Source organism: Camarhynchus parvulus, chromosome 2, assembly GCF_901933205.1.
Source record: "Camarhynchus parvulus chromosome 2, STF_HiC, whole genome shotgun sequence".
Classification (NCBI taxonomy): Eukaryota; Metazoa; Chordata; class Aves; order Passeriformes; family Thraupidae; genus Camarhynchus; species Camarhynchus parvulus.
In genome coordinates, this window is record NC_044572.1 from 104,985,114 (window position 1) to 105,112,583 (window position 127,470).

General features: G+C 40.1%; 4 protein-coding genes across 7 annotated transcripts; 2 read left to right on the top strand and 2 right to left on the bottom strand.

The window, feature by feature from the left end:
- Positions 1–1,212: 1,212 nt before the first annotated feature.
- TMEM241 (transmembrane protein 241) lies at positions 1,213–56,338 on the bottom strand. 4 transcript variants are annotated; one of them, XM_030943953.1, is made up of 15 exons: positions 56,200–56,338; positions 52,720–52,766; positions 50,967–51,044; positions 46,469–46,550; positions 43,209–43,286; positions 41,827–41,849; positions 40,077–40,128; positions 39,292–39,340; positions 37,236–37,281; positions 36,250–36,285; positions 29,858–29,892; positions 28,546–28,615; positions 25,789–25,882; positions 5,305–5,369; positions 1,215–1,907 (listed from the first exon to the last, which is right to left on the bottom strand). In XM_030943953.1, the coding sequence occupies exons 1-15, from the start codon at positions 56,269–56,271 to the stop codon at positions 1,847–1,849; spliced, it is 888 nt and encodes a 295-aa protein (XP_030799813.1). In that variant the 5' UTR covers positions 56,272–56,338; the 3' UTR covers positions 1,215–1,846. The 4 variants fall into 4 exon arrangements, with proteins under 4 accessions (XP_030799815.1, XP_030799813.1, XP_030799812.1 ...); XM_030943952.1 differs by having other exon boundaries at positions 41,827–41,852; XM_030943954.1 differs by lacking the exon at positions 50,967–51,044 and having other exon boundaries at positions 41,827–41,852.
- A 4,510-nt stretch (positions 56,339–60,848) lies between these two features.
- RIOK3 (RIO kinase 3) lies at positions 60,849–71,869 on the top strand. Its single transcript, XM_030943866.1, has 13 exons — positions 60,849–61,186; positions 61,914–62,035; positions 62,854–62,999; positions 63,127–63,231; positions 63,788–63,897; positions 64,613–64,756; positions 65,651–65,778; positions 66,673–66,858; positions 67,340–67,499; positions 68,513–68,593; positions 68,682–68,771; positions 69,078–69,185; positions 70,276–71,869. Exons 1-13 carry the CDS (start codon positions 61,121–61,123, stop codon positions 70,375–70,377), a joined length of 1,548 nt encoding a protein of 515 aa, XP_030799726.1. The 5' UTR covers positions 60,849–61,120; the 3' UTR covers positions 70,378–71,869.
- Positions 71,870–74,141: 2,272 nt separating this feature from the next.
- RMC1 (regulator of MON1-CCZ1) lies at positions 74,142–91,099 on the top strand. The gene is made up of 20 exons (XM_030970134.1): positions 74,142–74,479; positions 77,086–77,162; positions 78,470–78,554; positions 78,914–78,970; positions 80,043–80,129; positions 81,309–81,449; positions 83,061–83,164; positions 83,642–83,731; positions 84,371–84,476; positions 85,796–85,907; positions 86,894–86,938; positions 87,347–87,400; positions 87,703–87,831; positions 88,176–88,282; positions 88,999–89,118; positions 89,317–89,394; positions 89,557–89,661; positions 89,747–89,815; positions 89,963–90,188; positions 90,907–91,099. The coding sequence occupies exons 1-20, from the start codon at positions 74,246–74,248 to the stop codon at positions 90,984–90,986; spliced, it is 2,106 nt and encodes a 701-aa protein (XP_030825994.1). The 5' UTR covers positions 74,142–74,245; the 3' UTR covers positions 90,987–91,099.
- On the bottom strand, positions 91,000–117,325 carry NPC1 (NPC intracellular cholesterol transporter 1). Its single transcript, XM_030970126.1, has 25 exons — positions 116,967–117,325; positions 110,149–110,271; positions 109,142–109,248; positions 108,334–108,509; positions 107,287–107,454; positions 106,581–106,830; positions 105,321–105,397; positions 104,363–104,733; positions 103,783–104,009; positions 103,315–103,415; positions 102,305–102,407; positions 101,176–101,365; positions 100,601–100,783; positions 99,818–99,932; positions 98,888–99,015; positions 98,658–98,798; positions 97,990–98,079; positions 97,686–97,876; positions 96,920–97,035; positions 96,243–96,372; positions 95,364–95,564; positions 94,345–94,576; positions 93,199–93,312; positions 92,266–92,428; positions 91,000–91,624 (listed from the first exon to the last, which is right to left on the bottom strand). The coding sequence occupies exons 1-25, from the start codon at positions 117,042–117,044 to the stop codon at positions 91,542–91,544; spliced, it is 3,858 nt and encodes a 1,285-aa protein (XP_030825986.1). The 5' UTR covers positions 117,045–117,325; the 3' UTR covers positions 91,000–91,541.
- Positions 117,326–127,470: the final 10,145 nt, after the last annotated feature.

Below are 127,470 nucleotides of genomic sequence, written 5' to 3' on the forward strand. Positions count from 1 at the left end.
GGTCTCCTAGGGTCACTGTTCACTTCAAAGTCAGCAGAAAGGTGGCACAGCAAGGATCCTACTGCATTGGCACAACTGGCTGGAAGAGAGAATTGTCTGGGGAAAGCCACAATGGTGCAGCCATCACTCCCAGCACTGTATAAATTTACAGACTGGAATGCCAAGAGGACCCATGGCTGGCTCTGTCATGGCTCACTGGGTGTATGGGCCCAACTTCCCATGAGGCTCATGCTGGTTTCTGGACTAGTGCTCAAGTTCAAGCACTTATTTTTTCATGCTTGTCCCTCTCTTCCCCCTTTCTTCCCAAACCTGAGTTTTACCACCTGGCTAAAAAATGGCTCACACTGAACTCAAGCCAGAGTGGGACCCACCATACACAGACAACATGCCCATGTGAAGAGACCTTTTGTGATAGACTGAGATCAGCTTAGGTACAATATTGACCAGAGTACTTACCTTTTAGGCTTCTCTTTGCAGCAATTTTTTTTCCTGAAAATCAACTAATCTCTTTTTAAAATTCTCCAGTCATAGAAACTGACTGCAAACATTTGTAAAATTTACCTTCTTTGTTAACCTATGGTGTTTTATTTGAAATTAAAATGTAGCCATATTTTCAAGCCCATCTGGTGGAATATGTTAGATTGAAGCCTCCAGTAACTGTAGCCTTGTAGAAACCATGTGTCTTGTCTAGACTAGTTACCCAGTTTCTATCTATAGAGAAATATGCACTTCCTAACACAGCAATCCATTCAAGAAGGATCATCTCTGTGAGGGCAACCCTCTTTCCATTTACCATGAAGGAAACTTGGTCAGCTTAGATTGAGGGACTATACTTTACATCTCTAACAACAAGTGAGACAAGTCTCTTTCCTCATTGAAGATTTGTTATCAAGTTCCTTTTACCATGTAGACCTTTCCCACAATATAAACTCATCATTTAATATTACTTTCACATAGATTGCAGGCTCTAATATATCAAGACTAATTTCTAACAGCCATTAAACAACTAGAAGTGAAATTACTTTAAGAACTCTTGAGATTAATTTCCTTATACTCTTTATGACATTCATTCAAGGTTCATGTTCTTTGTTTCCTCTTGCAATAATTTAAGAGACAAACCACTGCTGGGAACAGTACGTGTCCCTCCACCCCCTCCAGCTGACAAAAATTGGCAGAGTTCAAGAGAAATCTCAGCGAATGGGAGAGAAAAAAATTCACAAAGAGCAATCACTACAGATATTGAGATTTATTGCTGATTTTCCCTTTCTGAAAGGCTGTCAAACTGCCACAGTTCCAGAAGGGGATTATCTCCACAAGCCCTTTGGCCTCAGTCCCTGTGCCAGTTCAGACAACATGACTAGAGACCTGTGTGTGGCAGCTTGCTGCTTACAGAACAGTTGGAGGCAAAATCCATCCTTCCAGATCCTGAATTTATACATCATTTGGTATGACCTGCTGTCTGCTTCAAACAAAAAAAAAGCCACTGGGGGCATCCAGTGGGGAATGCTGCTTTTCCTGAGTTTAGCTCCCTGTGCTAGAAGCTGCTACTGAGTGGTGCTCACACAGAGCCATCAGCATGATACAGTGCAGTTCTTTCTTTACCACATCAATCTGATATAGTTGGTCTTGTGCTTTGAGGCAAAAGCTCCTTACCATCTCTGCCAAATATGCTGCTCCCTTACCAGCACTATTAATAGCATAGGTTCTTTTCTTAATTAAAAAAAAAACAATAGATCCCTTTCCTCATGTTTCGTTGCACTTCTTCATTCCTGCTGCTGCTTTTTTCATTATAGTGTCTCTAGGCTGCGAGTCAGCTCTGTTCCAACTGGTGAGATATGGTTCCTCTTTATGTGCCTGTCCTTTCAGTGTAAACAAGCAATGCTTCTCCAACTCCACCGACCACAAGGCTGAAAACAAAGTATATCACAAATTTAGCATCATGCAAGTCCTTCTACTTAATACAAAAAGGTATTATTTTATCTAAACACATTACAACCTAGAGACGGTAACCCAGGTGATTTTTTTCATTTGTCTTGCTAAGAAAATATCTTATTTAAATGATCTCATCAGAAATTACCTTTCCTGTGTTTTCAGGCTGGTGCTATTCAGTAAAATACACAGACAGGAATCTAAATGGAGAATGTTGCCCCTAGTTACAAGAATAGCTGCACACCCCTACACTAGCAAGAATAGGAAAGGAAGGCAAGAGAGGTTGAGAGGTTTGAACCTTATTAGCCTATTGATTCCCTCTTGCAATTTCTGTTTGTGTTCTGTCCTGAAAACTTGCCACTTGCCAACATCAGGAAGAGATGTGAAGCCTAGGTTTTGTGGAGAAGGTGAAATCTGGGAAAACCTTTTTGTGCTGGGGTGATCCCCTTGGCACAGTGAGGCCAGTAGAAATTCCTGTGTTTGCCACTTTTGGTGAGCTGAAAGGAGCTGCCCCAGCCAAAAAGGCACCTGTGCCTAAGCACCTCTTTCCTGTGCTGCTCACAGCACAGCCATGGCACTAAGGCTGCTCCCCAAGAGTCAGCCTAGGAGCAGGGCTCCAAGTCAGGATGAATGGTTTTACAAAAACCTTCCCTTAAATATGCTATCAACCCACTCAATGCAAGCAATAGTTAATAATCCCCAAGTCTCCTCTGTTATCTCTCACAGCTGACAGGAATACAGTAAGATGCCGACTCTTCTCTCCTTTTAGAACAGTGAAAAGCTAAGTGTACTGACCTTTCATCTTAGCCCCATGGCTTAATTAGCTTATGAAACAGAAAAGCTCCTTACTGAACTTTATAAACAAAACAAACTTCTGTTAAGTTCATTTCTAAGGGTACTTTTTTTTTTCCTTGGGAAAAAAAAAGCATGTAAAGCTGAAGGCTCCTTGGTCTAATAGCATTACATTCACTTTAAATCTTAGCTTTGGTGAGCTGTTTTAAAAACCACATAATTGCCCTTGTTCCTGAGAGGAAAAGAATATTGTATAACAACAGCACAATATCTTACAATTACACAGTAAACAGTCCTGGAAAGTAGGTGCTACAGACAGTCTGTGAAGGTCCACTGGGAAGACAAAATAGCTTTGGTGTGGAATTACCGACAAGGAGCAAAAGGCTGCAAAAGCTGCAAGCTTTTCAAAAAGGGTCTAAACCACAGAGTCTGGCCACCTGCAGTTGGTAACAACATCTGAGTGCTTTTTCTGGAGAGGGTTAACCCCCATGTCTTATTTCAGCTCTGGTTATAAACACACCCTATGCATTAACTCCTTTGGAATCTATGGTTGGATAATATACCCTTTATCCTAAAGGAAAAAAATTCCAAAACACTACATACAGAAGACCTTAGAAATAGTTTTCCCGTTTCTATAGTAGTGCTATTTTCTAAATTTTTAACAGAGATTAAAAAATAAATCTGTCTCTGACATACCATTTCAAAAATGAGACTGGCAATTATGTACAAAAGATAATAAACTGCCCAGCCTTGTTCTGTAAAAAGACACCTGTACCAGAGCTGTTCTTTAATATCATATGTCTTACATCAGAGAAGAAGAATCCCTTTCTGAATTATGTGAAGTCTTGGGATCCACATGCCCATGCAGTCCAAATTACTAGGCAAATGGAAACCATTGTATATCATCAAGATGAAGCAGAGCAAAAAACACAGCTAAATGCTAGCCCTTGATTTTACCTTCATTTTCCCATATGGCAAACCCTCCAGCTTCTGTATATAGTGGGGTCACAGATAACTGCACTTGCTCATAGCTCAAAAATTAACATATGATATTGTCCATGACCACACTGGAGCAGCACTAAAATCCTCAGTGATTAATGCTCTCATGAGTACTTTGCAGCTGCTATCATCCAACAAACTATTTCCAGAGCTTTGCTGCTAAGTCAAGGCACTGCCAATGCACAAGCACTAACAGAATTAAAATAAAAAAAATAAATAAAAGAAATTGTTTTCTTTTTTAATTATGACAATCAAAGTGTTACAGTGTACCAAGGGCTAAAGCAAATTTTCTTTTAAACATACAGATGTGTTCATCACTTATAGACGTTTCAGTCCATATAGGGCAGGTGGCATGTGTGCAAGTACATGGGTCTGTGTGCTCACATTAACAAAGGTGCACATTAATAAAGGTACACATGAATTTTTAGTGCACTTGTCAGTGAATACAGATATATAATCAAAGCCTGCCTCTAGCACATGTGCGACGACCTGCACAAGCACATGCAAAACATGGTGAAAAGCAGCAAGTTAATGGCCTGGACTAGAAGTGTTTCGTAGGTGCTTTGACATTGGTTAAGTCTCTGACATGCACAGGCAGCATGTATTTCCTAGAGCTAAATAAAAGCACAACTTACTTTAGCATTTGAGACTAGATGTGCCTAAAATACAGATAGGAATTCATATCAACACATAAGTAAATGGGGCCAGTCTGAACTGGAGATTCTCCTTTCTATAAGGCTCTTATCACACCAGAAGAAAGGATATGCTAATTCCATTCAGTGCAGAGCTGAATCTTTAGGATGGCAATCAAACTGAATGAATCATGAATCAAGTAGAAAGAAAGAAGCTTAGAGCTTTTCAAAAGTAAGTAGATTTTTATTTCCATTAACAAATCTGTCCTCAGAGACACATGCCTAACCCCATATTGAGAAGTTATTTGCACGACAGAAGCATTTAGGAGCATCAGCCATGCTTTGTGATTCCCTTTCACTGTGTGGTAGACAACCACAGATCAAAACCACTGCCTTTGACCAAAGGAGTTTGTACCACAATCCTTTATATTGCTACCCAAAAAATTCTGGTTAAGTGATTTGTACTGTGTGGCCACACATTGCAAAATCCAGATACAGCTCTGGAAAAAGTTTATTATCATTATTTTTCTCCAGCTTAATATTATGCATTCACAGTGCACAGTGTGTTAGGGAAACTTGAATGCACCCTCTTGGTTAAAAATACACTGTCAGCAAACCTTGACTCCTGTGTTTTACTTCCAGTTCCACCACTAAATTGCAGCATGACTTTGAATGGGTCATTTATTTGCCTATTGGATCCATTTGCCTCACTGTAAAATGTGCTGAGTGAATTGTGGTGAGGCTTAATGTCTAAAATGTCCATGTTCTCCCACAGAGGCAGAAGAAACACTTTTCTATTACTTTACTGCATCCATCATTGCACACCTGGTTCTCCTTACATGCAAAATAACACTGACGGCAATAGAACTTGACATTTAAAAATATTTCCACATGAAGCACTGTGTGAAAATTCATCTTTACTGTTAAACAAAAAGCTCATGTAGGCACTTACCAAGAAATTGTTAGTACATTGGCAGTCATGACAAAGAAGAATGGTGATAAGCTAGCAGTGATAACCTGTTAAATTGAAAAGAAGGAAAAAACACTTTGTGAACTTGTGATATCACAAATGAAAACTAAAATACTTTTGCTGAAATTCAATTTCCATGTGTGCAGTCATATCTTCTTCTTTCAGTTGAAGATAGTATGATAGTCACACATCAAAATGCGATTTTGACTCTGACAGAATCCAGGACACAGCAGAGGCAGGGCAGGGAACCAGAGCAGGGGATGGATCCCTTGTCACATATCCCAGGTGGCCTGGCCTAGGAGCCTGCTGGCTTTTACTTGTTGACAGCAGACTGGGGAGAGTCGGTTCCCAGGTTTGGAAAGCCTTACATTTCTGAGAATGAGAGTTTGAAATGTGTTTATAGGTGTATAAAAACAAAACAAAAATTAACAGGGTACAGAGTCAAGAAAAACAACACAACTTCAGTAGGTTTATGTTACAAGTCTCTCGTTACCCCCAGGTGTTCTGGGCAGAGAAACTAGAGGCAGATGACTCTGCTTTCCAAGCCCTGATCCCAGAAACAGCTAAATCCTGATGTACAATGGTTTGTAACAGATCCCTGCCTCAGCAGCTACGGAGCCACCACATCTGCAGCCTGCATGCAGTTTTGGATGTTTTGTTGCCAGATGGATAATGTAAAATGGAAAGAGTTCAAAGAACAGTGACAGAGTCATTAGATGGGGGGATTGATTTTCAGTCAACAGTTAGGATAAGCAATGCCTGTGGGAAAGGAAGACTTCGTAGTGGTTTACAAAAACTTGAGAAACACAAGTGTTGAGGAATGAAAGGAACTATTTAGGTTAATAAAAAATGGCCCAAGGAAAAAAATGAAATTAAGAAACAAAACATTTAAACAATTATCAGCTAAGATTTCCTAATCATTGTTTGCCTAGTTGACTCCCAGGGGAGACAGCAGAAACTTCATTTTGTAATCTATTACTTGTTAAAGCATTACTACATGTGCAGTAGGGAAGCAAATGCCATTTTAGAGTAGATTCCGTGCACCAGAGCTTGGACTAACAGTCTGCTAGTCAATACCTGCTACTATTGTTATGGCCACATTTTAAAAGGCAGGCTCTGAATCTGCCTGGAGTGTAATCAAGGCCGGATGCCATGCAGGAGTGGCCGGTGAAAAGAGAAGTTTGTGTGTCCTGTCTCTGGAGTCCCACTCTATGAGTTAGGTGGAGAGGGGACAACAATCTAAATGCAGCAGTGAGACCATGCAGTGCCACAGGAGCAAAGGTGTTCAGTAGGGACTACACAAGGCATGCCTCCTCTGGCCTCTTTGGGGATGCTTTCTACTTTAGGGAGATTCAGGTGTGCAGGTGGCATTTTGCTTCCTAGATATTACCATAACTCACACCCTGACTGTTCTCCATGTGCCTGTAGCCCCAGCCCCTGTCAGAGGAAATTAGGCAGGAGATGGACTTAATCCAGGCAGGATAAAACATGAACACAGGCCCACTCCATCCCTGCTCAGCAACCAAATTGCTGGTACCAATACAACCACAGCCACACCTCCTGATACAAACTTCACCTGACTTCAGTATTTTCACACTTCCAGCGACGGAAATGTACAGCACAGGCAATTCTGTATAGCTCCAAGCCAACAGAAAAAGTGAGCTCCTACTGCTAGGGAAAATCAAAGATATGTATCCACTCCTAAAGCTTTGTATCTATACATGTAAGCAAATATAAAACTTAACATGCATACTCAAAAGAGACTGACAGAGGACAAGTCACAAACAAGAGAGTTATGCTTCAAAACTCAAGATCATATTGCAACTGTGCACATCCAGTGGCCTGTCTCACAGTTATTTGCAGCCAGAGAGAGCTGACACCTACTCCAAACATTAGAAGTTAACTATTTAGGAGCTGAATCTTTTATACACTTTACCTAAAAACCACCTGTGAGGCTGAACAGCCATTAGTTCAAAACCAGTACTCTAAAATAAGTTTGCATCTTGTCCTAGTGGGCTGGGTTCTCCGCTTACAAAGAGTGCAGCAGATGCAGTGACATACAAGGAACCATTTCTCATTTACTCTGGTGTGAATGCTTGTGGAATTAACTGTACTGAGCTTATTTTAGGTTAATGCTAACTTATTACATAAAAATATACAATACCAGTTACCGAGCATGTAAACAGAAACTAACAAAGGATGGCAGTTGTGGTACGCACAGAGCGCTCTTTTCCTAAAGCTCATCTCCTCAAAGAAACTGAAGTGCTGTGTTTGAGAAGTGGCACAAGCTAAAGTTATGTCACTCACTCCCTTGTTGAGCCCTGTTTATTAGAAACTTGAGAAGAGGCCAAGGGCAGAGAAACAGGCATTCAAGAAACCTCCGAGAACAGGCCCTGTCAGAAACAATACACCATTCTACTGTGATCATCCCAAACCTCTGCAAAAATGCAGGCTGTAGCCTTTTGGACTACTATAGATGAACACTGTTGTATTTTTGAGAAATTATGTAAGAGTGTGTCAGTGCCAAAGACAAACAAAATGTGGGTTGGAAGAGCGCATGAAGTAAGTGTGTGTAAGGAAAGAAAAAACAAATCACAAACAAATCAAAAGGAAAAGACGTTACTAAAATGTCTACCTTTGATGATTTATCTAAAAGAAGAATATGTTTAAAAATGAAAAACAAGTTTTCAGAGAAGCTAACAATGTTCCAGGGGAAGAATCCAAATCCTAGGGACATGGTAGAGAAGGTAATCTTCCTTTAAGTACATTTCAGTATTATCTGAAGTGTTTTAAGTGCACATTTAGTTTGAAAAAAAACCCCACCTACGCTGATGTTCTGAATGGCCTTAAAAAAAAAAAAAAGAAAAACCAACAAAATAAATTCACAACAAGCTAAGTGCAGTAATCTTTCTTTCTTCACTTTAAAGGTCACAGTTGTCCTCCTAGGCATTTAGATGCTTTAGTAAAAGGAATGAGCTTTCAAGACAAAAGAAAGCAAGTTACAGGGAAAACTAAAGTTAATGATTTCCAAATATATTTTGATGCCGAATCTGTGAAACTAAGAGGTGGAAAGGAAAATTTTAATTAGCTATAATATGCCTATTTTGAACAAAGCTCCCCAAGATTTTGACATACAGTCACTAATTCTATCAAATTGTACAGGCTGGATGGTGGAACGCCAACTATTTTGGAAACAGGAATAGCTCCATGGATCCTGCCTACTTTTAAAGGAACTGCAACCAGTTAGTATTACGAAAGCTACTTTAAAAACATTCATACCCGGAAATTTTCTTACAAAATTCTGACACAGCTTTCAATGATTAGGAAAAAAATTCAAGTGTAGCATAACTTAACAAAACATTTCCATGTGAGCTGAAATTTTTCCTAAGAAATCATTTCAAACCCTTCCTTGCATGAAAAATCAAATCAAAACAAAACAACATCCCCTCAAGATTGTTACTTAAAATAAATCAGTCTAAGTTTATTCTGCCATTCCATTGTACTGCAGAAATAAGAACCATTTTAAAGGAACACTTTATTAACACCTATTTGTCTTGATTCCAGCTATTTCTGTAGTTCCAATCACTGAATTATTCACAAGTCATTTTAAAAATAACCAAAAGCCTTGGCATTTCAAATTGTGATTTGTACCTCAACCAAAACCAGTTCTAGTTCTTTACAATATGTATCAGCATTGCAGGAAATAAGTGTATCATTGATACTTCTCTGGGATTAGGTCTGAGGAGAGTGGGTTGATCCTCTCCACACAAGAGCTTGGGCCTGAATAATCAGGGAACAAAATACATAAATACTCCAATATTCTTCACATAAGCACTCTAGTACAAGGGATCAGTTCCTGTTTCTCCTGGAGCAGGAACCAGGAGAAAAAACAGAGCAACTCAACCAGTTAGAGGTTTCAACATGATTGGTTTCAGAAGATTCCCAAATTCAGGTCCCCATATAAAAGGTGAAAACTTCGGGCATCCCCATTATTCTGGAAAACAGAGAAGGGCACAGGTGCCATAAAACATTCCACACTTTGCTTACATTGCCATTTACATTAAACAAGCTCCCATCAAGGACAGCACTGCACTCAACCTCAGGATCCAAAGAAATTAATTCAATTCCAGAGCTCTAGAGTTTGTCCCTTCCCAGGCCGAATTAATGGCAACCAGAAAAACTGTGGCATCATTGAAATGCTGGGTAACAGACTAAGATCCATGAAGCAGAAATATTCCAATGTGTGGAAGAACTTGTTGCACAGCAGGGATAAATTCAGCACATAAAATCACTTCTGCACGGGAAAATAGTAGGCATAGGAATAAATGTGCTCCAATGCGCCCACGTTTTCTAAATCTGCTTTAGTGATTCCTGAGTGGAGTGAGGCACAATTGCCACTAGCTTTAAAGGGTTCCCAACGAACTTTGACAGACAGACCACTGCACAACTCATTATGTGAGTGATTTCCTCCTTTCACCCTATCACTTTATGGTCAGATAAGAAAAAATTTCCAAAGAGAAAGTAAAATTTGTCTCATAAGTGTTGTTTTAAGAAAATAGGGAGGGAAATGGCATTTATTTTAGAGTAAGAGATTAATTTAGCTTACAGATAACAAAATAAAAAATAAAAACTGGAGAATTTCTTGCTATAGAGCTCAAGAACAGGTAAGATAATTATTCAGCCAGCTTCCCTCTTAGATGTTTTTCTTGAACATATAACATCAGAAAACTCTGATAAGTCTGACATGTGGCTTGAAGACAGGAGAAGGCATCCTAAGGGTTCCTGGTCCTTGGCAATGCACAAATTTGGATCCTGGGAGATAAAGGAATAAGGAACTCTGCATTCTTTGCTGCCTTGAGTTCTCCACTGATCATCTGTGGTTATACCACAGACCATGGAGTGTCCAATTTCGATTGGCTCAAGCTGGTCAGATAAAAGCGTGATTCTTGACCAAGCTATCACGGACACCCTTCAGCCCTGACTTTACAATCACTTCAGAGAAAGATTTTCAGGCTGCAGAAGCTGGCTGTAGATTTTGAATATCTAGCATTTCTGAGTTGTTCAGGAAGATGTTGTTTATATAGCCAAGAACACAGATGAGGACATTTTCAAAATATAGATTCTGATTTAATCTTTCTATCTGGAATGGAAAGATATGGTGGGGATTTAGTCCTGACATGACCATGATTTGTTAATATTACCACTCTACTTGTACATTCCATATAAAACTATGTTTTCTCTGAAACTTTTAAACTGCTAAGAAGTTAAATGTCATAGTTCTCACTGTGGAGTGAACACAGAATACTTTAGAAAAGTTTTCTTTAGTTTGTGTACACAGAGCCAATCCTTGTAACTTCACTTCCCCAAACTGCCAAAACCTCTGTCCTTACAAAGACGCGTATTTTTTCCAAAGAGAGTGTTTTGAAACAGCTCATCAAGTTCACTCACTGTTCAAAATAAATCATTCTATTTACCATTGGGTCATCTTCTCAAAACATCAGGAAAAAGATTCTGATGTACGTAACCTTTGTTTTCATTCTACTGTTGGAATTAAAGTAATATCAAGCTTTTTATAGACATAATATTTGTTCTGTCCCTCTTCCGCGTGGTTTAACCAGCTGCTAAGATAATCATCAAAAATCGCCAGGGAAATGGATCATTGTTAGGGCCATTGAAAACAGCTACAACAAGATAATCCAGTACTACCAAAAAGATAAAAATTACAGCAGGAAAACATCAATAACAACATATAACTTTTTTCTTGAGTGAGAGCCACTGAAATAATTTCCCAGATTTCAGAGTTGTACCTCCTTTGTACATATGTTTACTGCAGAGTAAGCATATGTTACATGAGCATACAAAATGTTTCCATGCCAGGAATGGAAATATGTCAAAAACCCCCCAAAATCTTCAGAATAGAAAAAAAGAACAACTAATATTTTAATGCCATCCTCTGTATTCATTAATTCACATGAATTTTCTAAGCTTTTAATACCATTTCTCTTGGTTTGCATACATTTTCCATCTCAGGTGGTCTACAAGCCATTTCCATCTAGCTCTCCTCTACTTTCCTTCATCCAATTTTAAGACAACAAAACATTGCCAGATGGGTAAATTCTCTGCACCTTAGCAAGAATACTTTCATTCACACACATCCAGCAGCTACAGAACCAGTTGAACAGATGAAGGCATTTACTGGGACAGCCAAATACACGGAAGAACACTGAGGGACTGGGATCTCTGCTGTCCAAACCCCAACTGATGTGGTCCAGCATGTACTGCCAAGTCTTTTTAAAATAACCCAGACTTGAGAGATTTTTATAGAGCAGGTGCTGACTGTGAGGTTTCAAGCTGCAGAAAGTCAGCAATGTTTAAGGAGAGGCACCAATGACCACCTGTAAGCTCACTGATTGTGCAAGGCTGGTACTGTCACTGGAAATCTGACATGAGTTAGCAGCAAAAATCCCTGCTAAATATGACAAACATGGTGCATGCTCTCCCTCACAAGAAAGAGAGGATGGGACTAGAACTAATGTCAAGTCTGACTGGATTGCTGACATTTGGGCAGCAAATGTACAGACAAAGTGTGTAGAACAAAAACCATTTTTTTCCCTATGGTGATCAAACAAAATAAGGCACCATTAGCAGCAGCAGATCCTGTGCACAGAGGATATCCTCCATTTGAGCAGAATTAAGCATCTGAATGAATCCTGCATGCAGAAACAGACCAAAATCAAAGTAGCATTTGCTATTTAATTTTAGGTCAGCTTTGGAGATAATCTACCACAGGAAAAAAACTTCCCTGGAAGCTTTCAATTATATTGCCTATTGCAATGACAAAACTTTCCATGAAATCATTAGAAGCTCGAAAGCTCTTCACAAATCAGTTTTACAATAGCAAGGTCAATCTCCGGTTAAAAAAGATACAGCAAATTTAGGCAAAATTCCTCTGACCAACTGTCCTTTAAAGTCTTCTCTCCCTAGATACTCATTTAGTCGTATTAATCAATACAGTGAAACAAAGTCTGAGACCTTTCAACTTTGTTCTGAGGGTCTGTTGTTACCAATCAAAAAGCAAGACAAAATTTGCTGCTTAACATCAGGGTTTCAGGTGATAATGCAGCCCCTGAAGGAGCGCTGCTAGTAAATCCACTGACAAAGAAGGGTTTCTATCAGCCACACAACTTTTTCCAAGGAAAGGTAATGAAGCTTTAACCTTGAACCACTAAAATAATGGCTGTTCCCAAAAGAAACAGCATTGCCATAATCCTGCCTGAAAAGCTGAGGAGCCCAAACAAGAAAAAGAAACAATTCAAAGTGAAATAGATTGGAGGAAAGGGGAAAGCAAAACAGGCTTCACTCTCAGTTCTGCCCATTAGTTTAACACTAACTCGAGCACATCTGCTGTGTTACCCTCAGCCTGACCGAAGTGTAGATGTGCCCCGAGGGATTTCATCCCCTGACAGACTTCACTGGAGACTGTCAGCCTATGAAATCAGCAGATAATGCAAGGAGTTCGTGCATTACAGCATACTTAGGTGCACACTGCTCATAGGAGGAGCAATGCTCTGCTCCACTCTTCTGAAGGAAGAAAACCCTTTAACCCTTCTGAAATACAAGCTGCTCCTTAAAGGATAACCTGGTGATGCTGGCACCATGGCAACAGTGGCACCATGGCAACGGTGACAGTCAGTACCTTCATGATCCACACAGCTTTGATCCAGCCATACAGAAGTTTTTTCAGCTGCTGTAAATTTCTTTGAGAACATTTATTTCATATTTGCCCAAATGCCTGCACTCATCTCCTTCTCTAAAGCATCCATTTTCTAAAAGGAGGTTTTGGTCACTCTCTTCTGCCTTTTCTTTATATTTTATCTTTCTTCTTTCTGTTTTTGTTGGTTTTTTTTTTTTTTAGCATTATAAAAGCAATGATGGTAATATCCAGGGGTTAGGAACACAACAAATTCTATGTATTGTGACTCAAAAGCAGGCAGAGTTTCAACATGCCTTAGCAGTCAAATGCCTAATGATAATGATAAAACTTAGTTCTAGTGTAAATGAGTCTGTTTTTCCTAGGAATAGATTCTGACAAAGCTTAAAATCACCTACATGTTACATTTAAAATATAGAACATACTAAAAGCAGAGGGAGAGGGTAGATCAAATAACACACAACCAGCAACTTGCCCTCAAAAATATTTTCACAGCAAAAGAAGGACAAATGCATGCCTCCAGAAAAATCATCAGATATTTTAGGATGGTTTCTCTTTATTACATTACAAATACCTAAACCAATAATCTCTGTACTGCAGATGTATACTTCTATATATTAGCTTTTTGACTGCTATGAGAAAATAGATCTCCTAATTAGCCCTAGTATGTGCTTAGAGAGAAGATAATCCTCTGCATTTCTGTGGCTGAGAACCTCTATGCAGCTCCAGTATTTAAAGAATTAGGTATGCATCCTCTACTTTCTATCACATTTATGAAGATTTTTTTCAGTGCTGTTTTCTGTAAGTTCTTTTTTTTTCCCAGGATTTGATGACCAATACAACCATGATGCTGATCCTGCAAGTGCAAGGTGGGACCAACAGGTGATTGAACCATAAAACTTCCTTAAAGTCATTGAGCATCCTGTTTTACCAGATTAATACATGATCAATGTACAATCCTTTCAGATTAATCTGCTACAGTAACTAGGTTTTAGCCCTGAGCATCATGTGAATATCAAAAGAACTGCTGAACTGCTGTCTAACTTCATCATTTTTTAATTTTATAAGACAAAAGTGGCCAAGCTATTGTGCTTGTACCGTATGCATCTCATCAGCAGTTTGGCTGCAGGAGAAAATGAACCATTAAGGTTTAATTTCTTGCCTTTGAATCACTTCTAGAGAATCCTCTGCTTTCACCTGTTTGAGGTGTGTGCCACCTGTCTTGCTGCTCTCAGCCATGCCAAGACTTTAAATATAGCTCATAGATGGCCATTTTGAATCCTGGCCTTAATTTTCTCATCTCTCCAGTGTCACTTTCTTTTTTAAACTTTACAACAGCCACCACAAAGATATGATGATTATTTCATGTTGCAGAAACATCTTACAATGTTAAAGTACAGTAAGGAAAGAAGGATATGTGGATTACGGAGTATAATTAATAGAATCTATGTAAGAAAATTCTCCTCTTATGAGAAACAGGATATCATGGTCATGTTTACAATGATCAAAGAGGAATTTCCTTTTCAGCAAGACTTACATCTATCAATGTATAAACATGTATCTATATATGCATTTACATATAAATGTGTACTATATATGTACACACTGCAGAAATACATAAATATACATGACTGATGAGACAGGATAGAATTATTACTAGCACATTATAACTTATTCTGCTTTCCTCAAAAAAGAGTGAAACATTTAAAGAAAATCAAAACTCTTTTATCCTTGGAAAATACTACATTGGGTTGAAAATTATGGTGATTGTAGTGATTTCCTTCTGAACATTGAATAGCCACTCCACACTACCTTCACTCAGACATAAAGATCAGAATTTCTGATCAAAGACAAAGCCACAAGAAGAATCATTTGCCCTCTACTGTTGGAGATAATGGCCAAAACATCCATTTTCTCTTCTAAGACTAAGAGCTCAAGCAGTGACACCAGTCTTCAGCCTATAAAGTGGCTATAGTACAGAACCCAATTTTAACAGTACCTCTGCTCATATTTTAAATATTTCTCTTAAATGTGCCCATCTGTAATCCAGACACTGTTATTACTTTCAGAGTTCCAGTTCTAAGGACACAGCCTGCACAATTCTTGTAATTGCTGTTCCTAGCATGCTTTGCTGATCTGGAAACACGATCAATCATGATCCAAACAGGCGTGTGCACATGCTCCAGACTAACAGCATCTGTACAGGTCAGTTCTGCAAACAAGAGGCACAATCCATACTAAAGCTTTGCCAAGTAAGGACAACAAAAGTCATTCAATGGGGGACACAAGAAGGCTTCTTTATACCAAATAAATTTGATTTTCTTTGAATTTGCTGAGAGGCATTTTGCCCATTCTTGCTATTTCACCAAATTTAAGACAAAACACCCCCTGTTTCCTGTAGATGCTTCATGCATTATAATGCTTAAATGTACTTTTCCGGTATCTTTTCAGCTTGTCAAGGAGCCTCTTTTGCTTATGTGCTGCCTCATTACTGCAAAGGCCTTAAATGGCTCCTGACATTTAGCCTCTCCCCTGAAACTTCAAAGTTCAGAAGCTGACAGGGCAATGTGATTCATCATCTTGTTAATATTTTATGAATTATTAAATATTTGTGCAGTGGAATAAGCATTTCAACAGCAACAACAACCAAAACTGCAAAGTTCTACCTCCTATGACCACAGACAAAAACTGGATTGGATTAAGATAAGATTTAATCAAGTATTGGATGATGGCAGAGGATTTGGGAGAATTTATGATTCTCCCCAAATGCAGCAAGTCTGGCATCAGAGAAAAGGAGGTATTTGTATCTTGACCTTAGCTGATACAAAACTTACATCTCATGGCATGAAGGTTATTAATCTTTCCCTTTATTACCAAGAAAAGCTTCCACATAATGTCTACTATTGCTGAAATTGCTCAGTCCCTTGGAACCTTTTAAGCAGATCCAACCCTGTAAAATATATACACCTCTCTTTACTTTTACTCAGTCTCAGTATTATCTTCTCCTTCAGACACTGAATTTTACTGATCAATAATATGGTACACTGTGTGAAACAATTACTTTATCTATCTGTTTTGAGAAGTATTGATTTTCAGTTTTGAGCAGCAGTCAGCTGTACTAACCCTCTGCTGCTGCAAAATACCACAATGAAATACACTTCATTTTATGTTAAGCTCAGCAGGAGCTAGCCTTCTGGCATTCCAGGTTATTCTTCATCTCATGAGATCATGAATCTTCATGATCTCATGAGATGAAGAATTATCTAATCCAGATGAGACAACCATGATTTTCATTGTCACACTTATGTGGTGAATTTAACAGCCAAACTGACAGTTTGCTATGTGTATCTGTCAAGAAAGGAGCTGGCTCCTTGGGAAGGAATGAGCTCAGCATCTGCCCATGCCTATCTTCTTCCCAAGTGCTGGATACCCATGAGTGGGCATCAGTCAGGAATGGTTGCTATAACTCCCTTGCAGGAAAGGATGCGCTTCCAAACAGGTGAACCATGACCTCCACAGCAGCAGCTCAGTGGTGGCTCAGCTGGCATCCAGGAGAAATGAAAAAGCTGGTTCCAGCAGACAGTGTGTACATTAGATAAAACCTTCACAAAACAGAGAAGCCTGAGAGCAGTAAATGCCCCCTGAGCAACCTGGGAATCCCAACAGCAACTTTTCCACATAGGCCTCAGACAGGTGAATACCCACCCAGCTTTGCACTCTGAAGTCACTGCCATAACTGGCCCAAAGATCCAGATGGGGACTAGCCCAAGACTGATCACATGTGGAGCCCTTTACCATAGAGGGGGGTGTTGAGTGGGATGCTGCACACATTCTCAGAAATTGCTCTTTCCATGCCAGATTGCCCAAAGGTCTCATGCTGAACATTGCAGACTGAGGCTGTTGTCAGTTCAAGATCTGTGCATTTCTTGAGTGCATCTTCGAACCCCTCCTTGCCCCCAGTGTCACTGCTACAAGAGAACAAACATTGTGCATGCTGCTTTTCTCATGTGTGGAAAGCCCAAATGCTGCTGAAAAGGTTCAAGGGGGCTGTAAGAACCAACGAGGATGCCCAGCTTAAGGAGAATATTTTGGTGAAAAGAAATGCAATGCAATTTTCCATTGTTAAAATCTATAAACACACCTGAACTGCCTATGTTCCTTGTCAACATTATCAGATGTAAAACATTTTTCTGTCATGACTAATTCAGAACTCTGTGGAGGATATCAGAAGTATCAAAATAGCATAGGAAACTTTGGAATGAGTAATCAAGGATTTTTAAAAAAAAATCTGTTAGCAAAAATAGCAAGTTTCCGTCAGCCTCTCTCCCAGATGACACTTAGAGTTTTGGTATTTCTATGCATGTGTAAAGTCCATTTCCTATTGTATTTCCCATCTCACAGCTCCTTTGGGAAAATCTAATTCATAAACAAACAATTCCCAGAGAAGATAACTAAATCTCTCTACTGATCCCTTTCCATACTGCCCAACAAGAATAACAGGGGCACAGTCTCTGCATTGCCATTCTTTGGTGTGTTTATACTGTTTTAGTAATGATGTAATGGAAAGAAAGTGACATGCTATTATTACTGTTGTTATGCTAAGGACTGCAAGGAAGAATTGATTTTCTTTAAGGTTTTATTTTTCCATTTAAAAATGACAGCCTTTCCAGGGCTTTCTAACCATTAAATGTTACAAAAGGTCAAAATATTCCATCAGAAGCTTTAAAAAATGTGATACTTGAGAAAATATTTTTAAAAAGCATTTATTTAGCTGATCAATTTTGAGTAATGTTTTTTATGAGCAATGTCACAAGGTTACACACTCAGCAGTCTCTGTGCATCCCATGCATGGGAAGACAGTGACAAAACTGATTATAGCTGACTATACTCCAAACATTTCCTCCAAAAAGAGTTGGGGAAGCCTCTGCAAGGCAGGTCCATTACCCTCTGGTCTCTTAGAACAACTATGCACAGCAATATGCAGAGAGAGGAAGCTGGACTCTGCCCTCCCCCTCTCCATGCTGGCCGTGCATAGGTCAAGAACAGCCCACTGCCGCCTCCTGAGATTGTTTGGAGCCTATATGACTTCCTGAGTACCACATATTTCAGGAACAGAACATAATCCATTGAGTCTGCCTTCCCTAGAGCTCTGTGGCTGGTTGCTGACTTTTGTTGAAAGTGAAAATCTTATCCTTAAACAGGTGTATGGAGTTGGACTGAGAAATGAAGGCACTTGAGGTTTGGCAAGGAGTTGGTATGAGTTGGGGAGGAAGAGGAAGACACAGAAACCTGTTTCAGAGAGCAGCATCTGAAGTTTCTGAAGGAAATCACCTGAAATGTGATACCCAGTGCCTACCATAGAGGTCAAGGCTCAAGATCTGTGAGAAAGCCTGGGGACATTTCACCCACAAAGGTATTTAAAAATCAACAGGGAACATTCTGAAAAGAATAGAGAACCAGCAAAGCAGAAGAATGTCGCTATATCTTTCTTGGTTTTGGAAGTCCAGCCTTATCTAGCTTTGGAGCCTTCTACATTGTTACAGAGTGCACAGTTCTCCCATGTAATTTTGGCATTTACATCAGTGCATTAGCAACGGAAATGACTTCCAAAACAGTTCTCATTCTTCTGATTTCTCTTTGTCACAATAATGATTCATCTCCCAGCCTCGGCTCTCCATATGCTAGTAACTCCAGGAGACTAAATAAAAACATGGGAGACTAGCAATCTATTATGCAGAGGAACAAATAAACCGGCATCCTCTGCAATTCAAAATTCTGTTGGATTAGAAAAAATTTCCTTTTGAACTGTTGTTTTGTACTGTCAAGCATATAGAGGTGGTTTGTCAAGGCTAGGAATGAAAAAGTATCTTCCAAAGACATACTCCAAGCTCACGGTTCTGCCTTAGCTTTACATTAAAGAACATGCCAGTACCAAACATACACTTCAAATTGATATCATAATAGATAAAAGGAAACAAATAATTTCAGAGCATCTCTTAGGGCTCAAAGTTAAAGTCTGCTGAGACTGGATTCATTATATTAAGCAAAGCTGAAAAATTGCTCTCTGATACCACCCCTGAGTCACAACACATAAGTTTGTGAGACCGTGTCATGCCCAAAAAGCTGCGTAGCTGGCTTTTTCAGTGGATACACAATTGCAGCCATTTACACCACCCTCCCAATATTAAAATTTTCCATTACCTGGCAATTCAAAATCTCCAACAAGTCTCAGCTGTTCTTACAAGACAGCTTCCTTAAATTGCAACAGTGCCCCAGGGAGCCTGTGTCACTGAGCTTAGTGGCCATGGAGCACACAATGAAGTTGTTATGGAGACTGACGTCTCCCCAGCAATTATATGCTGTAATTAGTGTTGGCTGCTACAATGTAACTATGAAGCTATCTCCATGGAAACTACCCTAAAACCGGTATTTTTAAGGTTTCAGCAACTAGTCTTTTTTACAGACCCTAACAATGCAGTGAAGTTCACACTGATTGCCTTCTCTGCTTGAAGCTCAGCTGAGAAACACATTTTCTTTTCCAAGGTATTTGCATAGTCCTCATGGTGACTCACAGGAATCTGTAGCAAGAATAAATGTACATATTTCATACAGTGAGGACCAATCAGAAAGCAATAAGGATTTTTACCATTTTTAATTGTCTTTATCCATGTATGTGTGCACATCCACATGCATGACAGTGCACGGGGTGTGTAGGTGGAACAAGTTCAGTTCTACTTTTATGAACCCCTTCTTGGAATCCTTGAAACTTCAGGGTCACAGAACCTTCCTCTCTCAGATTAGAGATGCACTTCTAACCACACTGTTGCCACAAAGAGCTCCTACCAGTAGAGTCTAGATGGGTCTAGGACACAATTCTCTCTCTCTCACAGGATTTTGGCTTGCAGCTGCACAGTTTTCATAGGTTGGGTGAGCAGAGATCTTGAGACAAAGTCTTGCACAAAGTGCAGGATCTTTGCTGTATGAAAACGCACTCTGTTTATGGAACTTCAACGGGAGTTTATGACATTTTAGCCTAAAGCTTTATGAGGTCCAAGCCAAGAAAGAAATGGGATTTTCAGCCAAGAATCTCACTGTCACTTTTTTCTGAGCCAGCAGCATGCAAAGAAGACACTACTTCAGTCTACAATATAACCAAGTGGGCAAGTGCCAGAAAACCAAACACATTCTTGTTCTAGTTATGATATTCATATAAAATTTTTAAACACGTTTTTAAATTCCAGAATCCTGTTCCATTGAGGCAGAGAAGAGCAAGGGAGAGACATTTACTTCAGAAGGTACCCATGACAGGACTCTTTTCTAAATTTCCTACAAGTAAATAGCCCCCAGCAGAATATTTTCTAGCACTTGCATGCTAAGCAGCAGTGAGAAAGGAATCAAGATGTATACAAATTGAAGCAAACGTTTTGGCAGCAGCTTTAAGATTGCAACAATGTGGAAAAGCATGAATTAGTTTTATTTGTCTTGGTTGGTTTGCCCCTAGAATTACAGTAGATAAAATTCTCACGTGAAATGCTATATGTGAAGAGAGGTGCAGTGAGCATAACAAGGCTAGGAGCCCCAGAAGGCCTGCAGTTGTGGCTCTCCATTTTATGAGAAGCAGAAAAAAGAGAGTTTGTGCTTTAATAAAAACATCAGTACTTTTCCAACCATTAAGATGGGTATCATCAATTATTTTTGCACTGACATGAAGAGGGATCTAGTCTATCCATTCCCTTCAAGACACCATGGGGAGCAAAGAAGCAGAAACACAGACACAAAATATAAAATCCAGGACTACAGGAGTCATTCTGAATAGCAGGAGGGATTCTGAACAGCCATTATACATCTGGGGGGAAGACTAAACCTGCTGGAGTATAAGTACAGTTAGTGCACAGAACCCACAGATAAGAGATGCTTTCAGACACTCCTGCAAAGCTGCTTTCGCAATGTCTGGCAGCCAGCATTAAACACAGGATGACCTGGGGCATACACATCTAAAGTTAACAAACAAGGAACCAAAGCAGCTGTCAGAGGATGCTTTTATGTACTACGGAGCCTCCAACACTGCTCAGATAAATTATAGATTACATAATAGTGCCTGGGATGTTTATATAGAAAATAGTTGCATATTCCTGATCCGATTATTCTACATTTCCTTCCAACCTATGCATAGGAAAATCAGTAAACCTCAATGCAACTTAATTTCAGTTATTGAATTTCCTTTCTTCAGGTGAGGAAGGGAGAAAAAGAGAATTTAAAATCCACTGACCTTCCCATTTGTTCTTCCTGTTTATAACAAGTTGCTTCAATAGGTTCTTACTGGAAACAAGCTGAATTCCCTACTACAAGTTTTTTAGGATAACACTAAACATGATATGGGAATACAAACTCATAAGTAACCAGTATCTTGCTGAATTTTTCCATTCTGTTAATGATTTAAATTATTTCTGCTGCTTAACTTTTAGAGACCCTAACAGGCTTCATCACCAGATATAGATTGGCAACCTTAATCAAAACAAACTCACTGACAGCACTGTTAGAGCTCATTAGCATCCTCACCAGATGCTTCTGTCTGTATATATGAGCATCTCCAATTTTTCCTTTTCAGTGCATGACCCAGGATACTAGCACAGCTTTCAAATTAAAACAAGAAATCTCAGTACAGCTTCAAATCCTTGCTCTTCCGGGGATTAAATCTGTGCAAGCCTATGACAAAGCATTTTGTATTTCTTGGACTTCTTAAAAACTTTTTTTTATACAGATCACTACACTGATTTTTTTTTTTTTGCATTTCTCAGGAATTTATACAGATATGACTAACACATACACTGTTTGCTTTCACAGAAAAAGTGCAGAGAGCATTTGTCACTATAATTATCACACAGGACTTTATACACAGATGAAACCTGTGCTGCATCTGTCTCTGTGCAAAGCAATGCCCTAAAATGAGAGCTGTCAGAAATCATTACAGGAAAGAATTTAAAAACCTCGTGCATTGATTAAGTTGCCACAGCCAAAGTAAAGATCATAACAACAAGTTACGACCCAGCTCCAGTTTTTAAGTGAATGAAAAATTAGAGGGTAGGGAGGCCAAATATGTGGGCTTCACAAAGAATGTGTCCTTGGATGTGCAAAGCAGAGCCGATCAGATCCCACGGTTAATTTATTGGAAATGAAGCTGTGACAACGATCTCAGCCCCAGCTCATCAGTCACATAGGTACAAAGCATCCAAATGGAAAACAGATTTTCCGATTCCCTGCACCTCCCTGGAGGCCTGTGCTGCTGTCTGAGGACTGCAGCATTCTCCTTTCTTGGCTCATTTGCAAGATAAACATATTCTGGCCTCAAACGCTGCTCCTTTTCAACTGCTGGTGAAAACTCCAGTCAGTCTGAGAGATTAGGAGGATGATCTAGGGCACTACTCAATCCAAGAAAAATGCTCATGCGGGAACACAAAGCTGTTGTTATGACCAGAGGTGTTTTTTTTTTTCCAATGGATCCCATTCTGCAAGTCCAGATACAAATACTTTCTATCTTTATTCTTTATCCATATTAACTTCCTTCCTTTTCTGTTTTTTTTCAAGGGGGCCAGACACTTAGACTTAAACAGATTTTTACAGTGCTAGTTAAATGCTGCTTTTCTGCACTTGCAATGATTTAAGATGTGACTGACACAGCCCTCATACCTGGGCAATGCTGAGCTGGATCAGGACATAGTTTTACCATTTTCAAACACCTTCAGGAAGTAGTATTGATGATCAGACAGATGGAACTCAAATCTTAACTACACAGTACATAAATTTATAGTTCCTTGTAGATACAAGGTTCCTTGGGAGAGTTTTTTGGGAGCCGGTAGATCAGCCCCTACCCTTAAGGCAAGCTCCAGTTCAGCTGTTGCTTTCTGCCTGTCTCTGCTTTGATCCCTGTTCTAAAACTGATGTATGGTGCTTCCAAACTTTTCAAGCATTCACTGACTTTTAACCGCAAATCAACTGCATTTCATCACTTGGAGCAGCAGTTCCTCCATGCTCCCCATGAGTCCTTAGATGGGTATGGTAGAACCCTAAAATAAGTCACACAGCAAGCTTTAAAAGACTAGTGGAAGACTTAGGGAAACTACTAGTGTTGATAAAATTATTAGTGCTACAGATAGATCTCATGTATTCATTAGTATTTTCCCCTTCAAACTCAAGATAAGACATATAATTTGAGCACTGGGTTAGAAGCTACAACAGGAAAAGGACTAATTGCTCTGTTACAAAAACCTTCCAAGCAAGATAATTAAACATTAAAAAGCATGTGCATTAAAAAGCAGGCACTTTAAAGGCTAAAGAACAAATTAAATTCTTCCAGTGACACAGGGACAAGCTTTAAGTTGCTATGAAGGCACATAATTTCATTGACAACAGTGGCTAGAAAAACTTCATATCACTTATGTCTAGAGATGGCCAAACCCCCACAAATCTAGAAACCCTTGAACTCTGGGAAAACTTTGATCCAATCCAGACTTTATGGCTCTGATCCACTTCATCTGGGATGGACCCAAATCTGCTTAAAATATATTTCACAACACATATTTGTGCATTTTTTTCCAGTAGGTCATAAATACCACATGCAAAACCATTTACCCTCATTCACAACACCTACTAGCGGAGCCAGCTATTCCAATCTCCAACCCAGAACGTTAAACAAAAAACAAAACAAAAAAACCCAAACTAAAACAAAACAAAAAACCACAACAACAACAACAGATTCAAGAGCAAGTTTTAGATCAGTTGACTTTGCTACAAAGCAGTAAGAAGAAAGCTAAGGTTCTAAAATCTGCACACTCAGAATGTTTGGAAGAAATTCAAACTAGTGAGAAACTGTGTGACTTGTACAGTGGGGAAGAGCTTACAAAGCACAAACCAAGTCATATCGGTCCACTCTTGTTATCCCCAGAAAAAACAGACTCATTTGATTACAGTTTCTAAAAAAGCATATTATGCAAATCCAGGGTTTGGGGTGGGGAGGGGAGGTGATAATGTAACAGCTTCATTCACTGTAGTAGGAAAGGTGAGATCACAAACCACATTGGAAGGTTGTGGTTTTCAGACGACCTAGATGAAAATGACAAGACTAAGTAAAATCTAAGCAGGGAAAAAGAGTCTGAGAAGTTCTTTTGACTGCATTCACCACCAATAATTTAAAAACTGAGTTGTTAATAGCTTAAATCAAGTACAGCCAGACCCCAGATCACAGGATAATTCCAGAAGGAATGGACCTCAGGAGGTCAGACTGGGTTACTTAGGGCTTTATCCATTTGGGTCTTGTAAACCTGCAAAGTCGGAAACAGCACAGCCTTCCTGAGCAACCTCTGCCCTTGCCTGACTTGTCTTTGGGGTGAAAAAAATTTCCCTCACACCTAATCTGAACCTCTCTGTTTACTTAACACAACCCTATACAGCATACCCTGTGAATAGCCTGGATCTGTCTTCTGCTGTTTCTTAGGTGCTCCCAAAGATGTCCCACTTCCAGGCTGAACAAGCCTGATCCAGCAGCTACTCCCCAAAATGCAAGTGATCCAGTCCCCTGACTTTCCTGTCAACCCTCTGCCAAACTCATTCCAGTTTATCAATATCTTCGCTGTACTGAGGTGCCTGAAACAAGGCTCCCTATTCCAGACGTTGACTAACAAATGCTGAGGAGAAGGTCATGACCACTTCCATGAATTTTATGTCTATCCTATTTTAAGTACAGCCCAGGATATTTTGGGGTTTTTTCGCTGCCAGGGCACACTGCTGCATCATGTCCTACTTGCTGTCTACCAAAATCTCAGGTCCTTTTCCACAGAGTTGCTTCCCAACTGTGCAGCCTTCAGGCTCTATTATTGCCATCAACTCTTCCTTCCCACACGCGGGGTTCTGTTCTTGATGAATTTTCTGTTCTTGATGAATTTTCTAGGATTTCTGTTGGCCCATTCCTCCAGCCTGTCTAGATCCCTCTGTAAAGCAACCCTATCCTCCAGTGTTATTGACAGGTCCTCCCAATTTGGTGTCCCTTGGAAATGTGAGTGCACACTCTTGCTTCTCATTCTTCAATAAAGATGCTAAATAGGAAAGGACCCGGGACAGATCCCTGTGCCATTCCACTTGTCACAAGACTCCAGTTAGAGTAGGAATCATTAATCTCTACCTTCTGAACCTGATCTTCCAAGCATTTTTTTACCTATCTAGTTGTCTGCCCATCCAGACTGTAGTACCCTAATTTTTATATAATAATATTGTGGGACATGACATCAAAAGCCCTGGTAATGTCAAGGCAAATGACATCCTCAGCTCTCTCCTGCAACAGAAACAGTGAGAGTTCTGGTATTGAATTTCAGGGAGTTAGCTGTAACTCTTGGCTCAGGAAAGACACACTACAAACTGTATGCAAAATGGCTGGTGCACACACTCATAGAAGAAGTATTCTCCAAAACACTTTGGAAAGTATAGATTTGTATTACTGGGATGCCATAGTCCAAATCCTTAGCTGCAGTAATCATCCCAGTTCCATTAAGCTCAGTCTACACACAGTATTTCACCTCAGATAATGATCCTGGGATATTACACACCTGATATCTGTTGCCACAGCCGTATGTGCAGGTTGCACAAACAGGACCAAGGAAGCATGAAGGAGGAATAGCAAGAGAAACTAGAGACATGCAGAAATTTCTCAGTTCTCCTTGGAGATGCACAGATGCACTGTGCTCCTGGGAGGGTCTTTCTCTTACCTTTGCAAGGAAACTCCAGGCTGCATATTGCCCTGAGGTTGTGCTGCTTTTTAGCTTCACTGTATGCAACATCAGAAAGAATCCCAACAGTCCACTGCAAAGAATAGGGAAAGCTTGTTAATAAAATCTCTTAATTTCAACTAAACAACCTCTTACAGACATCTTGGTTTTCCTCATGAAGAACTGCAGTGTTAATCCCGTTTGGAGAATGAAAGCTGGTGGACAAGAAGCTTCCATTATGTCGAGTACACCTAGTGTTTTGTTCAGTCAGTGACTAGAATCTGAATAAAGTAAGTCTGACACTCTTATGGCTGGTGTCTAATGCACTTGCGTAATCAGAAAAGTAGAGATTATTGAAAACATGAGGTGAAATATTAACTTCAGGCATTGAAATGGCTCTGAATAACAGCAATGCTAATTTCAGCAGGAACCACACATATTTGGCAACTAACTCACTTCAACCTCCACAGAGCCTTGAACTGAAAAAATAACCACTGGAAAGTTTCTGCCTGAAGCTTTTAAGCTGTTTAAACTTCATGAAGCCAAAATTCCAATTAGGAAGTCAAATACATCTCTACTGTATAACAAATAGATGGCTCAGTGGTGCTGGGAACAGGATACTCCAAAGTTTTCTGCTGACAATTAAGAGAATTTTGACTCTCAAGTCTTACAGGACAGCAGTTCGCAGCACTCCTGTAGCCAAGACTACCCTTAAGGAAATTTTGTTCCACATCTCAACAGACTTTATGGAGCTCATGAGGTTTGGCTCTGGATTTTGTTTCACTTGTGACATATGTACAACCCACTGATTGTGAACCAGTGGAACAGTGTAAACCAGCAAGCAGGGAACAGAAGAGGACTTCAAAATATGTAAGGCACAAATTACTGTGAGGCATAAGAGATTACAAAGTGCTGTGGGAAGCTGCATGGGAAAGGAGGTAGGATCAACACAGCAGACAGGTGGTGAAGTAAAAAGTGCCTTAGTATTCACAGAGGGAATGCTCTTCTGGCTAGAGGTGCCATGCAGTTGGTTCCCTGTCTACAGCAGCAGGAAGGGTGGAAAATGGTGGCTCCTCATGTCAGAAGTTCTGTGCTGGGCTCCAGTATACCATCCAAGTGATGTTCCCTGCACAACACATGTGGCCATGCTCCAGCTCAGCTGCATGTCCATACAGGCACCAAAGAGCAGGGTAAGATAACTTGTCAGGAGTAGAAGGCATTGAGAATTTTTGCACTGAGCCATAACACAAGACCTTTGGGATGTGTGTGAAGTCTGAAGCCAAGGAAGCGGATGCTGCTTTGATGACAAAAGATAAGCCTAAACTCAGCAACTTGTTGCAGAGGATGGAGTGCTGAGCAGTAGAGCATTCCACTCTGAGAAATGAATGAGTTCAATGAAACAACATTGCCCCTACTTCTAAGAGTCCAATTGCTTATTTCAGAACTTCTGCCCTGCTGTGAAGGGCTCTCAGTCATGAAGACTCAAGAGATACAAAAGTGAAACAGCAAATTATAATACCTAAAATATTGATGCGACAATTAACAGCATTTTATTCCATTAAATAAATTGAGCACTTTCCACCTTACTACTGATGCTTCAGACATTTTTCAGAGGCAGTAGATTTAGCTGCATGAATTGCCCTTACCTTACATTGCATAGGTTTTCCTTCAAATCCCACATATCTACAAAGATATTCAATTATGAAATGTAGGAGAGCAACTGAGATGTTTGTCTCTCCATCTAACGATTCCTTTCCCCTTCCTGCAGTGCACAGTGCTATCTACTACACATGTACTGAAGGTGGGCCAATGGAAACAGAAGTGGGAAGCTACCACAGAGGTAAATAAAGTGAACAAAAAGAATATTTGGGCTAGACTGATATCCATTAGAATCTGCAGCTAGACCTCACCTTCAAGAAAAATAGATTTCACCTACCTACAGAATACCTAATTGTGAGTTACTTGTAGTGTGGATAGACCACACTTGGACAAACATAACAAAAACCTATATACATTAGAAATTATTTAACAGTCATCCCCAATATACCCTTTCAATAGAAAATCCAGATACAAGCCAGAAAATGCCTTTCAAGAAATATTTTTGCCATCAGTTAGAATGAAAATATCTTTTTCTCCCTCTTAAAAATACTTTAATTTGGTAAAAGACTGGGGGAAAGACAGGAATCAAAAAAAAAAAAAAAGAAGAAGATCTATGGGAAACATATTTATGTTGTCCTGTGAGAATTATGCCAATATGCAGTGAACTTTTGCTACTGAAAATAATGGAATGCTTGTTAAAGCTTTCCTTTTTACCCAAAACATCATTCTGCCAAATCACAAGACGTAGAGGCAAATAAATCCATGTACACCCATATACTGCTGAAGACTAATACTTAGTAATTGCTGCAAACAGCAAGTTTGGGTTAATCAGACTTCAGAAGCATTTGAGAGATGCTATGTATCAAAGCTTTGCTACATTGGGTAAACATTATTTTACTGGCAAATGGGAGCTCTTCTGATCAGAATGCACTCACTCAAGGATACACATACTTTCAGCATGTTTGAATCTCAGGCCATCAAATGCATATCCACAGACATGCAAAGCTTTATTCTTTGCAATTCTACTGGCTTATGGCAGCAGAAACAGTATAAGAAAGGCTTTACATGCTACAAAGTTTTTAACTGAGAGTATAGGCTGGAAGTCAGTTGAACCTCTTATTTTGAAAACATTTACATGACCTATTATAGAGAGGTTACCTGGCACAGCAGCTGCTATGAAACCTGTAGAAGTACAGGAATGGAAAATCCAAGGCACTGAAGAGATCACCTGAGGGACAAAGCAATACACTCAGTAGGTGGGAAAAAAACTACCCACTGTTACAAGCAATGCAACAGCAATTACATGAACATTAGTAGCTTAACATTCCTTTGAGCCTTTACAGCTGGCTGGCTTTTCATTTATGATGCTTTCCACATTTCTGGCGTGTTTAATGATTTCTCTCTGACCTTGCTTCTAGCCAGTTCTTGCCTTTGGTTGAAAAAGGGAAAAGGGATACCTAAGAGTATTTATTCTTTTCCAGTGTTCAGAAGGTCCTGTTTAAGCAAAAGTTGCCAGTGGACAGACATGTATCATATCCACTTCTTTTACTGTGCAGCATGTGATAGCTCCTACTGAAACAACAGGAAACACAGACATAGGGTGGCTGTTTCCCCCTCTGGCACTTGAACTCTGTAACACAGAGTATTTTGAGAGGTTCAAAGAGTTCTCCTAGGTCTAAGTAGAGCTCTTGAGTACTTGCATTTCCAGGAACCTGGGCTTGGGTGCTCTTGGTGGCAATTCCAGGAGTTCTTTGGCCTTCAGGCTCTACAGATTTACATGAAGCTCCATCTTTCACTTTTTGAAATGCAGGACTGTTTCACTTAACATGTATGTCTATCATGGTGATGGTTTCCTATATACCCAATCTGCATCACCAGGAAAAAAGGAGAATTTATGTTTCTTTAAATGCTTCCTTCTTTGTGTTTCTGGCTGAACAAATGTAAGCAACAGATGATCACTTTTACCCTCCTAATTATGAACACACCAGAAGGTAGGAATATTAACCACTATAAAATTTCTCAGTTTTTACCACCTGATGTGCTGCTACTTCAAATCCTGCTATGGGCCCAAGCAATGGGATCCTTGTTATGAAAGCAACAAAATAAAAACTCTGCATAGCACTGGGGACAATGCAGAGAAGGAAACTCAGTTCTATATGGACTGCTGGGACACTGCTCTGAAGAGGACATGTTGGCTTAGGGAATCCTTGTTCTTTACCATGCACCACCTCAAAAACTGTTCTTTGTTGTCAGTCCCATACTTCTTGTTTGCATGGGACAGCTAAGAATGGTATTGGGAAATATCATGCAACTTACACCAAGTAATATACCCTTCTCTCCTCTTCCTACATGATAACATATTATTGGTCATATTCAGGGCTAAAATCCTAAGGGTTCGGTCGCTAAAAACATGCACAGAGAGCAAAAGCAACATGGAAACTTAAGAAAGGAAGAACTCAGTTCACTTTACCTGCTGGATGGGATGCAGAGGCCAACAGCACCACACTAAAAAAAAATAAATTAATTGGATACTACAGAATTTATTACATGGGCTGAAGACTATAAATTGACAGCTTTGTGTTTGTTTTTCCATGGTGAAACTTATTCCAGTTAAGTAGAATAACTGAGACACAAATACCAATTAAAAGAAAACACAAGTTGATTGGAAAGGAATGTCTGGGGTCACCTAATAAAATTTCTGTCCTGAAGCAGGACTATCACAAATATTTGATGATGCCCTCTGGTTCTGTCTTAAAAAGGCATGCCTCAAAAACCTACCAGCACAGAGATTCCACACCTCTCTGGGTAACTTTCCCAGGGCCACTCTACCCTCCCAGCAAAGAAGTTTTTCCTGCTGTCCCATTTTTAAACCACCAAAGTTGCAATGTATGGTTGTTAACCCATATTATGCTGAATATTGCATGTACAAGTTTAAAAACACATGAAAATAAAACCAAGTACCAGCCCAAATTATTCACACTTTCCAGATACAAGTGAACAAGAAAACCAGCTGTGACCAGTTCTTTATCTGAAGCATTATCACTCAGGTTTTCTGAGGTCTTACAAAGACCTCACCCTTTTGCATTTTCAGTATAGGTTGTACAGAGCCTTTTTTAGTGTTACTGATTCGTCTTGTAAGTTTCTCTTTTTTTTTTTTTTTTGCACATTTTTCATTCCAAATCACTTCTAATGTTAGAGGGCTACAAAAACATTCTGGGGTGCTGTGAGATGGGATAAGCATGCACATCTGTAGAGCTACAGCTTCTTCCAGTTATCAACAACATACATCCATGACAAACTCTAAGGACAAGTGGGAGAAGAAGAAAATAGTATCTCAAGAGTTTGCTTCTTGGTGAGCAGCAAGCACTGCACTTACAGAGGTAAAAAGACATTCATTGAATGTTATGAATGCTCAAGCATTCCAGGCCAACTCCTTTCTCCAGTGTTAACACAGCTACCATTTTCAAACCTGTTCACTCACAGCTGGTCCCAGCTCTCAGCATGACCAAGCTTCCATGCTTGGTGACCTGCCCTTGGCAAGCTTTGGTGGACCCCAGCATCAGTCAGAGAATCACCTGCAGCAAAAGGAACTGCAAAGAGCATGGAAATCCCACGGCCAAGGAAGCCCTGGGGGGAAGTTTGTCACTGAAATCAGCTGTGGAACACAATAGGCTGAAGGAGGAAAGGGTTTATGAGGGACAGACAGGAAGGTATTTTAAGTTTCACACTTTATAAGTCTTTGAAAGGCATCAGATGGTACAGTATGTTCACATTCTCAATATTTATACATTTTTAAAAGATGTTTTTGCCTCATAGGTATTAAACAAGGCAAAGTAGATCTCTTACAATAGGTAATTTGCCCTACCCCTCTTCCCCACACATGGATGCTCTCCCTTTATAGGGATGCCAAGAGTAATTCACAATAAACAGGCCCAGTTCCTCAGTTTCCTGGTAAAGAGAGAAAAGGAAGCAAAGGTCTACTGCTTTTGACTGAATAACAGAAAATAGGAGACTGACAGGAAAAGTGAAACTGTATCAACAGTGATGAGAAGTGGGGCTAAACCATGTTTCTCCACTTACTTTTTGAATTATTACATTCTAAACAAAAACCCAGCGAGACTGGGAAAGAGTCAGAGAGAAACTTCCTTCTGCAACCAAGAGGAATTGATAACCCTAACAAGACATCCCAGGTTTTCGTCCAAACAAAACAACAGCAGAAAACAAAACCTTCATTGTGAAGTGCAGGGCAGGTTAAGGCAAATGGATTAGATGGCATTACAGCTGCTCTGTAGCCCTGCTCTGAATGAAGCATCTGTAAAAAAGACACGATGATGCTGTAAAACCTGATTAGGGATTCAGAGGTTTCTAGCAGGACAGCCTGGATGGATATGAGGCTGCAGCAAAAACAAATTCCATGTGCTGGATTTTTCTGCTCCTCTCTTTTTTCCCCTGTACTAAATACTGAGGGCTGGGTCACTCGTGGCTTCCTTTCTGAAAAAAAGAGGTTTTGTCAGCAAGAAAAGCAATTTATGTCTGCAAAGCTGCTCTCCCCTATTGCAGAAAATCTACTGCAGCATTTTTATTTCACAAAAGTGACAGATTAGCAGCTCTTCCAGAAGCCAGATGTAGTTTTGCTGCATAGAGTAGAGCCTTTACCTCATAACTTTGCCATTTATTCACCATTTGAAATTCTCCTATACCTGTTTTCTCCTCACCAATGGCTGCCAGGCCATCTAGGCATGCCTTTGTGAACAAATTTCAGACAGAGACAGGTATTGGGATGCACTGAAACTTTCTTGCAGGTTCTTCACAAGAAGTAAAATACCTCTACCCACCTCAGCACAGGAGAAAGCCCAAGAGGAGCTACAACTTGCTTCTAAGACATTTATGTCTCCCTCAACATGCCAGGCAGGCATTACTGCTCCTCCTCTCATGCTACCCCTCACTAGCTAAGGGGGAGAAATCTGGCTTCCCCTTTGATAAAAAGTGGGGGAAGAGAAAGGAATAAAAGAACGTGTAAGATTAAAAGAGAAGAGAAAGAAAGAGAAAAGAGCAAGAGAAAAAAAATCACTAGGAAGTAGAACACTAATGCAGAAGTCAGAGTACAGAGAAATACAATACTGCAGTTGAAGAAAGGGGGTGGGATCAAGAGGATTGGAGGATTAGAGACAGGATCTTAGAAGTACATTGACCCTCTTCTCTTCCTCCCTGCCCCAGATGCTTAAACACAAGGGAGAGAGATGTACTGGATGGGGCTGGGCACTGAGAAGCAACATTACCCCTCCCTTCTCTGCATAGCACAGCTCTGCTTTCCCTCCTACACTTGTTCCTGGCCTGGCTCCCTCTTCAAAAGCCATTGAATAATCATGTTGGAAGTGATGAAGTGAGAAGAACGCCAGACTTTCAACATCAGCAAATATTTCTTCAGATCTATTTGATTCTGGAAAGTTCCCATTCATATACATTTACTTAGGGTGTTCTTTTCTTCCAAACTGTTCCAGATTTCAGAACAAGAAATAGTGCATGGTGTGTAAGGACAGCATATGTTAGGAGACTGCTCCTTTCAGTTGCACTTCTGGAAGCATCCAACAGAGCCTTCTCTTTTATATATATATAAATATATATATATATATATATTTATTTATTTATTTATTTATTTATTTATTTATTTATTTATTTTTACTCTAACATATTGGTATATTCTAACATCCAGTAATTTGTGGCAGATCTTTCAATCTGCTTCATGCAGGCAGTCTCTACACTCGGTAGAGTACAACTGTGCTTTCATACTGTACTTTGAACATAATAACACAAACATTTTGAACATAATGAACACTTTGAACATAATCCTATGTATTTTTCCTATGTATTAGGAAAAATTTCTTCACTAAAAGGCTTTGGAATCAAGCATTGGAATAGGTTGCCCAGGGCAATGTCTGAGTCACCATCCTTAGAGGTATTTTAGAGACGTGGGGCTTAGGGACAAGGTTCAGTGGTGGGCTTGATAGTGCTTGGTTAATGCACTCAATGACCTTAAGGGTCTTCTCCAACCTAAAAGATTGGCTGATTCTAAACACTATCTGGCTGTGCCCACACAGCTGCATGTCTGATCTAGGTTAGAAATAAGGAGCTTTAAAGACCTATTGATGATAGCTTTAGGAGGAGAAAGTTGCACTGATACCACACTAGCAAGTTCTTTTATAAATCATAGAATCATACAATCATGCTTGTATAGACAAGACCTCCAGTGCACATTAAACTGTCCTGTCCTGGAGGTGGAACTGTGATCCTGTCATGGCCAGAGCAGTCCTTGAGAAGGCCTGAGAAGAGGAAGCAGCATATCCCTTAACACCTTCTAAATCACAAAATTTACTGCTGGGCACCCTCTGACAGAGATAATCCATGTCTACAGTAACTCTGATCCAGAGCTGCCTGTGAGGAGTTAGTGCTCATTCAGAGAACATTCCTTTAGTCAGTGATATTTAAAAGTAATTTTGATTGTTTTCTACAGAAATTAAGTTTGTGCAGTAAAGCTGGGTGTACACAGCTCCACACAGCTCTCAAACATGCTGAACAGCTTCATCCAGATTTGGGAAGTGGCAGTGGTCTCTGAGATAACTACATGTGCAGGGGTCTCACACAGAGGCAAACCCTGCCCGTGCCTCCTGCAGCAGGATTCCAGCCCCATTAGACACTGGAGGAGACATGTCATGGAGGTTGCAGACCAGGAGAGAATGTCAGCCAAACTTTACACCCTTTCAAACATCATTAGCCATTTTGACAAAACAAAACTCTAAAAAAAATCAGATGTCACTTATCCCATTGTCCATGGTACTGCTTGTTTTGCCTAGGCAAGATGTGATCCAAATGCTATGGATTGTGAACTTCTCTAACACACAGAAATGTATACCCATACAGACATACAGACATACAGATATACACAGACCCAAACCAAACAAATAAGCATCCAGTTTGCCACCTCCCTTAAGCCACCTGCTTTCCAGCAAGTTGCTTTGCACCATCATCTTGTGAGCTATGCTGATCTTTAAGCCTCTTCTTAGGGAAAAACTTTGGAAGCTTTGATAACAAATTTTTGCTCTTAAACAGATGCTGAAAATAGCCATCTTCCAATTTGCATAAATCCATTGTTGGATTGTTTGTTAGCTTATTTTTTGTAAAAAGAACAGTTTTATATACATATACTGCTGCACCTCACAGTTCTTCAGCGTTCCTTTCATTTATTTGGAAGCTTTTTTCTCCCTTTCAAAAGCTTCCAAATAAATTTTCATACTTTTCATGTAATGTGGGACTCCTGCTCTCTGCTGGACACAAGTACACAGACTTCAAAGGGCCAAGATCATGAACTAACAGAGAAACAGCCCAGCCCTGACTTTTCAATCCAAGCTGAAAAATTAAGACCTTTGGCCAAAATCTGAATTTAAAGGCTCAGGCCCAGACCCGAGCAATTTTCAACTAAAATGATAACTGAGAGACAGTCAGGCAGCTGCCAAATGAAAACCAATTGATTTTACTGCTTGGTTCATGATTTCCCTTCACATAGAGAGGCAGCTACATCTCATTCCAGACTTCATAGGTTATTTCTGTATGCAGCAGCATATTTGCAAATTCCATGACTAATTCTTCCAAAGTTTCAATAAACACACCTACCCTCTTTGGGTAAAATTGATTTGCTTTGCATTTCATAGTAGATGGAAAACAACAACTGACTTAAACAAGAGCCTACTTCAGGCAAACTGATATCCAGATATTGTCCATTAATGGGGCCCTGGTGAATCACAAAGACAAAAGCAGAGGCCTGCATTGCTTATTTACAGAAATTTGATTTGCTTATTTACAGGAGATTTGATTGAACTAAGACAGAAAGAGACACAGTGTTATCATATTGACTATGCTCACAAGACAAATGGGAATTGAAGGAAAGCAACTGTCATACATTGGTGTCCCTGATGTACTTTTATCAAGGATCTTTCATGTGGCCAGACAAGAGCATATATCCATCTAATCAAATAGACTGGCACAACTTCACTTTTGTTATGCTTATTCCCAACTTCTGCTCCCTCTTTCACTCCTTCTGACCACAGAAGGAATTTCTATGAATTTATTATTCATACTTTGTGTTCCCAAATGGCCTTAGGTATGAACCCAAGAAAAGAGGCCAACATAGATGTGATTTCAGATGGAAGAAAATTGAATCAAGTATCTAGATACTTTACTTGAAATAAAGTCTCACAGAAACCTAACAGAAGCCATGTACACTGAATGTCCTGGTTTGTGGCTCTTTGAAGAAAAGACTGGATTTAAAAAAGCAGGGGAATCTGGTCAGTGACTCAGACTCTTTCACTAGCTACAAAATAACAAGCCACTCTTCTATCTCCAAATCAGAAAAACAACTGAAAGCCAGAATTACTCAATCCCGCTAATGGCACTCTGAACAATCAGTTACTGCTCGTGTTCTTTGCACACAGTACTTTTGTAATCACTACCTCCTCTTCTGGCAATTTTGTACAAGTTTTATTTTCTGAAGCGGGGTATTGCCAGGGAGTTACTCTGTAAATATTATTTCTGGAAGAGATAGATCACTTGCGCACGTGGTGGTTTAAAAATTCATAATTAACACTTTGTTACCTCCTCAGGTGTATATTGGCATGTCCATCTACAACTGGAGCCAAAAAAATTCAGCTGCTAAGCCATTCAGCTTAGCACTGTTCTTTCAGTGAATGTCCTGCTAAATAAACGCATTTAAGTAGTAGTAGCTATGAGTTTCTTCAACAAGCCAAGGCTGAAAATGAAAACATATACCACATAAAACCAGCTCTAGTATATCAAAGACTGATTATTTACCTGAATACATAGTTGATGTACTGTTGGTCCAGGTCACTGGGAGAGGAGGCAAAGAAAAAAAGGTGCATTTTTTTTTAGCAACGCACTTCATTTGGTATAACAGGTTAGTACATTAAACAGTAATATTCTGTAATGCTGTAATGTTACATTATATTAATTGATATAATATATAATAAGGTTAATATTAGGCAATACATTATATTATAATTATATACATTATAAAGATAATATAGTAATAATTTTACCAACACAAATAAATTATCTATCAATTAACCAACATATTCATTTACACAGGATCCACACATTATTCTGTTGTTACTGTCAGCAGGAGTTTCATTTAAAGTGAAGATAAAGTGAGACTGACCAAAATTTAGATCCTTTAACCAGAGATGGAAAATGGTTTTGAAATAAATAAGCTTATCCATGCATGTATATATACATCATATGCAGTGTCAACATCTTCATCCATAAAGAAAACTGAAGATTACAGACACTGTGAACATGCAATGCCACCTGATTGCAAGACTACTATTGTGTGGTTGCAGTTCTAACATGCACATGGGATTAGTACAAGGTTCCAAGGTGTTTAAGGTACTCAGCCATTCCCATCCTGTGGTAAGCCACCAGCTGCTGAACACTTTTGAGACTGTGTCACAAAGGCAGATACTGACAGATTCAAACCATGTAGCTTTCCACATGAACACAGACTAATATTTCCTCTTAACACCTGTGCCAGTAATTAGGGGTTCTTTTTCCAGAGCTGAGTCATCACCCTTGGATAATACAGTGTTTAAAACTAATTCAATGTTCCAGTTAGCAGTACAACTATCAATAACCACATGCTGTTGCTACCAACAATAAATAAGGCTCATCTTGCAAGAGAAGTCATTAATGATTAACCAGGAGTGGCCCAGCTCCTGCTGATCATGCAGAGCTCCCTACATCACAGTCATCTCTCTTTATGAAAGACTAGGAAAACACATTACCTTAAAGATCCAGGTTTCCACAACTTGTGAAATACTTTGTAAGCCCCTGTAATTGAAATGACATGTGTAATTGCCATATCGTGCAATCATTCTGACAAACAACAGCTAGTTTGGCTGTGGTACTGGCAGACATGGAACCCCTCTGAATTACAGTTTAGCAACACAGTGCAAAGGATTCTTAAACCGTGAGTAAAATGAACCTATTTCTTCAAATTAATGGTTTTCAAAGTGTTATCAGCTCTGAGCACAGTCATGCTTCATGGTTCTGCTAGTCCTTCTAAGGACATCTTCTAGCTCACAGCAACAACAAAGGAGAGATTGTGTGTTTGTGCATGGCTTTGTGTGTAAATACATACAGAAAAGTGTCACAGAATGGGTTCTTCAGCCCACACCATTGTGGAGGTAAGTTCTAAGATATATATGATCATCTACATAGAGCTGTTGGGTCTGAGCCATCTTTCCTATTTAAAGTTCTCTCAGCTCTACTGTCTCCAGGTTCTTCACATTCTTGACCCACCCATCTACCTCTTGTTAGCTTCCATTTCTGTCCTGGGTAAAGATTTGAGCACTCATGGAAGAAATGACACAGCTTCAGGCTCTGTTTTTTCATATCCTTTCTTCCAGGCTTTGGGGTAATTTTTTTGATTCACAGAGAAAACCAGAATATGAAAAGTCGATCCAGTAGAAGACTATGAAATAGATATCCTCAATTCTGCCTCCATTACACAAGTTGAAGGGTAGAACACTCATCCTTTCTGTAATGCTCTCTCTTGATTTACTATGCAGTAAGATAGTTCATCTCTTTGCCCTCTCTCGTATCACCTTCATTCCAGCAGATAGGAAATCTAATTACACAAATAACTCCCAACAGCAATATCAACAACTCTCAAAACCAAGAGAGATGGAAGGCATCTATATTTTGAGCATAAACATTCTGTTGGCACTTCCTACACATTTCAAACACACAAATGAAGCATTCTGAAGATTCTCTAAGCAATTTTCCACCTCCATGACCAAGCATTGCTTTACAAATGAGACTCCTTGGCTTTGAGAAAGCAAGAACATCACTCATCATAGCAAAAAAGTATTTGAAGTGGGAAATCCATAGCTTTTACTTTTATATAAATGAGCAAATGTTTACCATATGATATTTCTCAAAAAACCACCAAAACTATTTCTTATTTGCATATTAACAACATTTCAGATGGGGATCTCTAGACCTTCCTAGACAGGTATACATATAAATATATTACCTCTGCCCTGAAAATTTTACAGTATGAATAGAAGAAATAAAGAAGGAATCATCCCTAATCTGCAGACAAGACTTAACATACGAATGAGTCACTCACTCAGTATATAGGACAAATAAGAATCAAATACAAGTCCCTTATTATCCACCAAAATACTCCAAAACCCCAAAATCTCCTATTAAATATTACTGCTCTTGTTTTCTTTAGCTTTTCTAGTCTGACTGTTTCTAGCTTTTCAGGGAACAACTACAATTTATCCAAATAAATGTTTGGTCTGAAAAAAAAGACCAAAAAAAAAAACCTGATAGGTTATGCAACTTATTGTTAAATTTTTTAGAAAATGCATATGATTGCCTAAAAAACTCCAACATTTCAACATTCTTCCTCTGGGACCACAGTCCATGATATTTTAGTATATTTTTGACAGTTTTTAAATAAAGTCTGTGTGTGCAACAAAGCTCCAAGTACAAATTATTGCTTGTTTTTTTTCATGTTTCTTCTACCCTCAAAAAGAAGTCTCTCTCAGTAGGCAACCATCAAAAAACAACCAGAAAAGCTTAGTGCTGATTAAAATTGTATGTGCATTATGTCATCCACTGTTAACAGACTGCAATATGCAGTGTGTTCTGTTTTTGTTTTCAACATAAAAGCTATAAAAAGAATGCACTTTCCTATATTCACTGATCTCCATTCTTTCCAAGTGTTTCTTACACATAGAGTCTCAAATATCAGTAAGTAAATAATAAAGCTGGTTTCTCCAATACATTTACTCTTCCTAATTCTTTTTCTAGAAGAAAATTACTTACCAACACAGATCAAGTGAATTAGAGCCCATAAATATCCGTTTGGATCAAACTGCAATAAAGAACATCTACATAAATAAAAGCACGAACATGTAAACATACATATTGCATTTTCCCTGCAGTTAGCTTTGCAAAGCAAGTACAGCAAATGAGAAATGTGCTACAAAGAAAGGGAAGATGACTAAAGAAGACTAGGAAGACTGAAATTCTTCCTGTCCCACTCAGAAACCTGGCATATGCCAATTATGCAGGCTCTCAGCTCGTCTAAGCAAGGATAATTCTATTTCAGATGTGTACACCAATTTCCAGACTCATCTGACTTCAGATATTAACTGAGGTATCTAAGCAAGGAAGCAGCTTTCCTAAGTCTCCAAAAGAGAATCTCCAATGCTTAGATCTTTCCTGAGTGGAGCACTCTCTGGAGGCACCTCCTTTCCTTCTCAGGTAGCTACAGAAAGCGTGTACAGTGAACACAAAACTAATTCAGGAAATTCCTGAAAGTACACACAACGAATTCAAACCTAAGTGATTTGCTGCAAGCGCTACTCAGAAGTAAAATTGTGGTTTCCCCAGCCACCATCTGAGCTGTATGTCCACACTGCTCAGAGGTTTTACCATGATGCAAACACTGTAAACCCAGCAAGACTACAACACAGCAACAGGAAACATTTACAATTCCCTTGCAGAAATCCTACTCTAGCTTACCAGTAAAAGCTGCATCCCTCATATGCTAACAAGATGTCAAGCATCAAGGCCTAGCTCAAGCTGCTTTACAAAGCAGAGCTCACCTGTGTGTCACACAAAGGAAGGCACACTGCTGCTGCCAGGAGGAACAGCACACTGTGGAGAAGAGAAAGAAAAAAAAAGAAAAAGCAAAACCAAAAGCTTTCAGCCTGCATTTCTACTCCCAGTAAAGTAGAGGCAATTCCACTCCATTTTACACTGACACTTCACTTGTTTAGTTTTCTTATTCCATGTTTAAAAAATAATTTCTGCCACCTAAATTTTTACATAATGCATTCTTCATAACTTGTACACAGCAAAGTTTTATGGGAAGAGAAGCAGCACAAAATAACTCAGAAGTGATAATAAGCAAGTTTTTTTGGTAGATAATATTTTTCTTCACTAGTCATCTGGCTTCTCTAGGCTTTTTCAAAAAGCCAAAATCAGCCAAAAACTGGTTGAATGGCTACCAAGAAGTTCTTTCATTGAGACTAATTGCCTGTTACAGCAATTCCAGCAGATGTGACTCCATTACAAGTGACATTGTTACTCCAGAGCACAGAGCAAGCTGGAATTAACTGGTATATACTGGAAATGTCTTAAGGACAGCACAGGTCCTCTCCTAGTCCACCAACTTAAGCTAAATAAATTCTTAACCTGTGGCTGAGTCAGTATTCCTTTAAGCTACAGGGAATACACTGTGGAATTTCTGTGGACTGTCACTGTTAATATTAACATGCACTTGGTTTTGCAGCTTATTTTCCTACTTTCTAAGGGCATGGGAAAAGACAGAATAAAGATTATTTTTAAAATGGTATCCTTGATACCATTTTAAATAATCCAGTGGTGAAGACAAGGCCACATAGTCAGATAATGGAAACAACAGGAAGAAATTAGGAAGATAATGCCTCTAAGTACGCTAAATAATAACCCAACATTATCCATTCTAAAGTACAGCTAAAAGATTACAGGATGTGGAAGAAAGCAAATATCCATTCTTCAAGGGGATGTGGGGGCATAGAATCAAAATTTTAATACATGACTGGATGATTTCTGTTTGTCTCTTTCCATCTCCTTTTTGAAGCCTAAACAACCAGGGCCACCAAGGGTTGGTAGTTGTGCAGTTGAATGTCACAGAATCACAGAATCATCAAGGCTGCAAGAGACCTTCAAGATCATCTGTCCAACTGCCAACCCAGTGCCACCATAACCACCCTAAGCCAAATCCCCAAGTGCCACATCTTGAACTCTTCCAGAGATGGTGACTCCACCATCTCCCTGGGCAATTTATTCCAATGCCAAACCACTCTTGTAGCGAATTTTTTTTCTAATATCTAATCTGAACCTCCCCTGGTGCAATTAAAGGCCACTTCCTCTTGTCCCTTCATTTGAGACATGGTAGAAGAGACTGACCCCCACCTCGCTATGAATGATTCTAGCAGAAATGGATCTCATTTATCTTCATTTCTAAGGCAGGGAATTTTTAGCTACTTTCTAACACACTAATTATCTTTCTCTTACTGTTTACAATTACCCACTGGAAGTTCAAACCTTCCAAGCCTTTCCAAAAGCATTGTTACGGGTTGTTTTATCATTCATTTCATTTTTGTAAGGAGAAAAAACATATCAAACTATTCAAGCAATTGCTAAAAAAAATTAAAATATTTAATTACTCCTGTGTTGCAACTTAGGCTCGCTGCCCACAGGAATGTGCCTTACATTCTTCATTGTTTTGGTGTGTCATTATCTGAAACAAATACAGAGCTGGAGCCAAAACAAGTCTGAATCTGAATCTGAGTAGTTTCAAAAGCTTACCTACAGACTTTCAGATGAGAGGTCTGCTGCAAAAAAGAAAGTATGATTAAAACGTTAAAATTTAATGATAAAAATCGTAAAATAATGTTTTCTCCTTCCAAAAACTGGAAAGTGATGACAGCTGATCTTACTGCACCATACACATTAAAACTGCAATGAGCAGCATTCAAAATTTGAGCACTGCTTAGCAAATTTAATCTGATAAAGAAGAATCAGGATTATGGATCAGCCTACTTCACCTTGATTTATAGTTTCAGATTACTTATCAGCAAGTAAACTTAAAACCAGACATGAACTTTATATCTGCTCCTCAAACTTCACTTGAATTGTACCAAAACTGTGTAGCATATGTATTAAAATATTGAGTTTTCCTAATTAGGTACTACCTCATACAAACCAATCTTGATTTAAACTCATGACATTTTCCCAATATTTTGGTATGAAATTATTCCTGAGGAGCTTTCTGTTAGGCCTGTGTTTGCATTATCCTTGTCTGTGCTTTTGTTTTTAAAGAGAGGAGTCGTAAGCTTGTGACATAGAAGGAAAATATGAAACACTTTGACAGGGACACTAATCAGAGGACAATGACACAGGGACATACCATGGCACACGCTGCTATGTCCCTTGGGCATAACTTTAGTGATCTCTTCTGTTTGTTAGATGAAGCAAACACCCATTTATCTGTCTTCTATACAGAAAACAGTTATAATGAATGGAAGATGCCTTTCACAGCAAGCCAGAGGCCACTGTAGAAACAACTTTGTGATGAATGATTTCCCAGTGTTAGCTCACACAACAGCTCTGTAGTCAGTTAGAAAAACATTTCAAAAAAAAGCCTAAAAAGAAGGCTCCCGAATGCAGTTTGTAAGAAAAAAAAATCCCAGTTCTTACAAAAGGGTACAAGAGTTGTTCTCCTGACTTTCATAGGGGCAAAATCTCAAGCATTCAAAACAAATTCAAAAATGCACTGTTCCTCCTGCATTTTATGTGGAGAAGAGACCCATCTGTAATTATACAATACACAAGATCTATTATACTGATTAGATCTAAGGGCCTCATTCCTCTCAGCTCAAACAATGAGATTTTTATGTGGAGCATAAGAGAGAGGGAATATTAATTTTCAAAAGCAAAAGATAAGCAGGGCCAGCCAGTCTTAAAAATGCAGAGCAGACTGTTGACATGTATTTACAGTATTTCATCAAATAAGGGGAAAGGAAACATCAGCATAGATACTTGTCAACAGCAAAAAGCTCTCTCAGGGTCTCGGTAGTGAATTGCTATTACAGTGAGTCCAAAAAAGTACATGGCACTAATGCCTGTATTAAGAGAAATTAGGTATCTTGTTCTGGGGCAGTTCTATGACAGACTAATAGATCAATTACCTCTTTCTGCACAAACTTCTGGAACCCACAGGTTATGACTTCTGCCGCGTTGTGCACTGTGAGGAACACCGGGATTGGCTGCCATAGGGAGAGAACAAAAATGCTCAAATCAACCCAGAGCAGTCACACACAGGAAGGGGCAGTCCTCCTAGAAACAGCTGTCCCACATGTCTGTGGTTTGGGGTTTTGTTTTTGAAGCTGTAAACCCATGCCACATCACCTAAAAGAGACTTAACCCATTCCAATCACTAGCACATGGGCACAAGCATCTTTAAACGCAGACCTGCTTGCTGCGTCTCCCACTGCTGAGGGCTCAGTCAGTTTGTTTGTATCTAGCTACCCCAGTGAGATTTGCTCCAGGTTTCAGTCTCTAGTCTTCCCTCTCTGACCCAGGATCTTCAGCCTCCACAGCAAACAGTTCTCATTTGTTGCCCATCTCTGTCTGCTGGTACTAAGAATACAGTGCAACTCCTAGCAACAGATTTGTGGGCAAGACAATTTTAGGTGATTGCTTTCAGTTACTACTAGGAAGAGCTGCCCAGAATTAGGATAGAAATGCAATAGCTCATACACAATGATGTTGAAATTATACCCACTGAGGTATCTGGACACCATCCCAACATGAAATCATTAAGAAACAAACCCCAATGATAACAATAATGAATCAAACACCCATTGCCCCAGGCAAACCCAACCAGAATTAGTGATTCATAATACTTGCTCCTAATCAGTTCCATGGTCTCTCAGACAGCTGAAAGAGAAGCAATTCTCTACCCTGATTAAGATAATCTAAACACTAAGCCATTTTAGGAAGCAGTATTTCCCCACTCGTGTATGGTATTTAAGTCACAGTAGCAGAGAATGGATTCATTTCTCAGTAATGTCCAAACTTCTAAGTACCAGGTAATAAAAGCAGCAAATATCTCTCAAATATGACTTTGCATATTTTCTGTAATTTTCTTTTCTTTACATGTTAGAGAAAAGAAGCCAGATAAGCATTGCTGATTAAACATTTTAAGTCATAATGACAATTGGGGTGGGTCCATAGTCACAACAGTTGCACCAAAATAAGAATGGAAATCACACAAACACAACAGGCATGAAGTTGTTGGACCCAGCTTCACCAGCACTGAAAACCAATTCTCAACCCTGTTGCTAGATAACTGAGAACATAAACCCAGAAGTATTAAACATAAAATACTCTGAGCTTGACACAGTAATAGGAAATACAAGAAATACCCATAAACAAGGAAAGTTGACAGCAGAATTTACATTCTTCCCTTTGTGAAAGCCAATTTGTTGGGTTTTTCTTTCCTCCCTTCTGCTTTTGGCTCTTCCAAATGTGTTTTGGAGCCAACAATGGCTCCAGTTTGCCTAGCCCACTTAACCTTCTCCATATGTCTATTGCCTTTGATGCAAGTATTTCTTAAATTTGTGAGTGGGCTTAATGCTTATGAAAAGAAAGGTTTACTGGTTGGGCAGGCAGGGTGAATACACTCTGAACAAATCTGCTCTCATGGCTCTGCATACTTTTTTTAATCATCACGGTTCAGAGCTAAGCAGTCCTCCTCCAGTTCTAGCCCTGAATCCTTGGTCTGGGGAGATTGCCAGCACCTCTAGGAAGAGGCACAAACAGAGATTAAAGTTGTAGCTTTGCCAGTATACAGGAGTGTTTGAAAGTGGGTCCCCTTGGATTTGATAATAAAAGTACACATAATTTCTGCTTTAGAAATAAACATACTTAATTAAAATATGCTGTTGAGATGAGCCAATTCAGCTATGAGTTTGGGAGAGTCCACTTTCATTTTCAGTGTGTCATAAAATTGTTGTAGACAAAGTTATTGTAAGTAAAGCTTCTACATAGGATTGAATTTAGCCCCACTGCAATAATTATGGCCTAAGACTGCTTTTCATTTTGTCTTGCCTAGTAAAATGGCCACAGAATTAGATCTCTAAATCCCCATTCGTGTACAACAAAAGCCATTAAGAAATGTGAGATGCTCCTTAAGAAAGGTTTGGGATACAAATCAAAACCCTTCACAGCCCTTCTGCCACTCCAGTGCAGTTCACTCATGAATGACCAGAGCAGGAACGGGAGGTAAATACAGTAACTCTCAGGATGACCAGGAAGTAAGAAGAAATAACAGAGAGGATGTGATTCTTAACTTCTCCACCACCCAGGTGAGCAAGGAGAAAAGAGGCTGCTGCCAAGGCTTTATTGGTGCTTCTAGACAGGGCTTTCCTTATGGGACTTTGCTTATCTTACACTAAAGAAGGCAAGTGGAACTTCCTTTAACAAGGAAGCAACAGGAAGTAAATGCAATCACACTGAGAGAGAACTGATCTGGGAGCATGGGGCTTCTGAGCACATGCCTTCCCAAGATTATTTGTGTCCAAGATAAGGCCCCCAGCCCGGCTTACAAGGACAGAGACCTCCTGTTCTTTTCTGGTCTCTCTACTGGGATTTCCAAGGGATCGCTACAATCAGAATCTGGTAAAAAAATTTCCTTTTGATCCTGCTTAGGGCTAAGGAGGTGACAGGGGCAAGCTGGCTCTGGAGCTACATTAAGATGCATTGACAGAATGCAGAAGGGAACTAGTGCAGGATCTGAGCTTGCAGACTGCACAATAGCAGCAAAATATTGTTATTTTTAAAAAATAAATGCCACCAATTTAATTTACATTTTTAAGGGAAGACTATATAATTTAAGAATAAAGCATTCAAGTTTCATGAAAGGAGATCTGACATTCTGTAAACATTTGGTAAATTACTGTGATGCAAATGAATCCTAAAACTGAGTTATCTAACCCTTCCCATAATCTTTTTCCAACTTTCTATTTATTTTTTAAAATCCTGCAAAGAATCAAAACCTTCTCATTGAAATAGTCTTCATCAGTTTCCTGGAAGGATTTCCCACAGATCCCACAACCCCATTCCTGCTTTTGCAAAGTTACAGCTACTGATTTCTTCAGCTTCTTCCCTACCTGTACAATCCAGACCACTGAGGATCTGTTCAGTAAAACACTAAGTGCTCTGTAGAGATACTGAGTGCTTCAGACTGTCACAGACATGCTTTTTGATGCTTAGTGAGATTGGACCACTGCATTAGCTCCACTAACAATGGATCCATTATTTAAAGTCCTCCTCCCTCCTTCTCCCTCAACCCAGGAACAGCATTAAATACCATGTATGAAGGGAAGGGTCTTTGTTTACAAAGTAGAGGTAATAAAGAGCTGACTTCTACTGGTTTGTTTCTTACCAATCTAGACAGTGCCCTGGAGCCAGCATAAATAATGCCCACAAAAAGTACTGATGCAGGAAGCCATGACAGGATTTCAGACCTGTGAAAGCAATTAAAATCCCATTATTTCACCACATTCTGTTTACAAACAAAAAGCAACAGTTGCTTGCAATGAATGCAATAATACATACATATGTACATTAATTTCAAACATGTGCATGTTAAAGTCAGTATCAGATTGCTCAGTATTCTTCCCATTTACTAAGGAGTCCAAATTAGAAATTATTCATTTTGTCTAATCCAAGAGAGGAACTAACTGCAGATATATTTTTGTTTTACTCTTTCCCTGGCTCCTCTGCCTCCAAAATAATGTTGTTTTTTGGTTTTTTTCCTCCCTTAGAAATTACTCCCATTGGTGTTAAAGGAAAGACATTTCAACTAATTTCCTTGATGTTCTGTGAAAGGAACAAAACCTGACAAATGAAGGCATAAAATGGCTCACTTGCACAGACAGCACACATTTTCACTATCTACAAATATACTGGGCCACCCACACATTCATTTCTCAGCCAGATTTACAAAGAGATTCTTCCTAAAGATCAGATTGTCTCTGTGGAAGCCTATCTCTTGAGATTTCCTAATCATATTCCTTTGACTAAGCCAAACTCCTAGAGGCAGTTTGACAACTAATGGAGGAATGAAGTCATCAGATTGATCTGATTAATTTTTTTTTTAGCCACGGTTACGGTTACAGTAGGGTCAGGTTTCAGTTCTGAGAAGGGGCTTCAGAATTTGCACTTCTCCTATTTTTGATCTTGTTACTTAAGGGAAGAAAGGGATAGGGTAGGTGGTAAATTTCAGAGAGAATAATGTAAGATTTTTGGCAAGGGAAGAAAGCAGTAGCTGTGAGGTAAAGGCCTGAATTGAGGGCTTCCCAGGACTGAAAACATGGCTGCCCTATTCACTCTTCTCAACCTTGGAATTAAAGTGGAGAAAATGTTAATGGGCAGTGCTGCTTCTCAAAACAAAGCTAAACTGCTTGTTCTCAAATCAAAACCAAACTCCTTAGTTTGCATTACACTTCCAATTAACATGTACAACTTGAACGTAATTGTAGATACTGGGACACCAGCACATTTCATGGAACACAAGAAAACAGACCACTAAACAATGAAATCAGAACAGCACGAATAAAGATAAAACATGCACAAAGATTCATGTAATCACAGACAAGGGAAAAACCATAAATATCACATTTCCTCTGTTATTATACATGTAATTTTCCAAGACAACAAAAACCCAGGGTCAGAAAAATAATGTTTAGATCCTTTAACTGGCATAAATATTTGCCCTGGGTTTTCTTGACTGGTCTCCATAAATTCTTATAAAAACACTGTTCCTTTTGAGGTTATTGACTTCAACTGGAATCTCATCAAGTCCAAGATCTAATACTGTCATACCTCATTACCAATGAATTCACATCAGACACCAACAAAAATACCCCTGCACTATGGGAACAGCAAGAAATTGAAGAAAGGGGGAGGGAAGAAAAGAAAGTGGCTCTGGGAAGACAAAAGGAACATACGATAAAAACCAAATTTTCATTTAGAACATAAAAATACCACTCTTTCATGTTCACCACCACTAAATTGTAGGAATCCCAAATATGTCTTCATCTCCAATGTAATTCTGCGAAGTGCAATGGAAAAGGACTTCAGATGCTTTTTCCATGATGTAAGGGTAGAATTTTATGCTGCCAAGTGGGAATTTCAGGATTGAAAAAGAATGCACGGATGTTTGATGTAACGTGTCAGCATCAACAATCTGTCTTGTATGTAAACCAATTAGCAGCTTCTCCTGTTGGCAACACACTGATGTACATGCAAAGTAGGAAGAGAACTGATGAGTGTGTGGTTGTTGTAGGGCTAAATCCAAATCCCATGATAGGCAATGGGTAGGTTCCCCCAAACAACACTTAAAGAAAGGCTCTGAGCTGCTGCTTAGCTATGGGGGAAATGCAGCACTACAAGAAATGCCAATCAGAACAATCAGACTTATGTGCCTACAAGGATTAGGCAGAAGCTGGGCAGCAGACTGGAAGCATTAGGCAGATGCTGCACATTCCTCTGTGCTTCACAGAGCCCTTGTTTTGGATTAAAAAAAAGCTTTGCAGACAGTCAACATTTGCTGTAAAGAAGCAAAGAGAGAAAGTTCCTTATAGTATGTCCTGGGGGGAAGCAGAGGCAAAGCAGGTTATCCATAAAACCTGAGTGAGATTTCTCCAAATAAGTTTTTATTAGGTCTTTATAGCGAGGTTAGTATTCTGGACTTTAGACAAAGGGCAATGATGTCTATGTAATAACTTAATTCTGCTGAGACACTTTGGGATAACATGAACTGGCTCAGAAAGTATATGAGATCAGTCCACGTGACAGAAAAATCGAGACTTTGTGGACATAAACAAACAAATGGGTGCCAGTTTATTATTTGAAGCATTTGAGACTGAAGACTGGCTATGATACTCCTAAGTATCCTACACATAGACAAAACCCTCCCCTCCCCTGATAGATTCAGAGACAGATATTTTGCAAGGGGGGACGGAAATGTCCATATCCCAGTAGTAGCATTAAAATCACCTTTGCATGTTATATTTGTTTGTTTGTTTGTTTGCTGGTGAGATTTTTCTTGGTAATGCTTTAGAGGTTTAGAGGGTTCCCATGTTAGGGTTTTCAGGCTGCTTTTTGTTTTGGCTTTGATTTTTTTTTTTTTAATACTGGAGATGTTACAAATCTACCTCTGCAAAGCAATAAAGCATGTGCCTAATCTTTGTGAAGAAAGGCAGGTTTAAACTCATGCTTAAATAGCTGGATGAATTATAGCCAAAACATGTAAATTAATTCTGCTTGTTCCATTCAGTTTATTCTAGAACAGGTATTCTGTATTAATCAAGATAACAAAGAGGTTTCTCAGGAGAGATTTCAACCCCTTTCCCTACACTGTGCTGACATCTAGTGGCCTCTAGTCTCCAGGGTCAAAAGATGAACTAATTTTTCATCCAATCCTTTCAACCTCTTCAACATCAGTGAGTGGTTCTTGTCCTCTATTTTCTTTAATGTCTTCCCAGGTTTTGAAAAGAAAAAAAATATCTTTTCCAAGCTGGGAAAAAAAGATTCAACTTCTTCAATTTCATTATTTGAAGCAGAAGTAGTCATTAGTGTAGAAAAGCTGAACTATAAAAGGACATTACTGATGGCTGTATTCTTCTAGACTGTTTTGTGATGACAAAATCTGCATAAAAATATAAATTTGATATTAATATATATATGTATCAGTAACTGCTAGTAAAGCAAGGTTTGGACCCTAATCCTGTCTCTGCCAAAGTCACTGACAGCTTTTATGATATCCTCAGTTTATTGCAGCTATAAAACAGGAAACTGAATTCTGTTTTCATTTACGACCTCACTTACATTTCCGTAGTGATGTAATCACTTGTATGGACATGAAAACAGAACACAGCCTGGTTTTTCTGACATACTTACAGGATTTCATTCCAAGTGAGGAAATTCAATTTTTCAAGCCAACTGTCTGAATCTCAAACAGAAAATTCATCAGCTGTCACTTGCTAATACAGAATCACTGAGAAAAAGTTACATTAGAAGGGGTGTCTGGCAGTCATTTAATCCAAACTCTCCCAGCTCCAGAGTCAAGTCACATTACTCAGTTCATTGCCCAGGAAGGTTTTTGTATCTCCTGAGATGAAGATCCAATGATTGCTGTGGGCATACGTCTTCTAAATGATACCAATTTGCACAATGAAAAAGATACTGCATTCCATATTGCAGAATAGATCCACCTGAGCAGAGCACAGCATGATGACTCTTCTGAATTGTGCTGTCACACTCAGTTCAAGCAGATGATCTCTGTCTACAAAGCACCATTTAATTTGGAGTTTTATTGTTAACATCAGTTAGGAAAAGGTGAATGATCCCCATTTATGTGACACAGTTAGGAAAAGGCGAATGATCCCCATTTATGTGACACAGTTAGGAAAAGGTGAATGATCCCCATTTATGTGACACAGCTCTCAGAAAAAGGCAGATCACATTTGTAGACTTCAGAGCCCTGAGGGTTTTGCAGAAGATTGTGTCAATGCTCTTAACTAACATTACCAAGGTTTCTCTTACAATACTAAGAAACAATCCAGGGAAGAGATTGTTTCTTAGGGACAGATGTTTGGATAAGACATCCTTATTGTTTTCACTATGGGTTTTTTGGTTGTCTTACCAAGGTTAAATTAAATTCACTTTATAAAAGTAGTCAGTTTAAGTGTGTGTCATTGAACACCCATTTAACTAAAATGTGAGTTCTCTTCTACATCTGTGAAGCAGAACACCCACACCCCCACATACATCAAACTCTATTTTAGCCAGTTCATAACATCCATGACCAGCTTAACTATGTTGTAATCCAGCTACAGAAAATAAGTGTTTGGCAGATACCAAAAAACCTTCAGTACCTTGAACACAAGTTTATCTCCACCCAGCCCAGCTTCCAAGAGATGTGAAGCAGAAGTCCACCCACCAATGTTTGCCACCTGAAACAGAATGACACTAGGAAATAATATGTGAGGCCTAGGGAATATGTGCAGATAACTTAGAGTAAGTAGCAAGTAATGCACACCAATTTCTTTTACACTTTAAAATAAGTTATCAGCTTTCTTCTTCCTTAAGCCAGTGGTTTTCAGAGAGGTGTTCCATGTTTCTTGGGTGAAAATCCTTGAATATCTACCACAGTTCAGACAAAGATATTGTATTGCAATGTTAAATGACATTAATATCCATAACAGATATATAAGTGGGCTTATTTATGACTCACATTCATTGCAATGCATTTAAGAAATATTTAAAATATTTCTCACACATGCACAAATAAACAAATATTCACTCTAGGCAGTACTAATGCATAGTGGTAAATATTCAATGCTACTATCAAAGCCCACTTCACCTTTTTTTGGATGAAGAGCACATGAGAGCTTAAAAGCCAGGTTTCCCTGACATTTGCTGCAGGTTTGACTATGCTCTATCCAAGCCAGTGGTGAGTTTCACATGCTTAGGACTACGCAGTACAGTCTTACACTATACAGGGAACAAAACCAAGGACAATGAACAGTAACAGTACTGAGAACAACATTCTTTTCCTCTTTGCTCATCTGTCACAGGTCTAAATGAAAGTGCATCTGAGCCACTAAAAAAATTCCAAGGAAAGGTCACTTTTAAAAGCCAGAACTTAGGGAAAAATATTAAGATGCTAATATTAAGATATTAAATGCATTTCCAAATAATAGAAAAAGGTAATAACTGTGGTAACACATATGCCATAAGGGAGTTGCAAAGGTAATAACTGTGGTAACACATATGCCATAAGGGAGTTGCTTGTCATTGAAATGCACTTTTCTGTTGATTTACATCTATTTTACACAAATTACTCAAAATCCTCTCCCATATGATAAAATCCTTGTGCAAGAGACAATCTCTGTGTGTGTGCGCCAAAACTGAGGAAAGCATTCACTGCATATCTACTTGAGCTGAATAGATTCAAAGTAAGCGGAGATTCCCAAGGCAATTATTCCTACAGTTGATTGTAGTCCTGGGACTGCAAGTCAGGCAAAAATGTAAGCCATGCTAAGCAGCAAAAGAGAAAGTAAAGATTCCCAGTGTCTGCAGATTTTAACACAATCTCAAAAATGGGGGAAGTCTTGGCTCTAGGAGGCCAGATTTTCACTAAATGTCTCATCAACAGCATTGACGGCATTTATGGACATTTGTCAAAACAATAAATTTCTCATTACAGTCATTAAGATATGATAGTGACTCATGATGCAGACTTACAACCAAGGCTAAGCATGAAAAGAAGGTTAAGCATGGCTTTCTCTAGCACAGCAAAAGAATGCACCATGAATACACATTTTACACATTTTCCTCTCTTCCAAAGAAGAGAGGTTGTACTGTAATACCTACTTTTCTATGCTGAAGCTTAGGATTTTAAGGAAAATAAGAAATTATGGACTCTACATATCTCAATTACATCACCTCCATGATGTTTAAAAATTAACCAAGACACATTAATGAATGCTTTATTAAGGCTTCATGAAGCATGTTCTCTAGACAGCAAAAGCCAGTAAGAACAAGAAGTAGTAAAGTTAGCTTCAGCATGGAACAGCAGGATGTTAAAGTCACTTTTCAAACGACAATTGTTAAAACCATACTTACCCCTGAAAAAGGGTAGGGTAGGTAAATTGCAGGACAGACAGGACATACTGGAAAACAAATAACAAATTAATGGACATCAAACACCTACAGTTCATAGTATTAACAAACAATCACAAGTGACAAAACAAACATAAAAAGTTCTCATTTTGCTTTATTTCGGTAGGAAAGACAAAAAAATGTCTAGTAATTTCACTTGTGGTGTATTTCCTCCCCCTTCCCTCATAGGGCTGCACTATGATCTCTGAAATTCTTGACAGGCCTCAATCTCAATGAACAGCACCTGGGCTAAGTTCCACTTGAGCTCATCAGGAACACTGTCAGCTCTCAGGAACTTAATGCTGTCCAGCAAGCTCCTGCTTATTAACAAACAGCCTTGGAGATTAATTTTTCTTGCTTGTATAAGAACCCAAGTGGAACAACATTTTTGTTATTGAACTTTCAAGGAAAGTTACCAACTTGCATTGAGGCCAGGAAGGAAAATTGCTTTGCCTAAACCCAACTCTCTTGTGACCATATAAACAGCAGTCCTAAGTGTGACCCTTTAAGTTCTCCTGGATCACAGCAGGATGTAACCAGCAACCTCCCTCTGAGTGGGACACCCCTCAGAGCCAGCTAGTTTGCTACATTTGGAAGATCTCTGAAGGACAATGATGGATCCTGGGCTGATACCAACCACTACTCAAGACTCAACCTTTTGCTCTTGAAGAAGATGCAAGGACATACAAAGTGAGTACTTCACTGAATTTGAGGGTAATTTTTCCTGGGTGTACCTTGTACATGTCCCTTTAGGTCTGAGTGTGTGTGAATGTGGATATGCTGTAGCAAATTCATTATGAATACTGCTCTCTCTGATTCTTAAGTACATTAGGTTTGTAAGTAAGATAGTGAGTCACTGCCATGTCTATATTAAATTCTATATAAATCTTTTGTTAAATTGTTGAAATTAAGCTTTTGATTAAGAGCTGCTATGCTTAAGTGCTGTTATAACCTTTAGACTAAACCATTGATCAAATTTGGAATTAAGTGGGTCCGCTGTGAATGCTGTGACTCAGTGTGTCTTATTCCCTTTCCTGTTCTTACTTCCATGCAGATAATTTTTGGTTTATTGATTTTTAGATTGATTGATTTTAGTTTGATTTTTCTCTCTCTGCTTTAACCATCTAACAATGATGGCATAGATGTAATGATGTAGTAATGCAATAATGATGTAACATTGTAATAATGTAGTATTGATGGCAGTAGAATGAACCTCACCAACAAACTTTATTGTGATTTCACTTTAATATTAAATCTGCTTTTGCCCATCCCTTTACTGGTGATTCTCTGAGTGACCTAAACCATTCATTTGTGACTCCTCCCAGGCCAGAACTGCTGGATACTGCCTCAGTCACTGCGGAAAGTACACACTGAAGAATGGAGAAGGCTGTCATCTGAATTGCACTTTCGCTTTCTGAACACAGTCCATACATCACACTGAATGGAAAAGGATTAACAGGAACAAAAAGCCATAAGCACCAGTCAATTAAAATCATATCATACCAAACAGGCAATCTTTGGCAGAACCAAGAGCAATAATCTAAACATAATTGTCTCCTTATGGCTAATGTATCTTACGGACTTAACATTCTGCTTACACATTGTGTAAAATATTAAGCAGCCCATAAAGCCCATCAGAGATGTAATACATGGGGGTAAAAAGCAAAATCTGTGTCATTGCTTTAGCCTGCTTTGTCTGGGCCTGCACGTATGGATGCTAGTGTCTCTTCACACTAAATATGTATATATGCAAATATGAGGCACAAATAAATGCCCCTTCCAGGTCTAACAACTTCCCACGATGAAGTAGATAAATACCACTTCTGCAAAGGAGAAGAATGATTGAAGCTTCCTCAGAGGAAATGAAAGGTACCTGCTGTTCCTTCCAGCAGAAGCTGTCAAGGGCAAAAGGAGAAGCTGAAAGCTTTCAGCAGAGAGAAAACTCTGCTGAGCACCTTGCAAGGTCCAGTTTTCAGGTTTGTGGGGTGTCACTAAGAAACTGGCATCAGTATACAGAGACAAGGCATGTTGATTCTCATGCCTTTACACATACAGCTGTCCTTTTACACATACAGCTGTCAGAAATGCCACATGCATTTTAAATCAGGATGATCTACCTACACATCTGTACCCCTGCTTGCATTTGCACACCACCTTCAACAAGTGAAATGTCTATATTCTGGTTATTTTTAACTTTATTACACTAAAACCTACATGCAGGTCTGAAAATGGAGGCCCTATGTCAATGTCCCTACGACCTCCTCTCAAGCCCAGTTAAGCCAAATAAATACCCTTCCCAATCCATGATGCAACCTGGCAGCCCTTTTAGCCCCTTTCTATTTAACTAATCACTGCTCCCAGCAGTCTGTCAAATCAAGTGCATTATCTCTTCCTACAACTTTGCTTGATGTCTGGACTTCAGTCTACTTCTGGGCATCTTTAATGGCAAATGGATCTTGGAACCACTGGCCAATGCCCAGAAAAGATTTCATTTTCACCTCCGAAATGTTGCTTTTCTCTAATCCTCCCTCAGAATATTCATACCCTGATTGTTTCACCTATATTTATTTCTTTCAGAAATCTGCACCAGAAATACAAACACACCCTCTGACAAACAGGATAGCATGGAGTAGTTACTCTAACTCCTCCTCCCAGAGTGAAAAAACTACTTTCAAACTATGCTTAAATTATACAATTTTATTCACAATGTGGCCATCTTCAGCTTACTTCTTATGCTTAGACACTTCAGTAACACTAATACGAAATTGTTACACAGTGGAGAACAAAATTCTTGTCCTTAATTCGTCTGTTAATTAAGTAGTCAAAGGAACAAAGTTGCCATGGAAGTTAATATTTGTTTCACTTCTAAAATACTACTTTGAATATTTCACATTTTTCCATTGGATAGTTGATATCATTGCTCCAGTTAACAGATCTTCTTTTGGGACTGAGTGCAGTTGCCAGACACCCGATAATGAAATATATGCAGCATCAGCGATACTTTCAGTGCAGCATAACTTCTGGCTCTATAACACTTCATTCATTGGAATGATATGATGTTAACCTCCTTGCCCTCCTAAACAAGACAATAATGGAACTCATTTGTCGTGGAAGGGTAAAGCTGTTACACACTGAGCAAAACGAAACCGGCATCCTATCCGCAGTTTGGGGAGCACACTGGGATGGGCGACTGCCGGGAGTGCCACGGACTTTTTCACTCGTGGGGTAGTCTCGTCCGGGAAGGGCTGGTCCTGCGGCTCTTCCGGAGCAGGGAAGGGAAGCACAGGGCACCGTCTCTCCTCTTTCTCCTCCTCCCGCCCCTGGATCCCTGCACTTCCCTGGCCCCCCGCTCCCGCAGCCGCGGACCGGCAGCCGGCGCCCCCGCACCTCCCCGCGCCCCGCCCGGCCCGTCCGAGTGCGGGGCGGCCCCGCGCCCGCGCTCACCTTGTTGGTGAAGCTGGAAGCCAGGTAGAAGAGGCAGAAGGCGAGGCCGCCCGCCGGCCTCTTCAAATACATCGGTCAGCGCGGGCGCGGCGGGCGGCGGCCATCGGCCGGGCCGGGGACACGTCGCCTCAGCGGGCGCCGCCTCTGCGGGGCCGCTGCTGCCGCCCGGCGGCCGTGCCGGGCCCGGGGCGGCCGGAGCGGCCGCAGCGCCGCAGCCCGGGCACAGCTGCCGCCCAGGCGACACCGCAGAACGGTGACCGGCCGGGGAGGGAGGACACTGTGCCCTCTCCTCTGCCCTTGTGAGACCCCAGCTGGAGTGCTGCGCCCAGCTCCGAGGCACTCGGCACGGGAAGGACCTGTTGAAGGAAGTCCACAGGAGGGACACAAAGATGATCAGGGGGCTGGAGCACCGCTCCTGCGGAGACAGGCTGAGAGAGTTCGGGATGTTCAGGCCGGAGAAGGAAACGCTCTGGAGGGACTGTACACCAGCCTCTTAGTACCTAAAGGGGACCTGCAAGAGAGCTGCAAAGGGACTTTTTACATGGGCATGTAGTGGTAGGGGAATAGCTTTAAAACTGAAAGACGGCAGATTTAGACTAGATGTAAGGAAGATGAGGGTGGTGAGGGTGGTGAGAGGCTGGAACAAGTGGTGCATACACCATCCCTAGAAGTGGTCAAAGCCAGGCTGGACGGGGCTCAGAGCAACCTGGTCTAGTTGAAGACGTTTAGCAGGATGCCCTGCCCTGGAATGTGATCAAGCAACTTGGACAATGCCTTATTTACCAGGCTATTAGTCCAGTGGTGGACTGAGAGAGGGCATCAAGCTGGTTTTGGTGATGAATTATGAAAACACCAGTCTGACACAGCAGCCTCAAATTAGCATCCTGACAGTGAGGTAAAGATTTCGCAGACAAGCTGCTAAGCTGACCTGGAGATATATGACTGGCAGTCAGTTGCTGTACACTATAAATAGTCCAGTCCATTTACATATGGTTAGGTTCTTCTACTGTATCCTTTCTTGGAGTGTGTATGAAGATTCCTCCTTTGGGTGGGGACACCCCTGGTGGGGACACCAGAGTTAGTCCTTAAGGCTGAGTGAAAGAGATTTTGCCCATGGTCATTGGCATGGGTGAATAACATCAATCTCTGCTTTAATAACTATTTCTTTCTGCTAGTTTTATTCAGAATTGCTTTAATATAGTTGCTCTGATAGACTGCACTGTACCATCCTATCCTAGTAGTTGTATCTTCTATAGTGTGTAGTAAGTAATTCTGAGTAAGATCTCCTTGTCTAATAATTTATCATAATATATCATTCATTTTTATATAAATAGATCTGGTTTGCCATAATTTATCCTACAGGACAAAGTTGTACAAAAGTTCAATCACACCTCTATAATTTCTTAAACTTAAACCACTGACAGTCTGAGGCTAAGATTGGATTCAGCTGCACCTTGGCTCCTCTCTGAGCAGGAATTTATAAAGGTCTTTTCTGCACCTCATGGCTCAGTGGGAGGGCTGCTCTAATAAATTTTGTCTGAAACTCACACTCATGACCAGAAGCCACTGCTTATTGCAGGAAGCTGGACTAGATGGCTAACTTTAAAGGCCCCTTCCAACTAACTATTCTATGATTCTATGATTCACTGGTGATGTGTGAACTATAAATATCCCAGGCAGGTGAAAAGAAACGCCCTGTCAGGTCATGGTTACTGGGTGATCTTTTATCATGGCCTAGCTAAGTCTTGTTTTTCCCAGTCCTGGTATTAGCAAGGCCCTATCTTTGCAGTTCTTACCTTGACTTTGTTCAGGTAACACAAAGTACAGGGCCCTCTCTGTACACGTACACCCTCTTTTTAGAGGACAGAGCAAAGCAGCATAAATAAGGAACTTTATTTATGAGCATGGCTTAAACTAGGGAGGGAGGGAGGGAGGGAGGGAGGCATTAAGTGGTCAATTCCACTAAATGAGCCTGTCTAACCTGCTATGTTTAGCCTCTAAAGTCAAAGTCGACAGAGTGCAACAGCTGAACAGCTGACCTGCACCAAGATAAATTCAAGTATTTTGAATTTATCTTGGTGCATCAGACATGATCCTATCTGGTTTGTAAGGTGGTGGTCCAACACAGACATCAGTTTCCAGTGCTAAAATGTTTGGTCCATCCAGGCTCACAGAGATCACTGATGAGCCACTGTAATGGATGTGTTAGAGATGGCAGGGTGAGTGATACAGCATTTCCACTTTGCACAGCAGCTGTTTATGTACAAATGTCAAATGTGTATTTGGCAAACAAAGGCACACTTTGCATTGTGCCACAAATTCAGCCCGTAAAGCTTTAAAAAAGAGTAGGTAAAGTTTATGGATATCTACAAAGACTAATGTAAGCATGCAGTAAGAGTACCTTTGACTTTTTATTACAGTGGGGTATCACTTTCATGCAAAATATTACAGTGATATCTCTGAGCTTTTTGCAGTATTTCTTAGTACAAGTGGGAAACTTGGGCAAAGATGATATATTTTCTTACAGCCAAATACAGGAGCAGGTTTGAATTCCTGTATGCCACTTACAGTGAGGGATTAAAAATGAAGATGTAAATTTCTGCTAATGTTGTTTATCAGGACTGACTTGAATGACATACAAAGTAATCACTATGCAGCTTTGGAATTATTTTGATAATATGAAGGGATGTTTCTGCTCTATCTAGATTTTTAACAATTTTTATTGGGAGGTATGAACGTGTTGCAAATTATTTTGTTTACACATAATTTCACAAAACATTTCTTTTTAACGCAATTCAATTCAAAGCTTGATCCATTCATATGAGAGGTCATGGGATCAAGGCCTAATCAGGAAATAGTTAAGAGACTAAAATAAAAGACTTCTTTTTGAAAACTGAAAAAAACTGAAAAACTTAATAACAACACATAGGAATATTTAGTTACTGTTCATGTCTTTCTGAATCAAAACCTACCAAAACCCATTTTCTTAATCAGTGTTTGTACAGCTGTACAAGAATAATGATTTTTTCCCAGGGCAGCAGGACACTGCTTTGATATTCTGCTCATATATAAAGCTGTTAATTTTAGACAAAGAAGATAGAGGGGAGCATGACAGCAATCTTCATACCCCAGAAGGCAGTTGCAAAGGAAAAGAAATAATCTCTTTTCACCAGGGCTAAGTGCAGAGAGGGTAAGAAACATGCTGGTACTGCATCACCAGACAAAGCCACTCTCACTAGCATTTGGCAGTGCTGTGGTAACCAATGAACCTCATGATCTTAAAGGTCTTTTACAACCTAAATGATAGTATGATCCTAAAATGCCTTCGTGGCACAAGCCTGTGTCATGCCTGCAGGTTGTGCGCTACAGCCTGGGTCCCTACCCTCTTCCAAATGGTTTGTCTTTTAGAGGGGAACTTTCTGGGGTAATGAACTCTGGAACAGTGTCTTAGGAGATTGTAATGTGTTACGTCATTGCAGGTTGCTAAGGACAAATAAGAGGAACTTTGGCCGACGAAGCTGATTCTTACATGGCTGAGAATTGATATGAACGGCCTTTACTGAGCCTGCCTGGCAGGACAGGCTTTGCTAGATGTAAAACAGGGAACTTACTCCGAGCAGGCTGGGGCATGCCACAGAACCCCTTACAACTTCTGCCCTTGCAGCCACCCAGCTTTCCTAGGCTGGTTTTCAGATTGTCAGCAGTGACTGTGACAGTGCATTTGTCTGACTGCAGACAGATACCTTCAACAGATGATGATGAGCCAGCCAGAGGAGATTTCTAGGTCTTGCCTCCTTCCTTTAAGGAAACTTGCCCAAGTAGACCTAATGTGTCGTAGCAAAACACTATCCCATTGCTGCTGTCCTGGCAATAGGGCACTTTAGTCACAATACTATTTTCCAGATAAATATTACATATAAAATCGAGATATAAAAGGCAGCAAGTCACATACAAAGTATTTCAATTTATATCTACAATGACTTACAGGATTGGGATAAAATTAATTTGTTTGCTTATGGTTTGGTTAATTTGTTGTAATTTTTTGTGTTCCTTCAGTTACTTCCTGTAATAAAAACAAATGCCAACTATTTCATTTCACGGAATCAATTAGGTTGGAAAAGACCTCTGAGACTGAGTCCAATCTATGACCAAACACCAAGTGGACTAGACCAGGGCACTGAGTGCCACACCCAGTCTTTCCTTAAACACCTCCAGGGACCGTGACTTCACCACCTCCCTGGGCAGTCTATTCCAGTGTCTAATCGCCCTTTCTGTGAAGAAACTCTTCCTAATGTCCAATCTAAACCTCCCCTGGCGCAGCTTGAGGCTGTGTTCTCTGCTCCTGTTGCTTGTTGCCTGGGAGAAGAGGCCGACCCCCAGCTGGCTCCAGACTCCTTTCAGGCGGTTGTAGAAAGCGGTCACTCCTGAGCCTCCTTTTCTCCAGGATAAATACCCCCAGCCCCCTCAGCTGCTCTCCATCAGACTTGTGCTCCAGACCCTTCATCAGCTCCATTGCCCTTCTCTGGACTCCATTTCATCCATTTGTTTTGCCTGGCTTACTGTTTGATTTGTTGGGTTTTCTTCCCCTCCCACCGTTCCCTTGGTTACTTCCCGAGATAAAAAGCAAACGTCAACTATTTAATTTCTCTCTTTCGCGTTATCGCCAGCTCAGCTCAGCCCGGCGCTGCCCCTCAGCCCCCGGGTAGGGGCGGCCGGGCGGAGGTTCCGCCGGCAGGCTCCGCACGGCGCAGGTGAGGCCGCGGCCGCCCCGGTGACATCACCGGAAAGGCGGGTCACCCCCGGCCAATGGGCCGCCCGACGGCCGCGGAGAAGCGCGGAGGACCCGGAAGGTTTCGCAGTGGGAGCGTTGCTGCCCCGCGGAGAGAGCCCGCTGCTGCCGCCGCCCGCCCCTGCGTGCCCCATGGACTCGGTGGGAGTCGCTGCCGCCGCGCCCGACGCCGGGCCGGGCCCCGCCTGGCAGAGCAAGGTGAGCGCTGTGCCGGCACTGCGGGGCCGCGCCCGAACCTGTCCCGGCTCCGGGCAGCCGGAGGAGCAGGAGGAGGAGAACCGAGGCCGTGGAGAGGGCGCTGCGAGGTGGTGCCAGCACCACCAGGGTGGCTGTCACTCGGCAGAGAGACCCGAGCGCGGTTTGCTGCTACCGGCAATTATCTCCTTGGTAGTGAGAGCTGTTGTGGCAGCCTGATAACTGAGCTGCTTCCCTCCGAGGGTGTTGGAGATGAGTGAGCTCGGTTATCCGGGCGGTAGGCAGCGAGTCTCGGCTTGCCTGGTTCGTCGGTCCCCAGCCCCCGCCTCCCCGAGCGAGGTGTTGTGTCCCGGTGCGGTTTTGAGATGGCATGTTTTACCATGGCTGACCTTTCAGGGCTCCAGGAGCGGGGCAGGAAGCTGGGTGTAAGCTGTTGGGTTATTCCAAGAGAAGTTTTACATAGGTTGTGCGTCTGCTTGTATGCAAACCTCCTGGGGAAGCTTTACCCCTGTCTCCAGACCGACACTGACAAACTGACTTTTTTCCCTTCAACCCCCGTTCTCTCTATTGAGTTTATGACACTACTCTTGGAGTAGTTCCCCAAGTATCTGTAGAAGAGTCCTTACAAGATTACATGAGCTTATTTTGGAGCCAGCGATAGCTAATTATCCTGATTGTTGTGTTGCCACTGCACAAGTCTTGCTGACTTGAATAAAATGTTTATTTACAGTGTCCGTGGGGAGCCCCTAGCACAACATCAATATCATGTTCTCTTGCTGATGTAATGAGTGAACAGCTGGCAAAAGAATTGCAGCTGGAAGAAGAAAATGCTGCTTTTCCTGAAGTGGTTGCGTAAGTTTTAAGTCCTGGATTAGCGCTCTCCATAGTTGTGAACCATCTTCTCTCTCGTGCATTTTTTTACAATGCACTCAGTGCATAGCAATATAGTAAATTATTTGCCTGTTGCCCCTAATTCTGCTTTCTTTTATCTTCTTCAGTGAAGATGGCTTCCCCAGCTAAAAGTCTTCCTTAGATTCTCTTCTCTGTTGCTCTTCCTTCCTTATTGATGTTTTCTTTGCATTTTCTGGGGGTGTTAACATGGTCTGTGAGCTATATCTAGAGAAATATCAGAAATGGGTTTTTTCTACCCTTTTAGGAATTCTTGTCAACAGTGTACAATGTTATTTTGAGAACTATCAGATATATCACCTGTATCCTCCCACTACCTGAAAGCTCTAAAGAAAGGCCAAGAGCTTACTAGGTCCAAAATTTGTAGAATTTTGGCTATCTTTCCTGTGAAGCAGAACAGAGCAACACTATTTGGGATATTTTAAACATATAAAAAGGTATACAAATGCATACACCTGGATGCCTTCTTTTTTTTTCCTGAAGGACATCTTAAAAATAGAGCTTAATGCTTCTTGCTGAATGGTAAACAAGCAAAAATTTAAGTAAAATTTGCATCGTAAATGAGTAGCAAAGAGAAATGAAGTCATAATCTATTAATATTTAGTGTTGGCTTGGAGAGGAGGCAGACAGCTGAAATCCATTCCTTTCTGTCAGCTCTGCATGAAGTCTGTTGTATAGAGTGGGAAAGCGGTATAAAGCAGTGTTTCTGCTTAGATTGCTGTGTTTAATTTTTTTAAAATTCCTGTTTTCATCTTATGTAGTGCTGCTGAAGGACCATTTATTACAGGAGAAAATATTGACACTTCTAGTGATCTAATGCTAGCTCAGATGCTGCAGATGGAATTTGACAAGGAATACGATGCGCAGCTTCGGCGTGAAGAGAAGAAGATCAACGGAGATAGCAAAGGTACCTTCATCAGAAGGAATATTTTTGCTGTGGAGCTGTTCTTGGCACTTAGCTTAAATTGGCAGAGCTGTGAGAAAGTAGCAATCCCTGATAATCACAGACATGCTTATTTGTTTTGTTTCTCAAGTCTCCATATCCTTTGAAAATTATCGGAAGGTGCATCCCTATGACAGTGACAGCTCAGAGGATGAGGTTGATTGGCAGGATACCCGTCATGATCCATACAGAGCAGGTATGTGACAGCTTTAAGCAATAGAATTTCTTCAGCCAATAGACCTGACAGTATGACAGAGTTAAATTAGGTCTTGTTTTAATGTGAGGAGAGACACCAGCTACATTTAAAATCAGGTCACCTCAATGGGAGTTGTCAGCAGGAGGTTGGGTGGGTAACTTCAGGCTTCTGTCTGCCAGTATATTGGCTTCAGTGACTGAATCTGGCAAAATAACCAGTGTAGATGGGAAGTATTGTGGGATGTGCTCATCTGTCATCTGCGTTTGGATTATATGGTTACATATAATCTGTACATAAAATTGAGTACTCCTGTTGTAGCATGCAGAAATGTGTCTGACACCCCAGAGAAGACAGAGAAGTAAGTTGTAACATCATAGCCAAAGAAGCTGTCATGCTTAGGATAGGAGAAAACTGTATTAAGATCATACAATTGAAGTAATTTATTCTGTTTTATAAATAAAATTATATTACTTTTGTGGATATTGTGGGACTTCTATGAGCATTGGTTATGTTTGTTTAGATGTAAAGTTTGGTTTCTCTTTCTCACTGCTGGCAGATAAACCTACTACTACACCAAGAAGGGGTTTCATAGGAAAAGGAAAAGACATTACTACAAAACATGATGAAGTGGTATGTGGAAGAAAAAACACTGCTCGCATGGAAAATGTAAGTGAAAGCTTAGGGAAACTTATTTTGTGTGTAAAACTGGAATGCTGCAGTTCAGCCAAAGAACTAATGCTTGTCCACCAGTGCTGCTGGGTAGGGTGCTGACTTTTCTTTTTTCCCTGTTGGATGAAAGCAATGCAGTCTTTGCTTTATTGGTTATTCACATTGGCAGTTTGAGTTTTGTGGGTTTTCTGTTTAAAAGTAGTTTGTTATTGAGCAATTCAAGAATTTGCATAGAACTGTTTTGGGAAAACAAAACTATCAGCAATTCTGGCAAACAAGCAAATAAAACACAAAAGCTATTTTTGAAAAGGATAGATGTTGTGTAATCTTTCTTCTAATTAATTTTTTCTGATGAGCCAAGTAACTTATTTTCAGTCAATTGTTTGACTTACAGCTTTTCAGTTTGTTTATCTTTAGTACATACCTTTCATTGTTTTTAAGGTAATTGGTGCAACTTTTGTAAATAAGGAAATGCTGCAAGTGCTATTTTTGCAGGATGTTAGGTAATCTCATATCAATTTGGGCAGAACTTTGAGTTCTGAGTTTAAAGCAGTGTGTTTGTGCAATGTTGTCATTATGTTAAAAAAGTGGATTTCACATAGGTCCAAATCTGTCATGAGTTTTTTCAAATCAGAATGAGAATTTTCTGTTTGTGACAACTTTGGGCATCTGCTAGTAACAATGCTTAAATTCCTGTTATTTCTGCTTGTAGTTTGCACCTGAATTCCAAGTTGGGGATGGAATTGGGATGGACTTAAAGCTGTCAAACCAAGTCTTCAATGCCTTAAAACAGCATGCATACTCTGAGGAACGTCGAAGTGCAAGGCTCCATGAGAAGAAGGAGCACTCCACTGCTGTATGTTTTTAATAAAGTCTCTCTATCTACTCCTTATCTTGTGGAATAGCTAAACTCTGCTGGGTAACTTCTTGCAACATTCCATTTTCAGTAAAACAGCTAAGCAACATTATGCTAACATTGCTGAAGGAAATGATATCAGCTAGCTCCTTCTAGAAAAAGGCTCTTTGTTTGAGCTGCATTACTGTGAGAGCCATGTTGAAGTAAGAGCAAGCAGCTACTGTTTTTTTCTCTTTGTCTTTCTAAACTTGTCTCTTAATCAGCTATGTTGAATAAACTGCCTGGAAGTTATTTATAGAAACATCCAGAGGACTAATCCTCTGCAGTTGAACCATATGGCTCTAAATATCTGTCTTCATAACAAGTTTCAGGAGGATGAGGTGACCAACTGACCTAATAATTTAGGAGTTTACTTGGTAGACTGTATGGGTGAGTTTGAAGTAGGGCCTCTGGTAATTCCTGATGTGGACTTCTTCAAATTTATGTGTTTTGCTTTGCTTTATTGTTACTTATATCAAAGAAATATAATACTTGGCATATTGTGATTTGTGATTTGTAAAGGCTTCTTGAAAACCCTGTAGAAAGTGCTGTTGAGCCACAGTCTATATGTGCAATTAGTAAAATATTCTATGTGCTGCACAGCTGATGGGAAACTAAGAGTATTAAATCATTAAATCAGTCCTGAAGCAGATTTGCTTTGCTTCAGATGTTTATTTTGGTTTGGCTTTTTTTCTCCCTTCTGTCAGTTGAGAGAAATTCTATTAATACAGTATTCTTTCCACTTAGTTGAATTCTTGTGATATATAAATATTCTAAACTCACGGTAAAGCAAAGAATTGCTTTATTGAATTGAGTATTCATGTCTTGCCTATTAATTCTATTCATCTCTTGTAGGAGAAAGCAGTGGATCCTAAAACACGTTTACTTCTGTATAAGATGGTCAATTCTGGGATGCTGGAGACCATCACAGGCTGCATCAGCACGGGAAAAGAATCTGTTGTTTTTCATGCCTATGGAGGAAAGTGAGTATATTGTTTGTTACTGATGATAGCTTTAAGTACAAGAGATTGTTTAAAAAGCAGAAAGCACAGAAATATTTAAACATCTGCACCTTTTTTATTTCTGAGATTTAAAGGCTGTATTTATGTATATGCAGGTAATAATAAAATCTGAAAACCAAATGATACCAACCATAAAGTAAAAGAATCCCCACTTTCTTCCTTGGAGGCTATTAATGAATGGGGACAAATCCACCGTGACTTTCTGTGGAAAAATATGTACTCTTTTTATAAAAAAAGAAATCTTGAGGTTTTTGAGAGACTCTTCCCACCAACCTGCCCCAGACCACTGAGCTGTCGTGAGGATCTTGGGCTACCTGAAAGTTGTATTTCCATAGAGCTTGCTCTGTTGCCAGCTCTGTATTTGCAGCTCAGTGGAGGTGCTGTTTGTTACTTTCAGGTTTTCTTGAGGATAGTGTTGGGATGCTGCTCACTTCGTGAATCCTTCCTGCCATACTGGAAGGATTAGAATGCATTATGGCAACTGCATTGTGTTTAACTGACTTTAAACCAGTGATGTTTGAGAAAGAACTAATAAAACTCAAATAAAAATAATGTATTTAGAGATGTCAAGGGAGAAAGTTGGAAATGGGGAGATGTGCCTTAACAAATCGGGAGAGGTAACCTATTTGATAAGCAACTTATAATCAAAATGCCAGAACCCAAACATTCATATGTAAGTTTAATCATAGAATTGTTATAAACATAACTTGGCTTCTAAATGTGATAGAAAATTAGATCCTCTCTTATATTAAAAATAGCAGTATGTGGCAATGTATAAAAACCCAAACCCATGCATTTGCTTGTAAATATGTGAATAGTTAACTTTGTTATATATTTGTCTTTTTCCATGAGCAGTGCAACTGAAGATAAAGTTATTCCTCCAGAATGTGCCATCAAAGTGTTTAAAACAACTCTTAATGAATTCAAGAACCGTGACAAATACATTAAGGATGACTACAGGTTTAAAGACCGCTTCAGTAAATTGAATCCACGAAAAATTATTCGTATGTGGGCTGAGAAAGAAATGCATAACTTAACAAGGTAAAGAAAGAAAAAGAAAGTGTAGTTGCCAAATACCTGTCAGTTTCCTGTTCTCTGTTTAAGGCAGATAATCTATGTCTGGGTATTTGACTTTTAGGCCAAAATAATATACAACCTGGCACAGATTGAATAAGCCCCTGGGTTTTTTCACAGTTTAATAAGCTGTGTCAGCATCTTCAGTGATTTTGCAGGAGAATTTACAGGCTCATGAAGTTAACAGGTTCTAGTTGTAAAAGTGATTAGTATTTAGTGAGCATTTTTAGATTAACTTATAACTTCAGAATCTGAATTTTCCTGTGTAAAATACTGTGCAATATATATAATTATTCAGTTTTTAATCCTTTCAAAGACTTTGTTTACTCTGGATCAGTTTTTTCACACAGCTCTCAGATTGCAAATGAGATAGTGGGAACTAGAACTTCGGGGGCTTTGAAGCTTTTGTTCTGTTTTTCTTCATCAGTATCTATTTTCTGATTCACAGAATGCAAAATGCAGGAATTCCTTGTCCTCAAGTGGTTATCCTTAAGAAACACGTCTTGGTTATGTCTTTCATTGGCCAGGATCAAGTCCCAGCTCCTAAACTAAAGGATGTAACACTTAGTAGTGAAGATATGAAAAAGGCCTACTATCAGATTCTTAATGTAAGATGATGCTGATTTCTCCTCCAAATCTGGGTTGTATTTTCTTTTAAGGGAGTAACTGTAAGGACAGATGAGCACGTATTTACTTTTCAGGATGCTTACATAATTGTCAAGATACGAAGTCCAAAGTCTTATTTTGCTGCTGTTTAATGTGTGACTTAGAATCACTAAGAAAGTGTGCACTGAAAAATATACAATTAAATTTAATCTTAATCTGAGTGGAAAACATACTGGAATTTGGTGACAAACAGATGCTTAGCAGCAGAGGAATTGTGAGCAAGTAGTCCTCCTTTTACAGAAGCGGTATGTGGTTTAGAAAATTCTCTGAAGTCTTTCTGGGCTTACCAAACACTTAATTTACAATGCTTAAGCACTCTCCAGTGGATTGCCCGCCCCCTTTTCAGCAAACCTAGAAACTGGAGAATTAATTAGAACATTGCATGGTGGATGCTTTAATTTCCTATTATCTGCTTGGTTCAAACACACCAGCTGCTAACTGTCTACTCATTATTATGTTATAGATATTAAAATCCCAACCAGACAACTAGCCCAACAGCTTGGTAACAGGAGTGGTCTAGGTCTCAAATGAATGAGACCAGTGAGCAACACAGCTATGTCTTAAGTGAATTTGTGTACTGGTTAGGACTCAGTCTCTACAACTGTGAGACTTTCTCCCCATGTGATAGGAGTGAAAATGACATGTATTTAGAGAATATGCTTATCTGTCTCCTGCACTTGGACTGCTTGGCAGAGCTGACTTGAGGTTACCAGAGTAGCTCTTCTGACTTTGCCAAAGCTAAGCTCAGTGATAAAAACTTAGTTTCCTGGCATTTTGCCAAAAATGCAATTCCCTGGATGGAGGCATATTGAAGACTTGGGTAAAAATTAAGTAAATTATGTGGGTGATTAGAGAAAGCTTGGGGTTGTTTTGGTGTTTTTTTTTTTTTTAAGTCGTGCTAGCAGTATTTATTTGGAGTGTAGCATACTTCCTTCATTAATTTGGTTCCTTGCAGATGATGCAGCAGTTGTATAGGGAGTGCAACCTGGTCCATGCAGATCTGAGTGAATACAACATGCTTTGGCATGATGGGAAGGTGAGTTTGTTCATAATTTGGGGGGGGAAAGTTTTATCTACTGTGAAACACTAATACAAAGTTAATTGCTATTTCTCTGTGACTACAGGTCTGGCTTATTGATGTCAGTCAGTCTGTGGAGCCAACCCATCCTCATGGACTTGAGTTTTTGTTCAGAGACTGCAGGAATGTTTCACAGGTAAGACCTCTTTGTCTGACAATCTTCTGTTATGCTGCATGTTTTCTAAGATACAAGATATCTTAGATATGCAGAAGATTACTCTTGCACATTTTCCATGCTGATAGTGTCCATCTCTGAAAGTGAAAAAAATGTGGAAAAGTAAAATTATACCACTAGAACTTAAAACTTCTTTCAGTTACGTTTATCTGTGGGTCAGCAAAAACAAAAATGTAATTTTGGGTAAATGTAGTAACTGGGGAAAGTCAAAGGAATATTTTATTCTGTGTAGTAAAGTGTTTAATGTGTGCTCGTTATATTGGCTAGTTCTTCCAGAAAGGAGGCGTGGCAGAAGCACTTAATGAGCGGGAACTCTTCAACGCTGTCTCAGGTTTAAATATTACAGCTGACAATGAAGTAGACTTCCAAGCAGAGGTATAGCTTTCTCTGTCTAACAATTTAAATTTGGTTAGCTATGGTAGCTATTACAATATCTTAACTTTCCAGATTTAGTTTGTGTGATTGCTGTGAGTAAAATTTCAGCAGTCATTCTGCATCTCTTTTTAAAACCTTGAGTATTTCAACCTAGTTACAACCACTTACAGAAACTTAGATTGACAGACCTCTCCACCCCCTTTCCTGAACCCTGCTCCCAAGCAGAAAAGACTTCATGTTGAATATAGTTGCTTCATTTCAGCATTAAAGCAAATCTAGTGATCTGTTTTAGTTTAAAAGCTGTTGTGTTGCCTTACATGCATTAAAGGTTGTACAACAAAAGGAAAGTTGTGTTAAAAATAATAATTATTCTACTGCTAATTTTTCATGGTTTAGATGTGAATTTATTTGAATTTAAAGTTTAGGCTAGGATTTTTAATTTTGAAGCTTAAAATCATGCTAATGTGAATATGGACTTAGGAATCTTTGGTCACTGTTGGCTTTTAGTTTTCACCTTTGGCTGTAACTCCTCAAGGCCTGTGTCCTGATATCAGATTTTAAAAAAAACTAGTTGTCAAACATTCCATATTTTCTACTTAAAGTAAGGGCAATGTGGCAATTCTACTCTCCCTAGTTACTAATGACATTGCAGGTTTGTGCTAGTCCAGCATGGAGTAGGTGGGAGCTGGTAATTAGGTGATTCCTGGGGCAGTGGGTCAAAGTAAGAAAGAGATGAAAGGAACACAGTGCCACAGTTCCACAATCTCTGTGTCTTTGGAGAAAGGCACACTTCTGTACTTTGAGGAATACAGCTGAAGTCTTAAGAAATCATCCAGTCCTCCCTGGTGCATTTTAGTTACATAGCTTCAAACTGTAAAGGAGTGCTGCTCATTTTAGTAACTTGTTGAGAACAGATATTTCCAGGTGTACCTGGCTGTATTTGAGCTGTTACATGTGACTGACTCTTTGAAATAGCAACATTTTACGTACCTGCTCTGGCCTCAAAAGCTACTTTTTAATGCTGTTTAGAAGCCTTCTGCTGCTGGCATGGTTTTATGATTTCAGCATGGTTTTATTTTTGGCTCTCTAGATTGAAGCTTTGGAGAAGATGAATGAAGATCACGTGCAGAATCATGGAAAGAAACTGTCAACGTTTTCTAGTGAGGGAGACCCACCTATATATGATGAATAGCACTGAGTTTGTAGCTGCGGACGAAACAAAACACAAATTTACTGCTTCTAACTACGTTGGTGCAGTGGTAAATGTCAACTGCCAATGTCAAGAGAGTGGGTGGCTGGGAATACCAAAATGGAAAACACAGCAAGCATATGGTGATGCCTCAGTGGTTTGCTTTTTTTTTTAATTTGTCCCACTCATCAGGCCGGCACTGTAAGAATGGACTGTCACTACCACTTTAAAACAGACTGACAACTTCACCAATTGCCCAGTTACATTAGACTAATGTAGCTCAGATGGTCATATTTTGCATGATTCAGAGCTTAGATATCTTTTAGTCTAAAAAAAAATTTTAAAAATCATCATATTGTCCGAAGTATCTAGTGGGAAAGCACACTAGAAGAGTCCCTCTCTTTTTTTTCCGAATGCAACTTGGAAAACTAATGAAACATTTTTTATGGGCACAGTGTTATTCATCCATCTCCACAAAGGGCAAAATGAAAAGGCAAACTATGCACTGCGATCATATGAAAATATTAATTTAGCAAAGTAATATATTTATAAATGCAGAAGTCTGGACTTTTTCATTTGAAGTACAGGGAATGTGGCTCTAATTATCTCTGTAAATGCCATTGGGTGTTATATGGGAAATATATTTGAAATCCAACCAGCAGAGGACTTCCTTGGTGACATGCCAGGAAATCCTGAGTCAATGATGTATGTGTAATAAAGAGTCAGTTTAGGTAGCTTCACTCTTAATACACAAATGGTTCCAAGAACTTGGTATAAGCCACAAACAAAACTATAATAATCCTGTCTATACCTAGAATATCAGTTTGAAGCATCAAATGTTTTTACCCTAAAGATAATCACAGACAAATCTGAGTATTCTTTTTGCACCTGTAAGCAAAAAAAGCTTTGTTTAGAAATAATGATGACTGATACTGGTTTCCACAGTCTATTTATTCTTAATGTCAGTCTTTTTTTTACTTTTTTTTTTTGGTGAGCATCTTCTAAAAATCTACTGATGTTTGTCTCCAAAAAACACATTTAAAGATGAACTGATGTGGTGGGATAGTTTGGAATTAAGGAATTCTAATCAACTTCTTTTTAACTGATTTCTGGTTTCTAGTTTCTGATGCTGCTCTTTATCAAGCAGAATCTAGTGATGCTACATGTGACCTCACAGTGTGCTGTGAAAGTGACTTTTTAATCTCTTTTTGTTGGAAAACTGGTGGTGAAGTAAAAATTTAAGATCTTGTGGTGGTATTCTTGCATGGTTCTTTGCATCATGGAGGCCTTCATAGATCTTTGGTGCTTCGCTAGAGCAGTCTTAGGGTAGGACCAGACAATATAAAAATTACTCTTTGGGTGGGTGCTACAGGAACAGTAAACAACCTTGGTTTTGCCAGTTTCATACCAACACTTGGATCCTCTTCCTTTTTCTAAATCAGACAAGTATCTTGCATTTGCCCCTTACTTTTGAAATAAAGGAGCTTGTATCTTTCAGATACTTAAGTCTGTTCTGAATTTCTCAGTGAAACAGTTTCCCAAAATAATGGTATCAGGGAAAGGACAGACTAGGTACTGCAAGGGAAGTGCTAACCTCTTTAGGAAGACTACAAGCTGCTGTTGTCAAAGAGATCCAGATCTCCTTCAGAGGAGAAGGCTTTTTTTCAAAAAAATAGTCCTATTCTTGGCTTAAAAGTAGTTTTAATATTCTTAACATTTGTTAGGGGGGAAAATATCTCAGAACAGTGTCTAATGCCTTAGAATGTTCTTGTACAAGGAAGTTTTTGATTGCTACAGCTATTTGCATGAAGAGAGAGGAAGAAGGCAGAAATAACAGGAAGCAAGGAGGGTGTTTTTTGAGCTATTTGAAACAGGCCCCTGCTTGTATCTCTGTGCTTGGGTCAAAGCCTCTGTTGTTACTGTCATTTTTAATTTCTTGCTAAAATCTGTCTAGCACAAGCTTAAGAAAACCAAACGCACCCCAAATAAATGAAGTAATTTTTCTTGAGTATAATTTAAAGCTATTGGGCCCAAATACATTATATACTATGTATTATACACTATATAATATTTCTTATATATTAATATATTTTCACTTCCAGCAGTAAAATTGGCTCAGAAATTTGCTTTGAGATTTTAAGACACCTGAGCCTGTTTCCAAGTAGTTGAAAACAAGAATTTGCTAAAAGAAGCATTTTCCTGGAGTCCTTTGAAATAAAAGTTTCCAGGATTATTGTTGGGCAAATAGAATCTTAGTTTTGAAGTTGGCCATTAACGTTTATTACTATCAGATGAGTTACAAGTTGTGTGTGTTATTTACTTGTCTGCTGATTTCCCCTCAAAGATACCTCAGTTTCTATTGCAATTGTAGGAAGTCCATGCTGGTTTTTAGAGAAGTAGGAATGGGTAAATGTCAGTAGAATTAGGGTAAATATCAGTAGAATTTCTTAAATGTCTTAATTTTTCACCCTGGATTAACTAAACTTCTGGCTAAAAAGCAATAAATTTTGTTACTTTGTAAAAACTTATGAACTTCAAGACACTTCAAATGCTTTGGATATACTTGTCATCTCCAGTTAACAGAATTGTTTGGTGATGCAGGAGGGTTCTGCAGAACAAACAGCTCGTTGTAATTCTTAGTTGTGACTTTAGTATCCTTATGTGAAATCTCTTTAGTATCTGATGTGAAATTAGTGCAGGTGGACTAACTTGGTCACAAGTCATCCAATAGTTGTTTGCATTATACTGGTACTTAAATTTCTATTTCTCCCATACTAAACTGTGATACCATTTTAATCTGATATTTTTAAAATTGTTATGATCTTAGTCTTCCCCCACCCCTTTTTAAATTTTCCTTTCTAAACCAATAAGGAAATACATAATTGATAATCTCACACAGTTTCTAGATCATAATGTAAGGCTTACAGCGAGTGAGCCAAGGCATTAGCCAGTGCATGAACAAAAAAAAATCCCCATCAACAAAAAAAATCCCATCACTGTTTTGTTGTCCAAACTAAAATATATGCTCAGCATAAATGCTGAGGACCAAGCCAGACTTTGACTTCAATAATGCCTTATTAATATTTTTCCTGAACACTAAAAAGCAGTTTCCCGCCAAGGAGCAGGATCAATAGTGACATGGTGATGCAGTAATTGTGGACAAATAAAGGCAGATCTCAGAAGCAGTTGTTTCCCTTTTTTCTCCACATAAAAGTTTTAGTTTTGCTGGTTTTAAAATCACTATAAAAGACTGGGCCAAAAGCCCCAGGCTGCTGCTGCGGCCTCCACACTTGGTTAAGAAGGACAGTGGTTTTGCTTGCCTGACATTTTAAAGTCCACTAGCTTTGCTTTTAAAAGCAGAATAAATCCTCCCAGAGCAGTGCCCCGATAGGTGACACCAGTTGGAGTCAGAGCTTATCCTGGCACCTTAAATCACTTATTTCCCTCCTCTAATATGTGCCCTCCTAAATATTTACAATGTGTTCCCGCACTGTAACGCTATGCTGATCCCACGTCTTTCCTTTTGCCAGCATCCACGCCATTCCTGAAGCAGATTTTGCAGCTTCCCAGGTCTCTGTCTTCGTTTGTTAAGCTCACTGATACCTCTCATATATTGGCGTTCAGAAGTGCTGGACACATCCCTGCTCCCGGTCTCTCCAGCAGCGCTCCCTGATCCCGATCCCGGTCTCTCCAGCAGCGCTTCCTGATCCCGATCCCGATCCCGATCCCGATCCTGATCCTGGCCTCTCCAAGAGCGCTCCCTGTCCCTGATCCCTCTCCCGGGCCGCTGCGCCTTTAAGGCGGGAGCGCCCCGCGTCACGCGCGAGGGGAGTGTAAACAGGAAGCGGCCGCCCGCGAGCGGGGGTGGGCAATGGCTGCCGCCATGGGCCGCGACCCGCCGGGGCCGGCCGAGGATGAGGCGCCGGCAGCGGCAGCAGGAGGAGCAGCGGGAAGAGAAGGAGGAGGAGGAGGAGAAGAGGGCGAGGGGCGAGCGCGGGGCGGCGCGGAGGCCGGCGGCTGCTACCTGGCGCTGTGCGCGCGGCCCGTGCACTTCGAGAAGGCGAACCCCGTGAACTGCGTGTTCTTCGACGAGGCCAACAAGCAGGTGGGGGTGGCGGGGCCCTGCCGCGGGCCGGGGCGCCGGGCCTGGGGCTCAGCCCGGCCCGCTGCTGCTCCCCGCCTTGGCTTTGGTTCCCTGCCCGGCTTTGGTTCCCTCCCGTCCCTCGGCCGCCGGGCATGAGCCCGGTTGTTCCCCCTCAGGACCTGTCATCGTGCTAGAGGCGGTAGAATTTTTTTGTTTTACCGATTTATTAGGTTGGATTTCACCTGTCTTGCTCTCACTGCCGTAAGGTCTTTCTGGAATTCATCGGAGTCAGCACTTTTCCTTTCTGTTCCAAGTGTCCCCATCTGACTTGCAAACTTTGTCATTTTGCTCTTAGCTTAATTTCCCTGAATTTTTCACACCCCTATCAATTCCTGAACTTCAATATATTCATAAAAAAATGAACAATTACAGCTTTCTTTGTGGCACAGACCCAAGTGGCTGTTTCTTGGCTTTAGTGCTTTTAAGCAGATTCTCCTTAATATCTGTATGGCCTTCTGAGAGTTCAGCTCAGTACAGCTAAAAGATCCACAGGCTGTCACAAGGTTTATACAGATGTTGATACATTCCAATGTGTAATTCCTGTAATTGTTCTTTGACCTCAGCATTCATGGAGTCAGAACCTTCAAGCTTTCTTCCCCATGTCGCTGGCATGCCTTGCCCCATGTGTGGACATGACCAGTGGCGTGTTTGGAGAGGGAGCAATATTTCTGTGGTGTGTTTCTTGCTGTTGCACTCTGTTCAGAATGATTACAGAATCATTTAGGCTGGAAAAGGTCTCTGAGGTCATCAAGTCCAACCTTTCACTGAACACCACCTTGTCAGCTAGACCAGGGCACTGAGTGCCACATCCAGTCTTTCCTTAAACAGCTCCAGGCATGGTAACTCCACCACCTCCCTGGGCAGAATATTCCTGTGTCTATTCACCCTTTCAGGGAAGAAATTCTTCCTAATATCCAACCTAACCCTTCCCCAGTACAGCTTAAGGTGATGTCTTCTGGTTCTGTTGCTGGTTGCCAGGAGAAGAGGCCGACCCCCACCTGGATGCAGCCTTTTTCAGGGAGCTGTAGGGAGCAGTAAGGTTCCCCCTGAGCCTCCTTTTCCCCAGGCTAAACAAATCCAGCTCCCATAGCTACTCCTTATAGGACTTGTGCTCCAGACCTTCCTCAGGTCTGTTGCCCTTCTCTGGACATGCTCCAGCACCTCAGTGTCCCTCTGGAATTGAGGGGCCTGGAATTGGACCCAGCACTAGAGGTGTGGCCTCACCATTGCAGAGTACAGGAGGACAATCACTGCCCTGGTCCTGCTGGCCACTCTATCCATGATACAGGCAGGATGCCATTGGTTTCTTGGCCACCTGGGCACTGCTGGCTCTTGTTCAGCTGCTGTCATCCAGCATCTCCAGGTCCTTTTCCACTGGGCCACTTTCCAGATATTTCTTCTTATAAAGAATTATCTGTGAGGGCCACTTGAAATACCCTATCTGGAGACACTGTATCATAGTGTGCATGTGATAGAACTACATAGAAACGGGTTGTTGAGAGCTCGCTTGAAAGATTCATATTTTCCAGTGTAAATTTATTTCTCTGTGTTTTCTTGTTATATAAATTAGTTTGAATTCCAGTGTGTCTCTGAATCATTTGTAACCAGCATTTCAATGACAGTTTCCCATGTGAGAGATGTGTCCATGCAATCTTGTCATCTTGCAGAGATTGAGTGTTGCCTTCTTTTTCTATCTCCATAATACTAAAAATAGTTAAACTAAGTATTTATCATTCTAGTAAGGCTGTGGACTTGTTTGCAATTTATAATCTCGATAAATGTATTTCCTGCCTGAGCATAGCAGGCTGGCAGCATGGCTGATATTACAGAAAAATGTCCCTGTCACCCTGAGCCCTGCTCTGTGTGCCTAGTGCTGCTGCACGTAGAACAAGTGCCAATAAGGCATTTGCCTGATGTTCTTTTTCCAAGCTAGGTATAGTTTACAACAGCATGACTTTTTTTTCTTTTTCTTTTTTTTTCTTTTTTTTGGCTATCTTATTCTAGCTCAATACATGTCATATCTCTAGCAGGTTTTGTACATATGTGTATGTGAAGCTGGGCTAAAGGAATCCTCAGTTGTAGGGAATATTGGCTGAAGCTCCTTAGGTAAAATCTGTTGAAAATCTCGATGAAAATCTATTACTATTAAATTGTTCTATTTAATAACATGTTCTGACAGGATCAGGCTTCTGGGTCATTGAGTTACATCTCTTCCAGTCCCCAAGCTGAGGTCCTTTTTGTTTTAAACAATGCTCTGATGTCTTAGATACTTTTACTAGGAAAATATAAAAGAAACAAAACCAAGATAAAGGTTTATAAAGATTTTTACTGATTTAACTTGCCCAGTAGTTCAGAATATGCCTGCAAGACTGTTGCAGTGCCATGCAATCTGACAACTCAAAGTAAACTTGGAATTCCAGATTGTCTCAGACTGAATTGTCAGATCTGCAGAAGAACAAATTGTGTCTAGTACAAAAAATTAAAAGGTGTGGCTTATAGAAGGGGAAGCAGGTGAAGGTTATGACTTCGAAAGAGTTAAATATATATGTTCAAAACTTTTTTTGTAGGTTTTTGCTGTTCGATCTGGTGGAGCTACAGGAGTTGTTGTTAAAGGTTTGGAGGATAGAAATCCTATTTCCTTCAGGTAAGGCACCTTTATCTTGGGATAGAATGATGCAATCTTCAAATTATGTGGTGGTTGGTCCTGATCCACTGTAATTCAGGCATAAATCTGACAAGTAATTGTGATCATATTTTGACTTTTTCTTAGATACAATCTTGCAATTAAGAGAGTATGCTTTTCCCTCCCTATGGTCTTCTGGGGGAAAAAAGTAATTAGGCTGCGACTTCTTTTTTTAAAACAACTGTCTTTTATTATAACATGCTGTACATATGAGAGAGTGATTCCTACAGCAGCAATGACATATCCAAGGATACAGTTTAGCAAGTGGTGTCTGTGATTCAAGCACAATGTCCAAACCTTTATGTAGGTTTCTCAAGTTCTGTTCCTTGCTTCATCTGAATTGGCTTCTTCTATGTCTTCTACATCTTGTGAAAACATTTTTGAAGAATTTGACAACAGTAAACTATTTTATATATGTCTCTGTTAAAAGTGATGGCTCTTTGTACTCTGCTGTGCATATGTAAGGAAGTATTCCTTTATTCCATATCAATCCAAATATGGATGAAGCAATTTGTAATCAAAATGTGTTTACTGTGATCTCTTGGATATTGCACAGGGCCTGTCCTGAAAGTTGCTGAGTTTATTTTACTTTTTTATTGGGTTGCACTTGTCAATCCTAAAGGAGCTGAAAATATTTAGTAAACTCCATGCTGTTCCAACTATTTTCATACTTGAGTGTCTCTCTCTTTGGCCTGACTTAATAACATTTGCTGGAAGAACTATATATACCTTATTCATGCCAGTTGTGCTGATCCTTGTTTGGTAAGAATACTTTTAAAATTTATTTTAATGGTGTGAAAACAGCTTCGCACTCTTTTAACATCAGAAATTCTTCCAGAGGCTGTGTCCTAGTGGGAAAGGAAGGAGGCTTGTGTCAACTAGCAATAGTTCTGGAAGTAACAGAGCAGATTGCAGGATGCTAATGTCCAGAACTGAGGATGCAGGTTTGGATAGTCCCACAAGTCTTCCAGTTCCACATCACAGGCCAACAGAGCTGAGCATTTGCAGTGATTTCTTGTGCTAATTTCTGTGAGCTTAGCCATGATTCTGCAATTGATGTGTTCAGGACTCCTGAAGAGTGAGCTTTCATTTTCTGTCAGTCTGGATTTTGAATATATTAGTCAGGCAAGAGTAATAATCTGTATTAAACAGCGTTTGCATTACACTTTTTTTTCACTTTTTTTTTCCTTCATCATTGTCTTTTTTTAGGGTATGGTATTTTAGCTATTTTAGATTATATTTCCATAACTTCTGTTTCTTTTTTATAGGATGGAGGATAAAGGAGAAGTGAAGTGCATCAAATTTTCCTTGGGGAACAAGATTCTGGCTGTGCAGAGAACTTTGAAAAGTGTGGTAAGAAATTTACACCCTGCAGCTAGGGAATTGGAGCTGGAAATCTTCTACCTCCAGATTAAAATTCGTAGAGACAAATATTCAAGAAGTCTGTTGGCTAACAACAGCTGTAGTGAAAATTCTTCCATCATTCTGAGAGGCTGGTCAGGCAGCATTGTTGTCTTGCTAGTATCATCATTTAAACAAAAAGTGTAAGGGGGAGCCAACTCTGGCAAGGGTTAGGTGGAACAGAAGTTTTTCTTCTGCGTATATATTGCATCTAAGACAATTTGATAAACTAATATCTATTCTTTGCTATCTATGTATGTATCTTGTCTGTGCTTTGTAATTGCTAATTCACTTAATGGGTATTTTTGCAGGATTTTTTGAATTTTATTCCAGATAGCCCTCAGCTAGAATATACACAGGAATGTAAGGTGAGTTAAATGTCCCAAGCTTATATGCTTAAGTGAAACTCTGATGTTAGTTAGGCTGATGGCTACAAGAGAACTAACTGAGGTACCTTTAAAAACAGGGAAATGAGAGATGTAAGCACTACTGTCTGTTGAAACTGTGTGAACAAACAGGTATTAACAATACCAATAAAAACTTCCCTGTCTTGTGAATGTAATTGTTTCCTAGAGAGATCAGAAGTGCTGTTGGGGCAACAGATGTTAAGGTTTGGTAAGGAGAAAGACAAAGTGCTGATGATGCAAAACAGTGGGCAGTGGTTGTATTAGTGCCAGGTATGTTAATGTGGATGTTCTTTCCTAATGTCACTAATCAGTAATAGTAAGCTATTACTAGTTTTCATATTATGTTTGCTATTTTTTAATAATCCTTCTAATTTTTGATGATTATGTGCCAGAAACAAGTACCTTTGTCATTGCTTGATATTTTCCAACTTTTAACTAAAACAAATTACATTTTTGGGTAATAGAATGCTAAAGTAAATTTTTATACATCTGATTTACACAGATCCTTTTATACCTGTAGTCTTTAAAGCTGAAACATTGTCTGCTTCATTACTTAGTATTATGAGTTCAAGTAAACCATTCTAGCAAAACCTTTATGGTAATGAAACTTCTGAGGGTAATAGGAGTAGATTCTGAGTGAAGTCATGGCAAATTTTTCCATTTAGTTTTTAGTTTCTCTCAACATCTCTTCCTGCTTTTCATGTCAGGAACTGGTTGAATTGGCAGTAGAATTTGAAGCGGAGGAATTTAGTTTATCTCGGGTGAAAATAAAATTTGATTATATAATAAACTTGCAAATCTTACATGCTGCCAAAGATCCAGGTCCTACAGTAATTGTGTTCATGTGTAGTTTGGGAATGCTTTATAAAAGCAACCAATGCATGCTGGGCGTCAGGCTGGCCGAAAGTATTAATTCCAGAGATTGGATACCTAAATTGTCTTTGGTCTTGTGTTCTTCATTTAGTAATATTAGCTTACCTGAATAGTTAATTTTTCCAAGTAAAAGAGTGTTTGTTTGCTTGTTTGTTAAAAGACAAAGAATGCCAATATTCTAGGATTCTGCTGGACGAGTTCTACAGAAATTGTCTTCATCACAGATCAAGGAATTGAATTCTACCAGGTAATGTAAATAACTCCTGTAGGACATGCTTAGAGATTTGAAAATGTAAATTTTTAACACCATATCTGAATTCTTTTCTTGTCTCTGTAACTGAGAAAGTATACTGCTAAAAAAAACCAGTTTCTGCTATTTGGTTTGCAGACTACAATTTTTTAATTTTTAAGAAGAATACATCTTTAGGGCAGGGAAAATATATCATTTACAGATTTTAAAACTTTTATAAAGGAGTACTCAACTAAGCCTTGGGAACTCTAGATTAAGAGATGCTCTTGACTTGTATGGAAATGAGTATTTAAATCTAATGCGAAATACCACTTCACACAAAACAAATCAGCATTGGGGAAGATGTGTAAATGCTTAAAAGGTGGCGAAGAACTAATAATTGACCAGCTAGTACCCTTCTGCAACTTGGAGGTTTCTTCTGTGTTGACCTCATTGAGTCCCTTTATGGAACGTGTAATTTCTTTTGCGCATGATTTAAAGATGTCTGATGAGTAACTCTTTCTAACATTCATGATGATGGATATTTAAACACTTCCTAAAATAAAAGTTATGTGCTTCCCACTAGTTTCAGTCTGGAGCTAAGACACAATGTTTCTCATGGTTACTGTTACTAATAACTAGTACTAAAGAAAGCAACTGAAAAAGCAGAATTATTTCATGCTGATTGTGGGGGAAAATATATATTTAGCACCTGAAAGGATTATGAATGTCAACCCTGCAGGTAAAAGGACTAAATCAAATAAGTGTCTTTAAAGAGAGGATATTTAAGCCCTTGCAATGAAGAGAATTGATTTACATACTTCTTAAAATAGAAAAGATTAAGGAGGCTGGGGAATGAAGGCAGCAAGAATATTGTTAGAAGAACTTTATTAAAACTTCACTAGTTGTATCAGTTGGATGTTTTCTCCACTGTGCACCAAACTTATACCCAGATCTGGATGAGTGGGAAACAAAGCACCTTTAGGCTCATTAGTAGTTGATGTGTATTCTTTCTTTAGCTACAGTAAAGTGGGGCCTCAGCTGTAATTGTCAGGTTTCTGATCTTTAATTCTAGCATGGTAAACGTCTTTACACTTACCTGTTTCTTGCTTAACATTCCTTGCTCCTGTGCATTAATTACCATTTATGCTGTTGGAATCCTGGTGGTAATATAATGCTAATATTCTGTGTTTTCAGGTATTGCCAGAGAAACGAAGTTTAAAGCTCCTGAAGAATCAGAGTATTAATGTCAATTGGTACATGTATTGTCCAGAGAGCTCTGTTATCCTTCTTTCAACCACTGTCCTTGGCAATGTCCTGCAGCCATTTTATTTCAAGGTAAAGGGATATGTTCCAAACTTTTCATTTTCATTTTTTCCTAAACTGCTTCTTCATGTTCTATTGCTTGAATTTCTTCCAAAAGGTGCGTGTGTTCATATCCTTGTATGACAATAAGCAAATCTATAACGTAGCTTCTATGCGATGGCTTAAAATTAGGTAATTCGCTCTTTCTTACATGCTCTTTGGAAAGATGTGTGTCCAGACAAGGCTGGACAGTTGACCTGGAGAGAGGAAAGAAAAAATTGGTGGTGACTAAATATTTTACAGCTGAAATGTCTTTAAAGAGTTTTTTTTTACTTAAATAGGTATTTATGATTTACTTTTAATATGAACATTTGCTCTCTGTAGTATGATAAAGAAAAAATGAGGGCCTTTCTCTTGTGATTGTAATTATAACCTCCCAGATATGACTGGATGAAAAAGAGATAAAGAAAAAAGGTAGCACTTAAGAAACAACTGTTTTCCCAAGCCAGAGAGGGCTTTGTCTGCAGTAGTTATTTCTTTTGGTGTTCTTCACTGTGGGCAACACTTACTGGGAAAATATTTTTCTTTTTGTCTTGGAAAAAGTGTGTTGTGAGAACCAGAATCTGTTTTCAGTTAATGATGCAGTCAGGTGATTTTAAAGATGAGGAAAAGAACTACAGCATTTGTCTTGCTCCTATCAATGGATTAGGAAGATTTCTGTGGCAGTTTAAGGGAAGAGATTGAAAAGCATCTTATTCACATGAGTTTCCTGGTTTGTGTTAATCTTGTGTAGGGTCTGTACTGCATCCTGAAATTATGTTCCCTTAGGTGGTTGGGAGGAACCTACTAGCCTTTCACAGTTTTCTTTTTAACAACTTAGGTTATGGTTCCCCCTCCTTCACATTTCGTGTCAAGTTGTAGATTGAAGCCAAATAATTTTTATCTTGTGTTCAGAAGGTCATATTTAAAGATCTCCTGAGAAAGATCCTGTACTAAAGTAATGCTTGAAAATAGAGATCTAGCAAAGGAAATAGTTCTGTAGTACTCACACTTCACTCTCAAGAATGAATCAGTAAGAATAGGAAGTTAATTTCAGTAGAAGCTTTGGAAACTGAAAACTTGCTTAAATATGAATTCCATAGAAAAGAGGAAGAGGAGAGCGGAAGCCTTGGGCAGGAGAAGGTAGAAGTAGGAGAAGGTAGTAGTCCTGCTCTAAGTAGAAGGCAGGAACTAAAAGAGACTGTGACTGGTGGGAGGTAGTGATATTTTCTCATTCCCAGGAAGCAGTTATTTAAGAATTGGAACATATACTTTTCTGGAAGAGGGAAAGTATGTTAAGAGAACTGCTGTTTGAGATCTCCAGACCAGTTGTACATGGGATTTGCATACAAATTTGTCCTGACTGAATTGAAATAGAAATATTTTTGTAGCTAAAGTCATAAAATCAAGACGATAAAGCTTCTGAAGTTACAGAGGTGTGTGTTAAGAATCACTTGGGGGTTTTTAAGGAGAGAAAGCACAAAACCCTTTCATTTGGGCTATGACCGCCCATCGCCTCGTGGGGGCGCTGGTGATAAAGCGTTTGGGCAAAGGCGGCTCCTCCCTTTCGGTTCAGGTCGTGACAGTTGTTTTGCCTTTTAACAGAGTGGGACCATGGCAAAACTATCAAAGTTTGAAATTGAGTTGCCTGCAGCACCCAAGTCATCCAAGCTCAGCCTTTCTGAAAGAGATATTGCTATGGCTACAATGTATGTATCTCACATATCAGGTCTTTCTTGGGAGGGTGGGGCAGTTTGGGAATGCTGGAGGAAGGGAAGGACATTACAATGGTTGCACTTGTTTCTTGTTTTAGCAGTGCTGTTGCTTTAAAGCACTTCAGTTACTGCCTTGAACAAAGCATCTAAACAACCCTCTTGGGGTAATGTGGGGAGGGGAAGCAAATGGAGAAGTCTTACATGACATTGTTCTGGATTACCACAGAAGTTTGGAGAATGTTTCATTTCTTTGTTGATATTTTGGTAGAGGAATCGTTCACAGATGCCAGACTTGATAAATCACAATGCATGGCCTATATTCATGCAAGTACTGTTTAATCTTTCACTTCTAATTAAATGATTACCTGACTTAGAGTCAAACATTTTATCCCAGAAGAAGGAATGGGATTACCTAAGAGACTGGTAGAGCTCTTAATTGAAAATAATCCTTTAATCCTGTTGTTCTGTTAGATACGGGCAGCTTTACATTCTCTATTTGAGGCATCACTCAAGGACTTCCAACAGCACAGGAGCAGAAGTAGTGCTCTATCACTTACCCAGGTAAGAGCAGAATGAACATTAGTGGCATTTCACATCTGTGTCAGTGTTGTGCTTTAACCCCAGTTGGCAGCTAAGTAGCACCAGCTGCTCCCCAAACCCCTGCTGGGAGGGGCAGGAAAATCAGAAAAAGGTAAAACTCCTAGGTTGAATAAAACCAGTTTAATAAGTGAAATAAGGTAAAAAGTAATAGTAGTAGTAATGAAAAGTGCATGGAGCAGGGAATAAAACCCATGAAAAGCAAATGACACAGTAACAGTTGCCACTCAGCCTGTCCCAAGCACTGATCTGTGCCTCCTGGCCAACTTCCCCCACTTTATATACCAAGCATGATGTCCTAGGATATGGAATGTCCCCTTGGCCAGTTCAGGTCTGCTGTCCTGGCCCCGCTCCCTCCCAGCTTCTTGCACACCTGATTGCTGGCAGAGCATGGGAAACCAAAAAGTCCTTGACTTAGAGTAGGCACTGTTTAGCAACAACTAAAACATCAGTGTCTTATCAGTGTTATTCTCATACTAAATCCAAAATACAGCACAGTACCAGTTCCTAGGAAGAAAATAAACTGAGTCTCAGCAAAACTAGGACAAAAAGACATCTTATATTGGCTTGTTGACCAGTTCTCATTTCTCTTTGTTTCCACAGAGAGGGCTCCTGTAAGAAGACACATATTTTAAAGCTGAACAGAACTGGGAAGTTTGCATTGAATGTAGTGGATAACTTGGTGGTAGTACATCATCAGGATACTGAGGTCTGATTTATTTATATTGTGTTGTGCCATAACTTTGAGAAGTTGGGGGCAGGTTTTAATAACTTAATTTAATTCAGAAATTATTTTTCTTTGGGTTTAGCTTGGCCAAAACCCAGAGTACTTACAGGAACAAAACCAGAACACTGTAAGATTAAAATTTATCCTTTTATCCTGATGGGCTAACATATAATCAGGGTTGCTGGTAATGCTTCCTTTTTTCTTACACTGTTCTTGCCTCTCGTCCGTTTCTTATGATGCTTTGCTGCTCTACTGTGTAGGCTATTAAGGCATTATACAAAGAAGTAGAGTTAAATTGGATACTAAATTATCAATCCTGGGAAACTTATCATATCACAAACATTTGAATGATAATGTTTCTGTGACACAAACATAAGCTCCTTTAGTCTGAAGGCCTGGCTCTCTAAAAATTTGTGCGAACACAAATCTTCTTGTGCATCTGGGAGCACAGGTAAAACTTCTTGTCAGTAGTCCCAGCAGCAAGGCTTGGTCAGTGGTTAAGCTAAAGTGCTACTCTACTCTTGACTTGGGAAAAGGCTTGGAGTTCTGGTATTATCTCCTCTTGGAAACTTCAAGAAGTGGGGCACATTACCTCCTTCAGAGGATTAGTTGATGTTTCAGTTATATTTAATGTTAATTCTACACATTAGCATTTAACCCAGAGTGCTTCCTCCTCGGTGTTTTGGTCAAGCTATAAACATGACTACAGAAACCCAGAAAACATTACTCACTTTGCCTTTGGGAGACACCAGTAGTTGAAGTGTCACTGGCACTCAAAGCACAGCTGCTTTCTCTGGTGGTCCATACTGGGTTAGAAGTGTTAGTGACTTGAGTTGAACAAGACTGAATGGTAGAAGTATGAGGATATCAGAGGAAGATAGACAATTTTCCTCAGAGTTTCTAGCATCCTTAACTTGGCAGTGTCAAAGTCATGTGTTGTGCAAGACAGACTGAGAGAGACTTTTTTCTAGGATGTGTAGTGACAGTTCTAGGGCAGTGGTTTTAGACCAAAGGGAGATAGATTTAGGTGGGATGCAAGGGATGCAGCTTTTTACAGTGAGGGTGGTGAGACCCTGGAACAGGATGCCCCATTGCTGAAAGGGTTCAGTGCCAGGTTGGATGGGGCCTTGAGCAGCCTGATCAGTGAAAAATGTCACCAACCCCAGTATATCCCTTCCAACCCCAACCATTCTATGATTCTAACAGAGAATCCTAGATGGAAATGTGAAAAGCAGACTGAATGCATGCAAATGAGTGGTGATTCACATCCATCAATACTAACTTCCTCTTTTTAATTGCAGACTTCAGTTATATTTGACATAAAGCTGAAAGGAGAATTTGATGGGTCCACAACCATCCATCAGTTTGTACTTCCACCTCGATCAATACAACCCTATCAAATACCTGTAGCAGGTAGAACCACTATATAATGAATAACCTAACACTTAGCAAGAGTACTTAAATGTAACAGCTCACATACAGGAGTGCTTCAGGTTACTAACACTTCAGTTATACATATTGGAGAGGGTGAGGAAGGAAGAAGGTAAGAAGCAATTGAGCAGAAGTTGGTGTTCCAAATGTGTGTGCCAACTACAGAAGAGTTGCTGTTTAAGGTGCACATTTCCTATAGTACTTTGCTTTTATACTTGTAAAGTGTTGGGTGTGGGGAGTTTTTTGGCCATGGCTCTCAAAGCTTGTGGGTGCTCAAAAGCACTTCATGCTCTTCTGGCTTAAGTCAGGACTGTGTGACTTAAGAAGTTAGAGGCTGAAAGACAATACAAGCTCAGAATCAAGTTTGGGACCAGTTTAATGCTACAGTGTTAGGACTCCAATGCTTAGATTCTTCTTGGATTACCTTTCTGCTCTCCAGTCCTAGAAGTGTGACAGGTAGTTACCCTCAAATTGGGAATATAGAAATAGCCTGAGCATAGTTTCCCTGGTGAGGTTGTCTTTGTAGAAGAGAAAGATTCTTCTATACAAAAAGATTGCACATTAAAAGCTCTAACATTTGATAGCAAGTATGATAAATTTGCAGATGGAGATTTGTATTAAACAAAGGTTAGGATCAGAATGTACAGACCACTCTTCCTTTTAAAGAGTACATTTAAATACAGCAAATGGAATCTGTGTATTTAGAATTACAGTACTAGAGCTGGAATATTTCTACATGCATTTTTTCATTTGGCTGAAAAACAAAACAATCATGTTTTGAAGGATTTGTTTGCTTTCTCAGTGTCAGATTTTCTTCGTAGATATGGCTACACAGAGAAATGGATCTTTCTTTTTGACTACATGCTAGAGTGTTACACTCCATACTTACCTTTTCAGCATAAAACACTTGGTACAGGAGAGCTGCCAGAGTTACTACTATTCTTCACCTGATGTTCTTTTTTCGGCAGGCCCAGCTTCTGTGACAAGTCAGGCTCCTGTTCCATGTAAACTCTGTATCCTTTAAATCCTCTCAAAAAGAACCTCATTCTCTGTATCAAGCAGGGAAGAAGGTAGCATTTGTTACCTTGGCTCCTTAACAGAGCAGTTTTAGTTGATTATGCACATGTACCTCAAGACAAAATGTGCTTCATAATAGCCTCATAATGCTTTCAGAGAATTGTAAATACCAAAGTCTAGTATAATACCATATTTCCTGATTATCTGAGACGTGTATGAAATTATTGAATAGGTACACCATAAAATTGAAGATATCATTGCAAGAACATGGTTCAAAACCTCAGAAGTAGAAGTGACAGTAAATGAAAGTATGTTAATGGGATCTGCTTCTCTATAGTAATGTAAATTCATGAGAAACAGTTTAGCATCAATGTTAATATAGGTGTTAAAACCTTAACATTTAGATTCTTCTTCTTGGATTGTCTTTCAACCTGATATTATCATCAGTGCAAGTGAAGGTAAGTGGTGAGCTCTTGGACTCTACAATATTCAATATCAGGATGGCTAGTTTACACTTGCAGTGCACAAAGCAGCTTAAAACTGAAGGGACTTACTAGGTAGTGAGTTGATTGCTCTTGCTAGTGTTAACTAGAGGATTAGCTATCTCTACTATAACTTTTCAAGGGTAATGCTGCTTTAAAATATGGGCTTAGAAAGGCAAATAAACAATCTCAATGTGTTTTTATTTAAGGGTGGAAAAGTTGTTTGTCTAGGCTATACTGTACAAGACAATTCACTTTGTTTACTCCTTCAAATCAAGGTTACCTCTGGAGTCTTCAAGTGAAACTTGAACCTGTAGTTAACCTCTTGCTAGATAAAGGAAAACTAATGGATTTCCTTCTCCAAAGAAAAGAATGCAAAATGGTTATCCTGTCTGTATGCTCTCAAAGTAAGTTCAAGTGTGTTTTCTGTATCTTGAAAGTACAATACAGCTTACTCATAAATACTTACCCAAGTTAGCTTAGCTGTTCTTAGATATGAGATCACCTCTGAAGCTGCCTTGGTCCTTGGGATGTCATTTGCCTCAACGACCCTCAGTCACTATTCTGAAGGAATGTAACAGCATAAAAAAATTTAACTTCCCCTCCACTTAAATTCAAATACACCTGACATGATTGAAAGTATTTCTTAAAAGTTAAAAATTAGATAGAGAATAGAGATCACCTTTTGAAAAAGGCAACTTTCAGGTGCCTGGTTATTTTTCCTCATAGCTGTTTCTTTCTATCTTTTCAGTGCTTAGTGAACCAGAGAGAGGATCACTGTCTGTGATTGCAACTGTTTTTGACAAACTGAATAATGAATATAAGAAGTACTTGGAAGCTGAGCAAAGCTATACAATGGTAAACCATGTTAGCTATAGCAGCTTACAGAGACAGGACAATACTCTTTGCTTTTCAAGTGCCATCAAGGTGAAGGCATGCTCCTTTCTACTTAGGAAATTTGGGCTTACCTCCACAGGTCCCGACTGCCTCAGTCTCACAAGTAAAAGTCTGCTGTGGAAAATGCACTAAGACCCCACTTGACACATGTGTGCAGGTGGTGCATAGCTCATCTCCAGAGTGATGAATTAAAATACCCCAGTGCTTGAAAGCAGAGAGAAGGTAGAAGCTGAAAAAGCAACTCTGAATCAATAACTACTACCTTGGTTTCCAAAGCCCTGATTTCACTGCACACTGTATCATGGCATAACAGGCAGTCCTGATACATCTCAGTTACTTCTGTTAAAATACCAAATGCAAGCACTAACTCAGAGTACAGTCACATACTCAAAACTCCTCTAAGCCTGAGGGCCTGTGTGAGTATAGTTTGATTCATCTCCTTTGAGGTATACAAGAGCAGCTGTATTTATATAACTTCAAAAAGCAGTTTTAAATTTAATATGAAATCCGCACTGTACAAGATGCATCTGATATGACATGATCACAAATATTAATTTCCTTGTTAACACAACAAGTTTATAGTTGTGTTTCAAACAGAAAAGTCTGTACAACTGAGACTAACTCAGAACTGTACTACATTACAGTTTTCTTTTTAAAAGACCTTTTTTTCTTCCTAGGTGGTAGAAACAGGCCTGAGTAGAAGTAATCCACTCCTGAAACGTCCTGTCCGCACTCAAGCAGTTATTGACCAGTCTGATATGTACACGCATGTTTTATCTGTTTTTACAGAGAAGAAGGTAAGTTAATTTTAAGGGCTAATGAAATAAATTTAAGGGCTAATTTGGCAGCAGTCTCAGATCAGCCAACCTAAGTTGATGGCTTGAAATTGGCTGCAGGAAGCTTTGTCAGGATTAGGGTATTTTGATGCCTATTCTTATGGGGTTATTAACAGAGAAGCCATGCAAATTCCACCTAACACTTGCTTCTTTGTCCAGGAAGCACCTCACAAGTTCACTATAGCTGTCTTGATGGAATACATTCGCTCTCTCAACCAGTTCCAGATTGCAGTTCAGGTAAATCACTTATGTGCTAAGTACATTGCCCCATTCCATGAAATTACATGCAGTTTTAGCCCAGTCTTGGTTACATGTGTAAGTTCTATACAATATTGACTTGTAGACTGTAAAAACACATACAGAAACATGCCTTTGATTGTCTTCTTCCTGCATTCACAGCACTACTTGTATGAGCTGGTCATCAAAACCCTTGTTCAACACAACTTGTTCTACATGCTCCATCAGTTTCTGCAGTACCATGTGCTCAGTGACTCAAAACCCTTGGTATGTAAGACAAGTAGCTCCAATAAGCTAGTGAGGGAGGTGGGAAGTCTTCAAAATTTTAAGGTTATTTCTACTTTTGCCCTAGGCTTGTCTCTTACTATCCCTGGAAAGCATTTACCCTCCTGCACATCAGCTCTCACTGGACATGTTAAAAGTAAGCATTTCTGACTCTAATAACTCCATGTCACATGTGGGTTAAACTGGTCAAACAGCTTTCCTGACCAGGCTTGAAGTCATTAACTAGCATCAATCATTTGCATGCATTAGAAGCATTGTCTTACAGCTGTGATTGACTTCACAGAGACTTTCCACAGCAAATGATGAAATAGTGGAAGTTCTGTTGTCCAAACACCAAGTTTTGGCTGCCTTGAGATTCATCAGGGGTATTGGAGGACACGACAGCGTTTCAGCCCGCAAATTCCTCGATGCAGCAAAACAAGCAGAGGATGAGATGCTTTTCTACACCATATTCCGATTCTTTGAACAAAGAAACCAGCGGTTACGAGGAAACCCCAGCTTCACACCAGGTAAGCAAGAAGCAGTTTGACCAAGATATTCAGGTGTGCAATCCAGTTGAGCCTGTATGAGATGATAAAAGTCTGGGCATAGTTTAGCCTATATTTTATACTCACCTTTAAGCACAGTTCCAAATTAACTTGCCATACTCCTTTGTCTACTGCACTCAGGAGTAAAGAGGCTGAACTAAGCATAAACTTGCAGATGAACCTGTTTGACTTGCATTTGCTCTCACTGCTTGGTTAGCAGAGCCATTATCTCCAATTAGGGCTTTCTTCTGAAGTTAGCAACCGGGTTGGGAAACCTTTGAGTTCAATTGTCTATTTCCACTAATTACAAAAATTCAAGGCCTGTTTTATGCTAGTTTTTTCTTTAAAAGCCAAGCCAAACTGCTTGCACCAGCAACATGTTTGTAACCACCAGACCTTCTGTAGGTGCAGAATCCCACCCCACACTCTTGCATCTTGACAGTAAAGGGCTCTCATGGTGGTTAATCTGCTGGTTAGATCCATGAACTAGATCAAACATCTGCTTCACCTCAAGAATACCAGTCACAGGACTGGAAATACCTTGGTATTCCAATACTTTCTGTTTGTTCAACTCTGGTACTCAAACATATTAAATATAAGAATTAGTACTGATAAATGAAAGTAAGTGCAAGTACACAATCTTGGTTCTTGGTTTGTGAGTTGTAAAGTGAACATGGAACTTTTATTTTGTCTCTTGTAGGTGAGCACTGTGAAGAACACGTCACCTTCTTCAAACAAGTTTTCGGAGAACATGCTCTCATGAAACCCACAACATTCTGAAAGACTCTTCAACTGAAATGTATAAACTTAATTTATTGCATTTAAGTAGATTTTTGAACTACAAAATGGCTATTTTATAATAAAGTATATACAAGACATTTTGGCAAATAGTACTAAAAATATTACAACTTGTGATGGCTTCCCCCTAAAAATAGAGACAAAAATTGCATTGACCTGCATTTAAAATTAGTGTCAGTGGTTTAGCAGTCCATTCTCATACACATCACCTTAATTTCATTGACAAAATGCTATTCAACTCTCACTACAGCTGGTTTAGGTTTCTGAAGGAAAAAGATGCAACCTCTTGAAAACAGAAGTGTTTTAGTAATCTTATTAATGCATCTAGTTTTATAATACTGTTACTTGAGCCACACTTAGCATTTCCTGAGTTTAAAGCTATGTCCAAAGCTGCAGCTGGTATCTTCTAGTTGAATCTGTGCAGGAGTCAAGTCTGTGGTGGTTACAGTGTGATAGTCATAGAACATTGCTGCGCTTCAGTTCTTAGGAGTTGGGCCTAAGCCACAGTTCAGGCAGTCCACTGAACACTGTTAAAAACTAGAAGTAGAGGAGTCTCTCCCGTTCTGTACCTCTGGTCCTCTCTTGTGCAGCACGAGTTTTAGCTTTATTGACTGATGGGCCTGAGTGAGAGAACACAGTTATCAAAGGCTCCACGTTTCCGCAGATCAGTCATCAGGAAGCATGCATGATCTTACTGTCTAGGACCAGCTGAACCATCAGAAATATGCTTCAGCTCAGCTGTTAATAGCTGTCAGCCTCAACAAAGGCAGTGGGAGATGAATCCCCATCAGTCTTAAGCCCATTAAAGGTAGACTTAAACTGAGCCTTATTTAAGGGCTACACTATACACATGCATTATCAAATTCAAGAGGACAGTGCTTGGACCATCCTCACTGAAAGGCAAGTGTTTCTGCAACTGCAGGAACAGTGACCCACAGGAGGTTTGCTGCTTCCACCCACCATCCTGTCCCCACGTTGAAAAATGCTAGTCATGCCGCTCTGTGCAACAGCAGGCATCTTCACAAAGCACAGCAAAGTGCAACCACATGGGCCAGGTAGTGCTCGCTTCAGTTCAGCAAGCCCACAAGTGAGCCTGCAGTGCCACCAGTCAGCCTCTGTTTTCCAAAGGACAGGCCACTTGGATGAGAGAGGCACATTCAAGTGCTGCTTTTCATCTGTGCAAACCTTTCCATGTCATGGAAAGTCCACAGACAGCTATTTTTGTTTGAAGTGTGGTATAGAGCAGACTGTCACATCTTACCTATGTAACTAAGCAGAACTGGAAGAAATATTAGTCCATGTGTTGCTCCCAGCACAACCATAGCTAGATACATCCTGAAGTAGAATATCTTGAAGATTTGAGATTTGGAAAAAGCCAATACTACAATTCCTCCAAATTTGGTCAGCGTGATACCACTGAACACCTGGCAATAAAAAAGTGGTAAGTAGGAGTTTAGATAATCCATTTCCTTCAATTATTTAGCATTTTGTAACATTTCTGCATAATCTAAGGCTCCTATATGTAGTGTACTTCCTGCCCTGCCAGTCTAGAACCAAATCAAGATGCACTCAGGAGACAAGTTCATCCTTTTGGTCCCACAGGACAGGCTCAGTATGATTAAAAATCCACTCTGATCTGTGCAGCCACCTAATTAATTTTTGCTTCAGGCAGATACAAGTAAAACCATTACTTAATTTAACTCACATTTCAGTTAAGTTCTGTACCTGGGTGTGGTACACACATCACAAGAACTGTCCATTCCAACTCCATACAGATCACTTAGTCTAAGACAAGTGACATGACAGTACTACCTAAACACCAAGTCCTGCTTGTTCTCTACAAGCTCCAACTACATCCCATATTCACAACGACCTTTCCTAGTCACCTCTGACTATCTGGAAGAGAAACACTTGAATTTTAATGGGACAATTTGAGGTTTATCCAAACTACTAGTTCAGCTAAAGCATTTAGCTCTCTTCTACTATTAGGCAGTAGTAACATCAGATTAAAAATGAGTCTTCATCACCCCTATTACTAGTAGAAGCCTGTGTTGACCTTAAGAGCTTTAAGCATTCCAAAAAGAAAAAGCAAGGCCATCTCTGTGACTTAAGACTGTCACCCATAATATTTCTTAAAACAGTAAGGCTGTTACTTGGCTACTTGTTTTCCCCTCCCCAGCCAACAGATACTCACTGAGCTGCCCATGTGAGACAGAGCTTCTTCTGCACGCTCCACTCTACTGCCCTTGGTACTGATGGTGAATGCTCTTGTCACATGACTGCAGAATTCCACAGCAATTCCACAGCTCTGGAGAGTGAAAGGAAACATGCGAAAACTTCAGTTAGATCAGCACTTTGATAGCAAGGTCTCTACTCAGAATTCTGTATGGGTTAGAAAGATTACTAGCAGCATTCATCAGTCCCCAGAGTTAAATTACCATGGGAAGTTACAAACTTAGTGTTGCTTCCCAGAGGCTGTTTGTTGCAGGTGTTTACCACACAGTGTTTTACCACCAGTCATTACTAACAGGCAATCAGGAAGTGGAACATGAGGTTGTTTCAGAGGTCAGGATTCCTGAGGTTGAAGCAAACTGGCTTTGATGCAGTGCACATAGTGAACATTGAACATCAGAATCAGTTTACAACTATTAGCTGCAATAACATTGCTTTAGAATAACACTGAATATACATCTTGATTTGATACCATGACAATTCAGCTGATCAGTCATTTGCAACACCAACTGAACACTTGGCTAATCTTAGCCTTATCTAGTAGAGAGACTTGCTTGAACATACATCTAATTGTAACAGGGGCCAACAGTTTACACTAGCCCTCAGACCTGCCATAAATCTCTAGAGAAGACAGTAAGGCCAGAGCAACCAGTAGCTGCTTGCTGGAGCCAGTTCTGGAGTGCTTTACCAAGGCTTTCTGCCCAGATGATTCCATCCACTTATGTGGGAACAATACTGGTGCTAGCACATCCCAGATCTACTTTGTAGAACATAAATACAGCAGACAAACCCCTCAGCATGAGCCACCTGTGTTGATGTGGAGCAGTGCCTAGACAGCAGCAATGCAGCTGTTGCTGCAAAACAAGAGTGACCTCCACCAGATGCAGTACAGCTTCAGTTCAACTGCTGTATCTTATTAGTACTAGGACTAGTCATCAGAATAAACTTGTTTTCTCTTCTTCTAGATGTGTTAAGATAGTTCCACTACTGTTCAAAGGGCTGTCAAAGTTTAGTAGCAGAATACTGCTCAGTATCACAAGTATATGTGTAGTACACAGAACTGTTCAAAACTTGGAAACAGAAGCAAAGAGAGGTCTTGTTGACTTACCATGACAAGATTTACTAATGAAACTGCATTCAAGCTGATGCCCCAGAGCCACATCACTCCAAACATGTTGACAATTATCATAGCAATAGTTATTGAAACCACAACAGCAGCCCATACTTCAAAACCAAGAAGCACAGTTGTCACCAGAAATATTGATCCCAAAGAGATGCAGAGGTTAAAGATAGCATCGTGCACAATTGTCAAGTATTGTTCATAGAAGACATAAAACACACTGTAGAAAAAAGAGAGGTTGTCATTAGCCATCTTCCCTTTGATACGCTAATATTAGATCAGCATCTGTGCTAAGGATAAAGTAGTTCCCCCACCCCTCCAGAGAAGTCATCAACAGAAACTGGCTTCCTTGTATCAGCAGAATGTCATGTAACAGCCAGCATTCTGTAGCAGTTAACTCCTCACTAACACTTCAAATAAAGATCATGGTCTTGAAGTCAGTGTAATTCCCATATTTCAACATAAGCAGCTACAGTAGATACCAGAAGGCAGGTGCTCAGATCCATTGTGATATCTACAGGAGCTACTGCAGATGGACCATAACTGCAGGTAGGATTCTTTGATGCAGACATCAGTATTTCAGATGCACAGATATCAACTCCAACTCAATTTCAGTGTGGTACTCCTATACTTGACATTTCTATTGCATTTGCTTTAGATTTCAATAACTTATCTGAAGTCAATACATTCACATCACAGCTTGCCATTACCCATGTCAACATATCTGCTTATGTTTGAACTATTAAATCCTACTATGAAAGCTGGGAAATGCTCCAAAATGAGTCATATCTACCTTTGTAGTGAAGGATTTAAATTAATTATCAATGACAGTAGAAAGAGGCCAGTACTATGGACACAAATTATATCTTCCTAGTTTTACTAGAAATCCCCAAGTCTCTGCATTACCTTCTGTTAGACAAAACTCAGGTTTTTAATATGCTATTAGCCAGCACCTTTTCTGTGTTGCTCAAGTATTTGTCACCAAGGCAAGACAGATCTAACCATACCTGTAAGGAAACACCCGGTAGTTCTTCTCTTTGATGCCCATGGTTTCAGTAATATTGTCTGCTATAATCCGAGCTTTCCTCATAGCATCAATAAAATCAGATGAAGTTTTCAGTACAGTATGGTAAGTCATAAAATAAGTGGCTCCAACCTCAGTTTTGTTGTTTATAAAATTGACAGCAGAGTTATATGCAGCATGTCCTCTATAAAAACAGGTATCAGATGTCAGCACCATTCACATTTATTAGCTTTTATAACAAATAATCTTATGGAATCAAAGAATGGTTTGAGTTGGAAGGGAGTTGCAATGCCATGAGCAGGAACACCTTCCACTAGACTATGGCTGCTCACATCCCATCCCACCTCACCTTGAACACTTCCAAGGATGGGGCACAGCTTCTCTGGGCAATCTGTTCCAGTGCCTCACCATCCTCAGAGTCAAGAATTTCTTCCTAACATCTAATCTAAACCTACCCTCTTTCATTTTAAAGCCATACCTCCTTGTTTATCACTACACCCCCTTGTAAAAAGTCCCTCTCTAGCTCTCTTGTAGATGCCCTTTAGAGGGCCAACAGTTGGTAGTTGTTTCTAGCAGTTTTTAAAACTATAAAAGCTTCAGAGCACCATACATTTCAAGACTGCACAGGATATTCTAGAACAGACTGACCATAGATATTGTCTCTCTTTGTACAGGGGAAAGCTGCTGTTCCATTTAGTTGATGATGCATTTGGGTTTTTTCAGAAAATAGTACAGAACTGGTGAGATGCCAATGTTTGTACGGCTTTTAGGAGGACATTAGATATCAAACATCCAGACAAAACCCAGAGCAAATGTCTCTGACACACTGGTCTAAGCAGGTTCTATAGAATAAGGCTCTTACCCTTTGCCACATTTAGGATTAGGGTTGTCTGATAGGAACATTGGCAAAAAGGTCATGAAGTCTTCACCCTGTGGTCTCTGCTTGCCTTCTTGAGTCAGTGGTCGACAACGAGTGCAGGATGGATCGCTGACTGAAGAAACACAGGAAGGAGGTCATCTACAGGGACAAGTATTCTTTTTCCTAACACTATGAACTTCTGACTTGCATTACTACAGGATGCAATTCCATAAAAAGCATTTTTACTGATGAACTAACTGATCCATCCTGAAATTCCATACAAGATTTGTAGTCCTTAATTTGATTTATTGCTACTAAGGCAAGGGCTGTCAGAGAACTCTTACTTGTGCATTTATCTCCATTAGACCCAATAAGAACTACACCCAGCTGAAGGACCTGAACAAAAGCAGAGCACCAAGTTTGTGTACTCTAAGAAGATCAACAGTAGGATCAGAATTATTATAGCAAGTTACATTGGCTGTCTAAGCTGTTTTCAGTCTGCAGCATTCCAGTAGAATATTTATGCTCACTCAAACAGCAGTTCAAATAAATTAAGAGGACAACTCAAGAGGTTCCTACTTACAGTAAGAAAAGGTATTCACTTGACTCATGAGAAAATGTTTTGGCTGTGAAACTTATAAACCAAGCTAATTCACTAGCAACAAAATGGATGTCAATACCTGAAGCATTGCAAAACTGGCCAGTGGTATTGTAGACTCTGCAACAGGATGACTGTGGCTTCACCCAGTCAAAGTAGTCATCAATCCAGGACGATGGGGCATAGCCTATCCTCGTGCTAATAAAAATAACACAACATATCCATTATCAGTAATTTTATGTTTAATTCCAAAACATATCACTTGATCTCTCCAGTGCCAATTTAGGCCATGTCAATCCATTCTTGTCAAATCTCAGCTCTTTATATAATCCCATGCTCCAGTACCCCATCCAAGAGCCATAATGCTCAGGTAGCTCAGAACACTGCAGCTAGAAATCAGCAGGAGCTTTTTCACTGCATCCTGTTCTGCTGCCAAGCTCAGCTTTCTATTCGTCTGCCTACTCTGTTCCCCATCCTATTCCACACCCTGTTGTCTCAGTTTTCAAGCTAAGCTCCTCTTCAGTTAGGCTGAAATGAACTACAGTGGAGGAATTGGAAAAAGACTTCCTTGAGTTGTTAGTTGCAGATAGAATTCCTGCTTAGCCTCCCTAGGCTAGCCTAGTTTATTCACCAGGTTTAGAAGCTGAGCATGCAGCCATTTTCCAGATCATCATAACCCTGCTGAGAGGTTTTCACAAGTTATTATTACTACGACTCCAAGATTCCTTGAAGGATCAAGCCCATTTTCCAAACCAAAGTACATCAATGTATCCCATCAATCAGGTGGACACACTGCTCAGCTACATCTCTTCCATGCAACTATGCAGAGACAAGCATGAAAGACTTACTAGCTACCAATTTCTGCAGCATTGAAGACTTGCTGGACAAGCGAATCATTATTACATCCCGTTCCACCACACACCATGTTCTGCCCTTCCAAAGAGGTGTAGTTGTGTCCCTCTTCTAGGACAAAGTAGACAGGGGGACCCGCATGCAGGTACTTGCTGATGTGGCTGAAGTAATCTATTACATAGGAGTCCTTCAAGGGAAAGTTTTGAGTTACTATTACAGAATGTTGAGGTAGCACAACAAGGTACCAAGATTTCAATTCAGCCACAAACTGCTGAACAGTGACACCATCATAAGACTTACATCTGGCATTGAGAGAGACTGATCCAGCCCAATCTCTACATTGTGCATAACTGCTGCACTGAATGACAAGATACCCACAAACACTGCTATCTGCAAAAAAAGCAAATCCATGGACGTGAGAACTGTACAGAAACAACAGGCAATAGGAGTCATTTGTTAAGCTAATAGGAACCATGCAAAGAGGCTCTAGTTTAAATATGCTACCCAGGCTTAATACAACAATGGTAGTACAACAGAGCTATACCCAGGAGTCCCTTTGGAACTGTAAGGAAATTTATTCTTAGAAATCATCAGTGAAGGTTACAAACACCTTCTGTAAATAAGCATGGTAACTTTAAACTGAATCACAGATTAATCAACAATGCTCCGGATTAATGCAGTGTAGAAGCCAATACATGCTGGTTTTTTTACATAGGCTAAAGTAATTTGATTGACTGCAATGCAACTCTTAAATCTGGGCTTTAGACAATCCACAATCAAGCCTCTATTTACTGAAATACTTTTGTAGTTACAAAAGCTTATTTCTATTCTCGTGCTGAGAACAAAAATACTAGAAGCTTCATTTGTTTCACTGTATTGAAGATTTTTCTTCCCTATTTAGGCCTTCAGGCTCACTGCTCTTTTGCTCAAGTTTAGATGACTGCTTACTTGAAATAGATTATACATACTACTATTGGTCTCATCCAGTCCTTAAGCAGATATGGAGAAAACAGATTTTTGAAGAACAGAAATAACATGTTCTCAGAACGCTGGACTCCACTCATTTCTTCACTGCTTTTGATGCAACATAGAATATCCAGTCTATTACTCTGAAAACAGATTAAATGCCAGAGTTAGAGCAGTTCTGCAGATGTTGTCATCCCCGTGACACTGCAGTTACAGGTGCACTTATACTTACCTCTTGACGCTTAATATCCAAGCCCAGGAGACTGACGAAGCAAGTGACTTGAAGGATAAAGTCTATGAGCACAGCCATTCCAGCAAACAGGGAGAACGTGCGAACCGCTGGCATCGTAGACAGTGTCCCTGGAGGAAGTGACCCAGTTTGTTAAGAGCGCTCCCTTCTCCTAGAAATGCAGCAGCATTTGCTAGACAAACATCCAGTTTAAGTGGTAGCCTTATAGCAGGACAAAGAGCCTTTCTTTCCAGAGCAAAGGCAACAGCCCATACAAGCCTGGCTACAGCTGCTGTCTTTGACCTATTTAACAGCACTGAGGCTGTGCAAAGGAGTGACTCGTTCTAAGCCATTTCTCAATTCCAAATTTAGGTGCAGACTGTGTAACAGGGCAGTTAAGGAGTGCTGTCAGGCAACATCTTGCTTCAATATTAAGCCACTCCAATGCAAGTTGATCCAATGACAAATTACTCTGCAGGTAAACAAAGCCATTATGAAAGAAGGCCAAATTATACTTGTAGGGCAACAAGAGATTTACCTCTAGAACATTACAAAGTGAGCCTCAAACATAAATCTGTCATAGGGGCATTTTGGCAAGATGAATAAATGAAATATAGGGGTCCATATTCCGTGGTATTTGATCTATTCCTAAGGACAAATTTAGACTTAGTCACTGCAAGTCAGTAAAAACCTCCAGTCTTTCAGGCTGAAAAGCTTGAAAGATTCAGAATTGGATCTTTCTGACTATGCCAGACTCTTAAAGTACTCCAATGCCTATCCCCAGCAGAAGTTTAACTTGATATTAACAATGAACAACTAAGCTAAACAGCCTCTACAAATTATTATTTTGCTTTTATATTTTAGTATTGCATTTATTCTTGAAACATGCAGTTATGATAAGGCCCTTATCTTCAAATATTAAAGGAGTCTTACCCAGAAAGAATGCCACAGTCTCTGAAATGGATGAGAGAAACATACTGGGTGCCACATCTCCCAAGACTCTGCCAATCTGTTTATCCAGAGTTTCACCCTGAAGGCGTTCATCTCTCTGTTTTAAGGCAATAATTTATTATTATTAGGAATCATGTAATTTATAAAGCTATTTCATATCGCTTCAAAAAACCTAAAACTTTAAAATATCCTAAGCTATCTTTTGTTGTTTCCGCTGCATTAACAAGAGAGATAAAAAACAGCTGAGACTCTCTAAAACAAGAGCAGCCTTGTGAAGGACACATTACTTGTTGTCCTGCTTCAAATTTAAAATACAGTACTAAGATCTGTACTTCAGGTAAAACTACACATGTGACAGAGGCAGTACCAGTTTCAGTGGGCTATTGAACCTGTCAAATTAAAAAGCTTGTTACCCACTGAGACTTAGTGGCAGAAGTTCCTAGTCTTAAGCATATAGTTTAGTTCATGACTACTGCTTACAATATGTTTAAGTTACAAGTGATCAAAATACCACTTGAGTTCTACAACTATTTTGGTATCAAGCAGCAATACAAAAAATACAGACACATAAATTAGGGGTTTTTTTGTGAAGGTAGAAGGCACACAGATTCTTGTCTTTCTTCCACTCTCACAAGATATCTTGTGAGAATCCAGAGCTGCTCACATTGAGCTGAGCACTAGAACACAGAAGACTTCCTTCTTCAAGTTTACAGCCTTCAAAAATGACAGGCACTTTTAGAAGAATCTGTATGCAAGAATAAATACCTGAAGTGTCTGAACCATAATGAAAATGTTGTCCACTCCAATAGCCAGCACCAAGAAAGGAATTACTTCTATCACAATCAGTGTCAGTGGGATTCCAAAGTAGCTGAAAATGCCTATAGAACATGCTACTGAGCTCAGTACAATCAGGATGCCTGCAATGCCCAGAGAGATCTTCGAATCCACCTAAAAAAAGTTGTACTGAACGTCAGCCAAACAAGCATCATCCCACGGAATAGATTACTGCAAAGGCAAAACATTTCTAACATTTAGTCTAGGTAGCAGAAAACATTTCATGGTTTTTTTGAAGATTCAGATATTAAAAAAAAAATTATCAACCCTGAAGCTGCAAGTCTTAACGCTGATGTGAACTGAACGTCAAGTGAAAGAACTTAGCTGAAACTATGAAATACACATGAATTGTCTAGCAGAAAAACAATGCTCGCCCTAACTCCTGCCCATGAAAGACTCAATGCTCTAATAAAAAACATCAGCATTCTGCAAAAATAGTTAAGTGACTTACAGCTATCAGCAACGTCTAGCTTCAGTCTTTATAGCAATGAAAACTACACACATACCAGCAGTCTTCTACAGCTCTGGATGTGTCCCAAAGCTATTGAGATGTAGAGGAACATCACAATATAGCTTATCAACACAACACTAATATCACTGTTGCTTTCACGGTTGATCTCATCTTCAATACTCCGTTCAGCAGAAAATGATATCGTTAAGTTTGAATTATTGTAGTTCTTCAGAAAGTTAATAAATCTAAAAAACAAAACCAAGAGGTTGATCACACTTTAAAAGGACAAAACATCTTCACTAAAAATACTTGAAAGTCAGTTGATGGCAAATTTACATCATCTGTGTGGTACAAGAGTACCCTGCGGCCAGACATTTTGAGGGGACCTTTCTCAGTTTTAGAAGAGAGGTGCTGGCTACACATACCTGGAACTCTACTTTAAGAACTAGAAATACACTACATTGAAATACTTTCCACATTCTCTCTAGCGTTTGAGGATCAATAGCTACTTTGCATGAGCTATTTCAAACTCTAAGCACAATTTTCCTCAGAGCTGGACCTAGAAATACACACATGAAAGATGACTGCAGCTTGCTTACAGCACTGGAACAATTTATTAGCTCTTGTTTCGGTTCCCCAACTTGCAAGGTGCTTGTGACACAGGCAGATGCTTGTCATACTTTTATTTTGTCACAAACTTTCTAGTACAGTAGTTTTTAACAGAGCAGCTGGCCTGTGTAAGCTAGCTCTTCAAGGTGGTAGAGGGGACGAAAGCCTTAGATGCTCATCTGGATGACTTTTTTAAAAATTAAAGGTAAAGAACTACAGCATCAGGCTCAACCTTTCCACCCATGGTTAATGGTCCAGTAAATTAAAGAGTCTACCTGTGTAATTCTAGCCACAATAAAATAAATCCTTTCTGAAGTTACTTATTGGCAAGTACTACTGGGCTAGATGGTCACTAAGAGGACTAGACCCTATGCCTCAAAGCAAATTAAGTGTGCCAGACAAAGTGAAGGTTTTATGACCAGCACAGTCTCGTTTTAACCAGTTTTGCTGCCTCTCGAAACATCCCTGTAGTTATACTGAAAAACTGTCAGTACACTGCAGGTGTGTTTTTTTAATCAGCATTTAAAGCTGCTTTAAATCATGCATGCATTTCAGAACACAAGAAGACTACTTACTCTTTTTCCCATGCCAAGGCTTTCATCAGCTTTTTTGAGTCATTGTAGTAGTTGTTGACAGGAAAAGTAATAACAAGAGCTGTAGCATTATTGTAGTTATCATCTATAGAGGAAATAAAATGTTTGGCATTAAAAAATGGAACTTATATTCTAGTATAGCACATACAAATAAGTTTAAAATTAGCATTGCTCAAAGCAATCCCATCCCTACAACTCCACTGAACACCACTCTCAAACATACTACTGAAATAAGAACCAAAGCTGCTAAGCACTACAGATTGCATTCCAGAGTAATTATTCATTGTTTAACATGTTCATGACACCACAATGTTACATTGTTGCACAGTTGGACAAAGAGCTACTTTATAACCACTGCTTATGACTTTCCATCTAATGAGAAATACGGCTTCCTAAACACTGTACCTCTTGCATACTCAGATATTACTCAAAGCAAATACAAATCCCCTACAGTTTAATAAATAAGCCCTTGTCTTTAAACACTATTTTAGATATATTAAACACAAATATACTACCAAGTTACGTTTAATTAGATAAATTGCTTGAACAAAATCCTGGCTTAAGAGTAATTGTGAAAGAATTTCCTCTGTGAACACTTTATTCTTAACTGCTTTGTCAGATCAGTAACAAAACTTTATTCTAACTCAAAGCAAAATACACATACATCCCATCATGTAAACCTGAGCTGCTTCATGTCCTTATCTTTTACCAGGCCCAAAGCAGACCAAACATTTGTCCTGTTGACAAGTATGTTCCAATTACAGATTGCTTGCATTTTGCACTTCCAGAGTAGTCTGCCTCCAATCCCAGCACTGGTCTACTGAAAACTTACTTAAAACACCCTTACTTAGTGTAAGTTTAACAAAACTCCAGTTTCTCTGGACTGCATTTAAACAGCTGTGTTAAATGAGAACGCACGCACCTTTAGCGCCAAGAACAGCACACAAGAATGTACTCTCAGACTTATGCTGCAATACTCTTTTGCCACTCACCATCATATCCTCCCAACACCAGCCACGGAAATACAGGTCCACCAAATGTTCCTAAGCAGGGATCGTGAAGCAAGCTTGTGTCATTCAGTGATGCTGGAGCCCTAAAGAGATCACCAGCCATAACTGTTAGCTGCTGCATGACAGCTGACACAAAACAGTAAAAAGCTGTTGTGTTACAACTGAAAATCAAGACAAACAAGACAAGACTGCTAGTGGTACACTGCCCTTGTGCTGCATTTGCTTTCAATTTAAACACAGTTTTAAAGGTGTCTGCCTTACAGCCTTTAAGACAAGGAGTACCTTCTAACCAACTGAACTACAAACTAAAGAGAAAGCTCAGAAACTGGTCTTCTGTTCAGAACTCTTCAGAAGCATTGAAAACATGTTTAAGGTAAACCAGAGCCGCATCCACACCAAACCAAGCTGAACTGGCAACTTGATTAAAAAACATGCAATTGTACTGCTCACCTAACACAGTATAAGAAGTGAGTGTGGTAATCAGCATAGACAAAGAACTCATCCCCAACAGTGTGATCCAGAACAGAATGGCTGTTCTGAAAGTAGTTGAGTACACTCAGGATAGTGCAGTTGTTGTTGTAGGGAGCAAGAGGAGCCAGGCAAATGTCCTTCAGCATTACAGTCTCATTGTCATAAGAAGCAGTTATGTTGACAATAGCATCCTGCAAATCCAGTACCTTTAAACAAAACAAACCATAGTTTAGGAGCAGCATAAGAAAGCACTTCCCTTGCAAGACAGGACTTCAGTGCACAATATATTCTTGCAATTGCCAGAGACAGAGGCACATATTGATAAAACCACATCATAAAAATATTATTTGTGTTCATACTGTGAACAGAGACTTAGTTTGCAAGTGTCTCTCTAACAGAAAGGTTTCCAGCAAAAAGCTTTTATAGTAAGGCTATGATTTTTAATAAGAATATCTATGACTGTTTTGATGGATATATAACATTGCAGGTGGAAGCCAACTCCATGTGGTTATACCTGTTAAGTATGCTTAGGTCTTTGCTCTTGGTAAGTCCCAATTACCTGATGGAGAATATCTTTGGTAAGGGGAGGGCCAAAAGGTACATCTTCTCCTGATGGGTAAGGTGAGTAGGTGTCTGGGTGGCTCTTTGGTGCTTGAATAATAACTTGTTCAGAACGGAAGAAAGGTCCAAAGTGCGTGTCAAAGTATTCCTTCTCCTTGCGGGCTTGGCTGCTTGGGGCTGACCAAAGATCTACAGGATTTGTAGTTGCTTTAATATATACAAAGCCTGAGCAGCACATTGCAATGAAGACCACAGAGAAGAGGATAACAGGACGTGGATTTCTGACACAGAAAGCCCCCCATGATGTAAATGTCATCCTCAGGCCATTCTCAAACCTTTCACCAAGCCTTTCACCACAGGTAATGTTTCCTGCAAGAGCAAGAAAAACAGTAAATATTTGAGAAGTCAGTTAAGTAGCATTTTCTTGGACTCCACTCAGAAAGATGAAATTTTATTCACCAATCCCTGACTGAGGCCAAGGGGCAGAAAACAGCTCGGACCTATGTTGCCCCTTGTAATGTAAGGTTGTGTTTGACAGCAGCAGGTGTAGCAAATAAAGCGAAAATATATATATAAGCAATAAAACAAGCTACCTCAGCTGGTATACAAGTAACAGTACAGTTCTTTCCTAGCATGCTTTAAATGGATATATGGATGAGTCAAAACATGATCAAATTGATTTTAGCATCATGTTGTCCTCCCTATACTCCTACAACAAAGCTCTCCAGAACTTCCTTGGAGCTTAGCTAGATCCATGAGGGGAGTACCCAGGGTTTTCAGCATCCAATAAAACAGGGGTAAGTACTACTCTAAAAGAAGAGAGATGCTGGTCAAAAGGCTGAAGGCCCTCTCAGAATGGACTTTTAGCCTAACAAAGCTAAAACTCCAGAGCCCAACCATAGGAAATGGATGCACCTGAGTTTGCAATAAACCCATTACTGTTATCCAAGACATACCATTGTCACGGTGGGAATTCACAGAAAAGGCTACATTGCTGTCAATGGGGGTGTACTCCGAGACAAAGTGCCGCCTCCTGCAAGGCAAGAAGCTGTGTTATCCTGCTTGTCCAAAAAGACATCTGTACTGTTTGTACAACAGTCTCCAGCTTTGTGATCTTTTGGAGCACCATGTCAGCTATCTTAAACTTCTTCAGCTAACATCAAGCACAGATTCTTTATGCACATTTAGAAGATCACTAGCATTAACAACACAAAGCTTTAAATTGATTCTAAGTTGGTATTTGCAGGAGATTTTTACATTAGAAATATGAACCAGGCATCTCAAACACACCACTTCATGATGCCCACTAAGGTAAGGCTGCTGAACATATCAAATAGTCATACCCACTATCCCTTTCCAAGCAGACTTTATTCTTACTATAGAGCAATTTCAGTTTTCTGGTTATAACTGAACAACCATAGAATCAGAATGGTTTCAGTTGGAAGCAAACCTTAAAGATAATTTAATTCCAACTCCTCTGCCATGAACAGGGACACCTTTACTAGATCAGTTTACTTAGAGCCCCATCAAGTCTGGCCTTGAACACCTCCAGAAACAGGGAGTGCACAACCTCTTCCACTGATTCAATACCCTTACAGGACAGAATTTGTTTTTGAGATCTAATCCACATCTACTCTCCCTCAGCTTAAGACCATTGCCCCTTGTCCTGTCACTACATGCCCTTGTAAGAAGTCCTTCCAGCTCTCTTGTAGCCCCCCTTTAGGTACTGGTAGGTGCTGTAAGGAATCCCTAGAGCTTCCTCTTCTACAGGCTGAGCAGCCCTAACTTTCTCAGCCTGTGAGTGGTGCTTCAACCATGTGATCAAGAGGTGATATGCTATAATTACTGAAAGCTTAGCTTTCATTAAGTTTTCTTCAAAATAGGAGACTAGGAAAAAGTATTCATTACTTAATTTGCAATAGAGCAGTGACTGTTTTGTTGTGAATGTCTGTTTTCCCAGACTTCTGCATACTTAGTTATGGAAGTTGAAGAACAGTGTACGTGATTCTGTAGCTAAGAATGCTATGACATGTGCATCAACTAAACCAACTTCTGCAATCACTTTTTACCAGGTTGTTTTAGCTGTTAGAACATTTTTTGTAAGTATATGTGGTATCTGCTACAGAACATGACTTTTGGCTGACTGAAGTAGCCAGGACATAAGCATCTGACCAGGGCAAAGAAGTTCTCAGAGCTTAGCATTTTGAATGCTTTACCTGTAACACCAGACTCCAAAAACTAGTGCAAAAAATATAAGTAGAAAGCCCATGTATGAGATCCACATGATGACATAGACAGCATCCAAACCAAACAATAGCCAAGGAGGAGGCAATGGAGGGGGCTGAGGTTTTGGGCCACAGACAATGGAACAGTCCTGACAGCTGCATGGTCCTGTTGAATCATCCATGGACTCATTACAGCCTTTGGTAGCATTATTCATGGGGTTCATTCCATGGACAGGAACATCTATGACAAATCACAAGTTGCAGAGTCAGCTTATTACCAGGAAAAATTCAGACCTTCCCAGTTATGTGAGTTAACCCTTTATATGAAAGCCCACAGCCCCCGTGTAGAGCACAATCTATTCAGATTGTGAAATGTGTAACAATAATTTCCTATTAATGAAATCCTCAAGGATGAGGGTACTGCCCATTTCCCAAGGAACACAAGTAGCCAGTACCTAGGCTCAGTCTACCACAGAGTTTTAGAGATTTCTACATTAAGAAGCAGTATAGAAAAAACCCCAAAGTATGGTTTCCAAGCAGAAATAAATAAAAAAAAAAGTAAATTAATCTCACATTGCTTTGAAAGCCTCTGACTGCAGACCTTCATTGCTGGGCAGCTGTTTAAAAATCAGTGCTCTAGCCATAGCATCCAGCCTTTGACAGGAGTTTCAATGGCAAGGACTATTCAGTTTCTTACCTGAAAAGATTGGAATTATGCTGAAAGGAGTTTGTCCATTGTCTTTACTAAACATGTACTCAATCCAGTTGGTTGCATTGCAGTCTTTAACATCCTTCCCACACAGCAACCCCAGTGCTTTAACATTGCTTGATGGAGCCTCCACATCTTTGCAGGCATTGTACATTGCTGGGAAGAGTCATTAAACCAATGTTATAATTTGAGTAAGCATTCCAAGTATTTCCAATATTACAGACTCCCCAAGTTCCACGAACATACTTATAGTTTTCAAGTAGAAACATCTTAGTGAACTAATGCTTTCAGTTGTATTTATAGTATTCAAGGTTGCAATGCTTTGTTACAGCCACCTTGCTCTGAGAAAGACACTCAAATCTGCATTATGCTAGCACCTACTTTTCTGCTTGACAGGAAACATTACCTAATATTTTCAGGGAAACCTATGAAAAGCATTTAAGGTACTTTCAACTTGTAGGCCGTATATGATTTTCAAGTGTCTCAATTTTATTAAAGTTTACTGCAAAAAGCATAAAAAGACTGAATTAATACTTAAGTTTGCTACAAAATCAAAATACAACCCAAATATATTGTTCTATAAAAACATCTGATTTTGACAAAGGACTAGACAGACCATTTCAAGACTGAGTACCTCTTAGAGAACCACTGTGTGTACAAATTTTATTATCATGCCTGCCAGACTGTTTTAGTATCAGGTAGACTTTGGACATTCAATACTTGGCACAAAAACTTTATTTTTCTGAAGTTAAAGTCATCAAGGTTATCAGCTATTAACCATTTGTACAGATGTTCATCCTCAACTGAACCTTTAAAACACTGTTATTTAACAGTATCAGTGTAATGAATGTCCCCTGCCCAGGCAGAAGTTAAGTGTTCTGTAAGTTTTAAGGGGGACCTGCTGCTACCTATGTGATGACTCAAACTTCAAAAAGACGGTCAAAGAGATGTTTCCCCCTCCAAATTCTTTCTGAAAAAGCACTGGTCTTGTTACCTGGACAAAAACCAAGGTAAATTAACAAGCTGTGTACTCACCATTTGCAAATCGATCTCCAATGAAGTACTGCAGCTCTGTAATGCTACTTTTGTTCTCTTTTGAAACGGGATCATAGTAAGGTATGGTGCTTGTAACGTTCAAAAAGTCAGACTGATTTGGACTACAAGTCAGTTCACAGAAGAGGTTTATCAAGTTGTAAAAACACGATGGACATCTGGAAGGAAAGCCAATTGGTAGGAGAGCCAATGAACAGCAATCAGATTAAGAGGTAAAAGGCGCTATGTAGGTCAAGTCAGATACGCCTTGCAAATATAACCATTCTGCTCAGAGCAACAGAACAAAATACTTAAATTCTGTAAGATTTTAATCAGCAATATGACAATTGTTGTTGATACTACAGATGAACAATTTTAAACCATAAACAATTTTGAACTATAAATCACTAATAAAATGGCCTGCCTCAAATAGCAGATTCAAACAATTTTACTAGAATTTGAAGAAAAACTTAACTGTTGCTAGTAGAAAGACTTCTTAGACTTCTTAATGTCTTAGTTAGAACAAGACCAAATGCTACATTGCCACCCTCTTCTGAAGGTTTCATTAGATAAGGTGCTTGAGACAAGCCAAGGGAATGTTTATTCTTACCAGCTAAGTCAATCCAGACTGCAAGTAGTTGTTTCATGACATTGCAGCCTGCTGCTATGGATAAGAAAGTCAATCCAGCAGCTTGCTCCAATAATCCTTTAATTGAAATTACCACTTTTTCTCTTTTTCTACAGTCTACTTGAAGACAAGTGCTTTGTTATTCTGTTATAAAATTACTTGCTTGGCCATTCATTAGCATACCTGGAGAGAAACTGCAGAGGCAGCTGCAAGTTATTTTTCAAAGTCTGAAGCTGATGAACATCACAGCAAGTGCTAACATTGCCAAAGAATAAACCCGGACAGAGTTCCTTAAGAAAAAAAACCAAAAAACAAGTAACATTCAGATCAAGAGAAAAGGAAGAAAAAGCATGTTTAAGACTTCAGAACTCATTTTAATCATGGGTTTTGCTTCAACATATTTCAGAACAGAGTAGCTGTTGCTGTGGGAGACGCAGAGGAGAAAAACAGTCCAGCAAACAAGATTTTTGTTTAGAGACTGGAGAGAAGAATCACTTTTTTCACTTCTTTTATTCAAGGCAGCACTTCCTTTTGAAAAGCTCCTTCAGATGTTCTTTAGTCACCAGGGTCTATATATAGAATGATAATGGCATTTGAGAGCCTATTGGTAAGAGGACAACACATGTTTATCCAAGTTGAAAGTATTCCTGCAGCTTATCCTATAGTACTCCTTCTGGATAGTATCAGATTTTAAAGTCTCAGAACGCAAGCCACTAACCATAAAACCAGATTACCTGGAAGAGCTGCTTCACGTTCAGTTTGTAGAAAAGACAAATGCCTTTAACACAAGTATAACTGATAGTAACATACAAGAACTGTACATTAAGTCTTCAGAAACAATACACAACGGTAGTTAGCTCACCTACATATTTAATGAAGTCATTCCTGTCACCAGTCTAACCATTGTTTAACTCCGTAGTTATTTCACTCTTTAAAGCTTTGAACTATCAGATGCCAGAAGGCAAATCTGGCAATATGCTGTGCATGAAGAGAGAGACTTCTTGTACCTCTGAAAAGAAACTGAGGTAAATTACCTTAACCCAGTTGGATCTGAGAAATCAGAGACAATCTGTCTACTTTCTCATCAGGTTAGGATGAGACGTCATAGCACAGGTCCAAAAGAACCCAATACAGAATTCTACTGTTGGAGAATTTTTTTTTTTAGCAGCAAACATACAAGAGAAGCTCACCTGCATTAAGTCATAGCCATCTTCTGGTAGTGCTATCGGTGGCCCATCATAAGCACAGTTGTACCTCTTGTCTCCAGAAGCAACTCCACATTCTCCATACCAGACACACATTTGTGGAAGTACCTAATCAACAAAACAAGTGATTAACTGCAAGGAATAGTGCCAAATATCTCAGCTATTGTAGCATTTATGTGCTACTACTCCAAAAGCCACTTGGAGTCCAGATGTGATAACTTCCTGCTAATTAAAACATCAGTGTGTACTACACAAAAGCACCCATTAACAAAAACAGGTGTTTTTGACATGGTGCATGTCACCACTTATCTTCAGCTCAGCTCCCCACCTTCCCTTGATCATTACAGGAACAGGAGGTGCACAACCTACAATTAAGATCAAGTAAAAGTTACTTAAGAAGAACCTAAACAATACTTGAAAAACACCTTCAAGTACAAGGTGATTTAGAAAATAATTTGTTCAGGCAAGACAGCACAATAATTGTTGGGTAAAAACGTCACATTAGACCACAAGTCAGTGCACATGGAGAGAACCTTACTGCTTATGTGCAATTTCACTTCCTCCTGCCACCTCCTGATCCTTCCTAAAACTCATCACAGTGACAGATTGAGGAAACAGCAGCACAGAGAGGATTCTGAAACAGAACTTCATAGCTCCACATCTGCCATACATATATTGTCACAATCTCAAAGGATGCCCTCCATCACCTCTTTCAAGCCTAAGCATGGATCATTTAAATGGGATTACAGCGCTAAAAAAAAAACCCTCATTTTAAAGATGTTTTAATTTAAGGGACTATTGAAAATTCAGAAATTTGTTCTTTATTATGTGCATAAAAGAAATTGAAAAATGGCCGTGGCACCTTGAAAGCCTTTTATTTTTGTTCAGTGGTACTGACACTGAAACATCTGAGATACTAAGCCAAAATATTTATTCTGAAAATTAAAACATTTAATACAATAACAAGCTATTTACAACAAAAGCTTTAATACAGCTCCAAAGTTTTCCTACCACCTGGGCTGCAAGCAGACTGCACAAACATTTAGAACACTTCTGCTCGCTCTGATCAGGAGTTTGCTTAGTACAGTTTGAGATATACCTAAACAACCTTGACTTAGCATTTTAGAGACACCATATGCTGTTGCTGCAAGGACAGACTGCTGTGCTTTGTGCTTGACCATGAATAGTATTGTTTACCGACCAGAGAGGCCCCTGAAAGGCTGTCCTGACAATACCCAAGAGCTACCCAGAAACACAGTGCCTCCATAACACCCATTTTTGTGCTGAACAACACTGACAGTTCTTCAAAAAGTACATCAGTAGTTGGCTGTTTATTAGGGACAATAAACATCATTTATTTACCTAACCCAAGACTTGTTTTCTCTTTCCCCTAACCAGGGCAACATAGGCCAATTCAAAGTCACTCACTGCAAGCCAAATCTAAAAGTCAGTTTAAGTGCCACTCATCTAGATCACCACTTCATTTGTCTATTCTAGTATGTCTTCTAGTTAAACCCACAATCAGCTGTTAAGTATTACCATGTTCTATGATACAAGCTGGATAACACCCTTTAAGATTGCACTTATAAACACTGAATGTTTGACACCAGTATAAGCCAAAAAGTCAAAATTCCATAACTTGTAGACTATTTCTCAAAACCCCATGGTAAATTTGGTCATGCATCAAGTTAATCTAAGAAGTTAGATTAACTTCAACTCTGCTTCCTCACACGTATATGCCCCAGTTTTAACAGCAAACAATCTACTAGCAGTGAAAATGGTTCTGCTGTTTGTACCAGCATCAGAAGTGAATTGTTTCTTCAAGAGGAAGCCCAGATTCACTACTATTCTTGCAAAAGGGCAAGGAATTTGGAGCTGCTTTGCAATGTCCGTGAGAAAAGGATTAGTTATTTCTTCAGTATCAGGCTGGCTTCAGTATTTAGTCTAGAATGATTTGTAAGCATCCTTTCTAAAAAACACTTTCTGTGCTTCATTACATCTTGGTATCTAACACTTATTTTTTAAAACACACAAATTCATCAACCTACTCTTTAGAGAAAGGCTTTGTTTCTTCTAGAGTGGAACGTGTGGGAAACCTGGTAATGCAGTTAACAGTTACAAAAAACTTACCAGAGCACCTCTTGCCTAGAAAAGCTTGAGTAAATTTCAGCTACCATGTCAGTCTGACTGATAGTTCAATTGTTTTAAAAACGTTATCTGTGTTTCAAGGCAGCAATTCCTTGGTTATAGCTACACAAAACATAATACAGACAGTCTTATGTTTATAAATTTAGCTACAAGGCTGTCATCATTTTCAGGACAGAACATAAAACAACCTACTTGCACATGACACTTGGTAATGTAGCAAAAGGTACATTAAACAGCTAAACACAAAAGAACAATAAAGCAAGACAAAGTTCAGCCTAGTATTAGTTTATATTTGAATTTGGATACAGAATTTCAAATCACATTCCTGAAGTTCCACAGCAATAAAACATACAATGGAAAAAACAATGTTTGAGTTACAAAAACTCAAACTTTCAGCCTGTTTAAGAAAAGCTGAACAGATCAGCTGCCTTAAACTATTAGAAGAGCACTTGGGCCTAGAACTGGAAGTCTGAATACTCTGTTTCAATATTAACATCAAGAATGCAGTTTCAGAAACAGCTTAAGATTTTACATTTATGCCATTACCTAGCAGGATTTCACTAATAAAAGCGTGAGTTTGTCCCCTGAACCAGTAAGTTTTGGGGATGCTTGATTTACAGTGGTTGAATCAAGCCAATAAGCCTAAAAACCACCAAATCATTATGCATCAATAGCCTAAATGGAACAAGACAGCTCTTGAACATTAACAAGTTAATAGCCTGCTTACCATTGAGTCAGCCCCAAAATACGGGAGAGGACTGGTCTTCTGTGGCTGAGGCAGCATTCAGGGATACAAATAACTATGTAACTACACCACTACCACAGATAAGATAGAGCTGACAGTTCTTCCCTCTGAAAACCCTCTAGTAAAAGCTAGATTAAGTTCGAGAGTAAGACAAGCACTTTGCTCTTTCCATTCTTTCAGAAGAATGCTCCTATGAGGGTAGGGTGAGATAGGGATGACTAAGTGTGGTTGTAAATAAGTCATAGTTGACAAAGCCGCTGCTTGCAGAGTCAGACTTTTAGGTCAGATAATTGTTCACCTGGCTATTAAGTTTCTTAAGTGGGTGAAAGCCTAGCTCCAAAAGTAACAGAGAAATGCTATGTTGAACCCAACTGCCTTCTAAACAAGGCAAAATACTTAAAATACTCCGTAAGTAACAAAGGGCTAGTTCATAATTTTGGGGTTTTTTCTGTATGTTTTCCTTTTAAGATCACATGACTAAGTACTTCATATATTAAAATGGGACTTTCCTAAGTATTTCATAAAGTAACAGCAACATAACCTTAGATAAAGGCTGTTCCTTCCTGCCTCTAGCATATCTTAGAAACCACTTGTCAGTACACCGACACCAACCCTCAGTACATCCTCAGAGTTCAGAAACCTGTAATCCTATTTCTGGCAGGCTTAGCCTGTTTGAAGAGAAATTTCACCTCAGGCCAAGGCTCTAGGAGCCCTTATAAAGAACTAGCACAAGAGCAAGTATGGGCATTCTACAAAAGTTCTGTTAAGAGTTTTCTGGTTCCCAAGCATTATCATTCCTTTGTAATAGAAGTAGTGTTCCAACAGATCATAAACACATTTAATGCAGCCCATGTTTCTTCAACTGCAGGTTGAAACAAACTGATAAATTTTGATGCTTCCAGCAGCATTCACCACCACCAATGAACACATAGCTGTTAAGGAGACAAAGAACAATGATGATGCTGTACACAGAAACAGCAACTGTCTGTGGTCTTACAAATACCAGATGACAAGTGAACAGTGTTTGATTCTTCAAACTAGGATTACTAATGTATGGAAAAGGCAAGAGCATCAGATACAGCTGTTTCCCTTTCCTTCATCTAGGATGATGCATCTGGGATCTTGCAGGGCAAAAAGATAAATCCAGAAAAAAGCACACTCTTCCCCTGCCTCCCTTAATAGCTGCTACTGCCAGCTAGGTTGAGAGTTCTAAGGAAACACTACACCACCCTTAATAAATGGGTGGTGTACGGGTGATGACTGGTTTATGGAAACAGGTGACCAGGTCAAATTCAGAGATCTGCCCCAGAAGTTGCATGTTACCTCACAACCCTTCCTGTGGGGGAAAGGGGTGCATGGACTAAAGGAAAATTTATAGGTTTAGTTGTTATTCTCTGTCTCTTTCAGTAAATTGTTCAGAGCCATGCCTTATCTGCCAAGCTCCTCCTGTTCTTTTGCTCACCAGTCTGTTTCCTTTCAGATGGAAAAATCATTACTACTCCTGGTCAGGCAAAGCAACCCACAGTTCTGGAGTTATCCAAGAGCATTTCAGATGTCACAGTAAAGTCAAAGTCAAGAGAAAGCTGCAGTAACAGTAATAATTCAGAATCTGTGGGGACAAGCTGATGTTAGCTGCAAGGATGCATATATGATCAGGAAGTGCAGGGCCCCCAGCTAGCACCTGTCTGCAGCTAAGTCCATCTGCACCAAAACAGCTCTGATGTCCTGCAGGTTAATCATAATAATACTGGATGACACTGGATTGTTTTGGCTACTGCCCAGCTAGGTACTACTCAGTTCTACCAGTCACTCCCTTCAGTCATCTCTCCCCTTCTGAGGCAGCTTTCCCACCTCCCATCCAGAAAGGCTGAACAAGTCACTCCTGATTTTCCAGGAAGTAATTTAGATGAAGTGGTTACTGTCTTGTTCTGGAGCTACACTGCCATCCCTAACAAGGAAACTGCTCCAAACAGACATTTCAGAACTTCATGTCCAAGGTCAGGTAACACCACACTGCAGCCACTTGGCACAAGCAGCACTTGTCATTAACACTTTCCTATGGGATTTCAGAAAATCAAATGTAGCTTGGGATCCCAGCTGCTGATAGGAAACCTCTATCCAACCTTGATTAGCCAGTGATTTAACAGCTTGTGTTTTAGTACAATTATACAAAGATCAATTGCAATAGTGGCCATTAAGCACACAAACACCATCTAGTGCATTAGGACATTCATAAGAAAATAAAATAGAAATGGACAGCTGGCAGAAATCTTGTACCATGTACTGTTCAGAGTGAAAGATACAGGCTGAACACTTCATTGTGAATACGTATGTAGTGGCAAGACTGTGCTGAAGTGCCACTCCAGTCCACTGACTGCTTTGAAACAGAAAGAAACATGACATAGGGCACTTTGGATTACAAGCATCACAACGGAAAGCACAAAACCATTACACCAGCAGTACACTTGAGGGAGAGAACAGTTTACCTTTACAATGCTTCTCTTCAGCAAGCATCTAACACTAAATAGGCTCAGTCTAACTGAAGGACCAGCTTCTCTTGGAAAGATATCAAGGGTCGTCTTTTTGAAGTGTCAGGCTGTAAATAAGAGTTAATGGCAAAGATTCCCAATAAAACCAGATTCTGCCTTCTTACAGTACACAACTGAGACTTGTACGGTCAGAGTAATTTTGTAATGTTTACTTCGAGGGACCACAAAGCCTCTTCCCCTAAATAATTGGGGAACTTATTTCAAGTTCCTGTAGGTCAGTATCCTCCTGAAAAGGAAAGCATTCTGTCATTTCTTTACCAGCCTAGGACACACCTCATTGCTCCAAGATGATATCTCCTCCAAAAAACATTACATAAAGGTACTTTGGTTAGCTGTGAAGTATCATTACTTAGTCACCTGAAGATCACGAGTCACTACTAACAATCACCTTCTCCAGTGGTAATAGAAGAATTAATTCCTCATTTTATGTTCAAGCTCCCAAAAAGTTTTTTCGCAGAGGATATGAGAACAGCACATACACAAGATGACAAGCTCCTATGTTTAAAAAGAGCTAATCATAAAACTTGACCTAGAAAGTATGTTTTCAATGTAGGTAGAGAGGGAAAGAAAGCCAACCACTAAGGCTTACAAGACACTCCTTGTTTCTCCAGAGGAATGTGGAGTATCCCGCTCCTATCTTGCGCTACAGCATAACAAAACATGACTGAGAGGAGTGAATGTTTTACCATATTTTTTCCTAAAGCTCCCAAGAAGTCCGACATACTCTAGTCCTCGATTTTAAGGAAACATGTAGTCTTACTACTGGCACATAAATAAACAGCAGCTCTCACTCCGCACGGATCATTGCTTCCAAGAAGCCGTCACCTCGCCTAAGTTACACCCGAAGCAAAGAGAACCAGATACCGACGACATCTGCAAGCCTCTGCCGAGCATGTGACTGCGTGGCCACTCACATGCACTGGGCATTGCATAACCAGGGCACGCCACGGGAGCATCCCGGGGGCTGCCGCTGCCGGCTGCGACCGCAGGGGACGGGGACTGGGCAGAGGCTGAAGTTCGCGGGTGCTTCCCGGCGGGCCTGCTGTGCCACCGGCTGACAGCCCCGTCCCGACGGGGGCCAGGGGCACGGGAGACGGGGGGCGAGCCCCACCGGGGACGAGGAGGGGACACCCCAGTACCTCACTTCAGCTTCGCGCCGCCCCGAGCCCAGGGGCCTAACCCGGGACGCCGCCGCCTTGATCCAGCCCCGCCGCCTGGGACACCCCCGGTCGCGGGGTGCGCAGGGGACACCGCGGCTTCTCCCGCCCAGGCAACACCCGCGGGATCCCGCTGCCCACCCGCCGCTCCCTCTCCTCCCCACCACGCCGGGAGGCCCGGCATTCTCCACTCCACGGACTCACCCGCACGGGCGACAGAAGCAGGAGGAGGACGAGGAGCCCGAGGCCATCTCGCCAGGGGCTGCCTTGAGGGGTCCCCATGGCGGCGCGGGCTGGAGCGCGGATGACCGGCAGGCACTGTGGGCAGCAGCACGGAGCAGCAGCGGACGGAAACAGGAGGAGGGCGGCGAGGCAGCCGCGCCAGCGCAGTCTGGAAGGGCCGCTCTCGCCTACCTGGGCGGAGCCGCCAGCCCCTTCGAGGAGAGGCCGATGGCCGCCCCAGCGCCGCCGCCAACCGCGACCGCCGGCCCGCCCCAGGCACCGCCTCACCCTGCACGGCCAAAACAGGAACACCCTCCTCGATACCACCTCCTCCCTGACCGCCTGTCCAAAAACACCGCCCCCGGCACCGCCTCCCCCCTCACGGCCTGCCCAGAAACACCACCCCCGGCACCGCCTCTCCCGTCACCGCCCGCCCACAAAAACCGCCCCGGCCCCGCCTCCCCAGCACGGCTAGGCCCGGCGGTGGCGGCGGGCGGGGCGCCCATCACGCCGCGGCGGCTCCGCGCCGCTAGGGTGCGGGGGGGCGATGCTGTGTGGGGCCCCGGCGGGAAGCTCGTTCCGGTGCGTGAGCGGAGCCGTGCTCCTCCGGGATGGACCATCCCGCCCAGGCTGCGCCGGCAGCCAGGCAGCGGCATCGTCCCCGCGCGGGAGTGTTAACCGCGTAGTTTGTAAATAGCAAAAGTCGCTTTAAAAACCTTTGGATTTGGGAAAGCGCCTTAATTTGGCTTCAAAGCTAGTGATTGGTGGTTTCTAGTGACTCGTCGGGCAGCCCTGCGTGCTGTGGGGGTGCAATCAGATGCAATGATCGGGGGTCTGGGCTGCACGGCCAAGGGCCGCTGTCCCGGGGCTGTGCCCGCTGCTCGCTCCGCAGCCGGGAGGAGCTGACCGCTGTCGCAATCAGCAGTTCTGGGAGTGCTGGATGCGCTCTGCCAGAGCTATCTGCGTGTTTGGGCTCTGTTACCTTGGGCTCTGCTTGTTTGGGCTCTGTTTGGGATCATTTCGGGACCTGGCTGGGAGGAGGCACAATAAAAGCAGGGCGTGACGCATTCCCGTGCATGCAGTCTCTAATTTCCCCACCTCTTTATTGCCTTCCTCGACAGGTAGCTCGCGTTACCGTGCTGGAATAAAACATGTAATTTAGCTGATATTGCCATCTGCTGACGGGAACGCAGACTAGTCTGTGTCAGAGCCAGACTGAGTTGTGCTGGCATGTTGGCCGGCAGCCTCCCCAGGGTCACGTAATCCGACTTTCTGCTGAGGGTAGAACCCAGTTAAAGCAGGTGGCTCAGGGAATTGTCCGGCTATTAATAGCTTCAGAGATGGAGATTTCACAGCTTATTTGGACAGGCTCTTCCACTGAGTGACCACACTTGGAGTGAAATGTTTTTCCTGTGTCTAAAGAGATTTTCCCATCTGGAGGCTGTTGCCTCTTGCGCTGTCATGGTGCCTGACTGAGAAGAGTGTGACTCCTCCTTCTCCACATCCTCCCGTTTGGTAGCTGCAGTGATTAGTAAGATGTCCCTACAGCCAGTACAGCCAGCTTCCTGCTTCGGGCTGAGCAAACACAGCTCACAGCTCCAGCAGCCCCAGCTGTTGGGGTGGTACTAAAATAGATTTTGCTGCAATATGTCAGTATCTTTTTGTTTGTTTGTTTCCTTTCTTTCCTTCCTTTTTTTTTTTTTTTTTTTTTTGGGGGGTATGGTTGTTTGGGTTTCTAGGGTATTTTTCTTGTTTGCTCTGGGGAGCCTAAACCCGGACACAGCACTCCAGCTGTGGTCTGACATGTTCTGAAGAGGGAAAGAACCCTAACCCTTGACCTGCTGACCACCCTCTTGCTGATGATGCTGCTTGCTGACTCATGTTCAGCATTTCGCCCAACCACCCTGTTCTTTTCTTCCAAACTGTTTTCCATCTAGCCACTGCCCAGCATGTACTTTTCTGTGGGATTACTCCACCCTAAATGCAAGACTTGGCATTTGGCAAGTGCCAAACAAAGCTAGAGTAGTTAAAGTTATATTGTGTTCTAATTTTCATGTCATAAATAATAAATTTATTCAGGACTATGCAGTGTGATTCTAGAAGCAGAACTAGTTCCAGGCACTCCACTTAAGCAGAGAATTCAGTGGACATAGCTTGCATAGCTGCAAGGTAAAAAAAATGCAAGAACCTTGTTTCAGTGCTTGTGAAAAAAATGCGAAGGATAGCAAAACTGACTGAACAGAAATGGTGTTTTCTTTCTGTGTGAATTACATAGTGAATAAGTGATTTAAGAATGAAAGCTGAGAGAGAACCAATGTAGAATGTTGTGGAACGAGCAAGAGAAAAGCTACTGCAAGGACAAATTTCACCATAAAATAATTCACATCACCCTTGTCTACCACCTACAGCACAAAGAGAGAGAAGGCGTAGTATTTTAGTATTTTAATATTTGTCTAACTCTCTCACAAGTATCTCTAGATGGCTGACTAAATTCACACTGTTACTCCAGTGCAATCCCTCAGAGTGCTGCCTTTTTGAAATGATGTAGGTATGAAGACCAATTAACAAACACTGAAATCTTGTGCAATGGCAGATGCTGGAACTCAGACAAATATCTGTTTTTATGTGGCCTTGATACCCTGGCAGCCAGGTGAACAGAGCAGGGTATGCCTTCAGTCCTGCTGCAGCCATTGGTCTTGGTCACAGCTCTGTGCCAGATTTGGGGGATGGGGATGTAGAGCTATACCTGGCGGCTCATGGGCATTTAAGCACAACTGCATGAGTGTTATCAATGACAAAGCTGGCACCATGACTGATTCACCTTAAGGTTATCTCATTCTTTGTGGGCAGGGAAAAAGTAGCCTGGAATAGTTAACCCAGGTCAACATGCTGACAGTAGCTCATTGCCTTGTCTGTGATACACACAGCCCAAAAGAGAACATTCTCATTCCTGCCTGCTCCTTCAGAAGGACATTTATCAAGTTATGTTTTATAAGGTTCCCTTTTAAACCCAGGACTTGGAAGGTTTATGGGAAACACTTACTCTGGTTCTCAGCATATACAAAAAAAAAATTTCCTACCTGGAAGAAGAACCTGCTACTAATTCATTGAACAAATCCTTTAATTGTCCATTAGGGTCAAATTAGCCCTTTCCCTCACTGGATACCCTGAATGGTGTAAAGTTGCCTGCCAGAAAGCTCATGTGAAATAACTTCATTGTGTTCTGTGTCTTTGATGGAAAGCCTGCAGAGGTATGGGCTTTACTGTGTATCCATCCCTTTATTCAATGCAGAAATGAAACCTGTGTTACCACTTCCAGTAGAAACTGAACACCTAGTGGTAATGACCTTGCAATTTCTATGTGGCAATCTGTCTGTCCAGTTATTTGTGGTTACCAATGGAAACACAGTACGTGACTGTTTTGCAGCAAAATCAATTAAAATGTCTATTCTGTTTATTCTCCATAATTTATAATGAGCCTTTATTATTTCTATTGCAATAACACCCAGAGGCACTTGCAAGGACTGGGAGCTATGGTAAGCAACACCCTGCACAAGCACATGGGAAAGTGGGATGTTTTCCTTGGGTATGTCTTGCAATCTGTGTGCAGACAAGCTGCAACAGGTGAATGAGAAGTTTCACCCAGTGTCTCATACGTCTGGTTTTCATAGACTCAGACAAAACCACTGTAGCCTGTTCCAAAACTGTTTCTCCAGCTAAACCAGAATAATACCAAACAAACCTGGTGTTTCCTATTTGGTGTTAGAAAACTATTTGTATTCTTTTGATCAGCTCTCACTTGTCTGCCTCCCCCAGCTGTGGAGGCCTGCTCAGCTTTTAATTATGCACAACTCAATGTACCTGCCATTTTGGTCAGATGCTCTTGGCTTCAGATTAACCATGTGGCAACAAATCAGAGTGAGGGGGCTGAGAGCAATGTGTCTGATGCTGCCAGTACTCACTTAAATATGCAAGTAGTCTGTCAGGTGATGCTTAATCAAGTTGGTTTATCATCTTTTCATCTTTTTATCTGCCCTAGTGTATTTTGCTCCACTAATTTGTGCCAGTGTGTCCTTACTTAACCTTCAACAGTTCCTAAATCACATCCTTTCTGCATTTATCATTGAAGTCAATGAAATTTGTTAATTTTTATTACATTTAGGTAAAGTTATTTATTGCATTCTAGCAACAGCTTGGGACTTGAACGGAATCAACTCTGTGTTTGTTCCAGCTTTGCTACAAACTTGCTGGATGAAGTGGGCAGGTCCCAATCTAGCCAGTGCGATTTCCTCTTCTACAAAGAGGTGCCAATTGCATGGCAATATATGGCCCAAGATCTCCAAACCCAGGTGTCAACCACTGAGCTGTTGAAGGAAAACACTGTAGAAGTGCAGCTTATTATTGCAGTGGAGTCAGCAGACACTCTGCACTTACTGCTGTGAGCAAATATGTGCAGTGCGTTCTCATGCCAGACACTGTGCATAAGCACTGAAATGCTGACAAATTCAAAGTTTGACCTACTAATAGCTGTGTATGGTTTGCATGACCATCAGTTTACTCAGCCCTTATAGCACCATGCTGCCATGTGGTGACAATTTGCTGTCCAAGTGGAGAATATGGGCAGAACTGTCACAGAGGAATGCCTAAGGGCACTACCAAAATCTGATTTGTCAGGAAGAACAGGAGATGTAGTTTCTGAACTACAATTCAACTGAGGAACAGACTGATTTTGATTCAAAGATGTTTTGTCAGTTTTATACCAGTTTGTCCCAGGGAGTAGGGCCTGATGCAGTAGCATAGCCAAGGCATCACCAGCAGAAACCATTATTGGAGTCTTCAGAAAGTGGAATAATTCTTCTGCCTCTTATGCAATATATTCCAGGCAAGCAGATCATGAGGTCATGATATCACTTCTCCAAGGGGATTATGAGAGCCTATATCCATATGCTGGATGCATTCATACATGTGCATGTATATACCACACAAGAACATATCTGTGCAATCTGTATAAAACTGCAGAGTGTTTCAGCTCTGCACTGTAGGTGTCATGCTCCATCTATGCACCCAAGCCATTTGCCATCATAAAAAGTTGTGTCCTGTGTTCCTTCCTCACTTAGTTATGTTCCCCGACAGCAAATCCCAGATCACTCTGCTGATCCTTGTTGTCTGGTAACACTGGTAGCACTATGCAGCTCTGGTGCCAGTTCTGAACCAACTCACTTGACATTAAAAGCAGGACATTAAAGCATTAGTCCAGTTAAAGTGCCTTCTCAACATTGTGAGAGCAAAAGGGATTATTTAGAGACAGTTAGGTATGTGTCTCAGATTTCATCTTGCCACAGTTGCCAGGGATATGGTCCTGTTATTGATCCCATGAGAGTTAGCATCTGTCTAAGTCACAGAGGAGGTGAAGCAAAATGTGTATTGATTCATATATTTCAAGATCACATAATGTTAGTTCCTGTATGTCATATAATTTCATCCAGTAATTCCTGCATCAAACACAAAATGTTTCAGCTGATACACATCTTTCAGAATGAAAAATAGTTGCTGGGGTTTTTTTAACTCAAATGATGAAGGAACCATGTCAACAATTTGTTTCTGAAATAATTATCCTCAGTCTTGAAAATCTACAGCTTGATGTTTGAATTTGTCTAGTTTCAGACTCTTGATAGTGTTTTGATATGCTTTCATGCGCAAAATTAAGAAGCTTTTCAGTCCCAGAAATCATCCTTTGTAGTGATTTAGGCCATGAACAAGTCACAATACTTTCCCTTTATATTCTCTGAATAGAGTGAGATGCTTTATTGAGTTATGGCCATAAGAATTTTTGATGATGAGCTACTCAAAAGGTAGCTCATCACAACAGAAAATTGTATGAATAAGGCAAAAAGCCTGGGATGTCAAACACAGTGAAAATATGTCAAAATATGGGTTTCAGTGTAGGCCTTTCCTTTTTATAATGCACATAATCCACTGCACACCATAATAAGCATATCAACAGGGTGTTGACTTTTTGAAGCTGAAATATGTCAGATCAGTGTAAGGGCCAGTTTTACATCTAGGAATAAAACAGAACCACCAAGACATATTTGACTAATTAAAAGTACTGTCCTATTCCTTTGGTTCCTGATGTTACTTTTTATAAGCTTCCCTTCAGAGAGATCTGACCTAATGGATGTTAATATACAGGGAACTTTGTCAGTGATGTCTGGATCTTTGAAATAAATCTTGTTATGTTATGTTTAATTAATAAATTAAGTTTTCCTGTTCCCAAGTCACACCGTTTGTTTTTTTTTCTCTTTTTTTCTCCCTTTTTTTTTTTTTTTTTTTGTGTGTCTGTGAATGCTAGCTCATCTGTGAAAACCTGGAACACAATAACAGTCTAATCAATCGACTGGAATAGAACAAAGTGGTCTTTGTGTAAATAAGAAACTAATTCTGGTATTGTAAATAGAGTAGAATAGAGAAGAAAGCAAAGAAATTTTGAAGTATGCAGAACAAGATTATCTGAGTAGTATATTTTTGTTGAAATGATATGGAAAAGCTTTACTATATTTTAGTAAAGCAACATTCCGGTTGCAGAATATTAGTCTCACATGGAGCTACATAAATTTATATATGCTTTATCAAATGCATAAAATATCAGGTCAAAAAAGTGACTGAATTCAGAACAGTCATGACATTCCCAGGGGCCAAAAGCAGAGCTGCTGTGAGGAGGCACAACTCCATTTAGTCCCAGGTGTGCAGTACAATATCCTGTTGCTCGGAAAAAGAGCCTTGTGTGTTACCTTTGGTTAGGCTCATAGCAAACATTCCCATTCTAACAACAATGACTCCAGACAAGGGCTGTATTTTATGTCTGTTCAGTGTTCATATCAAATGAAGTACAAATGGGCTGGAGTTTGAGCTACCTCATTGTCTGTACTACAATTCTGAAATTTCTGAGACACCAGATATGGTTAACTTGTGGATTTTTCAATAGTCACTAGGACTGGCTGGAAAAGGAAGTGTGAATTATTCTTGCAATGAACTCGGACTCTGAGGCAGATAATCATCATTGGGTAGAGCATAATATAACCTGCAGCTATTTGATGTCATGCTCTAATTCTCTCAGCTCTTCTAAGCTAAACAAAGGTGGTGAATCAATAGTGAGATGGTTTCATTCCAGGAGAAGAAGGGCATGTGCAAGTCAAGTGGAACGATATTGCCTTTTGTATCATTACTGAATAGATGTCCCTGCACACTGCACTGCAGTGATAATCCAAATTATGAGCTCCATGTATTTTGGAACTTCTGAGGCTCCACCACTACTATATCTATGCTGGGATGTCACTTCTCTCTAGACCCTGCAGGTTTTTCCTTGTGCTCATCCCTATCACACAATGGCTTGATGTGGTGGCAAACAGCAGGCCTGTGTAAGGCCTTGCATACTGAGTTCAACATAGCCACGGGAAAGCTAACAGCTCTTCATGAAAACAGAAGCAACAGCAAAAAAGAATTCTACAGATCAGGACCTTTTTCTTGCACCTAATTTAACAATCCCAACTATCTCAGTAAAAGAACAAAAACAATATCCCACAAACAACCCTTTCTTGCACCTTGTCTGAGACTGACCAATTTCTATGGGGTACCAGCTTGTTACCAACCAATGGGAGATAGACACGAGAGGGTTTATGTAACTCTGTATAAAAGGATGTAGAAAATAAAAGTTTTAGCTTTTTTCTCTCCTTGAAAGAGTGTGTCTCATTCCTCTGAAATGAGATCAACAGTGACAGCTTGATACTAGTGAAATAGAGGAAAAGTGTCCTATATTTTTCATTGACTCATTGGTGTGGCCTTTTGCTTGGTTACGCATGCTTTGTACTCACTTGCAGCTGATGGGAGGTCACCAGGCTAACAGCACCTGCATAAATATAGAGGAGATAGCAGGCTGAGCCTCTGGCTCTGAATGTGCAGAGAAGCAACCCTGAAATCAGTGTGCTAGTGGAGCTTATTGGTTTTGGGTGTAAGATGGATATATGACACTTCAAAGGGAAAAGAAACACCAAAACCCAACTCAGAAAAAAAATTTGTTGTGTTATTCTGTCCCAGTTCTATTTCACATCTTTATATAATATCTATCTTCATCCTGTCATCTATGAAATTAGTTTAGTGTCCTATAATTTCTAAATCTAAATGTCTAAATTTACCATTTTCTGTTGTCATGAACTGATGAAGAGCTAGTTTGTTTCACTGGTCTGTGAATGAAATAGTTTACTTCCTTGCTTACATCAGCAATACATTTTGGAACTTACAAAGATAAATAAAGTCTGTAGAGCACTTGGAAAACCTTACACAAAAGGCACCACAACTATGCAAAGAACAGCTGCCAGTATTAGTGAATCACTTCAGCCACCAAGGGAAAATGAGCTTCCTTTTTAATACAACAAACAAACCACAGCAGTATTTACTGAACACTTTAAAGATAACAACAGCTACATAAATACTAATAATTATTAAGGTTTCTTTGTGAAAACATTAATTGCATGGTGATAAACAGTATTGCAACTTTAGAGCCCATATACAGGCAGATTAAGCACCTTTGGGTTACAGGGAGCCCAAAACTGAAACCATCCCTCTTGCCAAAGGCTCCAAGATGAAACAAATGCTCCCAAATAGAAGGTTTCCAGGCCAGAAGTCTCATTTCAGTTGAATAGTGTCTTTGCTGAAGCTAGATTCAACTTCAGCCTGAATCAGGCAGAGAAAGACTTCAGTGCCAGTTCTCTGTGATTGATCCTGTGTGTTGTATCAGCCAGCACTAACAAGAGCAAGAAGAGACCAGCAAATCTCTCCCTTTAACCTGTGCTCGCCTCACATTTCAAATGTTGTTCAGAAATAAGAAAAGCCCATTATAGCACAAGATCACTAAAAAAAAACCAAAACCAAAACAAAAAACCAAACAAAACAAACCCAACCAAAAAAAAAGAAAAGGAAAAAAAAAGAAAAAAACCCAACAGCAACAAAAAAACCCCACCCACAAAAAAAAAAAAAAACAAAAAACAAAACAAAACAAAACAAAAAACAAACAAACAAACAAAAAAAAAACACCACAAAAAAGGAACAACAACAAAAAACCAAACAAAAAAACCCAAACAAAAAAAACCACCCAAACCTGGTAGCTGCCTCCACTCAGAAGGTCAGCAGATGCTCTGTATGGGACACAGGGATCCAGGCGTTCTTCACATGTTTCAAGAGATCCCCAGCTGCACTGATCATTCATAGAGGCAGCTGGACACAGGACTTGGAAATTCCTACTCTAAGTGGTGAGGACCAGACATGTATCTTCTCATGGACAGGCATAGTTGAAGAAGATCTTTGCTGAGTTACTGCTTCCTTTGGGATGAGACAACTCTCCCAAGAAAATACACCTGGCAGAAAGGAAGGGCCACCTGTAGATACTGGATACCTGCATTTGTTGTCTCAGCTTCCTTACTTCAGCTGTTGCAGGACCACTGTTGGCTTGCCTTGTCCTCTCTCCTATGCTCTGCTATCAGGAAAAAATAGGAGACCTTCACCAAAAATGGATGCTTCCACATTTTTTAGGAGGACTGTGTGATTACTACAGCCTGTCTGATATTAAGAGTATTGATTGCATAGCTACTGAAGACCTTCTAATTATTCACCTCCTTTACAAATATGAAAAGGCTTTTCACCTTGAGAGTGTAGTTGTTGCCAGTTGTTGATCTGTAGAAAATTTAGGGTGAAAGATCAGTATTGAGGCCTGACTGCCCAGAGTCCCTCTACTGCTCTCCAAAATAGTATGTGAAGTGTGTTCATCTTCAGCCCACTGGAGGCTCCAAACAAACCTATCCTCTCCAGTGTTGTTTGTTAAAGAAATTAGAGTGCAGTCCCTTGTAATGCTGTGCAATTTAAGATCCCAATAAGGCTCTTGAGATTTCTGCATGCTCAGTATTTTTTAGTCTCTTGCAGAACTTAACCCTGGATACAGTCATCCTTTAAGCATCTTGCATAATTCTTTGGTTCTGTACCAGTTCATTTGCAAGTTTCTGTTAGGCACAACATTATTTTAATTTAAAAATACAGCAGCATAAATTACTTAAACAAATAAATTTTTCTTATTACATTGTTGGAAAACTTAAAGCTTTCCTATTTAATGCAGAATAGAAATTGAATAGGAATTCCAGCATGCAAGAAAAGGTACACCTGGTTCTGTTCTCTTCACCAGAACACTGACTTCTTACCTAACTTACTCACAAAAGGAATAACTTTATAATTTGATAATTCATATGGCTAATTTGCAATACGTAAACTACATTCATTTGTGTTAGCTTACTTATAGATTTCCTTTTAACTCACCAAAGCAAAAATGCAGCAGTTCAGCTGAAACATAGGCAGACATTTCTTAAGCAAGAATTATTTTTGTTTCCTTACAATCTTCCTTGTCTTCAACTTTTAAAGCAATTCAATTATTTGCCAGGGTTTG

Bases quoted from the DNA above. Each gene is read 5' to 3' on its own strand.
- RMC1 (XM_030970134.1), top strand. From the start codon at position 74,246: ATGGCTGCCGCCATGGGCCGCGACCCGCCGGGGCCGGCCGAGGATGAG. The intron at 83,165-83,641 runs GTATGTATCTCA...TTGTTCTGTTAG, and splicing joins GATATTGCTATGGCTACAAT to ATACGGGCAGCTTTACATTC. The intron at 89,395-89,556 runs GTAAATCACTTA...CTGCATTCACAG, and splicing joins AGTTCCAGATTGCAGTTCAG to CACTACTTGTATGAGCTGGT.
- TMEM241 (XM_030943952.1), bottom strand. From the start codon at position 56,271: ATGTATTTGAAGAGGCCGGCGGGCGGCCTCGCCTTCTGCCTCTTCTAC. The intron at 46,551-50,966 runs GTACTGAAGGTT...TTGCTTTCACAG, and splicing joins GAGATAAACTTGTGTTCAAG to GTCTGAAATCCTGTCATGGC. The intron at 25,883-28,545 runs GTAACCTCTCTA...TATTCTTTGCAG, and splicing joins CATAGCAGCTGCTGTGCCAG to TGGACTGTTGGGATTCTTTC.
- NPC1 (XM_030970126.1), bottom strand. From the start codon at position 117,044: ATGGGGACCCCTCAAGGCAGCCCCTGGCGAGATGGCCTCGGGCTCCTC. The intron at 101,366-102,304 runs GTAAGTAGTCTT...TTTGTTTTTTAG, and splicing joins GCCTTGGCATGGGAAAAAGA to ATTTATTAACTTTCTGAAGA. The intron at 99,933-100,600 runs GTATTTATTCTT...GCCTTAAAACAG, and splicing joins TTATGGTTCAGACACTTCAG to AGAGATGAACGCCTTCAGGG.
- RIOK3 (XM_030943866.1), top strand. From the start codon at position 61,121: ATGGACTCGGTGGGAGTCGCTGCCGCCGCGCCCGACGCCGGGCCGGGC. The intron at 62,036-62,853 runs GTAAGTTTTAAG...CATCTTATGTAG, and splicing joins GCTTTTCCTGAAGTGGTTGC to TGCTGCTGAAGGACCATTTA. The intron at 64,757-65,650 runs GTATGTTTTTAA...CATCTCTTGTAG, and splicing joins AGAAGGAGCACTCCACTGCT to GAGAAAGCAGTGGATCCTAA.